The following is a 109045-nucleotide window of genomic DNA, read 5'->3' as shown; positions in this document are numbered from 1 at the left end:
CATAACTACCACTACCACAACTACCACCACAACTACCACTACCACAACTACCACCACAACTACCACTACCACAACTACCACTACCACAACTACCACCACAACTACCACTACCACAACTACCACTCCCACAACTACCCACCACAACTACCACTACCACAACTACCACCACAACTACCACTACCACAACTACCACTCCCACAACTGCCACCACAACTACCACTACCACAACTACCACCACAACTACCACTACCACAACTACCACTACCACAACTACCACCACAACTACCACTACCACAACTACCACTACCACAACTACCACTACCACAACTACCACTACCACAACTACCACCACAACTACCACCACAACTACCACTACCACAACTACCACTACCACAACTACCACTACCACAACTACCACCACAACTACCACCACAACTACCACCACAACTACCACTACCACAACTACCACCACAACAACCACTACCACAACTACCACTCCCACAACTGCCACCACAACTACCACTACCACAACTACCACCACAACTACCACTACCATAACTACCAATACCACAACTACCACCACAACTACCACTACCACAACTACCACCACAACTACCACTACCACAACTACCACTACCACAACTACCACCACAACTACCACTACCACAACTACCACTCCCACAACTGCCACCACAACTACCACTACCACAACTAGCACCACAACTACCACTCCCACAACTACCACTCCCACAACTGCCACCACAACTACCACTACCACAACTACCACCACAACTACCACTACCACAACTACCACTACCACAACTACCACCACAACTACCACTACCACAACTACCACTACCACAACTACCACTACCACAACTACCACTACCACAACTACCACCACAACTACCACCACAACTACCACTACCACAACTACCACTACCACAACTACCACTACCACAACTACCACCACAACTACCACCACAACTACCACCACAACTACCACTACCACAACTACCACCACAACTACCACTACCACAACTACCACTCCCACAACTGCCACCACAACTACCACTACCACAACTACCACCACAACTACCACTACCATAGCTACCACCACAACTACCACTACCATAACTACCACCACAACTACCACTACCACAACTACCACCACAACTACCACTACCACAACTACCACCACAACTACCACTACCACAACTACCACCACAACTACCACTACCACAACTACCACTACCACAACTACCACTACCACAACTACCACAGCTACCAGCACAGCTACCACCACCACCACAACTACCACCACCACCACAACTACCACAGCTACCAGCACAACTACCACCACAACTACCACTCCCACAACTACCACTCTCACAACTACCACTCCCACAACTGCCACCACAACTACCACTACCACAACTACCACCACAACTACCACTACCACAACTACCACTACCACAACTACCACCACAACTACCACTCCCACAACTACCACTCTCACAACTACCACTCCCACAACTACCACTACCACAACTACCACCACAACTACCACTACCACAACTACCACTACCACAACTACCACTACCACAACTACCACTACCACAACTACCACCACAACTACCACTACCACAACTGCCACTACCACAACTACCACTACCACAACTACCACTACCACAACTACCACCACAACTACCACTACCACTACTACCACTACCACAACTACCACCACTACTACCATCACTGGGTTCAGTGTCCGACAGTGAAAGTGATGCAGCCCCCGGTGTCTTACACAGCCTATATTTCACTGTCTGGGTGATTGTTACAATCACCTCTCAACACTCTGTATCTTCCTGTATACACAATCATTGTATCTTCCTGTATATTCCACCACTGTATCTCCCTAAATATACAATAACTGTATCTCCCTGAATATACAATCACTCTATCTCCCTGAATATACAATCACTCTATCTCCCTGAATATACAATCACTGTATCCCCCTGTATATACAATCACTGTATCACCGTGTATATACAATCAATATATCTCCCTGTGTATACAATCACTGTATCTCCCTGTATATACAATTATTGCATCTCTCTGAATATACAATCCCTGTATCTCCTTGTATATACAAACACTTTATCTCCCTGTGTATACAATCCTACATCTCCCTGTATATACAGTAACTCTATCTCCCTGTATATATAATCACTCTATCTCCCTGTGTACACAATCACTGTATTTCCCTGTATATACAATCACTCCATCTCCCGGTTTATACAATCACTGTATCTCCCTGAACATACAATCACCGTATCTCTCTGTATATACAATCACTGTATCTACATGTATATACAATCACTGTATCTACATGTATATACAATCACTGTATCTCCCTATATATAAAATCACTGTATCTCCCTGTATATACAATCACTGTATCTCCCTGTATATACAATCACTGTATCTCCTTGTATATACAATCACTGTATCTCCCTGCATACACAATCACTGTATCTCCCTGTATATACAATCACTGTATCTCCCTGTATATACAATCATTGTATCTCCCTGTATATACAATCACTGTATCTCCTTGCATACACAATCACTGTATCTCCCTGTATATACAATCACTGTATCTCCCTGTATATACAATCACTGTATCTCCCTGTATATACAATCACTGTATATCTCTGTATATACAATCACTGTATCTCCTTGCATACACAATCACTGTATCTCCCTGTATATACAATCACTGTATCTCCTTGTATATACAATCACTGTATCTCCTTGCATACACAATCACTGTATCTCCCTGTATATACAATCACTGTATCTCTCTGTATATACAATCACTGTATCTCCCTGTATATACAGTCACTGTATCTCCCTGTATATACAATCACTGTATCTCCTTGTATATACAATCACTGTATCTCCTTGTATATACAATCACTGTATCTCCTTGTATATACAATCACTGTATCTCCCTGTATATACAATCACTGTATCTCCCTGTATACACAATCACTGTATCTCCCTGTATATACAATCACTGTATCTGCCTGTATATACAATCACTGTATCTCCTTGTATATACAATCACTGTATCTCCCTGTATATACAATCACTGTATCTCCCTGTATATACAATCACTGTATCTCCTTGTATATACAATCACTGTATCTCCCTGTATACACAATCACTGTATCTCCCTGTATATACAATCACTGTATCTCCTTGTATATACAATCACTGTATCTGCCTGTATATACAGTCACTGTATCTCCTTGTATATACAATCACTGTATCTGCCTGTATATACAGTCACTGTATCTCCCTGTATATACAATCACTGTATATGCCTGTATACACAATCACTGTATCTCCTTGTATATACAGTCACTGTATCTCCCTGTATATACACTCATTATTACATCTATGTATCTGTACAGAATACTGTACTTATCAGTATATATATACTGAGTCCACAAATATTACACCACCTTGGATCACTACTGTAGTGGAGGTACAGTCAGTGGCCTCCACACCACCTTGGATCACTACTGTAGTGGAGGTACAGTCAGTGGCCTCCACACCACCTTGGATCACTACTGTAGTGGAGGTACAGTCAGTGGCCTCCACACCACCTTGGATCACTACTGTAGTGGAGGTACAGTCAGTGGCCTCCACACCACCTTGGATCACTACTGTAGTGGAGGTACAGTCAGTGGCCTCCACACCACCTTGGATCTCTACTGTAGTGGAGGTACAGTCAGTGGCCTCCACACCACCTTGGATCACTACTGTAGTGGCGGTACAGTCAGTGGCCTCCACACCACCTTGGATCACTACTGTAGTGGAGGTACAGTCAGTGGCCTCCACACCACCTTGGATCACTACTGTAGTGGAGGTACAGTCAGTGGCCTCCACACCACCTTGGATCACTACTGTAGTGGAGGTACAGTCAGTGGCCTCCACACCACCTTGGATCACTACTGTAGTGGAGGTACAGTCAGTGGCCTCCACACCACCTTGGATCACTACTGTAGTGGAGGTACAGTCAGTGGCCTCCACACCACCTTGGATCACTACTGTAGTGGAGGTACAGTCAGTGGCCTCCACACCACCTTGGATCACTACTGTAGTGGAGGTACAGTCAGTGGCCTCCACATCACCTTGGATCACTACTGTAGTGGAGGTACAGTCAGTGGCCTCCACACCACCTTGGATCACTACTGTAGTGGAGGTACAGTCAGTGGCCTCCACACCACCTTGGATCACTACTGTAGTGGAGGTACAGTCAGTGGCCTCCACACCACCTTGGATCACTACTGTAGTGGAGGTACAGTCAGTGGCCTCCACACCACCTTGGATCTCTACTGTAGTGGAGGTACAGTCAGTGGCCTCCACACCACCTTGGATCACTACTGTAGTGGAGGTACAGTCAGTGGCCTCCACACCACCTTGGATCTCTACTGTAGTGGAGGTACAGTCAGTGGCCTCCACACCACCTTGGATCACTACTGTAGTGGAGGTACAGTCAGTGGCCTCCACACCACCTTGGATCTCTACTGTAGTGGAGGTACAGTCAGTGGCCTCCACACCACCTTGGATCACTACTGTAGTGGAGGTACAGTCAGTGGCCTCCACACCACCTTGGATCTCTACTGTAGTGGAGGTACAGTCAGTGGCCTCCACACCACCTTGGATCACTACTGTAGTGGAGGTACAGTCAGTGGCCTCCACACCACCTTGGATCTCTACTGTAGTGGAGGTACAGTCAGTGGCCTCCACACCACCTTGGATCTCTACTGTAGTGGAGGTACAGTCAGTGGCCTCCACACCACCTTGGATCACTACTGTAGTGGAGGTACAGTCATTGGCCTCCACACCACCTTGGATCACTACTGTAGTGGAGGTACAGTCAGTGGCCTCCACACCACCTTGGATCACTACTGTAGTGGCGGTACAGTCAGTGGCCTCCACACCACCTTGGATCACTACTGTAGTGGAGGTGCAGTCAGTGGCCTCCACACCACCTTGGATCACTACTGTAGTGGAGGTACAGTCAGTGGCCTCCACACCACCTTGGATCACTACTGTAGTGGAGGTACAGTCAGTGGCCTCCACACCACCTTGGATCACTACTGTAGTGGCGGTACAGTCAGTGGCCTCCACACCACCTTGGATCACTACTGTAGTGGAGGTGCAGTCAGTGGCCTCCACACCACCTTGGATCTCTACTGTAGTGGAGGTACAGTCAGTGGCCTCCACACCACCTTGGATCACTACTGTAGTGGAGGTACAGTCAGTGGCCTCCACACCACCTTGGATCACTACTGTAGTGGAGGTACAGTCAGTGGCCTCCACACCACCTTGGATCACTACTGTAGTGGCGGTACAGTCAGTGGCCTCCACACCACCTTGGATCACTACTGTAGTGGAGGTGCAGTCAGTGGCCTCCACACCACCTTGGATCACTACTGTAGTGGAGGTAGTCAGTGGCCTCCACACCACCTTGGATCACTACTGTAGTGGAGGTACAGTCAGTGGCCTCCACACCACCTTGGATCACTACTGTAGTGGCGGTACAGTCAGTGGCCTCCACACCACCTTGGATCACTACTGTAGTGGAGGTGCAGTCAGTGGCCTCCACACCACCTTGGATCTCTACTGTAGTGGAGGTACAGTCAGTGGCCTCCACACCACCTTGGATCACTACTGTAGTGGAGGTACAGTCAGTGGCCTCCACACCACCTTGGATCACTACTGTAGTGGAGGTACAGTCAGTGGCCTCCACACCACCTTGGATCACTACTGTAGTGGAGGTACAGTCAGTGGCCTCCACACCACCTTGGATCACTACTGTAGTGGAGGTACAGTCTGTGGCCTCCACACCACCTTGGATCACTACTGTAGTGGAGGTACAGTCAGTGGCCTCCACACCACCTTGGATCACTACTGTAGTGGAGGTACAGTCAGTGGCCTCCACACCACCTTGGATCACTACTGTAGTGGAGGTACAGTCAGTGGCCTCCACACCACCTTGGATCACTACTGTAGTGGCGGTACAGTCAGTGGCCTCCACACCACCTTGGATCACTACTGTAGTGGAGGTACAGTCAGTGGCCTCCACACCACCTTGGATCACTACTGTAGTGGAGGTACAGTCAGTGGCCTCCACACCACCTCGGATCACTACTGTAGTGGAGGTACAGTCAGTGGCCTCCACACCACCTTGGATCTCTACTGTAGTGGAGGTACAGTCAGTGGCCTCCACACCACCTTGGATCTCTACTGTAGTGGAGGTACAGTCAGTGGCCTCCACACCACCTTGGATCACTACTGTAGTGGAGGTACAGTCAGTGGCCTCCACACCACCTTGGATCACTACTGTAGTGGAGGTACAGTCAGTGGCCTCCACACCACCTTGGATCACTACTGTAGTGGAGGTACAGTCAGTGGCCTCCACACCACCTTGGATCACTACTGTAGTGGAGGTACAGTCAGTGGCCTCCACACCACCTTGGATCACTACTGTAGTGGAGGTGCAGTCAGTGGCCTCCACACCACCTTGGATCACTACTGTAGTGGAGGTACAGTCAGTGGCCTCCACACCACCTTGGATCACTACTGTAGTGGAGGTACAGTCAGTGGCCTCCACACCACCTTGGATCTCTACTGTAGTGGAGGTACAGTCAGTGGCCTCCACACCACCTTGGATCACTACTGTAGTGGAGGTACAGTCAGTGGCCTCCACACCACCTTGGATCACTACTGTAGTGGAGGTACAGTCAGTGGCCTCCACACCACCTTGGATCTCTACTGTAGTGGAGGTACAGTCAGTGGCCTCCACACCACCTTGGATCACTACTGTAGTGGAGGTACAGTCAGTGGCCTCCACACCACCTTGGATCTCTACTGTAGTGGAGGTACAGTCAGTGGCCTCCACACCACCTTGGATCACTACTGTAGTGGAGGTACAGTCAGTGGCCTCCACACCACCTTGGATCACTACTGTAGTGGAGGTACAGTCAGTGGCCTCCACACCACCTTGGATCTCTACTGTAGTGGAGGTACAGTCAGTGGCCTCCACACCACCTTGGATCACTACTGTAGTGGAGGTACAGTCAGTGGCCTCCACACCACCTTGGATCACTACTGTAGTGGAGGTACAGTCAGTGGCCTCCACACCACCTTGGATCTCTACTGTAGTGGAGGTACAGTCAGTGGCCTCCACACCACCTTGGATCACTACTGTAGTGGAGGTACAGTCAGTGGCCTCCACACCACCTTGGATCACTACTGTAGTGGAGGTACAGTCAGTGGCCTCCACACCACCTTGGATCACTACTGTAGTGGAGGTACAGTCAGTGGCCTCCACACCACCTTGGATATCTACTGTAGTGGAGGTACAGTCAGTGGCCTCCACACCACCTTGGATCACTACTGTAGTGGAGGTGCAGTCAGTGGCCTCCACACCACCTTGGATCTCTACTGTAGTGGAGGTACAGTCAGTGGCCTCCACACCACCTTGGATCACTACTGTAGTGGAGGTACAGTCAGTGGCCTCCACACCACCTTGGATCACTACTGTAGTGGAGGTACAGACAGTGGCCTCCACACCACCTTGGATCACTACTGTAGTGGAGGTACAGTCAGTGGCCTCCACACCACCTTGGATCACTACTGTAGTGGAGGTACAGTCAGTGGCCTCCACACCACCTTGGATCACTACTGTAGTGGAGGTACAGTCAGTGGCCTCCACACCACCTTGGATCACTACTGCAGTGGAGGTACAGTCAGTGGCCTCCACACCACCTTGGATCACTACTGTAGTGGAGGTACAGTCAGTGGCCTCCACACCACCTTGGATCACTACTGTAGTGGAGGTACAGTCAGTGGCCTCCACACCACCTTGGATCACTACTGTAGTGGAGGTACAGTCAGTGGCCTCCACACCACCTTGGATCACTACTGTAGTGGAGGTACAGTCAGTGGCCTCCACACCACCTTGGATCACTACTGTAGTGGAGGTACAGTCAGTGGCCTCCACACCACCTTGGATCACTACTGTAGTGGAGGTACAGTCAGTGGCCTCCACACCACCTTGGATCACTACTGTAGTGGCGGTACAGTCAGTGGCCTCCACACCACCTTGGATCACTACTGTAGTGGAGGTACAGTCAGTGGCCTCCACACCACCTTGGATCACTACTGTAGTGGAGGTACAGTCAGTGGCCTCCACACCACCTTGGATCACTACTGTAGTGGAGGTACAGTCAGTGGCCTCCACACCACCTTGGATCACTACTGTAGTGGAGGTACAGTCAGTGGCCTCCACACCACCTTGGATCACTACTGTAGTGGAGGTACAGTCAGTGGCCTCCACACCACCTTGGATCACTACTGTAGTGGAGGTACAGCCAGTGGCCTCCACACCACCTTGGATCACTACTGTAGTGGAGGTACAGTCAGTGGCCTCCACACCACCTTGGATCACTACTGTAGTGGAGGTACAGTCAGTGGCCTCCACACCACCTTGGTTCACTACTGTAGTGGCGGTACAGTCAGTGGCCTCCACACCACCTTGGATCACTACTGTAGTGGAGGTACAGTCAGTGGCCTCCACACCACCTTGGATCACTACTGTAGTGGAGGTACAGTCAGTGGCCTCCACACCACCTTGGATCACTACTGTAGTGGAGGTACAGTCAGTGGCCTCCACACCACCTTGGATCACTACTGTAGTGGAGGTACAGTCAGTGGCCTCCACACCACCTTGGATCACTACTGTAGTGGAGGTACAGTCAGTGGCCTCCACACCACCTTGGATCACTACGGTAGTGGAGGTACAGCCAGTGGCCTCCACACCACCTTGGATCACTACTGTAGTGGAGGTACAGTCAGTGGCCTCCACACCACCTTGGATCACTACTGTAGTGGAGGTACAGTCAGTGGCCTCCACACCACCTTGGATCACTACTGTAGTGGCGGTACAGTCAGTGGCCTCCACACCACCTTGGATCACTACTGTAGTGGAGGTACAGTCAGTGGCCTCCACACCACCTTGGATCACTACTGTAGTGGAGGTACAGTCAGTGGCCTCCACACCCTGGTATAATGTACTACTCTCTGGTATGATGTTCTACACTCTGGTATGATGTACTACACTCTGGTATGATGTACTACACTCTGGTATGATGTACTACACTCTGGTATGATGTACTACACTCTGGTATGATGTACTACACTCTGGTATGATGTACCACACTCTGGTATGATGTACTACACTCTGGTATGATGTAATACACTCTGGTATGATGTACCACACCCTGGTATGATGTACTACACTCTGGTATGATGTAATACACTCTGGTATGATGTACTACACTCTGGTATGATATACAACACCCTGGTATGATGTACTACACTCTGGTATGATGTAATACACTCTGGTATGATGTAATACACTCTGGTATGATGTACTACACTCTGGAATGATGTAATACACTCTGGAATGATGTGCTACACTCTGGTATGATGTACTACACTCTGGTAAGATGTACAACACCCTGGTATGATGTACTACTCTCTGGAATGATGTGCTACACTCTGGTATGATGTACTACACTCTGGTATGATGTACTACACTCTGGTATGATGTACTACACTCTGGTATGATGTACTTTTCTCTGATTCGATGTACTACACTCTGGTATGATGTACTACACCCTGGTATGATGTACTACACTGTGGTATGATGTACTACACCCTGGTATGATGTACTACACTCTGGAATGATGTGCTACACTCTGGTATGATGTACTACACTCTGGTATGATGTACTACACTCTGGTATGATGTACTACACTCTGGTATGATGTACTACTCTCTGATTCGATGTACTACACTCTGGTATGATGTACTACACCCTGGTATGATGTACTACACTTTGGAATGATGTAATAAACTCTGGTATGATGTGTCACACTCTGGTATGATGTAATACACTCCGGTATGATGTGCTACACCCTGGTGTCATGTACCACACCCTGGAATGATGTACTACACTCTGGTATGATGTACTACACTCTGGTATGATGTACTACACTCTGGTATGACGTTCTACACTCTGGTATGATATACCACACCCTCGTATGATGTACTACACCCTCGTATGATGTGCTACACTCTGGTACGATGTACTACACTCTCGTATGATAAACTACACTCTGGTATGATGTACGACACCCTGGTATGATGTACTACACTCTGGTATGATGTACTACATTCTGGTATGATGTACTACACTCTGGCATGATGTACTACACCCTGGTATGGTGTACTACACTCTGGTATGATGTACTACACTCTGGTATGATGTACTACATTCTGGTATGATGTACTACATTCTGGTATGATGTACTACACTCTGGTATGATGTAATACACTCTGGTATGATGTACTACACCCTGGTATGGTGTACTACACTCTGGTATGATGTACTACACCCTGGTATGGTGTACTACACTCTGGTATGATGTACTACACCCTGGTATGATGTACTACACCCTGGTATGGTGTACTACACTCTGGTATGATGTACTACACCCTGGTATGGTGTACTACACTCTGGTATGATGTACTACACCCTGGTATGGTGTACTACACTCTGGTATGATGTACTACATTTTGGTATGATATACTACATTCTGGTATGATGTACTACATTCTGGTATGATGTACTACACTCTGGTATGATGTACTACATTCTGGTATGATATACTACATTCTGGTATGATGTACTACATTCTGGTATGGTGTACTACACTCTGGTATGATGTACTACATTCTGGTATGATGTACTACATTCTGGTATGATGTACTACACTCTGGTATGATGTACTACACTCTGGTATGATGTACTACACCCTGGTATGGTGTACTACACTCTGGTATGATGTACTACACCCTGGTATGGTGTACTACACTCTGGTATGATGTACTACATTCTGGTATGATATACTACATTCTGGTATGATGTACTACACTCTGGTATGATGTAATACACTCTGGTATGATGTAATACACCCTGGTATGATGTACTACACCCTGGTATGATGTACTACACTCTGGTATGATGTACTACGCTCTGGTATGATGTACCACTCCCTGGTACGATGTACTACACCCTCGTTAGATGTACTACACTCTGGTATGATGTACCACGCCCTTGTATGATGTACTACACTCTGGTATGATGTACTACATTCTGGTATGATGTACTACACTCTGGCATGATGTACTACACCCTGGTGTGGTGTAATACACTCTGGTATGATGTACTACACTCTGGCATGATGTACTACACCCTGGTATGGTGTACTACACTCTGGTATGATGTACTACACTCTGGTATGATGTACTACACCATTGTATGATGTACTACACTCTGGTATGATGTACCACACAGTGGTATGATGTACCAGACCTTTCTATGATATTCCACACTCTGGTATGATGTACTGGACCCTGGTATGACGTACTACAGCCTGGTATGATGTACTACACCCTGGTATGATGTACTACAGCCTGGTATGATGTATTACACCCTGGTATGATGTACTACACCCTCGTATCATGTAGTACACTCTGGTATGATGTAGTACACTCTGGTATGATGTACTACACTCTGGTATGATGTACTACACCCTCGTATCATGTAGTACACTCTGGTATGATGTAGTACACTCTGGTATGATGTACTACACTCTGGTATGATGTACTACACTCTGGTATGATGTACTACAGCCTGGTATGATGTAATACACCCTGGTATGATGTACTACACCCTCGTATGATGTACTACACTCTGGTATGATGTAAGATAAGATAAGATATCGTTGGGATTTTTAACCCCGGAGGGTTAGCCACCCAGGATAACCCAAGAAAGTCAGTGCGTCATCGAGGACTGTCTAACTTATTTCCATTGTGGTCCTTAATCTTGTCCCCCAGGATGCCACCCACACCAGTCCACTAACACCCAGGTACCTATTTGCTGCTAGGTGAACAGGACAACAGGTGTAAGGAAACGTGTCGAATGTTTCCACCCGCCGGGAATCGAACCCGGGCCCTCCGTGTGTGAAGCGGGAGCTTTAGCCACCAGGCCACCGGGCCACACCAGGCCACCGGGCCACACCAGGCCACCGGGTCACACACTCTGGTATGATGTACTACACTCTGGTATGATGTACTACACTCTGGTATGATGTACTACACTCTGGTGTGATGCACTACACTCTGGTATGATGTACTACACTCTGGTATGATGTACTACACTCTGGTATGGTGTACTACACTCTGGTATGATGTACTACACTCTGGTACGATGTACTACACTCTGGTATGATGTACTACACTCTGGTATGATGTACTACACTCTGGTATGATGTACTACACCCTGGTATGCTGTACTACACTCTGGTATGATGTACTACACTCTGGTATGATGTACTACACTCTGGTATGATGTACTACACTCTGGTATGATGTACTACACTCTGGTATGATGTACTACACTCTGGTATGATGTACTACACTCTGGTATGATGTACTACACTCTGTTATGATGTACTACACTCTGGTATGATGTACTACACCCTGGTATGATGTACTACACTCTGTTATGATGTACTACACTCTGGTATGATGTACTACACTCTGGTATGGTGTAATACTCTCTGGTATGATGTACTACACTCTGGTATGATGTACTACACTCTGGTATGATGTACTACACTCCGGTATGATGTACTACACTCTGGTATGATGTACTACACTCTGGTATGATGTACTACACTCTGTTATGATGTACTACACTCTGGTATGATGTACTACACTCTGGTATGATGTACTACACTCTGGTATGATGTACTACACTCTGGTATGATGTACTACACTCTGGTATGATGTACTACACTCTGGTATGATGTACTACACTCTGGTATGATGTACTACACCCTGGTATGCTGTACTACACTCTGATATGATGTACTACACTCTGGTATGATGTACTACACTCTGGTATGATGTACTACACTCTGGTATGATGTACTACACTCTGGTATGATGTACTACACTCTGGTATGATGTACTACACTCTGGTATGATGTACTACACTCTGTTATGATGTACTACACTCTGGTATGATGTACTACACCCTGGTATGATGTACTACACTCTGTTATGATGTACTACACTCTGGTATGATGTACTACACTCTGGTATGGTGTAATACTCTCTGGTATGATGTACTACACTCTGGTATGATGTACTACACTCTGGTATGATGTACTACACTCCGGTATGATGTACTACACTCTGGTATGATGTACTACACTCTGGTATGATGTACTACACTCTGTTATGATGTACTACACTCTGGTATGATGTACTACACTCTGGTATGATGTACTACACTCTGGTATGATGTACTACACTCTGGTATGATGTACTACACTCTGGTATGATGTACTACACTCTGGTATGATGTACTACACACTGGTATGATGTACTACACTCTTGTATGATGTACTACACTCTGGTATGATGTGGCACACTCTTGTATGATGTACTAAACTCTGGTATGATGTAGTTCACTCTGGTATGATGTGCTATACCCTGGTATGATGTACTACACTCTGGTATGATGTACTACACACTGGTATGATGTAGTACACCCTGGTGTGATGCACTACACTCTGGTATGATGTACTACTCTCTGGTATGATGTAGTACACTCTGGTATGATGTACTACACACTGGTATGATGTACTACACCCTGGTGTGATGCACTACACTCTGGTATGATGTACTACACTCTGGTATGATGTACTACACTCTGGTGTGGTGTACTACACTCTGGTACGATGTACTACACTCTGGTATGATGTACTACACTCTGGTATGATGTACTACACTCTGGTATGATGTACTACACTCTGGTATGATGTACTACACTCTGGTATGATGTACTACACTCTGGTATGATGTACTACACCCTGGTATGATGTACTACACTCTGGTATGATGTACTACACCCTGGTATGGTGTACTACACTCTGGTATGATGTACTACACCCTGGTATGATGTACTACACTCTGGTATGATGTACTACACTCTTGTATGATGTACTACACTCTGGTATGATGTGGTACACTCTTGTATGATGTACTAAACTCTGGTATGATGTAGTTCACTCTGGTATGATGTACTACACCCTGGTATGATGTACTACACTATGTTATGATGTACTACACTCTGGTATGATGTACTACACACTGATATGATGTACTACACTCTGGTATGATGTACTACACTCTTGTATGATGTAATACACTCTGGTATGATGTACTCCACTCTTGTATGATGTACTACACTCTGGTATGATGTGGTACACTCTTGTATGATGTACTACACTCTGGTATGATGTACTCCACTCTTGTATGATGTACTACACTCTGGTATGATGTGGTACACTCTTGTATGATGTACTACACACTGGTATGATGTACTACACACTGGTACGATGTACTACACTCTGGTATGATGTGGTACACTCTTGTATGATGTACTACACTCTGGTATGATGTGGTACACTCTTGTATGATGTACTACACTCTGGTATGATGTACTACACACTGGTATGATGTACTACACTCTGGTATGATGTACTACACTCTTGTATGATGTACTACACACTGGTATGATGTACTACACTCTTGTATGATGTACTACACTCTGGTATGATGTACTACACTCTGGTATGATGTACTACACACTGGTATGATGTACTACACTCTTGTATGATGTACTACACTCTGGTATGATGTGGTACACTCTTGTATGATGTACTAAACTCTGGTATGATGTAGTTCACTCTGGTATGATGTACTACACCCTGGTATGATGTACTACACTCTGTTATGATGTACTACTCTCTGGTATGATGTAGTACACTCTGGTATGATGTACTACACACTGGTATGATGTACTACACCCTGGTGTGATGCACTACACTCTGGTATGATGTACTACACTCTGGTATGATGTACTACACTCTGATATGGTGTACTACACTCTGGTATGATGTACTACACTCTGGTATGATGTACTACACTCTGGTATGATGTACTACACTCTGGTATGATGTACTACACTCTGGTATGATGTACTACACTCTGGTATGATGTACTACACCCTGGTATGATGTACTACACTCTGGTATGATGTACTACACCCTGGTATGGTGTACTACACTCTGGTATGATGTACTACACTCTGGTATGATGTACTACACTCTGTTATGATGTACTACACTCTGGTATGATGTAGTACACCCTGGTATGATGTGCCACACTCTGGTATGATGTACTACACCCTGGTATGGTGTACTACACTCTGGTATGATGTACTACACTCTGGTATGATGTACTACACTCTGGTATGATGTACTACACTCTGGTATGATGTACTACACTCTCGTATGATGTACTACACTCTCGTATGATGTACTACACCCTGGTATGATGTACTACACTCTGGTATGATGTACTACACTCTGGTATGATGTACTACACTCTGGTATGATGTAGTACACTCTTGTATGATGTACTACACCCTGGTATGATGTACTACACTCTGGTATGATGTACTACACTCTGGTATGATGTACTACACTCTGGTATGATGTACTACACTCTGGTATGATGTATTTCACTCTGGTATGATGTACTACACTCTGGTATGATGTACTACTCTCTGGTATGACGTACTACACCCTGGTATGATGTACTACACTCTGGTATGATGTACTACACTCTGGTATGATGTACTACACTCTGGTATGATGTACTACACTCTGGTATGATGTACTACACTCTGGTATGATGTACTACACTCTGGTATGATGTACTACACTCTGGTATGATGTACTACACTCTGGTATGATGTACTACACTCTGGTATGATGTACTACACTCTGGTATGATGTACTACTCTCTGGTATGACGTACTACACCCTGGTATGGTGTAATACACTCTGGTGTGATGTACTACACTCTGGTATGATGTACTACACTCTGGTATGATGTACTACACCCTGGTATGATGTACTACACCCTGGTATGGTGTACTACACTCTTAATAGGACATTCCCGTTAGCTCTGGAACTAGCCTTGTTGAAAACCTTTGCACTTTCTCTAATTTCTTGACGTGTTTGACCAGGTGTGGGTTCCAAACTGGTGCTGCGTACTCCAGTAGGGGCCTGACGTACACGGTGTATAAAGTCTTGAACGTTTCCTTACTAAGGTATCGGAACGCTGTTCTTAGGTTTGCTAGGCGCCCATATGCTGCAGCAGTTATCTGGTTGATGTGTGCTTCCGGAGACATGCACGGTGTTATACTCACCCCAAGATCTTTCTACTTGAGTGAGGTTTGCAGTCTTTGTCCAACTAGCCTATACTCTGATGTACAGTACTCTGTCTGATGTACAGTGCTCTGTCTGATGTACAGTACTCTGTCTGATGTACAGTACTCTGTCTGATGCACAGTACTCTGTCTGATGTACAGTGCTCTGTCTGATGTATAGTACTCTGTCTGATGTACAGTACTCTGATGTACAGTACTCTGTCTGATGTACAGTACTCTGTCTGATGTACAGTACTCTGTCTGATGTACAGTGCTCTGTCTGATGTACAGTACTCTGTCTGATGTACAGTGCTCTGTCTGATGCACAGTACTCTGTCTGATGTACAGTGCTCTGTCTGATGTACAGTACTCTGTCTGATGTACAGTACTCTGTCTGATGCACAGTACTCTGTCTGATGTACAGTGCTCTGTCTGATGTACAGTACTCTGTCTGATGTACAGTACTCTGTCTGATGCACAGTACTCTGTCTGATGTACAGTACTCTGTCTGATGTACAGTACTCTGTCTGATGTACAGTGCTCTGTCTGATGCACAGTACTCTGTCTGATGTACAGTGCTCTGTCTGATGCACAGTACTCTGTCTGATGCACAGTACTCTGTCTGATGTACAGTGCTCTGTCTGATGTACAGTACTCTGTCTGATGTACAGTGCTCTGTCTGATGCACAGTACTCTGTCTGATGTACAGTACTCTGTCTGATGTACAGTGCTCTGTCTGATGTACAGTACTCTGTCTGATGTACAGTACTCTGTCTGATGCACAGTACTCTGTCTGATGTACAGTACTCAAAATGATGTACAGTACTCAATATGATATACAGTACTATATATGATGTACAGTACTATATATGATGTACAGTACTATATATGATGTACAGTACTATATATGATGTACAGTACTATATATGATGTACAGTACTCAATATGATGTACAGTACTCAATATGATGTACAGTACTCAATATGATGTACAGTACTATATATGATGTACAGTACTCAATATGATGTACAGTACTATATATGATGTACAGTACTATATATGATGTACAGTACTCAGTATGATGTACAGTACTCAATATGATGTACAGTACTCAATATGATGTACAGTACTCAATATGATGTACAGTACTCAATATGATGTACAGTACTATATATGATGTACAGTACTATATATGATGTACAGTACTCAATATGATGTACAGTACTATATATGATGTACAGTACTCAATATGATGTACAGTACTCAGTATGATGTACAGTCTATATATGATGTACAGTACTATATATGATGTACAGTACTCAATATGATGTACAGTACTATATATGATGTACAGTACTCAATATGATGTACAGTACTCAGTATGATGTACAGTACTATATATGATGTACAGTACTCAATATGATGTACAGTACTCAATATGATGTACAGTACTATATATGATGTACAGTACTATATATGATGTACAGTACTCAATATGATGTACAGTACTATATATGATGTACAGTACTATATATGATGTACAGTACTCAGTATGATGTACAGTACTATATATGATGTACAGTACTATATATGATGTACAGTACTCAATATGATGTACAGTACTCAATATGATGTACAGTACTATATATGATGTACAGTACTATATATGATGTACAGTACTATATATGATGTACAGTACTATATATGATGTACAGTACTCAGTATGATGTACAGTACTATATATGATGTACAGTACTCAGTATGATGTACGGTACTCAGTATGATGTACAGTACTCAGTATGATGTACAGTACTCAGTATGATGTACAGTACTCAATATGATGTACAGTACTCAATATGATGTACAGTACTATATATGATGTACAGTACTCAATATGATGTACAGTACTCAATATGATGTACAGAACTCAATATGATGTACAGTACTCAATATGATGTACAGTACTCAGTATGATGTACAGTACTATATATGATGTACAGTACTCAGTATGATGTACAGTACTCAATATGATGTACAGTACTCAATATGATGTACAGTACTATATATGATGTACAGTACTCAATATGATGTACAGTACTCAATATGATGTACAGTACTATATATGATGTACAGTACTCAATATGATGTACAGTACTCAATATGATGTACAGTACTCAATATGATGTACAGTACTCAATATGATGTACAGTACTCAGTATGATGTACAGTACTCAATATGATGTACAGTACTCAATATGATGTACAGTACTATATATGATGTACAGTACTCAATATGATGTACAGTACTCAATATGATGTACAGAACTCAATATGATGTACAGTACTCAATATGATGTACAGTACTCAGTATGATGTACAGTACTATATATGATGTACAGTACTCAGTATGATGTACAGTACTCAATATGATGTACAGTACTCAATATGATGTACAGTACTATATATGATGTACAGTACTCAATATGATGTACAGTACTCAGTATGATGTACAGTACTCAGTATGATGTACAGTACTCAATATGATGTACAGTACTCAATATGATGTACAGTACTATATATGATGTACAGTACTCAATATGATGTACAGTACTCAATATGATGTACAGTACTATATATGATGTACAGTACTCAATATGATGTACAGTACTATATATGATGTACAGTACTCAGTATGATGTACAGTACTCAATATGATGTACAGTACTATATATGATGTACAGTACTCAGTATGATGTACCGTACTCAGTATGATGTACAGTACTCAGTATGATGTACAGTACTCAGTATGATGTACAGTACTCAATATGATGTACAGTACTCAATATGATGTACAGTACTCAATATGATGTACAGTACTCAGTATGATGTACAGTACTCAATATGATGTACAGTACTCAATATGATGTACAGTACTATATATGATGTACAGTACTCAGTATGATGTACAGTACTCAATATGATGTACAGTACTATATATGATGTACAGTACTCAATATGATGTACAGTACTCAATATGATGTACAGTACTCAATATGATGTACAGTACTCAATATGATGTACAGTACTATATATGATGTACAGTACTCAGTATGATGTACAGTACTCAGTATGATGTACAGTACTCAATATGATGTACAGTACTCAATATGATGTACAGTACTATATATGATGTACAGTACTCAGTATGATGTACAGTACTCAGTATGATGTACAGTACTATATATGATGTACAGTACTCAATATGATGTACAGTACTCAGTATGATGTACAGTACTATATATGATGTACAGTACTATATATGATGTACAGTACTATATATGATGTACAGTACTATATATGATGTACAGTACTCAATATGATGTACAGTACTCAATATGATGTACAGTACTATATATGATGTACAGTACTATATATGATGTACAGTACTATATATGATGTACAGTACTCAGTATGATGTACAGTACTATATATGATGTACAGTACTATATATGATGTACAGTACTCAGTATGATGTACAGTACTATATATGATGTACAGTACTCAATATGATGTACAGTACTCAATATGATGTACAGTACTATATATGATGTACAGTACTATATATGATGTACAGTACTCAATATGATGTACAGTACTCAGTATGATGTACAGTACTCAGTATGATGTACAGTACTCAATATGATGTACAGTACTCAATATGATGTACAGTACTCAGTATGATGTACAGTACTATATATGATGTACAGTACTCAGTATGATGTACAGTACTCAATATGATGTACAGTACTCAATATGATGTACAGTACTCAATATGATGTACAGTACTCAATATGATGTACAGTACTATATATGATGTACAGTACTATATATGATGTACAGTACTCAATATGATGTGCAGTACTATATATGATGTACAGTACTATATATGATGTACAGTACTCAGTATGATGTACAGTACTCAATATGATGTACAGTACTCAATATGATGTACAGTACTCAGTATGATGTACAGTACTCAATATGATGTTCAGTACTCAATATGATGTACAGTACTCAATATGATGTACAGTACTATATATGATGTACAGTACTATATATGATGTACAGTACTCAATATGATGTACAGTACTCAGTATGATGTACATTACTCAGTATGATGTACAGTACTCAATATGATGTACAGTACTCAATATGATGTACAGTACTCAGTATGATGTACAGTACTATATATGATGTACAGTACTCAGTATGATGTACAGTACTCAATATGATGTACAGTACTCAATATGATGTACAGTACTCAGTATGATGTACAGTACTCAATATGATGTACAGTACTCAATATGATGTACAGTACTCAATATGATGTACAGTACTATATATGATGTACAGTACTATATATGATGTACAGTACTCAATATGATGTACAGTACTCAATATGATGTACAGTACTATATATGATGTACAGTACTCAGTATGATGTACAGTACTCAGTATGATGTACAGTACTCAATATGATGTACAGTACTCAGTATGATGTACAGTACTCAATATGATGTACAGTACTCAGTATGATGTACAGTACTCAGTATGATGTACAGTACTCAATATGATGTACAGTACTCAATATGATGTACAGTACTCAGTATGATGTACAGTACTCAATATGATGTACAGTACTCAATATGATGTACAGTACTCAGTATGATGTACAGTACTCAGTATGATGTACAGTACTCAATATGATGTACAGTACTCAGTATGATGTACAGTACTCAATATGATGTACAGTACTCAGTATGATGTACAGTACTCAATATGATGTACAGTACTCAATATGATGTACAGTACTCAATATGATGTACAGTACTATATATGATGTACAGTACTCAATATGATGTACAGTACTCAGTATGATGTACAGTACTCAATATGATGTACAGTACTATATATGATGTACAGTACTCAATATGATGTACAGTACTCAGTATGATGTACAGTACTCAATATGATGTACAGTACTATATATGATGTACAGTACTCAATATGATGTACAGTACTCAGTATGATGTACAGTACTCAGTATGATGTACAGTACTCAATATGATGTACAGTACTCAATATGATGTACAGTACTCAATATGATGTACAGTACTCAGTATGATGTACAGTACTCAATATGATGTACAGTACTCAATATGATGTACAGTACTCAATATGATGTACAGTACTATATATGATGTACAGTACTCAGTATGATGTACAGTACTATATATGATGTACAGTACTATATATGATGTACAGTACTATATATGATGTACAGTACTATATATGATGTACAGTACTATATATGATGTACAGTACTCAATATGATGTACAGTACTATATATGATGTACAGTACTATATATGATGTACAGTACTATATATGATGTACAGTACTATATATGATGTACAGTACTCAATATGATGTACAGTACTATATATGATGTACAGTACTATATATGATGTACAGTACTCAGTATGATGTACAGTACTCAATATGATGTACAGTACTCAGTATGATGTACAGTACTCAATATGATGTACAGTACTCAATATGATGTACAGTACTCAATATGATGTACAGTACTATATATGATGTACAGTACTCAGTATGATGTACAGTACTATATATGATGTACAGTACTATATATGATGTACAGTACTATATATGATGTACAGTACTATATATGATGTACAGTACTATATATGATGTACAGTACTCAATATGATGTACAATACTATATATGATGTACAGTACTATATATGATGTACAGTACTCAATATGATGTACAGTACTCAATATGATGTACAGTACTCAATATGATGTACAGTACTATATATGATGTACAGTACTCAATATGATGTACAGTACTATATATGATGTACAGTACTCAGTATGATGTACAGTACTCAATATGATGTACAGTACTCAATATGATGTACAGTACTCAGTATGATGTACAGTACTCAATATGATGTACAGTACTCAATATGATGTACAGTACTCAATATGATGTACAGTACTATATATGATGTACAGTACTCAATATGATGTACAGTACTCAATATGATGTACAGTACTCAGTATGATGTACAGTACTCAATATGATGTACAGTACTATATATGATGTACAGTACTATATATGATGTACAGTACTCAATATGATGTACAGTACTATATATGATGTACAGTACTCAATATGATGTACAGTACTATATATGATGTACAGTACTCAATATGATGTACAGTACTATATATGATGTACAGTATTCAATATGATGTACAGTACTATATATGATGTACAGTACTCAATATGATGTACAGTACTCAATATGATGTACAGTACTCAGTATGATGTACAGTACTCAATATGATGTACAGTACTCAATATGATGTACAGTACTCAGTATGATGTACAGTACTCAATATGATGTACAGTACTATATATGATGTACAGTACTCAATATGATGTACAGTACTCAATATGATGTACAGTACTCAATATGATGTACAGTACTCAATATGATGTACAGTACTATATATGATGTACAGTACTCAATATGATGTACAGTACTCAATATGATGTACAGTACTCAATATGATGTACAGTACTCAATATGATGTACAGTACTCAGTATGATGTACAGTACTATATATGATGTACAGTACTCAATATGATGTACAGTACTATATATGATGTACAGTACTCAGTATGATGTACAGTACTCAATATGATGTACAGTACTATATATGATGTACAGTACTATATATGATGTACAGTACTCAATATGATGTACAGTACTATATATGATGTACAGTACTCAGTGTGATGTACAGTACTCAATATGATGTACAGTACTATATATGATGTACAGTACTATATATGATGTACAGTACTATATATGATGTACAGTACTATATATGATGTACAGTACTATATATGATGTACAGTACTATATATGATGTACAGTACTATATATGATGTACAGTACTATATATGATGTACAGTACTATATATGATGTACAGTACTATATATGATGTACAGTACTATATATGATGTACAGTACTATATATGATGTACAGTACTCAGTATGATGTACAGTACTCAATATGATGTACAGTACTATATATGATGTACAGTACTATATATGATGTACAGTACTATATATGATGTACAGTACTATATATGATGTACAGTACTCAGTATGATGTACAGTACTCAATATGATGTACAGTACTATATATGATGTACAGTACTCAGTATGATGTACAGTACTCAATATGATGTACAGTACTATATATGATGTACAGTACTATATATGATGTACAGTACTATATATGATGTACAGTACTATATATGATGTACAGTACTATATATGATGTACAGTACTATATATGATGTACAGTACTATATATGATGTACAGTACTATATATGATGTACAGTACTATATATGATGTACAGTACTATATATGATGTACAGTACTATATATGATGTACAGTACTCAGTATGATGTACAGTACTGTATATGATGTACAGTACTATATATGATGTACAGTACTATATATGATGTACAGTACTCAGTATGATGTACAGTACTCAATATGATGTACAGTACTATATATGATGTACAGTACTATATATGATGTACAGTACTATATATGATGTACAGTACTATATATGATGTACAGTACTCAGTATGATGTACAGTACTCAATATGATGTACAGTACTCAATATGATGTACAGTACTCAATATGATGTACAGTACTCAATATGATGTACAGTACTCAGTATGATGTACAGTACTCAGTATGATGTACAGTACTCAATATGATGTACAGTACTCAATATGATGTACAGTACTCAGTATGATGTACAGTACTCAGTATGATGTACAGTACTCAATATGATGTACAGTACTCAATATGATGTACAGTACTCAGTATGATGTACAGTACTCAATATGATGTACAGTACTATATATGATGTACAGTACTATATATGATGTACAGTACTATATATGATGTACAGTACTATATATGATGTACAGTACTATATATGATGTACAGTACTATATATGATGTACAGTACTCAGTATGATGTACAGTACTCAATATGATGTACAGTACTATATATGATGTACAGTACTATATATGATGTACAGTACTCAGTATGATGTACAGTACTCAGTATGATGTACAGTACTCAATATGATGTACAGTACTCAATATGATGTACAGTACTCAGTATGATGTACAGTACTATATATGATGTACAGTACTCAATATGATGTACAGTACTATATATGATGTACAGTACTATATATGATGTACAGTACTATATATGATGTACAGTACTATATATGATGTACAGTACTCAGTATGATGTACAGTACTCAATATGATGTACAGTACTCAATATGATGTACAGTACTCAATATGATGTACAGTACTCAATATGATGTACAGTACTCAGTATGATGTACAGTACTCAGTATGATGTACAGTACTCAATATGATGTACAGTACTCAGTATGATGTACAGTACTCAATATGATGTACAGTACTATATATGATGTACAGTACTATATATGATGTACAGTACTATATATGATGTACAGTACTATATATGATGTACAGTACTATATATGATGTACAGTACTATATATGATGTACAGTACTATATATGATGTACAGTACTATATATGATGTACAGTACTCAGTATGATGTACAGTACTCAATATGATGTACAGTACTCAATATGATGTACAGTACTCAATATGATGTACAGTACTCAATATGATGTACAGTACTCAGTATGATGTACAGTACTCAGTATGATGTACAGTACTCAATATGATTTACAGTACTCAGTATGATGTACAGTACTCAATATGATGTACAGTACTCAATATGATGTACAGTACTCAGTATGATGTACAGTACTCAATATGATGTACAGTACTCAATATGATGTACAGTACTCAGTATGATGTACAGTACTCAATATGATGTACAGTACTCAATATGATGTACAGTACTCAGTATGATGTACAGTACTATATATGATGTACAGTACTCAGTATGATGTACAGTACTATATATGATGTACAGTACTCAATATGATGTACAGTACTCAGTATGATGTACAGTACTCAATATGATGTACAGTACTCAATATGATGTACAGTACTCAATATGATGTACAGTACTCAGTATGATGTACAGTACTCAATATGATGTACAGTACTCAGTATGATGTACAGTACTCAATATGATGTACAGTACTATATATGATGTACAGTACTATATATGATGTACAGTACTATATTTGATGTACAGTACTATATATGATGTACAGTACTATATATGATGTACAGTACTATATATGATGTACAGTACTATATATGATGTACAGTACACAATATGTACTCAATATGTATTCAACATGTACTCAATATGTACTGAATATGTACTCAACGTGTACTCATATGTACTCAATATATACTCAGTAAGTACTCAATATGCACTTAACATGTACTCAGTATGTACTCAACATGTGCTCAATATGTACTCAGTATATATTCAACATATACTCATTATGTACTCAGTATGTATTCAATATGTACTCAACATGTACTCAACATGTACTCAACATGTACTCAACATGTACTCAATATGTACCCAACATGTACTCAACATGTACTCAATATATATTCAACATATACTCATTATGTACTCAACATGTACTCAATATGTACTCAACATGTACTCAATATGTACTCAACATGTACTCAACATGTACTCAATATGTACCCAACATGTACTCAGTATGTGCTCAATATGTACTCAATATGTACTCTGACAGTAATAAGATAAAAAGGTCTTTATTATAAATAAATTTTTTAAGGATAATTTTGATTTGAGTAATAATTTTATTATCTTAAATATTTACAAAATATTTTTACCCTAATTAACCAATATATATATATATATATATATATATATATATATATATATATATATATATATATATATATATATATATATATATATATATATATATATATATATATATATATATATTAAACATCCACGGGGAAGTTGAATGATAGTTCTGGGCCTCTCGTGTTGCAATAAACACATCATCAGAAGCTTGCAATGTTGCACAAAAAACAGGAGGAAGTCCAGGAAGATACCATCCCAGGGAACATCCTTGCTGGAGAGAGGCAGGAAGTGCCCCAGGCACACCAGTACCCACAGTCAGGGAGGCAGGAAGTGCCCCAGGCACACCAGTACCCACAGTCAGGGAGGCAGGAAGTGCCCCAGGCACACCAGTACCCACAGTCAGGGAGGCAGGAAGTGCCCCAGGTACACCAGTACCCACAGTCAGGGAGGCAGGAAGTGCCCCAGGTACACCAGTACCCACAGTCAGGGAGGCAGGAAGTGCCCCAGGCACACCAGTACCCACAGTCAGGGAGTCAGGAAGTGCCCCAGGCACACCAGTACCCACAGTCAGGGAGGCAGGAAGTGCCCCAGGCACACCAGTACCCACAGTCAGGGAGGCAGGAAGTGCCCCAGGCACACCAGTACCCACAGTCAGGGAGGCAGGAAGTGCCCCAGGCACACCAGTACCCACAGTCAGGGAGGCAGGAAGTGCCCCAGGTACACCAGTACCCACAGTCAGGGAGGCAGGAAGTGCCCCAGGCACACCAGTACCCACAGTCAGGGAGTCAGGAAGTGCCCCAGGCACACCAGTACCCACAGTCAGGGAGGCAGGAAGTGCCCCAGGCACACCAGTACCCACAGTCAGGGAGGCAGGAAGTGCCCCAGGCACACCAGTACCCACAGTCAGGGAGGCAGGAAGTGCCCCAGGCACACCAGTACCCACAGTCAGGGAGGCAGGAAGTGCCCCAGGCACACCAGTACCCACAGTCAGGGAGGCAGGAAGTGCCCCAGGCACACCAGTACCCACAGTCAGGGAGGCAGGAAGTGCCCCAGGCACACCAGTACCCACAGTCAGGGAGGCAGGAAGTGCCCCAGGCACACCAGTACCCACAGTCAGGGAGGCAGGAAGTGCCCCAGGCACACCAGTACCCACAGTCAGGGAGGCAGGAAGTGCCCCAGGCACACCAGTACCCACAGTCAGGGAGGCAGGAAGTGCCCCAGGCACACCAGTACCCACAGTCAGGGAGGCAGGAAGTGCTCCAGGCACACCAGTACCCACAGTCAGGGAGGCAGGAAGTGCTCCAGGCACACCAGTACCCACAGTCAGGGAGGCAGGAAGTGCTCCAGGCACACCAGTACCCACAGTCAGGGAGGCAGGAAGTACCCCAGGCACACCAGTACCCACAGTCAGGGAGGCAGGAAGTGCTCCAGTCACACCAGTACCCACAGTCAGGGAGGCAGGAAGTGCCCCAGGAACACCAGTACCCACAGTCAGCGAGGCAGAAAGTACCCCAGGCACACCAGTACCCACAGTCAGAGAGGCAGGAAATACCCCAGGCACACCAGTACCCACATTCAGAGAGGCAGGAAGTACCCCAGGCACACCAGTACCCACAGTCAGGGAGGCAGGAAGTACCCCCAGGAACATCAGTACTCACAATCAGAGAGGCATTAAGTCTTCCCAGGAACACCAGTACTCACAGTCAGAGAGGCAGGAAGTCTCCCCAGGAACACCAGTACTCACAATCAGAGAGGCATTAAGTCTCACCAGGAACACCAGTACTCACAGTCAGAGAGGCATTAAGTCTCCCCAGGAACACCAGTACTCACACTCAGAGAGGCATTAAGTCTCCCCAGGAACACCAGTACTCACAGTCAGAGAGGCATTAAGTCTCCCCAGGAACACCAGTACTCACAATCAGAGAGGCATTAAGTCTCCCCAGGAACACCAGTACTCACTCAGAGAGGCATTACTCACAATCAGAGAGGCATTAAGTCTCCCCAGGAACACCAGTACTCACAGTCAGAGAGGCATTACTCACAATCAGAGAGGCATTAAGTCTCCCCAGGAACACCAGTACTCACTCAGAGAGGCATTAAGTCTCCCCACGAACACCAGTACTCACAGTCAGAGAGGCATTACTCACAATCAGAGAGGCATTAAGTCTCCCCAGGAACACCAGTACTCACAGTCAGAGAGGCATTAAGTCTCCCCAGGAACACCAGTACTCACAGTCAGAGAGGCATTAAGTCTCCCCAGGAACACCAGTACTCACAGTCAGAAAGGCATTAAGTCTCCCCAGGAACACCAGTACTCACAGTCAGAGAGGCATTAAGTCTCCCCAGGAACACCAGTACTCACAGTCAGAGAGGCATTAAGTCTCCCCAGGAACACCAGTACTCACAGTCAGAGAGGCATTAAGTCTCCCCAGGAACACCAGTACTCACAGTCAGAGAGGCATTAAGTCTCCCCAGGAACACCAGTACTCACAGTCAGAGAGGCATTAAGTCTCCCCAGGAACACCAGTACTCACAGTCAGAGAGGCATTAAGTCTCCCCAGGAACACCAGTACTCACAGTCAGAGAGGCATTAAGTCTCCCCAGGAACACCAGTACTCACAGTCAGAGAGGCATTAAGTCTCCCCAGGAACACCAGTACTCACAGTCAGAGAGGCATTAAGTCTCCCCAGGAACACCAGTACTCACAGTCAGAGAGGCATTAAGTCTCCCCATGAACACCAGTACTCACAGTCAGAGAGGCATTAAGTCTCCCCAGGAACACCAGTACTCACAGTCAGAGAGGCATTAAGTCTCCCCAGGAACACCAGTACTCACAGTCAGAGAGGCATTAAGTCTCCCCAGGAACACCAGTACTCACAGTCAGATAGGCATTAAGTCTCCCCAGGAACACCAGTACTCACAGTCAGAGAGGCATTAAGTCTCCCCAGGAACACCAGTACTCACAGTCAGAGAGGCATTAAGTCTCCCCAGGAACACCAGTACTCACAGTCAGAGAGGCATTAAGTCTCCCCAGGAACACCAGTACTCACAGTCAGAGAGGCATTAAGTCTCCCCAGGAACACCGGTACTCACAGTCAGAAAGGCATTAAGTCTCACCAGGAACACCAGTACTCACAGTCAGAGAGGCATTAAGTCTCCCCAGGAACACCAGTACTCACAGTCAGAGAGGCATTAAGTCTCCCCAGGAACACCAGTACTCACAGTCAGAAAGGCATTAAGTCTCCCCAGGAACACCAGTACTCACAGTCAGAGAGGCATTAAGTCTCCCCAGGAACACCAGTACTCACAGTCAGAGAGGCATTAAGTCTCCCCAGGAACACCAGTACTCACAGTCAGAGAAGCATTAAGTCTCCCCAGGAACACCAGTACTCACAGTCAGAGAGGCATTAAGTCTCCCCAGGAACACCAGTACTCACAGTCAGAGAGGCATTAAGTCTCCCCAGGAACACCAGTACTCACAGTCAGAGAGGCATTAAGTCTCCCCAGGAACACCAGTACTCACAGTCAGAGAGGCAGGAAGTGCCTTTAAAAGGACACATTTAAGAGGATACATCTGAAAATTAAACAAAGGTAGACAGCCAAGTTTATCCCAAAATTTTCTGAGGCAGTTGCTGGATATGATATAAATGACTTTACATACCGAATATAGATAAATCTGGTAATTGTCTTGGGAATTTTCGCACCTCTAGAAAAGGGGCCCATTTAAAGGGACTAATTTAAAGGGGAGGCATCTGAAATTTCAAGGCGGATGGTAATAGTTTAACCCACAAGATCCTTAGGCAAACTCAGGTCTAACCATTAGAAAACAAGCAAGAGAAACATACCCTGATTCCTCAGTGTGGAACTACATTTAAGACAATCCAATGTATTTGTACATGCGTCCGATTTTTGGCTATGTACAACTGTCTCAACTAAAAACTAAAAATTAACAACCTGCCACTGTTATTGTATAATGAACACTTGTGTTTTATAATTCTACAATATTCCATTCAAGCCTAGAAGAAAAAGGGACAATTCTGACTTCCAACCAGTTTGCTGGGTTATTGCAAGCTCTAATGTGGCTTAAAACTGTGTTCGAGTCCTGTGCAGTATGTATCGAATAATGGTGTTGTGATATCCTAACATCTAGAGGTTTGTCAGTCTGTTCCACAGAGAATAAACTGCAACCAATTCTGTAGACACCACCAATACACTGTTGAGGAAAATTTGTTATCAGAATGCTTCCAACAGTTTGTGAATTCTTAAAAAACTACTTGTATATTAAATCTTTTAAGGGCATTCAGTAGGACAGACAAATTCTCATTGTATGGGAGAGCTAACACTTTCTTGGTCTGAGGTGTCATCCTAGGCTCTGTTCTTAGCTGCCAGCAAGGCAGATTCCACGAACTCCTTAAGATACCACAGTTTCATGGCAATGTCAAATATTTTCCTAATTTCTTCATCTAGGAACTCCAGACTTGACACTCTATAAGCTCTCAGAAACACTGTAAGAAATACACTCCTTTTAAGTCTGGTCTGATGGTTGGAACTGCAGTGACAGTATAAGCACACATTGGTGGCCGCCTTATATACCGCAAACTTAACCTTTCTATCAACCCGGTGTATCAACACATCTAAGAATAAAGGTCTCGAGTCCACTCCTGTCTTCACAGTGAATTTAATAGACGGACCAAAGCATTAAGTCTTGGTATTAATGTATCACGAGTCATATAATTTGGCCAAAGACACAGGATGTCGTCCACATGTCTGAACCATTTAGCTTTACATGGCAGGATGTCTTTACTCAGTGCTTGTGCGATGCTTGTTTTTCTAATGCTATAATATTCAGTTTTTCTGGCTATGGGTATTGGTATACCTGAGGGCACTTCCTGCCTCCTGCCTCTCTGCCTCGCCCCACCAAAGGTGTTCCCTGTAATCGTATTTGCTTGCACCTCCTCCTGCAATATTGCAAACTCCTGATGTAGGGCTATCATATATATATATATATATATATATATATATATATATATATATATATATATATATATATATATATATATATATATATATATATATATATATAACACCACACACACACACAGGAGCTGTGAATCGACCCCTGCAACCACAAATAGGTGAGTACACATACACACCTTTGAGCATCATATTACAAATACGCACATGTACACGAATGTGTTGCCTTTGTGCACATACAGACGCGTGTATGTCTTAACACAACACATCAAGCTGTAATGACAAGCTTGTACAGCTTCATCACATAACGCTTGAGCTGACAGCAGTGTTGAACAAGTGACAGTAGTGTTGAACAAGTGACAGCAGTGTTGAACAAGTGACAACAGTGTTGAACAAGTTACAGCAGTGTTGAACAAGTGACAGCAGTGTTGAACAAGTGACAACAGTGTTGAACAAGTGACAATAGTGTTGAACAAGTGACAACAGTGTTGAACAAGTGTTCACTTCACCTCACATGTCGTAACTTATAACAGTTTAATTTTAAAAACATTTGAATGTAAAACAGGACAAGAAGCGGTGAATCGAACCCCCTACGATAAGGATTAGGTCAGTGCAAAGGTTAGCATGCAGTGCTCAAGGGTCACGCCTGCATGACCTGCACTGTTGCATAGGCACTGAAGGTCACTCTACGGCACTGAGGTGATGGCTCTGGTCTGCGACCCTTCCTAATAACAGGTCTGAGAGTGTTGTCGGTCTCCCCAGAAACTGTAGATCGTGACCTCTGGTGACCTCTGACCTCTGGAGACCATGGAGAACCACCAGTGGTCTTCCTGGAGGTGAAGACTGCATCAGAGATGCCTCGGAGGGTCTGTGAGACCGCATCAATGTACCGGTGGGCCATTGGTCTGCGAGCAGGGCTTTTGGACCGGGACCGTCGTCTCATTTCGGGCGTGAGGGCTGGTTCTCTGCTTCTGTGAGCGTGGTATTCGTGGGCATGGACCCATGTTCCTCCACCACCGTAGTAGGGGTACTGGTGTGTGGGAGTATTAGTGTCGTGGGTTAAGTAGCTCCTGGGGTGGCAGGGTATGTCAGTCTGAGGGACTGCACCTCCACGGACGATGTGAGATTCCTTGGGGTAGAACGCCCGGGCATGTTCTGCCCCACTCTTAGTGGGTACAAGGAGGAGGGACGGGTTCTCTGGGTGCTTCCGAGGAGGAGGAACAGGGGGCGCTGGCCCCTTCTTGTGAGCCGGTCTAGAGCGCCCCCTGGACTGGTCCCGTAGTCTGGAGACCCTCTCCGAGGCCAGGTATGGACTGCAAGACTGCTGCAGTGTTGGGTCTGGGACCTGGTTCAAGGTCTCGTGGCTCTCACGACCAGAACGACGACTTCTTCCAGCTTCTTCCTCAGGTTTTTTATGTCTTCGTTGAGGAACTTTTGCTGTGTTGCTCCTGGTGAGGCTGTCTGTGTGAAAGCCAAAGTTGTCTTCTTGTCTTCCCAAGCTGTCGTGGAGTCTTCCAAAGGCTCCTTCCTGTCTGCTGAAGACTTCTTGTTGTCCAAAGGTTTCCTCTTCCTTTCTTTTTTCTTCATGTCTCCTGAGGGAGCCATCGGGTTCTTGTTCATCCTGTCTTAGGAGGAGTGCAGGCTGTCTTTGTCTGAACTTCCTGTCTAGTTCTCCAGCTATCAGAACCTCACGTCCGGAGGCCCCTAAACTGCTGTAGCTGCCGATGGAGTTGAGATCGGAGGTTTCCGAGGCACTACTGGCCAGACTGCCTGGTCCACTATCTACTTCGATGTGGGTGACACATCGAAGTGAACCACCCGACTGTGGGTCTGTCTCTGGTCTCTCCACACCCACCTGGATGACGTTCACATTAGCATCCAGCACGGGCGTACGGGTGCCTGGCCGCCCTCTTCTGTCCTGCGAGGTGAAACTGCTACTACTTCGACACCTGCTACTGCTTATGACTACCTTACCACTGCTGAAAGACTCCTTTCCCTGCTGACACTCCTTTCTCCTGCTGTTCTTATACCTGTTGAGTTTGTATTTACTGCTAGCTTCTTTGTAGTGGGCATAGAGGGTGCGGGCAGTGTCCTGGGTGGGGCACTGGAAGACGTGGGCATGCACCTGGGTACCACTGGAGTCTTTAACTACTACGACCACAACTCGAGGTCTTGAAGAAGATATATGGCAGTAGAGAATGTCACTTATCAGCAAATGGTCCCCACTGTTGTTTTCCCCACTGCAGTTGATGTCACTGCGGCTGTTGTTGAGGTCACTGCTGCTGCTGTTGTTGTGGTCACTGCTGCTGCTGTTGTTGTGGTCACTGCTGGTGTTGTTGTTGCTGTGGTCCTGGACCTAAGAATGATGGGAAGAAGTTAATATACATTCTCTCTAACACAAAGACCAATATCATAACAACACTGAACCCGCCAGACCTACTCTGGAGGGTCAGACTTGAGGTTAGAGGGCGACCCTACACACACTACCTGGAGGTTAGAGCTGGACCTAGGAGAGTCATCCTCACTCTCAATACCACTGCTGGTCGCTGAGGAACAGTTCTCATCCAGTGGTAGTTCCACTGGGGGAACCTGTGCTGGAAGCTGTCCCCTGGGAGAAGTATAACTCTCCCCTGAGGCATTCAGCAGGTCGTCCAGTCGTAGTACGTGGTCGTCAATCACCTGTGGGAGATATGCCAAGACTGAGAACCAGAATATATCAATATAATAATACTACTACTAATAATAATAATATATTTCTACAAGTACATGTACAAGGTATACAGATCATAGCCTGACATCAGTGACATACTACTATATAGAAAGTCCCTTGTTATGACTCACGAAATCGTAATGACACGATTGCAAACAAACCACACCCCGGCCGGGATTGAACCCTCGGTCAGAGAGTCTCAAAACTCCAGCCCGTCGCGTTAGCCACTAGACCAGCTAGCCACAATAAGATTCGTCCAACTAGGTATATTTCTACACCATAGGAAGGTTAGCACAGGCACCACTGTGACCACAAATACATGCCGTCATGTTGACGGCAGTGAAGGGACTTGAGCTAGAGTTCGTCACGGCCACGCTAGCTGGAGATTCGTCTGTAAAAACTTGCATTTGTGGTCACAGTGGTGCCTGTGCTAACCTTCCTATAGTGTAGAAATATACCTAGTTGGACGAATCTTATTGTGGCTAGCTGGTCTAGTGGCTAACGTGACGGGCTGGAGTTTTGAGACTCTCTGACCGCGGGTTCAATCCCGGCCGGGGTATGGTTTCCCTTGTTATGCTGAGCATTTCCCGCAAATTAGGTCAGTTTTGTCCCAGGATGCGACCCACACCAGTCCATTTTATACTGATGGGTGAACAGGGACAGGGACAGCAGGAGTCTTATGGAAACACATCCCTATAGTTTTCCAGCAGTTCCAGGGATCGATCCCTGGATCTCAGTGTTAGCTGAGTGCGCTACCAATTGCGCTATGGGACATCCCTAACTCCTGTCCAAACTCCAATGATCCTAGCCTTTATGTGTATCTCAGTGTATATACACTGAGAGATGTGTATCTCTCACCTTAACATCCTGGCTGACACTCACCTTAACATCCTGGCTGACACTCACCTTAACATCCTGGCTGACACATAGTGGTTCATCATAGACACTGCCGGAAGAGTCAGTGTCAGACTCGAACCCCTCGTCCCTCCTGACGGCTGACAGTGTCAGGTACTGCCAGTCACACACCAGCTGACGTCGTTCACACTTCTCCTGATGATAAGATGCACACCTGGGGTCAACTGAGGGTTAACTGGGGTCTGCTGGGGTCAGCTGTAGTCAGTAAGGGTCATCTTGTGCACACACACAAAGTTTACAGACTGCAGAAGCTAGAGAATCCTAACAAGATAAAACCAAGGATGGAAGGTTTGAAAAGGAAGAATAGGCAGAAAGGAATTAAGAGCAAAATGGAACATGAGTGGGAAAAAAGGCTAAACAACCTTTGCAATACAATGGTAGAGGAGATATCTGTAAAGAGCAAGAACTGAGAGACACAAGCTGTAGTTGCTGAGGCAAAGATTCAGAGGCTGACAGAAGAACTGGAAAATGCTGAAGCAGGATATATAAACAAGGACCAAAAGAAGCAAAGTGCTGGAAATAGGAACATCAGCAGACAGCAAAAGGAGTGAAGGAGGGAAAGAAGCTAGGAAGTCCTGTTATCATGTCCCAGCCACCGGGGTGTCTGGGACATGATAACGGAGACAATAAAGGTGATGCTTAAAACAGATCCAGGATACAGAGAGAAAAGAAATGAGAAGAAGAGAGGGAGAGGTCAATAATTATTCATGGACTTCAGGAGGCTGAAGGGACAACCTATGATGAAAGAAGACATTGGGAGAAAAAAGAGATTAAGAGCATCATTATAATAACAGGAAATAACAGGAGAGAAGGACATATCCTGACTAACAAATTTTCACTGAGGGAAAAATCGCCTATTTAAATTAACATTCAAGACAGAAGTGTTACAGAACAGGATACTACAACAAGAACTACTGTTAAAGGACTCCCAAGAATATCAGCAAGTGTACCTCGACTGCAGCAGAACATGAAAAGAAAAGGAACAACTGAGAGTGAGAGTAAGAAGATACCAGTGGAAGGAAAGAGAGACAGGACAGGCAACAATAAACAAAAAGCCCAGCCTCAAGGGGAACATCAAACACGAATGCTCACAGAACCCCCCTTCTCAACTCCTACCAACCAAACACATTAACCAGAAGCAAACAACACTCGCCCTTTCCCCAGCACTAACATCACCATCACAGCAACCTTCCATAATATCTTGCCCTGCCTTCCACCCTCAGCCAGCACCAACAGTTCCCTCCACTCAAAATACAGTACTGGGAATGAAGCTGAAGGTATGGTACACCAACATGTATGGATAAAAAAATAAGAGTGAGGAGTGGCAAGAGCAAATCACTGAGGCATCCATGGACTTCATAGCACTCACAGAAACAAAGCTCATGGGAATGATAACAGAAGCAATTGTTCCAACTGGATATCAGGTCCTGAGGAAAGACAGAGGAAACACAGGGGGAGGAGGAAATGCATTGTTTATCAAAAATCAGTTTAGTTTTGAGGAGATGGGTGGAATGGACACAGGGAAAGCAAATGACTTCACAGTCCAAAGGTGATGATAGAAGTGATGAACAATCTGTCACTGAGCAGCAAGAGACCAAGACTGATGAGAGCAACAGAGCAATGATGAATGCACTAGCTGAGGTGGCCAGAAGGGCCCACATGGGTAGGGTAAAGTTACTCATCAAGGGAAATTTCAACCACAAAGAGAGTGACTGGGAAAACCTAGAGCCACATGAGGGCCCAGAAACATGGAAGGTTAAGATGCCAGAGAACATATTGGAAAACATTATGTACCAGTGATACAACCAGAGAAAGAGAAGATGTACCAGCAAGGTTGGACCTTGTATTCACCTTAAACAGTTTAGACACAGGGAATATTACACACGAAAGTAACCTTGGTGCTAGTGATTATAATGTCCTGAGTTTTGAATACCTTGTAGAGTTAACAGTGGAGGGTGAAGGGACACGAGGAAGACAGAAAGCTAATCTTCAAAAAACGGACTACACAGGTATAAGGCAATTCCTGCATGAGGTGCAGTGGGCAAAACAACTGGAGGAAAAGACAGTAAATACAATGATGGAACAAGTGACCACAAAGCACAGGGGAGGCAGAGAAGTTTGTATCAAGGGGTAACAGAAAAATGGAAAGACCAGAGTGAGTCTATGTTTACCTGGAGGTGTAAAGAGGTTAAAGTCAAGTGTGCTAGAGCATGGAAAAAGTATAGAAGGCAAAGGACTCAAGAAAACAAGTAATTGAGCTGAAGAACCAGAAACAAATACGCATGGATAAGGAGAGATTCAGTGGCAATATTAGAATGACAGCATCAAAAGCCAAATCTGACCCAAAGTTTTTGCACAGTCACATCAGGAGGAAAACAACAGTCAAGGGCCAGGTGATCAGGCTGAAGGAGGAAGGACAGGAGCTCACAAAACTGACCAGAAAGTATTTGAAGAGCTTAACACAAGATTTAGAGAAGTATTCACAGTAAAGACAGAAATGCTTCCAGCAAACTTAGGTGGTAGGGTGCACCAGCAAGTGCTGGATGCACTGCATATAACCAAGGAGGAGGTGAAGAAACTACTAGGTGAACTACATACCACAAATGTAATGGTCCCAGATAACATCTCTCCTTGGGTCTTGAGAGAGGAAGCAGAGGCAGTGTGTGCCATTAACAGCAGCTTGGGCAACTGTCCGAGGTGTGGAAGACAGCAAATATTGTTCCAGTTTTTAAGAAAGAAGACAGATAGACAGCATTAAACTACAGACCAGTGTCACTGACATGTATAGTAGGCAAAATCATGGAGAAGATTATCAGGAGGAGAGTTATGGAGCAACTAGAAAAGATTGGGCATAATGATGACAATCAGCATGGATTCAGGGATGAGAAATCCTGTGTCACAAACATATTTGAGTTCTACAACAAGGTAACAGAAGTTTAACAGGAGAGAGAGAGGAGTGGGCAGACTGCATTTCTGTGGACTGTAAGAAGGCTGTCGACACAGTACCACACAAGAGACTGGTTCAACAAGTAAGGGAGCAGCAGAAATAGTAGGGAAAGCACTGTAGTGGATCAGGGAATACCTGACAAGAAAGAAATAACGAGTGTTGGTACGTGATGAGGTGTCAGAGTGGGCGCCTGTGACGAGTGGGGTTCCACAAGGGTAAATGTATAAGAATAATATGATTGAAGGAACAGATTGAGATGTCCCTGTTACCTGATCATGTGAAACTAAGAAGGAAATACAAGCGGATGAGGACCAGGTAAGGCTACAAGGGAATCTGGACAGGTTGCAAGCCTGGTCAAACAAATGGCTCCTGGAGTTTAACCCCAGTAAGTGCAAAGTCATGAAGCTTGGGGAAGGGCAAAGAAGACCACAGACAGAGTTCAGGCTAGGGGATTAAAGGCTGCCAACCTAACTTAAGGAAAAGGATCTCGGGGTGAGAATATCTCACCCCGAGATCCTTTTCCTTAAGTTAGGTTGGCAGCCTTTAATCCCCTAGCCTGAACTCTGTCTGTGGTCTTCTTTGCCCTTCCCCAAGCTTCATGACAGTCTTACAAGACATACTAGTCTTACAAGACACACTACAGTCTTACAAGACATTATACCGAGCATATCCCGAGGAGCACAACAATCAAATTGCTGCAGCATTATGGACGCTTGGCAAACCTAAGGAGCCATTCATGACACTGTACACCACGTACGTCAGACACTGTACACCACGTATGTCAGACGCTGTACACCACGTATGTCAGACACCGTACACCACGTATGTCAGACGCTGTACACCACGTATGTCAGACACTGTACACCACGTATGTCAGACACTGTACACCATGTATGTCAGACACTGTACACCATGTATGTCAGACACTGTACACCATGTACGTCAGACACTGTACACCATGTATGTCAGACACTGTACACCATGTATGTCAGACAATGTACACCATGTACGTCAGACATTATACACCATGTACGTTAGGCCTATATTGGAGTATACAGCACCAGTATTTAGCCCACACCTGGTCAAACATATCACGAAACTGGAGAAAGAAGAAAAGTTTGCAACAAGACTAGCCCAGGAGCTGAGCGGTATGTTTATGTGGAGAAGGTAAGAAACTTAACCTAATGACACTGGAGAAAACGAGGTGCATGGGAGACATGATAACAGCATATAAAATACTGAGAGGCAGTGAGAAGGTGAACAGGGACAGAATGTTTCAGAGGTAGGACACGGCAACAAGGGGACACGGCAACAAGGGGACACGGCAACAAGGGGACACGGCAACAAGGGGACACGGCAACAAGGGGACACGGCAACAAGGGGACACGGCAACAAGTGGACACGGCAACAAGGGGACACGGCAACAAGGGGACACGGCAACAAGGGGACACGGCAACAAGGGGACACGGCAACAAGGGGACACGGCAACAAGGGGACACGGCAACAAGGGGACACGGCAACAAGGGGACACGGCAACAAGGGGACACAGCAACAAGGGGACACGGCAACAAGGGGACACGGCAACAAGGGGACACGGCAACAAGGGGACACAGCAAAAAGGGGACACGGCAACAAGGGGACACGGCAACAAGGGGACACGGCAACAAGGGGACACAGCAACAAGGGGACACGGCAACAAGGGGACACGGCAACAAGGGGACACGGCAACAAGGGGACACGGCAACAAGGGGACACGACAACAAGGGGACACGGCAACAAGGGGACACGGCAACAAGGGGACACAGCAACAAGGGGACACAACAACAAGGGGACAAGGCAACGAGGGGACACGGCAACAAGGGGACACAGCAACAAATGGACACGGCAACAAGGGGACAGAGCAACAAGGGGACACAACAACAATGGGACACAGCAACAAGGGGACACAACAACAAGGGGACACAGCAACAAGGGGACACAACAACAAGGGGACACAATAACAAGTGGACACAGCAACAAGGGGACACAACAACAACGGGACACAACAACAAGGGGACACAACAACAAGGGGACACAACAACAAGTGGTCACAACAACAAGGGAACACAACAAAAAGGGGACACAACAACAAGGGGACACAACAACAAGTGGTCACAACAACAAGGGAACACAACAACAAGGGAACGCAACAAAAAGGGGACACAACAACAAGGGGACACAACAACAAGTGGTCACAACAACAAGGGAACACAACAACAAGGGAACGCAACAACAAGGGGACACAACAACAAGTGGTCACAACAACAAGGGAACACAACAACAAGGGAACGCAACAACAAGGGGACACAACAACAAGTGGTCACAACAACAAGGGAACACAACAACAAGGGAACGCAACAAAAAGGGGACACAACAACAAGGGGACACAACAACAAGGGGACACAACAACAAGTGGTCACAACAACAAGGGAACACAACAACAAGGGAACGCAACAAAAAGGGGACACAACAACAAGGGGACACAACAACAAGTGGTCACAACAACAAGGGAACACAACAACAAGGGAACGCAACAACAAGGGGACACAACAACAAGTGGTCACAACAACAAGGGAACGCAACAAAAAGGGGACACAACAACAAGGGGACACAACAACAAGTGGACACAACAACAAGGGGACACAACAACAAGGGAACACAACAACAAGGGAACACAACAAAAAGGGGACACAACAACAAGGGGACACAACAACAAGTGGACACAACAACAAGTGGTCACAACAACAAGGGAACACAACAACAAGGGAACGCAACAAAAAGGGGACACAACAAAAAGGGGACACAACAACAAGGGGACACAACAACAAGGGGACACAACAACAAGGGGACACAACAACAAGGGAACACAACAACAAGGGAACACAACAAAAAGGGGACACAACAACAAGGGAACACAACAACAAGGGGACACAACAACAAGGGGACACAACAACAAGGGGACACAACAACAAGGGGACACAGAAACAAGGGGACACAACAACAAGGGGACACAACAACAAGGACACAGCAACAAAGGGACACAACAACAAGGGGACACAACAACAAGGGGACACAACAACAATGGGACACAGCAACAAGGGGACACAGCAACAAGGGGACACAACAACAAGGGGACACAACAACAAGGGGACACAACAACAAGGGGACACAACAACAAGGGGACACAGCAAGAAGGGGACACAGTAACAAGGGGACACAACAACAAGGGGACACAACAACAAAGGGACACAACAACAAGGGGACACAACAACAAGGGGACACAACAAGGGGACACAACAACAAGGGGACACAACAACAAGGGGACACAACAACAAGGGATCACAACAACAAGGGGACACAACAACAAGGGGACACAACAACAAGGGACACAACAACAAGGGGACAAAATAACAAGGGGACACAACAACAAGGGGACACAGCAACAAGGGGACACAGCAACAAGGGGACACAACAACAAGGGGACACAACAACAAGGGGACAAAACAACAAGGGAACACAACAACAAGGGGACACAACAACAAGGGGACACAGCAACAAGGGGACACAACAACAAGGGGACACAACAACAAGGGGACATAACAAGGGGACACAGCAACAAGGGGACACAACAACAAGGGAACACAACAACAAGGGGACGCAACAACAAGGGGAAACAACAACAAGGGGACACAACAACAAGGGGACACAACAACAAGGGGACACAACAACAAGGAGACACAACAACAAGGGGACACAGCAAGAAGGGGACACAACAACAAACGGACAGAACAACAAGGGGACACAACAACAAGGGGACACAACAAGGGGACACAACAACAAGGGGACACAACAACAAGGGGACACAACAAGGGGACACAACAAGGGGACACAACAACAAGGGGACACAACAACATGGGGACACAGCAACAACGGGACACAACAACAAGGGGACACAACAACAAGTGGACACAACAACAAGGGGACACAACAACAAGGGGACACAACAACAAGTGGACACAACAACAAGGGGACACAACAAGGGGACACAGCAACAAGGGACACAACAACAAGGGGACACAACAACAAGGGGACACAACAAGGGGACACAACAACAAGGGGACACAACAACAAGGGGACATAACAACAAGGGGACACAACAACAAGGGGACACAACAACAAGGGGACACAACAACAAGGGGACACAACAACAAGGGGACACAACAACAAGGGGACACAACAACAAGGGGACACAACAACAAGGGGACGCAACAACAAGGGGACACAACAACAAGGGGACACAACAACAAGGGGACACAACAACAAGGGGACACAACAACAAGGGGACACAACAACAAGGGGACACAACAACAAGTGGTCACAACAACAAGGGGACACAGCAACAAGGGGACACAACAACAAGGGGACACAACAACAAGGGGACACAGCAACAAGGGGTCACAACAACAAGGGGACACAGCAACAAGGGGACACAACAACAAGGGGACACAACAACAAGGGGACACAACAACAAGGGGTCACAACAACAAGGGGACACAGCAACAAGGGGACACAACAACAAGGGAACACAGCAACAAGGGGACACAACAACAAGGGGACACAACAACAAGGGGACACAACAACAAGGGGACACAGCAACAAGGGGACACAGCAACAAGGGGACACAACAACAAGGGGACACAACAACAAGGGGACACAACAACAAGGGGTCACAACAACAAGGGGACACAGCAACAAGGGGTCACAACAACAAGGGGACACAACAACAAGGGGACACAACAACAAGGGGTCACAACAACAAGGGGACACAGCAACAAGGGGACACAACAACAAGGGAACACAACAACAAGGGGACACAACAACAAGGGGACACAGCAACAAGGGGACACAACAACAAGGGGACACAACAACAAGGGGACATAACAAGGGGACACAGCAACAAGGGGACACAACAACAAGGGAACACAACAACAAGGGGACGCAACAACAAGGGGAAACAACAACAAGGGGACACAACAACAAGGGGACACAACAACAAGGGGACACAACAACAAGGAGACACAACAACAAGGGGACACAGCAAGAAGGGGACACAACAACAAACGGACAGAACAACAAGGGGACACAACAACAAGGGGACACAACAACAAGGGGACACAACAACAAGGGGACACAACAAGGGGACACAACAAGGGGACACAACAACAAGGGGACACAACAACATGGGGACACAGCAACAACGGGACACAACAACAAGGGGACACAACAACAAGTGGACACAACAACAAGGAGACACAACAACAAGGGGACACAACAAGGGGACACAGCAACAAGGGACACAACAACAAGGGGACACAACAACAAGGGGACACAACAAGGGGACACAACAACAAGGGGACACAACAACAATGGGACATAACAACAAGGGGACACAACAACAAGGGGACACAACAACAAGGGGACACAACAACAAGGGGACACAACAACAAGGGGACACAACAACAAGGGGACGCAACAACAACTGGACACAACAACAAGGGGACACAACAACAAGGGGACACAACAACAAGGGGACACAACAACAAGGGGACACAACAACAAGGGGACACAACAACAAGTGGTCACAACAACAAGGGGACACAGCAACAAGGGGACACAACAACAAGGGGACACAACAACAAGGGGACACAGCAACAAGGGGTCACAACAACAAGGGGACACAGCAACAAGGGGACACAACAACAAGGGGACACAAAAACAAGGGGACACAACAACAAGGGGACACGGCAACAAGGGGACACGGCAACAAGGGGACACGGCAACAAGGGGACACGGCAACAAGGGGACACGGCAACAAGGGGACACGGCAACAAGGGGACACGGCAACAAGGGGACACGGCAACAAGGGGACACGGCAACAAGGGGACACGGCAACAAGGGGACACGGCAACAAGGGGACACGGCAACAAGGGGACACGGCAACAAGGGGACACGGCAACAAGGGGACACGGCAACAAGGGGACACGGCAACAAGGGGACACGGCAACAAGGGGACACGGCAACAAGGGGACACAGCAACAAGGGGACACGGCAACAAGGGGACACGGCAACAAGGGGACACGGCAACAAGGGGACACAGCAACAAGGGGACACGGCAACAAGGGGACACGGCAACAAGGGGACACGGCAACAAGGGGACACAGCAACAAGGGGACACGGCAACAAGGGGACACGGCAACAAGGGGACACGGCAACAAGGGGACACGGCAACAAGGGGACACGACAACAAGGGGACACGGCAACAAGGGGACACGGCAACAAGGGGACACAGCAACAAGGGGACACAACAACAAGGGGACAAGGCAACGAGGGGACACGGCAACAAGGGGACACAGCAACAAATGGACACGGCAACAAGGGGACAGAGCAACAAGGGGACACAACAACAATGGGACACAGCAACAAGGGGACACAACAACAAGGGGACACAGCAACAAGGGGACACAACAACAAGGGGACACAATAACAAGTGGACACAGCAACAAGGGGACACAACAACAACGGGACACAACAACAAGGGGACACAACAACAAGGGGACACAGCAACAAGGGGACACAACAACAAGGGGACACAACAACAAGGGGACACAACAACAAGGGGTCACAACAACAAGGGGACACAGCAACAAGGGGACACAACAACAAGGGGACACAACAACAAGGGGACACAGCAACAAGGGGTCACAACAACAAGGGGACACAGCAACAAGGGGACACAACAACAAGGGGTCACAACAACAAGGGGACACAACAACAAGGGGTCACAACAACAAGGGGACACAGCAACAAGGGGACACAACAACAAGGGGACAAAGCAACAAGGGGACACAACAACAAGGGGACACAACAACAAGGGGACACAACAACAAGGGGACACAACAACAAGGGGACACAGCAACAAGGGGACACAGCAACAAGGGGACACAACAACAAGGGGACACAACAACAAGGGGACACAGCAACAAGGGGACACAACAACAAGGGGACACAACAACAAGGGGACACAACAACAAGGGGACGCAACAACAAGGGGACACAGCAACAAGGGGACACAACAACAAGGGGACACAACAACAAGGGGACACAACAACAAGGGGACACAACAACAAGGGGACACAACAACAAGGGGACACAGCAACAAGGGGACACAACAACAAGGGGAGACAACAACAAGGGGACACAGCAACAAGGGGACACAACAACAAGGGGTCACAACAACAAGGGGACACAGCAACAAGGGGACACAACAACAAGGGGACACAACAACAAGGGGACACAACAACAAGGGGTCACAACAACAATGGGACACAGCAACAAGGGGACACAACAACAAGGGGACACAACAACAAGGGGACACAACAACAAGGGGTCACAACAACAAGGGGACACAGCAACAAGGGGACACAACAACAAGGGGACACAACAAGGGGACACAACAACAAGGGGACACAACAACAAGGGGACACAACAACAAGGGGACATAACAACAAGGGGTCACAACAACAAGGGGACACAACAACAAGGGGACACAACAACAAGGGGACACAACAACAAGGGGACACAACAACAAGGGGACACAACAACAAGGGGACACAACAACAAGGGGACACAACAACAAGGGGACACAACAATAAGGGGACACAGCAACAAGGGGACACAACAACAAGGGGACACAACAACAAGGGGACACAACAACAAGGGGACACAACAACAAGGGGACACAGCAACAAGGGGACACAACAACAAGGGGACACAACAACAAGGGGACACAGCAACAAGGGGACACAACAACAAGGGGACACAACAACAAGGGGACACAACAACAAGGGGACACAGCAACAAGGGGACACAACAACAAGGGGTCACAACAACAAGGGGACACAACAACAAGGGGACACAACAACAAGGGGACACAACAACAAGGGGACACAACAACAAGGGGACACAACAACAAGGGAACACAACAACAAGGGGACACAGCAACAAGGGGACACAACAACAAGGGGACACAACAACAAGGGGACACAACAACAAGGGGACACAGCAACAAGGGGACACAGCAACAAGGGGACACAACAACAAGGGGTCACAACAACAAGGGGACACAACAACAAGGGGACACAACAACAAGGGGACACAACAACAAGGGGACACAACAACGAGGGGACACAACAACAAGGGGACACAGCAACAAGGGGACACAACAACAAGGGGTCACAACAACAAGGGGACACAGCAACAAGGGGACACAACAACAAGGGGACACAACAACAAGGGGACACAACAACAAGGGGACACAACAACAAGGGGACACAACAACAAGGGGACACAGCAACAAGGGGACACAGCAACAAGAGGACACAACAACAAGGGGTCACAACAACAAGGGGACACAACAACAAGGGGACACAACAACAAGGGGACACAACAACAAGGGGACACAACAACGAGGGGACACAACAACAAGGGGACACAGCAACAAGGGGACACAACAACAAGGGGTCACAACAACAAGGGGACACAACAACAAGGGGACACAACAACAAGGGGACACAACAACAAGGGGACACAACAACAAGGGGACACAACAACAAGGGGACACAACAACAAGGGGACACAACAACAAGGGGACACAACAACAAGGGGACACAACAACAAGGGGACACAACAACAAGGGGACACAACAACAAGGGGACACAACAACAAGGGGACACAACAACAAGGGGACACAACAACAAGGGGACACAACAACAAGGGGACACAACAACAAGGGGACACAACAACAAGGGGACACAACAACAAGGGGACACAACAACAAGGGGACACAACAACAAGGGGACACAACAACAAGGGGACACAACAACAAGGGGACACAACAACAAGGGGACACAACAACAAGGGGACACAACAACAAGGGGACACAACAAGGGGACACAACAACAAGGGGACACAACAACAAGGGGTCACAACTGGAAGTTGAAAACTCAGATGAGTCACAGGGATGTTAGGAAGTATTTCTTCAGTCATAGAAATATCAGGAAGTGGAACAATCTGGAGGGTGATGCAGTGGTGGCAGAATCCATGCATAGCTTTAAGAATAAGTATGATAAAGTTCATGGAGCAGGGAGAGAGTGGATCTAGTAGCAATTAGCAGAGAGGCAGGGCCACAAATAGGTGAGTAGACTAAGAACCAAGTTGTAATTAAAACACTCAACATATTCTTACCTTAGGATAGTTATGGGTGGTGTGGGCGTGGTGTATGGGCATGGGTGGGCAGAGTAAGTTGTCAACAAGGGCAGTAAGGGTAGCACATGACTGTGCTCCCATGACTGCATGACGGCCATGATACACCACCTCACATGTAAACACACCACCCGCCATCTTGGATTACACCTTCCTTCTCTCACTTTATCTTCCTTTCTGTTCTTCCTCCGTCCGTACGTTCGTTGTTTACACCTTCTTTAACGACATAGCACCACAGCACTGACCACTAGACTGCAATTAATTCTCCAGGGATTATTGTAATCCCATGATAATCATCAGTCTTATTCTCTATCCTTCACTCCCTCGTGAACACTGTTACTATGGCAAGCATTTTCAACTCAATCGACACTATGTAATTTTGGAAGTTTTAGTTCTTTCACTCAACAAACTACTGTAGTAGTAGTAGTAGTAGTAGTAGTAGTAGTAGTAGTAGTAGTGAGCAATGTCTGGCTACAAGTCTTCAATGTTCGGTAATTCAACATCTTCAGAAAAGTAATTTCTTATTGTGTTATTTGAGATCAATCGTGACTTATATTATCATCTTACACTGTTATTATCCACTCATCTTCAACCAGTCCTCCTCTTCCTCTATCCTTTCCTCTCCATACTACATCGTTCATGTATATTCTACATGTCATTCAATGGATTTCAAGAAAGTTTATTATTCATTTGGGAAAGTCGTAACTTAACCGCAGCAGCCAGAGTGAAGCTTAGGAACACTGGGGGTAGAGCCACTGTTCTCTGTACTGACCCACACCACAGACTGGGGGTTGAACCACTGTTCTCTGTACTGACCCACACCACAGACTGGGGGTAGAGCCACTGTTCTCTGTACTGACCCACACCACAGACTGGGGGTTGAACCACTGTTTTCTGTACTAACCCACACCACAGACTGGGGGTTGAACCACTGTTCTCTGTACTAACCCACACCACAGACTGGGGGTTGAACCACTGTTCTCTGTACTAACCCACACCACAGACTGGGGGTAGAACCACTGTTCTCTGTACTAACCCACACCACAGACTGGGGGTTGAACCACTGCTCTCTGTACTAACCCACACCACAGACTGGGGGTTGAACCACTGTTCTCTGTACTAACCCACACCACAGACTGGGGGTAGAGCCACTGTTCTCTGTACTAACCCACACCACAGACTGGGGGTTGAACCACTGTTCTCTGTACTAACCCACACCACAGACTGGGGGTAGAACCACTGTTCTCTGTACTGACCCACACCACAGACTGGGGGTTGAACCACTGTTCTCTGTACTGACCCACACCACAGACTGGGGGTTGAACCACTGTTCTCTGTACTAACCCACACCACAGACTGGGGGTTGAACCACTGCTCTCTGTACTAACCCACACCACAGACTGGGGGTTGAACCACTGTTCTCTGTACTAACCCACACCACAGACTGGGGGTTGAACCACTGCTCTCTGTACTAACCCACACCACAGACTGGGGGTTAACCACTGTTCTCTGTACTAACCCACACCACAGACTGGGGGTTAACCACTGTTCTCTGTACTAACCCACACCACAGACTGGGGTTGAACCACTGTTCTCTGTACTAACCCACACCACAGACTGGGGGTTAACCACTGTTCTCTGTACTAACCCACACCACAGACTGGGGTTGAACCACTGTTCTCTGTACTAACCCACACCACAGACTGGGGGTAGAGCCACTGTTCTCTGTACTAACCCACACCACAGACTGGGGGTTAACCACTGTTCTCTGTACTAACCCACACCACAGACTGGGGGTTGAACCACTGTTCTCTGTACTAACCCACACCACAGACTGGGGGTAGAGCCACTGTTCTCTGTACTAACCCACACCACAGACTGGGGGTTGAACCACTGTTCTCTGTACTAACCCACACCACACACTGGGGGTTGAACCACTGTTCTCTGTACTAACCCACACCACAGACTGGGGGTTAACCACTGTTCTCTGTACTAACCCACACCACAGACTGGGGTTGAACCACTGTTCTCTGTACTAACCCACACCACAGACTGGGGGTTAACCACTGTTCTCTGTACTAACCCACACCACAGACTGGGGGTTGAACCACTGTTCTCTGCACTAACCCACACCACAGACTGGGGGTTGAACCACTGTTCTCTGTACTGACCCACACCACAGACTGGGGGTTGAACCACTGTTCTCTGTACTAACCCACAAAACAGACTGGGGGTTGAACCACTGTTCTCTGTACTAACCCACACCACAGACTGGGGGTTAACCACTGTTCTCTGTACTAACCCACACCACAGACTGGGGGTTGAACCACTGTTCTCTGTACTAACCCACACCACAGACTGGGGGTTGAACCACTGTTCTCTGTACTAACCCACACCACAGACTGGGGGTTGAACCACTGTTCTCTGTACTAACCCACACCACAGACTGGGGGTTGAACCACTGTTCTCTGTACTAACCCACACCACAGACTGGGGGTTGAACCACTGTTCTCTGTACTAACCCACACCACAGACTGAGGGTTGAACCACTGTTCTCTGTACTAACCCACACCACAGACTGGGGGTTGAACCACTGTTCTCTGTACTAACCCACACCACAGACTGGGGGGTTGAGCCACTGTTCTCTGTACTAACCCACACCACAGACTGGGGGGTTGAGCCACTGTTATCAATGATCAGGAGAGGAGGATGCTGAGTGGAAGATGTCAACTTGGATGTTCAGCTCTGTCCATCTCAACCCTGTAATGATAAATTGCATTATATAAGCCAGTAAGAGAGTACACCTGATCAACCAGGTTGTGATGGATGCACAGGCTTCTAGACTGCCAGCAACAACAACCTGGTTGACCAGTAGATGACAAGAGTGTCTCCTGTCAAAATGTTCAGTGTTACAGTGTACGTCACCTAGAACTGTGATCCAGTGTTACAGTGTACGTCACCTAGAACTGTGATCCAGTGTTACAGTGTACGTCACCTAGAACTGTGATCCAGTGTTACAGTGTACGTCACCTAGAACTGTGATCCAGCTCGCTGTTAGTTGCTTTCAATTCCATCCACTCTACAAGTGAATAGTATTCGCATTATGATCCTCTTTTGCAACACGATCTTGCAAGATCACTGTTGCATTACTATCTTGCAAGATCACTGTTGCATTACGATCTTGCAAGATCACTGTTGCATTACGATCTTGCAAGATCACTGTTGCATTACGATCTTGCAAGATCACTGTTGCATTACGATCTTGCAAGATCACTGTTGCATTACGATCTTGCAAGATCACTGTTGCATTACTATCTTGCAAGATCACTGTTGCATTACAATCTTGCAAGATCACTGTTGCATTACGATCTTGCAAGATCACTGTTGCATTACTATCTTGCAAGATCACTGTTGCATTACGATCTTGCAAGATCACTGTTGCATTACGATCTTGCAAGATCACTGTTGCATTACGATCTTGCAAGATCACTGTTGCATTACTATCTTGCAAGATCACTGTTGCATTACAATCTTGCAAGATCACTGTTGCATTACGATCTTGCAAGATCACTGTGTTGCATTAGACATTTGTTATTCAAAGTAATTATGGTAATTAGTAAGTCATTCACTGGGCTGGCTGGTAATTAGCGAGAGCAAGCAGTGGCGGTGTGTGGCAATAATTCCCGGGAAAATCTGCCTTAATCAGCTGACAATTTTGGCGGGAGAAAGTCGCCATAGTTGCCACACACTGCCAGCTAACCCACAATATTTAGTTCTATTAATCTTGTGTAATCAAACACATCCGTCAAGAAACATACGTTTTCTGCCTTTAAGCCAAATCAGATAACATTCAGGACTAATTTGCATACACAATTAACATAATTTATAACAAAAAACAACGAAATAATAGAGATCAGTGAAGCTCTGGGGCGCTTGTAAATTATTGTTAACCAAGCGGCAACACTCCGTGACGTCAGCGGAAGACACGTGATTGGTGGAGGATCTGAGTGAGAGAGACACCTGATTGGTGGAGAGCGGGAAGATGGCAGGAAGAATTGAGGTCTTATTTGATTGGTCATTAGCGGTCTTGAGATCACTGATTGGTCTTAAACCCAATGGAAGTTCCAGGGTTGAACCCTGGGGGAGGGCGAGATGTATGGGCAAGTGACTTGACACCTGCTGTCACTGTTCACCTAACAGTAAGTAGGTACCTGGGTGTTAGTTACTTGACACCTGCTGTCACTGTTCACCTAGCAGTAAGTAGGTACCTGGGTGTTAGTTACTTTACACCTGCTGTCACTGTTCACCTAGCAATAAGTAGGTACCTGGGTGTTAGTTACTTGACACCTGCTGTCACTGTTCACCTAGCAATAAGTAGGTACCTGGGTGTTAGTTACTTGACACCTGCTGTCACTGTTCACCTAGCAATAAGTAGGTACCTGGGTGTTACTCACTTTACACCTGCTGTCACTGTTCACCTAACAGTAAGTAGGTACCTGGGTGTTACTCACTTGACACCTGTTGTCACTGTTCACCTAGCAGTAAGTAGGTACCTGGGTGTTAGTTACTTGACACCTGCTGTCACTGTTCACCTAGCAGTAAGTAGGTACCTGGGTGTTAGTCACTTTACACCTGCTGTCACTGTTCACCTAGCAGTAAGTAGGTACCTGGGTGTTAGTCACTTTACACCTGCTGTCACTGTTCACCTAGCAGTAAGTAGGTACCTGGGTGTTAGTTACTTTACACCTGCTGTCACTGTTCACCTAGCAGTAAGTAGGTACCTGGGTGTTAGTCACCTTACACCTGGTACTACTGTTCACCTAACAGTAAGTTGGTACATGGGTGTTAGTCGCCTTACACCTGGTACTACTGTTCACCTAGCAGTAAGTAGGTACCTGGGTGTTAGTCACCTTACACCTGGTACCACTGTTCACCTAGCAGTAAGTAGGTACCTGGATGTTAGTCACCTTACACCTGGTACCACTGTTCACCTAGCAGTAAGTAGGTACATGGGTGTTAGTCACCTTACACCTGGTACTACTGTTCACCTAGCAGTAAGTAGGTACCTGGGTGTTAGTCACTTTACACCTGCTGTCACTGTTCACCTAACAGTAAGTAGGTACCTGGGTGTTAGTCACTTTACACCTGCTGTCACTGTTCACCTAGCAGTAAGTAGGTACCTGGGTGTTAGTCACTTGACACCTGCTGTCACTGTTCACCTAGCAGTAAGTAGGTACCTGGGTGTTAGTCACTTGACACCTGCTGTCACTGTTCACCTAGCAATAAGTAGGTACCTGGGTGTTAGTCACCTTACGCCTGTTGTCACTATTCACCTAGCAGTAAGTAGGTACCTGGGTGTTAGTCACCTTACGCCTGTTGTCACTATTCACCTAGCAGTAAGTAGGTACCTGGGTGTTAGTCACCTTACACCTGGTACCACTGTTCACCTAGCAGTAAGTAGGTACCTGGGTGTTAGTCACCTTACACCTGGTACCACTGTTCACCTAGCAGTAAGTAGGTACCTGGGTGTTAGTCACCTTACACCTGGTACTACTGTTCACCTAGCAGTAAGTAGGTACCTGGGTGTTAGTCACCTTACACCTGGTACTACTGTTCACCTAGCAGTAAGTAGGTACCTGGGTGTTAGTCACCTTACACCTGGTACTACTGTTCACCTAGCAGTAAGTAGGTACCTGGGTGTTAGTCACCTTACACCTGGTACCACTGTTCACCTAGCAGTAAGTAGGTACCTGGGTGTTAGTCAATATTAAATACTTCTGTCATCATTGACTCCATCAATGTCTTGCCAGAGACGCGTCTACACTAGAGTTAAAAAACTGCAACATCTCCACGCCTCCTTCAGAGTGCAAGTATTGTATTTCCCACCTCCAGGACTCAAGTCTGGTTAACCTGTTTTCCCTGAATCGCATCATGTTACTTTGCTCTCACTCCAACAGTACGTCAAGTCGTAAAAATCTCGACTCCTATCTAACACACTCACACATGCTTGCTGGAAGTCCAAGTCCCTCCCACACAAAACCTGCTTTACCTCCTTCCTCCAACCTTTCCTAGGCCAACCCCCACCCCTCCTACCTTCTACTACATATTTATAAGTTCTCCAAGTCATTCTATTTTGTACCATCCTCTCTAAATGTCCGAACCACCTCAACAACCCTTCCTCAGCACTCTGGATCATACTTTTAGTAACTCCACACCTCCTAATTTCCAAGCTATGTATTCTCTACATTATAGTGACACTGCACATGACCCTCAGACACAACATCTCCACTGCCTCCAGCCTTCTTGCTGCAACATTCACAACCCATGATTCACACCCATATAAGAGTGTTGGTACAACTATACTCTCATACATTCCTTCCAGTAATCTAGTTCATACCTCTCCTCCTGTTCTAGATGCTCCTGGTGTCTCATCTATTTCACGCTCCTCTTGTCCTCTCCAATACTTTGGAGAAACTGGCCGCTCTCTTTCTGACAGACCTAAGGAGCACAAACATAGCGTTAGGCTTGCCGACGCCGGAAATGGCCTTTTTTGTCATGCAAGAGATCACAGTCATCCTACTGACTGGTCCTGTGCTCAAAGTGTCTACCTTCTAGCCTGACAGTCACCTTCCTGAAGCATCTTCGTCCTGTTTCTGTAGATGACTTCCTTGCTTATTAACATTGTCACATATTCCAAGCTTCACAACACTCATGACTTAACCTCATCCTTTCTTCTTTTCTCTTTTCCTTTCTTTCTCTTCCTTTGTTTTTCTTTCTCCAGCCTATGTTGTTCTGTCCTTCAGTGTTCCCCCTCCCATATGTTTTTGGTCCTACCCCCACATAACAGAGGTACACACATGTATACACAGGGCTCCGGACCAGCAAAATGTGAGCAGTCATGAAGGTCTCTTCACGAAATTCAATTTCAACAACAAGAAGTATACTATGTCCTAAATGAAACAAGCTGGGAAGATATCCTAAACAACATGGATCCGAACATCTGCCTTGATAAAATGAACTCTGTGGTTCTTGAGATCTGCTCAAGACACATTCCATTAAGAAAAAGAAAGAGAAGATGTAAACTAGAAAGAGAGAGACGTTCCTTATACAGACGAAGGTGAAGAGTCACAGAGCTGCTGAGTGGCGTCAATATATCTGAAATACGAAGGGAAGCACTAGTCAATAAAATTACAAATATCGAACTTAAGCTGAAGGAATATTATAGGAGACAATAATCACAGCCCGAACTATAAGCCATAAAGGAAATTAAATAAAAATACTTCTTCTCTTATGCCAAATCTACGGTAAAAACAATATCCAGTATTGGGCCGCTGCTCAGGTGGGATGGGACACACATGACAGCTAATAAATGAGTGAGATACTGTAGCACCAATATGACTCAGTGCTCAGCGAGCCACTACCCACTCGTAGGGTCGACAATCCAAATGAATTCTTTATGAACAAAACCAAAAATTTGGTTATCCCAAAACTCTCGGATATTATACTAACTCCACAAGATTTTGAAGAGGCAATTAATGACATGCCCATGTACTCTGCCCCATGCCCAGACTCAGGGAACTCCGTGTTCATCAAGAACTGCAAGAAGCCCCTATCACCGGTGGCCTAACCTAACCTAACCGGTGGCCTGAGACAGTGCTGTGTGAGGTATATGTTAGGTCTTGTGGTCTGAGACAGTGCTGTGTGAGGTATATGTTAGGTCTTGTGGTCTGAGACAGTGCTGTGTGAGGTATATGTTAGGTCTTGTGGTCTGAGACAGTGCTGTGTGAGGTATATGTTAGGTCTTGTGGTCTGAGACAGTGTTGTGTGAGGTATATGTTAGGTCTTGTGGTCTGAGACAGTGCTGTGTGAGGTATATGTTAGGTCTTGTGGTCTGAGACAGTGCTGTGTGAGATATATGTTAGGTCTTGTGGTCTGAGACAGTGTTATCTGAGCTCATGTAGAAGTTAGCCTGGGTAGACTCAGTGAAGTTCTAGCTACGGTAGACTCAGGGAAGTTCTAGCTAGGGTAGACTCAGTGAAGTTCTAGCTACGGTAGACTCAGGGAAGTTCTAGCTAGGGTAGACTCAGGGAAGTTCTAGCTAGGATAGACTCATGGAAGCTCTAGCTAGGGTAGACTCAGGGAAGTTCTAGCTAGGGTAGACTCAGGGAAGTTCTAGCTAGGATAGACTCAGGGAAGCTCTAGCTATGATAGACTCAGGGAAGCTCTAGCTAGGATAGACTCAGGGAAGCTCTAGCTAGGATAGACTCAGGGAAGCTCTAGCTAGGGTAGACTCAGGGAAGTTCTAGCTAGGGTAGACTCAGGGAAGTTCTAGCTAGGGTAGACTCAGGGAAGTTCTAGCTAGGGTAGACTCAGGGAAGTTCTAGCTAGGATAGACTCAGGGAAGCTGTAGCTAGGGTAGACTCAGGGAACTTCTAGCTAGGGTAGACTCAGGGAAGTTCTAGCAAGGGTAGACTCAGTGAAGTTCTAGCTAGGGTAGACTCAGTGAAGTTCTAGCTAGGGAAGACTCAGGGAAGTTGTAGCTAGGGTAGACTCAGTGAAGTTCTAGCTAGGGTAGACTCAGTGAAGTTCTAGCTAGGGAAGACTCAGGGAAGTTGTAGCTAGGGTAGACTCAGGGAAGTTATAGCTAGGGTAGACTCAGTGAAGTTCTAGCTACGGTAGACTCAGGGAAGTTTTAGCTAGGGTAGACTCAGGGAAGTTCCAGCTACGGTAGACTCAGTGAAGTTCTAGCTAGGGTAGACTCAGGGAAGTTCTAGCTAGGGTAGACTCAGGGAAGTTCTAACTAGGGTAGACTCAGGGAAGTTCTAGCTAGGGTAGACTCAGGGAAGTTCTAGCTAGAGAAGACTCAGGGAAGTTCTAGCTAGGGTAGACTCAGGGAAGTTCTAGCTAGGGTAGACTCAGTGAAGTTCTAGCTACGGTAGACTCAGAGAAGTTTTAGCTAGGGTAGACTCAGGGAAGTTCAAGCTACGGTAGACTCAGTGAAGTTCTAGCTAGGGTAAACTCAGGGAAGTTCTAGCTAGGGTAGACTCAGGGAAGTTCTAACTAGGGTAGACTCAGGGAAGTTCTAGCTAGGGTAGACTCTGTGAAGTTCTAGCTAGGGTAGACTCAGGGAAGTTCTAGCTAGGGTAGACTCAGGGAAGCTCTAGCTAGGGTAGACTCAGTGAAGTTCTAGCTAGGGTAGACTCAGGGAAGTTCTAGCTAGGGTAGACTCAGGGAAGTTCTAGCTAGGGTAGACTCAGGGAAGTTCTAGCTAGGGTAGACTCAGGGAAGTTCTAGCTAAGGTAGACTCAGGGAAGTTCTAGCTAGGGTAGACTCAGGGAAGTTCTAGCTAGGGTAGACTCAGGGAAGTTCTAGCTAGGGTAGACTCAGTGAAGTTCTAGCTAGAGTAGACTCAAGGAAGTTCTAGCTAGGGTAGACTAAGGGAAGTTCTTGCTAGGGTAGACTCACGGAAGTTCTAGCAAGGGAAGACTCAGGGAAGTTCTAGCTAGGGTAGACTCAAGGGAGTTCTAGCTAGGGTAGACACAGGGAAGTTCTAACTAGGGTACTCAGGGAAGTTCTAGCTAGAACAGACTCAGGGAAGTTCTAGCTAGGGTAGACTCAGGGAAGTTCTAGCTAGAATAGACTCAGGGAAGTTGTAGCTAGGGTAGACTCAGGGAAGTTCTAGCTAGGGTAGACTCAGGGAAGTTTTAGCTAGGATAGACTCAGGGAAGTTCTAGCTAGGGTAGACTCAGGGAAGTTCTGGCTAGGGTAGACTCAGGGAAGTTCTAGCTAGGATAGACTCAGGGAAGTTCTAGCTAGAATACACTAAGGGGAATGCTTGCTAGGGATGTCTCAGGGAAGTTCTAGCTAGGATAGACTCAGGAAAGTTCTAGTTGGATAGACTCAGGGAAGTTCTAGCTAGGGTAGACTCAGGGAAGTTCTAGCTAGGGTAGACTCAGAGAAGTTCTAGCTAGGGTAGTATAAGGGAAGTTCTAGCTAGGGTAGACTCAGCAAGTTCTAGCTAGGGTAGACTCAGGGAAGTTCTAGCTAGGATAGACTCAGGGAAGCTGTAGCTAGGGTAGACTCAGGGAACTTCTAGCTAGGGTAGACTCAGGGAAGTTCTAGCTAGGGTAGACTCAGGGAAGTTCTAGCTAGGGTAGACTCAATGAAGTTCTAGCTAGGGTAGACTCAGGGAAGTTCTAGCTAGGGTAGACTCAGGGAAGTTCTAGCAAGGGTAGACTCAGTGAAGTTCTAGCTAGGGTAGACTCAGTGAAGTTCTAGCTAGGGAAGACTCAGGGAAGTTGTAGCTAGGGTAGACTCAGTGAAGTTCTAGCTAGGGTAGACTCAGTGAAGTTCTAGCTAGGGAAGACTCAGGGAAGTTGTAGCTAGGGTAGACTCAGGGAAGTTATAGCTAGGGTAGACTCAGTGAAGTTCTAGCTACGGTAGACTCAGGGAAGTTTTAGCTAGGGTAGACTCAGGGAAGTTCCAGCTACGGTAGACTCAGTGAAGTTCTAGCTAGGGTAGACTCAGGGAAGTTCTAGCTAGGGTAGACTCAGGGAAGTTCTAACTAGGGTAGACTCAGGGAAGTTCTAGCTAGGGTAGACTCAGGGAAGTTCTAGCTAGAGAAGACTCAGGGAAGTTCTAGCTAGGGTAGACTCAGGGAAGTTCTAGCTAGGGTAGACTCAGTGAAGTTCTATCTACGGTAGACTCAGAGAAGTTTTAGCTAGGGTAGACTCAGGGAAGTTCAAGCTACGGTAGACTCAGTGAAGTTCTAGCTAGGGTAAACTCAGGGAAGTTCTAGCTAGGGTAGACTCAGGGAAGTTCTAACTAGGGTAGACTCAGGGAAGTTCTAGCTAGGGTAGACTCTGTGAAGTTCTAGCTAGGGTAGACTCAGGGAAGTTCTAGCTAGGGTAGACTCAGGGAAGCTCTAGCTAGGGTAGACTCAGTGAAGTTCTAGCTAGGGTAGACTCAGGGAAGTTCTAGCTAGGGTAGACTCAGGGAAGTTCTAGCTAGGGTAGACTCAGGGAAGTTCTAGCTAGGGTAGACTCAGGGAAGTTCTAGCTAAGGTAGACTCAGGGAAGTTCTAGCTAGGGTAGACTCAGGGAAGTTCTAGCTAGGGTAGACTCAGGGAAGTTCTAGCTAGGGTAGACTCAGTGAACTTCTAGCTAGAGTAGACTCAAGGAAGTTCTAGCTAGGGTAGACTAAGGGAAGTTCTTGCTAGGGTAGACTCACGGAAGTTCTAGCAAGGGAAGACTCAGGGAAGTTCTAGCTAGGGTAGACTCAAGGGAGTTCTAGCTAGGGTAGACACAGGGAAGTTCTAACTAGGGTACTCAGGGAAGTTCTAGCTAGAACAGACTCAGGGAAGTTCTAGCTAGGGTAGACTCAGGGAAGTTCTAGCTAGGATAGACTCAGGGAAGTTGTAGCTAGGGTAGACTCAGGGAAGTTCTAGCTAGGGTAGACTCAGGGAAGTTTTAGCTAGGATAGACTCAGGGAAGTTCTAGCTAGGGTAGACTCAGGGAAGTTCTGGCTAGGGTAGACTCAGGGAAGTTCTAGCTAGGATAGACTCAGGGAAGTTCTAGCTAGAATACACTAAGGGGAATGCTTGCTAGGGATGTCTCAGGGAAGTTCTAGCTAGGATAGACTCAGGAAAGTTCTAGTTGGATAGACTCAGGGAAGTTCTAGCTAGGGTAGACTCAGGGAAGTTCTAGCTAGGGTAGACTCAGTGAAGTTCTAGCTAGGGAAGACTCAGGGAAGTTGTAGCTAGGGTAGACTCAGTGAAGTTCTAGCTAGGGTAGACTCAGTGAAGTTCTAGCTAGGGAAGACTCAGGGAAGTTGTAGCTAGGGTAGACTCAGGGAAGTTCTAGCTAGGGTAGACTCAGTGAAGTTCTAGCTACGGTAGACTCAGGGAAGTTTTAGCTAGGGTAGACTCAGGGAAGTTCCAGCTACGGTAGACTCAGTGAAGTTCTAGCTAGGGTAGACTCAGGGAAGTTCTAGCTAGGGTAGACTCAGGGAAGTTCTAACTAGGGTAGACTCAGGGAAGTTCTAGCTAGGGTAGACTCAGGGAAGTTCTAGCTAGAGAAGACTCAGGGAAGTTCTAGCTAGGGTAGACTCAGGGAAGTTCTAGCTAGGGTAGACTCAGTGAAGTTCTAGCTACGGTAGACTCAGAGAAGTTTTAGCTAGGGTAGACTCAGGGAAGTTCAAGCTACGGTAGACTCAGTGAAGTTCTAGCTAGGGTAAACTCAGGGAAGTTCTAGCTAGGGTAGACTCAGGGAAGTTCTAACTAGGGTAGACTCAGGGAAGTTCTAGCTAGGGTAGACTCTGTGAAGTTCTAGCTAGGGTAGACTCAGGGAAGTTCTAGCTAGGGTAGACTCAGGGAAGCTCTAGCTAGGGTAGACTCAGTGAAGTTCTAGCTAGGGTAGACTCAGGGAAGTTCTAGCTAGGGTAGACTCAGGGAAGTTCTAGCTAGGGTAGACTCAGGGAAGTTCTAGCTAGGGTAGACTCAGGGAAGTTCTAGCTAAGGTAGACTCAGGGAAGTTCTAGCTAGGGTAGACTCAGGGAAGTTCTAGCTAGGGTAGACTCAGGGAAGTTCTAGCTAGGGTAGACTCAGTGAAGTTCTAGCTAGAGTAGACTCAAGGAAGTTCTAGCTAGGGTAGACTAAGGGAAGTTCTTGCTAGGGTAGACTCACGGAAGTTCTAGCAAGGGAAGACTCAGGGAAGTTCTAGCTAGGGTAGACTCAAGGGAGTTCTAGCTAGGGTAGACACAGGGAAGTTCTAACTAGGGTACTCAGGGAAGTTCTAGCTAGAACAGACTCAGGGAAGTTCTAGCTAGGGTAGACTCAGGGAAGTTCTAGCTAGGATAGACTCAGGGAAGTTGTAGCTAGGGTAGACTCAGGGAAGTTCTAGCTAGGGTAGACTCAGGGAAGTTTTAGCTAGGATAGACTCAGGGAAGTTCTAGCTAGGGTAGACTCAGGGAAGTTCTGGCTAGGGTAGACTCAGGGAAGTTCTAGCTAGGATAGACTCAGGGAAGTTCTAGCTAGAATACACTAAGGGGAATGCTTGCTAGGGATGTCTCAGGGAAGTTCTAGCTAGGATAGACTCAGGAAAGTTCTAGTTGGATAGACTCAGGGAAGTTCTAGCTAGGGTAGACTCAGGGAAGTTCTAGCTAGGGTAGACTCAGAGAAGTTCTAGCTAGGGTAGTATAAGGGAAGTTCTAGCTAGGGTAGACTCAGCAAGTTCTAGCTAGGGTAGACTCAGGGAAGTTCTAGCTAGGATAGACTCAGGGAAGCTGTAGCTAGGGTAGACTCAGGGAACTTCTAGCTAGGGTAGACTCAGGGAAGTTCTAGCTAGGGTAGACTCAGGGAAGTTCTAGCTAGGGTAGACTCAATGAAGTTCTAGCTAGGGTAGACTCAGGGAAGTTCTAGCTAGGGTAGACTCAGGGAAGTTCTAGCAAGGGTAGACTCAGTGAAGTTCTAGCTAGGGTAGACTCAGTGAAGTTCTAGCTAGGGAAGACTCAGGGAAGTTGTAGCTAGGGTAGACTCAGTGAAGTTCTAGCTAGGGTAGACTCAGTGAAGTTCTAGCTAGGGAAGACTCAGGGAAGTTGTAGCTAGGGTAGACTCAGGGAAGTTATAGCTAGGGTAGACTCAGTGAAGTTCTAGCTACGGTAGACTCAGGGAAGTTTTAGCTAGGGTAGACTCAGGGAAGTTCCAGCTACGGTAGACTCAGTGAAGTTCTAGCTAGGGTAGACTCAGGGAAGTTCTAGCTAGGGTAGACTCAGGGAAGTTCTAACTAGGGTAGACTCAGGGAAGTTCTAGCTAGGGTAGACTCAGGGAAGTTCTAGCTAGAGAAGACTCAGGGAAGTTCTAGCTAGGGTAGACTCAGGGAAGTTCTAGCTAGGGTAGACTCAGTGAAGTTCTATCTACGGTAGACTCAGAGAAGTTTTAGCTAGGGTAGACTCAGGGAAGTTCAAGCTACGGTAGACTCAGTGAAGTTCTAGCTAGGGTAAACTCAGGGAAGTTCTAGCTAGGGTAGACTCAGGGAAGTTCTAACTAGGGTAGACTCAGGGAAGTTCTAGCTAGGGTAGACTCTGTGAAGTTCTAGCTAGGGTAGACTCAGGGAAGTTCTAGCTAGGGTAGACTCAGGGAAGCTCTAGCTAGGGTAGACTCAGTGAAGTTCTAGCTAGGGTAGACTCAGGGAAGTTCTAGCTAGGGTAGACTCAGGGAAGTTCTAGCTAGGGTAGACTCAGGGAAGTTCTAGCTAGGGTAGACTCAGGGAAGTTCTAGCTAAGGTAGACTCAGGGAAGTTCTAGCTAGGGTAGACTCAGGGAAGTTCTAGCTAGGGTAGACTCAGGGAAGTTCTAGCTAGGGTAGACTCAGTGAACTTCTAGCTAGAGTAGACTCAAGGAAGTTCTAGCTAGGGTAGACTAAGGGAAGTTCTTGCTAGGGTAGACTCACGGAAGTTCTAGCAAGGGAAGACTCAGGGAAGTTCTAGCTAGGGTAGACTCAAGGGAGTTCTAGCTAGGGTAGACACAGGGAAGTTCTAACTAGGGTACTCAGGGAAGTTCTAGCTAGAACAGACTCAGGGAAGTTCTAGCTAGGGTAGACTCAGGGAAGTTCTAGCTAGGATAGACTCAGGGAAGTTGTAGCTAGGGTAGACTCAGGGAAGTTCTAGCTAGGGTAGACTCAGGGAAGTTTTAGCTAGGATAGACTCAGGGAAGTTCTAGCTAGGGTAGACTCAGGGAAGTTCTGGCTAGGGTAGACTCAGGGAAGTTCTAGCTAGGATAGACTCAGGGAAGTTCTAGCTAGAATACACTAAGGGGAATGCTTGCTAGGGATGTCTCAGGGAAGTTCTAGCTAGGATAGACTCAGGAAAGTTCTAGTTGGATAGACTCAGGGAAGTTCTAGCTAGGGTAGACTCAGGGAAGTTCTAGCTAGGGTAGACTCAGAGAAGTTCTAGCTAGGGTAGTATAAGGGAAGTTCTAGCTAGGGTAGACTCAGCAAGTTCTAGCTAGGGTAGACTCAGGGAAGTTCTAGACAGGGTAGACTCAGAGAAGTTCTAGCTAGGATAGACTCAGGGAAGTTCTAGCTAGGGTAGACTCAGGGAAGTTCTAGCTAGGGTAGACTCAGGGAAGTTCTAGCTAGGATAGACTCAGGGAAGTTCTAGCTTGGATAGACTCAGGGAAATTCTAGCTAGGGTAGACTCAGGGAAGTTCTAGCTAGGTAGACTCAGGGAAGTTCTAGCTAGGGTAGACTCAGGGAAGTTCTAGCTAGGGAAGACTCAGGGAAGTTCTAGCTAGAGAAGTCTCAGGGAAGTTCAAGCTAGGGTAGATTCAGGGAAGTTCTAGCTAGGATAGACTCAGCGAAGTTCTAGCTAGGATAGGCTCAGGGAAGTTCTAGCTAGGGTAGACTCAGGGAAGTTCCAGCTAGGGTAGACTCAGGGAAGTTCTAGCTAGGATAGAATCAGGGAAGTTCTAGCTAGGAAAGATTCAGGGAAGTTCTAGCTAGAATAGACTCAGGGGAGTTCTTGCTAGGGAAGTCTCAGGGAAGTTCTAACTAGGATAGACTCAGGAAAGTTCTAGCTAGGATAGATTCAGGGAAGTTCTAGCTAGGGAAATCTCATGGAAGTTCTAGCTAGGGTAGACTCAGGGAAGTTCTAGCTAGGACAGACTCAGGGAAGTTCTAGCTTGGATAGACTCAGGGAAATTCTAGCTAGGGTAGACTCACGGAAGTTCTAGCTAGGGTAGACTCAGGGAAGTTCTAGCTAGGGCAGACTCAGGAAAGTTCTAGCTAGGGAAGTCTCAGGGAAGTTCTAGCTAGGATAGACTCAGGAAAGTTCTAGCTAGGGTAGACTCAGCGAAGTTCTAGCTAGGATAGACTCAGGGAAATTCTAGCTAGGATAGACTCAGGGAAGTTCTAGCTAGGGTAGACTCAGGGGAGTTCTTGCTAGGGAAGTCTCAGGGAAGTTCTAACTAGGATAGACTCAGGGAAGTTCTAGATAGGATAGACCCAGGGAAGTTCTAGCTAGGGTAGACTCAGGGAAGTTCTAGCTAGGGTAGACTCAGGGAAGTTCTAGCTAGGGTAGACTCAGGGAAGTTCTAGCTAGGGTAGACTCAGGGAAGTTCTAGCTAGGGTAGACTCAGGGAAGTTCTAGCTAGGATAGACTCAGGGAAGTTCTAGCTAGGGAAGTCTCAGGGAAGTTCTAGCTAGGGTAGACTGAGGGAAGTTCTAGCTAGGGTAGACTCAGGGAAGTTCTGGCTAGGATAGACTCAGGGAAGCTCTAACTAGAGTAGACTCAGGTTAGTTCTAGCAAGGGAAGTCTTAGGGAAGTTCTAGCTAGGGTAGACTCAGTGAAGTTCTGGCTAGGGTAGACTCAGGGAAGTTCTAGCTAGGGTAGACTCAGGGAAGTTCTAGCTAGGGTAGACTCAGGGAAGTTCTAGCTAGGATAGACTCAGGGAAGTTCTAGCTAGGGTAGACTCAGAGAAGTTCTAGCTAGGGTAGACTCAGGGAAGTTCTAGCTAGGGTAGACTCAGGGAAGTTCTAGCTAGGGAAGACTCAGGGAAGTTCTAGCTAGGGTAGACTCAGGGAAATTCTAGCTAGGATAGACTCAGGGAAGTTCTAGCTAGGGAAGTCTCAGAGAAGTTCTAGTTAGGGTAGACTGAGGGAAGTTCTAGCTAGGATAGATTCAGGGAAGTTCTAGCTAGGATAGACTCATGGAAGTTATAGCTAGGGAAGTCTCAGGGAAGTTATCGCTAGGGTAGACAGAGGGAAATTCTAGCTAGGGTAGACTCAGGGAAGTTCTAGCTAGGATAGACTCAGGGAAGTTCTAGCTAGGGTAGACTGAGGGAAGTTCTAGCTAGGGTAGACTCAGGGAACTTCTAGCTAGGATAGACTCAGGGAAGTTCTAACTAGGGTAGACTCAGGGAAGTTCTAGCTAGGGAAGTCTCAGGGAAGTTCTAGCTAGGGTAGACTCAGGGAAGTTCTAGCTAGGGTAGACTCAGGGAAGTTCTAGATAGGGTAGACTCAGAGAAGTTCTAGCTAGGATAGACTCAGGGAAGTTCTAGCTAGGGTAGACTCAGGGAACTTCTGGCTAGGGTAGACTCAGGGAAGTTATAGCTTGGATAGACTCAGGGAAGTTCTAGTTAGGATAGACTCAGGGAAGTTCTAGCTAGGGTAGACTCAGGGAAGTTCTAGCTAGGGAAGTCTCATGGAAGTTCTAGCTAGGGTAGACTCAGGGAAGTTCTAGCTAGGATAGACTCAGGGAAGTTCTAGCTAGGTAGACTCAGGGAAGTTCTAGCTTGGGTAGACTCAGGGAAGTTCTAGCTAGGGAAGACTCAGGGAAGCTCTAGCTAGAGAAGTCTCAGGAAAGTTCTAGCTAGGGTACACTCAGGGAAGTTCTAGCTAGGATAGACTCAGGGAAGTTCTAGCTAGGATAGGCTCAGGGAAGTTCTAGCTAGGTTAGACTCAGGGAAGTTCCAACTAGTTTAGACTCAGGGGAGTTCTTGCTAGGGAAGTCTCAGGGAAGTTCTAACTAGGATAGACTCAGGGAAGTTCTAGCTAGGATAGATTCAGGGAAGTTCTAGCTAGGGAAATCTCATGGAAGTTCTAGCTAGGGTAGACTCAGGGAAGTTCTAGCTAGGACAGACTCAGGGAAGTTCTAGCTTGGATATACTCAGGGAAATTCCAGCTAGGGTAGACTCACGGAAGTTCTAGCTAGGGTAGACTCAGGGAAGTTCTAGCTAGGGCAGACTCAGGGAAGTTCTAGCTAGGGAAGTCTCAGGGAAGTTCTAGCTAGGATAGACTCAGGAAAGTTCTAGCTAGGGTAGACTCAGGGAAGTTCTAGCTAGGGCACACTCAGGGAAGTTCTAGCTAGGGAAGTCTCAGGGAAGTTCTAGCTAGGATAGACTCAGGAAAGTTCTAGCTAGGGTAGACTCAGCGAAGTTCTAGCTAGGATAGACTCAGGGAAGCTCTAGCTAGGGTAGACTCAGGGAAGTTCTAGCTAGGGTAGACTCAGGGAAGTTCTAGCTAGGGTAGACTCAGTGAAGTTCTAGCTATAGTAGACTCAGGGAAGTTCTAGCTATGGTAGACTCAGGGAAGTTCTAGCTAGGGTAGACTCAGGGAAGTTCTAGCTAGGGTAGACTCAGTGAAGTTCTAGCTAGGGTAGACTAGGGAAGTTCTAGCTAGGGTAGACTCAGTGAAGTTCTAGCTAGGGTAGACTAGGGAAGTTCTAGCTAGGGTAGACTCAGGGAAGTTCTAGCTAGGGTAGACTCAGGGAAGTTCTAGCTAGGGTAGACTCAGGGAAGTTCTAGCTAAGGTACACTCCGGGAAGTTCTAGCTAAGGTAGACTCAGGGAAGTTCTAGCTAGGGTAGACTCAGGGAAGTTCTAGCTAGGGTAGACTCAGGGAAGTTCTAGCTAGGGTAGACTCAGCAGTGATTGTTACTGTATCAGTGTTGCCGCATCTTCCTGCAACACCTGACTGATGTACAGTGTTGCCACATCTTCCTGCAACACCTGACTGATGTACAGTGGTGCCACATCTTCCTGCAACACCTGAATGAGGTACAGTGTTGCCACATCTTCCTGCAACACCTGACTGATGTACAGTGGTGCCACATCTTCCTGTAACACCTGACTGATGTACAGTGTTGCCACATCTTCCTGCAACACCTGACTGATGTACAGTGTTGCCACACATCTTCCTGCAACACCTGACTGAGGTACAGTGTTGCCACACGTCTTCCTTCTGCAACACCTGACTGATGTACAGTGTTGCCACATTTTCCTGCAACACCTGACTGAGGTACAGTGTTGCCACACATGTTCCTGTAACACCTGACTGATGTACAGTGTTGCCACATCTTCCTGCAACACCTGAATGAGGTACAGTGTTGCCACATCTTCCTGCAACACCTGACTGATGTACAGTGTTGCCACATCTTCCTGCAACACCTGACTGATGTACAGTGTTGCCACATCTTCCTGTAACACCTGACTGATGTACAGTGGTGCCACATCTTTCTGAAACACCTGACTGAGGTACAGTGTTTCCACACATCTTCCTGTAACACCTGACTGATGTACAGTGTTACCACATCTTCCTGCAACACCTGAATGAGGTACAGTGATGCCACATTTTCCTGCAACACGTGACTGATGTACAGTGTTGCCACATCTTCCTGCAACACCTGACTGATGTACAGTGTTGCCACATCTTTCTCCAACACCTGACTGACGTACAGTGTTGCCACGTCTTCCTGCAACACCTGAGTGAGGTACAGTGTTGCCACATCTTCTTGCAACACCTGACTGAGGTACAGTGTTGCCACATCTTCGTGTAACACCTGACTGATGTACAGTGTTGCCACATCTTCCTGTAACTCCTGACTGATGTACAGTGGTGCCACACCTTCCTGTAACACCTGAGATAGTGTTGCCACATCTTCATGTAACACCTGACTGATGTACAGTGTTGCCACATCTTCCTGTAACACCTGACTGACGTACATTGTTGCCACATGTTCCTGTAACACCTGACTGATGTACAGTGGTGCCACATCTTCCTGTAACACATGACTGATGTACAGTGTTGCCACATCTTCTTGCAACACCACTGCAAGATTATTATGCCGAGAAGAAGCGGTAAACCAGCACGGGTGATGGTATTGTGTCATGTGATGAGTCATGGCGGGTATTGTGGTAGCTAATACAGGACTTACAATGATGCTACTTATTATCCGATGTTACTGTACGTGTTGTAACTTCCTGAGAGAGAGAGAGAGAGAGAGAGAGAGAGAGAGAGAGAGAGAGAGAGAGAGAGAGAGAGAGAGAGAGAGAGAGAGAGAGAGTGAGAGAGAGAGAGAGAGAGAGAGAGAGAGCGAGAGCGAGAGAGAGAGAGAGAGGTGAGAGAGTGAGAGAGAGAGAGAGAGAGAGAGAGAGAGAGAGAGAGAGAGAGAGAGAGAGAGAGAGAGAGAGAGAGAGAGAGAGAGAGAGAGAGAGAGAGAGTGAGAGAGAGAGAGAGAGAGAGAGAGAGAGAGAGAGAGAGAGAGAGAGAGACAGAGAGAGAGAGCGAGAGAGAGAGAGAGAGAGAGAGAGAGAGAGAGAGGAGAGAGAGAGGTGAGGAGAGGGGAGATACAGAGAGAGAGAGAGAGAGAGAGAGAGAGAGAGAGAGAGAGAGAGAGAGAGAGAGAGAGAGAGAGAGAGAGAGGGAGAGAGAGAGAGAGAGGGAGAGGTGAGAGAGTGAGGGAGAGACAGAGAGAGAGAGACAGAGAGAGACAGAGAGAGAGAGAGAGAGAGAGACAGAGGGATGCACAGACAGTGAGAGAGAGAGAGAGAGTGAAAGATAGAGGTGAAGGAAAATCAACCTGATGATACTGGAGGACAGGAGAGATAGGGGGGACACGATAACGACATACAAAATACTGATAGGAATAGACAAGATGAATCACAGGGATGTTAGGAAGTATTTCTTCAGCCACAGAGTTGTCAGTAAGTGGAATAGTTTGGGAAGCGATGTAGTGGAGGCAGGATCCATACATAGCTTTAAGCAGAGGTATGATAAAGCTCACGGCTCAGGGAGAGTGAGCTAGTAGCGACCAGTGAAGAGGCGGGGCCAGGAGCTAGGACTCGACCCCTACAACCTCAACTAGGTAAGTACAACTAGGTGAGAGAGAGCTAGTGACGTCACTACCGCCATTATGGCTGATATTTTTCCGGGGCAGGATGAACAACGATAAATATCACCTACTTCCCATTACAAGTAAATTTATTTTTTCCCCCAAGACGAGCAGTGACTCACCCGCTGGTACAGTTGCCAGATATTGATTACAATTTGATAATCTATATCTCTATATTTAAGACACTTTTAGAAGCAAACTGTCTATGATACTACTTCCTCAAATCTGGCTTTTACTATAGACTCAAAATTATAGCAATATACAGAAGAAAACAACAGAAAATTCCATAAATGTGAAGATATCGTTGAATAACTATAGGCCAATATCCAACTTACACCCTCTCTCAAAAATCTTCGATGTTGGTGAGGGGCTCTTGATTTAGGGAATTGGATCTGTGCTCCAGTTCCCCGAATTAAGCCTGAATGCCTTCCACATCCCCCCCCCAGGCGCTGTATAATCCTCCGGGTTTAGCGCTTCCCCCTTGATTATAATAATAATAATAATCAAAAATCTTCGAAAAATTAATTCATAAACGAATCTACTCCTACCTTATCTCCCAAAACATACTCAACCCCTGCCAATTTGGATTCAGGCCTAATAAAAATACTAATGATGCTATTATACACATGCTAGAACATATATACACTGCAATAGAGAAAAAAGAAGTCCCACTGGGGATCTTCATTGACTTACGTAAAGCTTTTGATACAGTTGACCATGACTTGCTCCACGTAAAATTGTCACACTATGGTATAAGAGGGCACTCCCTCAACTACCTCAAGTCTTACCTCAGCAACAGAAGCCAATATGTGTACGCAAATGGGGCAAACTCTTCTGCACAACCAATTACAGTTGGTGTCCCATAGGGAAGTGTCCTTGGCCCTCTTCTCTTTCTCCTATACATAAATGACCTACCAAATGCTTCGCAATTACTCAAACCCACACTATTTGCAGATGACACTACATACGTCTTCTCTCACCCGAGCCCAGTCACGCTAGCCAATACTGTAAATACCGAATTACAGAAAATATCTACCTGGATGAGGACTAACAAACTTACACTAAACATTGACAAAACCTACTTCATTCAGTTTGGTAACAGAGCTACAGATGTGTCTCTTAACATAATGATAAACGGATCACCTATCACAAAGCTAACAGAGGGAAAATTCTTAGGAATCCACCTTGATAATAGACTCAAATTTCATACACATATACATCAAATTTCTAAGAAAATTTCCAAGACTGTAGGCATACTATCGAAGATACGGTACTATGTTCCACAGTCAGCCCTCCTGGCCCTATATCACTCTCTTATTTACCCCTATCTCACCTATGGAATTTGTGCATGGGGCTCAACAACAATTAACCATCTCAGACCACTAATTACCCAACAAAAGGCTGCAGTTAGAATGATAACAAATTCTCACTACAGGCAGCACACTCCACCAATATTCAAAACACTCCACCTACTCACCATACAAAACATCCATACTTATTATTGCACCTATTACATACATAGAACACTTAATCTGATATTAACCCTCCCCTCAAACATCTCCTTGCCAACCTCAACAGAACACATGACCATAACACAAGGCACAGATCACTCTTTGATGTTCCTCGTGTCCATCTCACACTATGCAAAAACTCAATGCACATAAAAGGCCCTAAAATCTGGAATTCATTACCTGTAAATATAAAAGAAACACAACCTGTTTATAAATTCAAGTCTCTTCTCAAAGATTACTTACTCACCCAAAACCAAATAAATACTGAATAACTGAACCTTATAAATTGTATATCTTAAATGTTTCTCACAATTATATCACATAAATGTTAAACCTAAAACCCAATCTAACTTTATTATTTTTTAAATACACTACCTAACAGAATCACTACCTAACTGAATGCAACCATATGACCTGTCTTTGTAATACTCACTTGTGCTTTATAGTTATCTGTTTACATTAATGTTTTATCACTGATTTCATCATTGCTTAGTAGCAGCGCTGTATAGTCCTTGTGGCTTAGCGCTTCTTTTTGATTATAATAATAATAATAATCATTGCTTAGTTAATCTTAAGTTAATTTTAAGCCAGCCCGTAATGCTATGCATAGTATAAGTGGCTTTGGCATACTGCTCTTATCTGTATTTTTTTGTACCTCTGTATGTGTGCACAAATTGGAAATAAATAAATAAATAAATAAATAAAAATAAGAATGTAAACAAACTTGTGGCAACACTTCTCCTGAGTTGCCAGGTGCCGCTATTATGTTTATTTTTGATGTGTACTGACCTATATGTGGTTCCTGGGGTCGATTCACAGCTCCTGGGCCCGTGTATGTGTACTGACCTATATGTGGTTCCTGGGGTCGATTCACAGCTCCTGGGCCCGTGTATGTGTACTAACATATATATGGTTCCTAGGGTCGAGTCACAGCTCCTGGGCCCGTGTATGTGTACTGACCTATATGTGGTTCCTGGGGTCGGGTCACAGCTCCTGGGCCCGTGTATGTGTACTAACATATATATGGTTCCTAGGGTCGAGTCACAGCTCCTGGGCCCGTGTATGTGTACTGACCTACATGTGGTTCCTGGGGTCGATTCACAGCTCCTGGGCCCGTGTATGTGTACTGACCTATATGTGGTTCCTGGGGTCGATTCACAGCTCCTGGGCCCGTGTATGTGTACTGACCTATATGTGGTTCCTGGGGTCGATTCACAGCTCCTGGGCCCGTGTATGTGTACTGACCTATATGTGGTTCCTGGGGTCGAGTCACAGCTCCTGGGCCCGTGTATGTGTACTGACCTATATGTGGTTCCGGGGGTCGAGTCACAGCTCCTGGGCCCGTGTATGTGTACTGACCTATATGTGGTTCCTGGGGTCGAGTCACAGCTCCTGGGCCCGTGTATGTGTACTGACCTATATGTGGTTCCTGGGGTCGATTCACAGCTCCTGGGCCCGTGTATGTGTACTGACCTATATGTGGTTCCTGGGGTCGAGTCACAGCTCCTGGGCCCGTGTATGTGTACTAACATATATATGGTTCCTGGGGTCGAGTCACAGCTCCTGGGCCCGTGTATGTGTACTGACCTACATGTGGTTCCTGGGGTCGAGTCACAGCTCCTGGGCCCGTGTACTGACCTACAGTAGTCTACCAACCATGTTCCCTGAGGTGTAGTGATAGTTGTCTACCAAGCATTTAATATAGGAGACATTGTTCTAGTGACAGTACCCTAGCAAGGTACTTGGTACTAACACAGTACTATCATCTACGTACAGTAATACATTTAACACCAATAAACATGTCATTAAGGTAACACAGGAACAGTAGAGGACCCAACACACTACCTTAAGGTAACACAGGAACAGCAGAGGACCCAACACACTACCTTAAGGTAACACAGGAACAGTAGAGGACCCAACACACTACCTTAAGACACAGGAACAGTAGAGGACCCAACACACTACCTTAAGGTAACACAGGAACAGTAGAGGACCCAACACACTACCTTAAGGTAACACAGGAACAGTAGAGGACCCAACACACTACCTTAAGGTACCTCACATGTTATCAGCAGAGGTTGTGATTCAGTGTTGCTGATCTTGACAGTTTGTTTCCTGTAACTCACCACTTAAACCAGTCTACAGTAGCCGTGTCAACACTTGTAGTTCCTTAAACCAGTCTACAGTAGCCATGTCAACACTTGTAGTTCCTTAAACCAGTCTACAGTAGCCATGTCAACACTTGTAGCTCCTTAAACCAGTCTACAGTAGCCATGTCAACACTTGTAGCTCCTTAAACCAGTCTACAGTAGCCATGTCAACACTTGTAGTTCCTTAAACCAGTCTACAGTAGCCATGTCAACACTTGTAGCTCCTTAAACCAGTCTACAGTAGCCGTGTCAACACTTGTAGTTCCTTAAACCAGTCTACAGTAGCCATGTCAACACTTGTAGTTCCTTAAACCAGTCTACAGTAGCCATGTCAACACTTGTAGTTCCTTAAACCAGTCAACAGTAGCCGTGTCAACACTTGTAGTTCCTTAAACCAGTCTACAGTAGCCATGTCAACACTTGTAGTTCCTTAAACCAGTCTACAGTAGCCATGTCAACACTTGTAGTTCCTTAAACCAGTCTACAGTAGCCGTGTCAACACTTGTAGTTCCTTAAACCAGTCTACAGTAGCCATGTCAACACTTATAGTTCCTTAAACCAGTCTATAGTAGCCATGTCAACACTTGTAGTTCCTTAAACCAGTCTACAGTAGCCATGTCAACACTTGTAGTTCCTTAAACCAATCTACAGTAGCCATGTCAACACTTGTAGTTCCTTAAACCAGTCTACAGTAGCCATGTCAACACTTGTAGTTCCTTAAACCAGTCTACAGTAGCCATGTCAACACTTGTAGTTCCTTAAACAAGTCTACAGTAGCCATGTTAACACTTGTAGTTCCTTAAACCAGTCTACAGTAGCCATGTCAACACTTGTAGTTCCTTAAACCAGTCTACAGTAGCCATGTCAACACTTGTAGTTCCTTAAACCAGTCTAGAGTAGCCATGTCAACACTTGTAGTTCCTTAACCCAGTCTACAGTAGCCATGTCAACACTTGTAGTTCCTTAACTCAGTCTACAGTAGCCATGTCAACACTTGTAGCTCCTTAAACCAGTCTACAGTAGCCATGTCAACACTTGTAGTTCCTTAAACCAGTCTACAGTAGCCATGTCAAGACTTGTAGTTCCTTAACCCAGTCTACAGTAGCCATGTCAACACTTGTAATTCCTTGAACCAGTCTACAGTAGCCATGTCAACACTTGTAGTTCCTTACCCCAGTTTACAGTAGCCATGTCAACACTTGTAGTTCCTTAAACCAGTCTACAGTAGCCATGTAAACACTTGTAGTTCCTTAAACCAGTCTACAGTAGCCGTGTCAACACTTGTAGTTCCTTAAACCAGTCTACAGTAGCCATGTCAACACTTGTAGTTCCTTAAACCAGTCTACAGTAGCCATGTCAACACTTGTAGTTCCTTAAACCAGTCTACAGTAGCCGTGTCAACACTTGTAGTTCCTTAAACCAGTGTACAGTAGCCATGTCAACACTTGTAGTTCCTTAAACCAGTCTACAGTAGCCATGTCAACACTTGTAGTTCCTTAAACCAGTCTACAGTAGCCGTGTCAACACTTGTAGTTCCTTAAACCAGTCTACAGTAGCCATGTCAACACTTGTAGTTCCTTAAACCAGTCTACAGTAGCCATGTCAACACTTGTAGTTCCTTAAACCAATCTACAGTAGCCATGTCAACACTTGTAGTTCCTTAAACCAGTCTACAGTAGCCATGTCAACACTTGTAGTTCCTTAAACCAGTCTACAGTAGCCATGTCAACACCTGTAGTTCCTTAAACAAGTCTACAGTAGCCATGTTAACACTTGTAGTTCCTTAAACCAGTTTACAGTAGCCATGTCAACACTTGTAGTTCCTTAAACCAGTCTACAGTAGCCATGTCAACACTTGTAGTTCCTTAAACCAGTCTAGAGTAGCCATGTCAACACTTGTAGTTCCTTAACCCAGTCTACAGTAGCCATGTCAACACTTGTAGTTCCTTAACTCAGTCTACAGTAGCCATGTCAACACTTGTAGCTCCTTAAACCAGTCTACAGTAGCCATGTCAACACTTGTAGTTCCTTAAACCAGTCTACAGTAGCCATGTCAAGACTTGTAGTTCCTTAACCCAGTCTACAGTAGCCATGTCAACACTTGTAATTCCTTGAACCAGTCTACAGTAGCCATGTCAACACTTGTAGTTCCTTACCCCAGTTTACAGTAGCCATGTCAACACTTGTAGTTCCTTAAACCAGTCTACAGTAGCCATGTCAACACTTGTAGTTCCTTAAACCAGTCTACAGTAGCCGTGTCAACACTTGTAGTTCCTTAAACCAGTCTACAGTAGCCATGTCAACACTTGTAGTTCCTTAAACCAGTCTAGAGTAGCCATGTCAACACTTGTAGTTCCTTAAACCAGTCTACAGTAGCCATGTCAACACTTGTAGTTCCTTAAACCAGTCTACAGTAGCCATGTCAACACTTGTAGTTCCTTAAACCAGTCTACAGTAGCCATGTCAACACTTGTAGTTCCTTAAACCAGTCTACAGTAGCCATGTCAACACTTGTAGTTCCTTAAACCAGTCTACAGTAGCCATGTCAACACTTGTAGTTCCTTAAACCAGTCTACAGTAGCCATGTCAACACTTGTAGTTCCTTAAACCAGTCTACAGTAGCCATGTCAACACTTGTAGTTCCTTAAACCAGTCTAGAGTAGCCATGTCAACACTTGTAGTTCCTTAACCCAGTCTACAGTAGCCATGTCAACACTTGTAGTTCCTTAACTCAGTCTACAGTAGCCATGTCAACACTTGTAGCTCCTTAAACCAGTCTACAGTAGCCATGTCAACACTTGTAGTTCCTTAAACCAGTCTACAGTAGCCATGTCAAGACTTGTAGTTCCTTAACCCAGTCTACAGTAGCCATGTCAACACTTGTAATTCCTTGAACCAGTCTACAGTAGCCATGTCAACACTTGTAGTTCCTTACCCCAGTTTACAGTAGCCATGTCAACACTTGTAGTTCCTTAAACCAGTCTACAGTAGCCATGTCAACACTTGTAGTTCCTTAAACCAGTCTACAGTAGCCGTGTCAACACTTGTAGTTCCTTAAACCAGTCTACAGTAGCCATGTCAACACTTGTAGTTCCTTAAACCAGTCTAGAGTAGCCATGTCAACACTTGTAGTTCCTTAAACCAGTCTACAGTAGCCATGTCAACACTTGTAGTTCCTTAAACCAGTCTACAGTAGCCATGTCAACACTTGTAGTTCCTTAAACCAGTCTACAGTAGCCATGTCAACACTTGTAGTTCCTTAAACCAGTCTACAGTAGCCATGTCAACACTTGTAGTTCCTTAAACCAGTCTACAGTAGCCATGTCAACACTTGTAGTTCCTTAAACCAGTCTACAGTAGCCATGTCAACACTTGTAGTTCCTTAAACCAGTCTACAGCAGCCATGTCAACACTTGTAGTTCCTTAAACCAGTCTAGAGTAGCCATGTTAACACTTGTAGTTCCTTAAACCTGTCTACAGTAGCCATGTCAACACTTGTAGTTCCTTAAACCAGTCTAGAGTAGCCATGTTTAAGGTGACCTGTGTGATTCCCTTCCCAGTATGTACTCACCTAATTGTGGTTGCAGGGGTCGAGACTCAGCTCCTGGCCCCGCCTCTTCACTGACCCCTACTGGGTCCTCCCTCTCCCTGCTCCATGTGTATGTGTGTGTGTGTGTGTGTGTGTGTGTGTGTGTGTGTGTGTGTGTGTGTGTGTGTGTGTGTGTGTGTGTGTGTGTTTGTAAAGTGACTAACGCCCAGATACCTGTTTACTACTAGGTGACCAGTGATAGTAGGTGTAATGTGACTAACACCCAGGTACCTACTTACTGCTAGGTGAACAATCATAGCAGGTGTAAGGTGACTAACACCCAGGTACCTACTTACTGCTCGGTGAATAATCACAGCAGGTGTAAAGTAACTAATACCTAGGTACCTACTTATTATTAGGTGAGTGGTGACAGCAGCTGAAGGTGAAGGCTAATGTCTAGCCCCACCCGGAAATCGAACCTAGGTGCCTACCATTGTGTAGTGAGGGTTAGGTGAGTCACCTAATGACCGCAACACCTGGTGTAACAGGTGGTCCTGAAACTGGTTTATATACCACTTTCTCTAGTCTGGTCTAGTGCTCTCTCTCTCTCTCTCTCTCTCTCTCTCTCTCTCTCTCTCTATCTATCTATCTATCTATCTATCTATCTATCTATCTATCTATCTATCTCTCACAAGGACCTACACACGCACATAAACACCTACACACACAAACTTGAAGGCAGGAGAGGAGAGGTACATACACAAGGGGAAGCAGTAACACTGGGAGGAGCAGAGTCAACCTTTGGGTCACCCAGACGTGTAGATAAGACAATACTAAGAGAATAGAAAAAGTGCAGAAGACAAAGGACTCAGGAAAATAATGAGATTAGTTGAAGAGACAGAAATGAATGTGCTTGGATAAAGAGGGAGGTCGAGCAGCAGTACGAGAATGGCAGCACCGAAAGCCAAATCTGACTCAAAGCTGATGTATAGGAAGAAAACAATAATGACCAGGTAATGAGGCTGAGGAAGGAAGGAAGGAAGGAAGGAAGGGAGATCACTGGGAGAGACAAAGAAGTACGTGAAAAGCTAAAGACAAGTTTTAAAGAAGTATTTTCAGTGGACAGAAAGGACTCCGGGACGCCGGAATGATGGGGTGCACCAACAAGTGCTAGACACACTACACACAACCGAGGGCAACTACAGAGGCGTGAACGATGGCAAATATAGTCCCAGTCCTTAAGAAAGGCGACAGACAGGCAACATTAAACTACAGATCAGTGTCACTGACATGAATAGTAAGCAAAGTCATGGAGAAAATTATCAGGAAAAGACTGGTTGAACACGATAGCAAGCACAGTTTGAGGACGGGAAAATCCTGTGTCACAAGAGAGAGAGAGAGAGAGAGAGAGAGAGAGAGGTGGGTAGATTGTATTTTCTTGGACTGTAAGAAGACTTTCAACAGTTCCACGAATAACAGGAAAGACACTGCAGTGGATCAGAGAATACCTGACGGGAAGGAAACAACGAGTGACGAAGTGTCAGAGTGGGCGCCTGTGACGAGCGGGGTTCCACAAGGGTCAATCCTACGACCAGTGCTGTTTCTGGTATATATGAATGACATGACGGAAGGAATAGATTCAGAAGTGTCTCTGTTTACAGACGATGTGAAGTTAATCAGGAGAATTCAATCGGATGAGGACCAGACAGGACTCTGTAAAAAGATCTGGACAGGCTGCAGCCTGGTCCAGCAACTGACTCCTGGAGTTCAACCCACCAAGTGCAAAGTCATGAAGACTGGGGAAGGGAAAAGAAGACTACAGACAGAGTATAGGTTAGGTGGCCAAAGACTGCAAATTTCACTCAAGAAAAAGGATCTTGGGGTGAGTATAACACCGAACACATCTCATGAGGTGAACATCAACCAGATAACTGCTGCAGCATATGGGCGCCTAGCAAACCTAAGAATAGCGTTCCGACACTTTAAATAAGGAGTCATTCACGACACTGTACACCGTGTACATCAGGTCCATACTGGAGTATGCAGCACCAGTATGGAAACCACAGCTGCTCAAGCACGTCAAAAAAATAAGAGAAAGTGCAAATGTTTGCAACAAGACTAGTCCCGGAGTAAAGGGTAATGTCCTACGAGGAGAGGATAAAGGAAATCGACCTGACGACACTGGAGGACAGGAAGAACAGGGAAGACATGATAACGACATATGAAATACCGAGAGGAATTAATAAGGAGGATAGGGACAGGATGTTCCAGAGATGAGACACAACAACGAGGGGACACAACAACAAGGGGACACAGCAACAAGGGGACACAACAACGAGGGGACACAACAACAAGGGGACACAGCAACAAGGGGACACAACAACGAGGGGACACAGAAACAAGGGGACACAGCAACAAGGGGACACAACAACGAGGGGACACAACAACAAGGGGACACAACAACAAGGGGACACAGCAACAAGGGGACACAGCAACAAGGGGACACAGCAACAAGGGGACACAGCAACAAGGGGACACAGCAACAAGGGGACACAACAACAAGGGGACACAACAACGAGGGGACACAACATCGAGGGTACACAAAAGTGAGGGGACACAGCATCGAGGGGACACAACAACGAGGGGACACAGGAGGGGACACAACATCGAGGGGACACAGCAACGAGGGGACACACAACGAGGGGACACATCAACAAGGGGACACAGCAACAAGGGGACACAGCAACAAGGGGACACAACAACGAGGGGACACAACAACGAGAGGACACAGCATCGAGGGGACATAACAACGAGGGGACACAGCATCGAGGGGACACAACAATGAGGAGACACAGCATCGAGGGGACACAACAACGAGGGGACACAGCATCGAGGGGACACAGCATCGAGGGGACACAGCATCGAGGGGACACAGCATCGAGGGGACACAACAGTGAGGAGACACAGCATCGAGGGGACACAACAATGAGGAGACACAGCATCGAGGGGACACAACAACGAGGGGACACAGCATCGAGGGGACACAGCATCGAGGGGACACAGCATCGAGGGGACACAGCATCGAGGGGACACATCAACGAGGGGACACAGCATCGAGGGGACACATCATTGAGGTGACACAACAACGAGGGGACACAACAACGAGGGGACACAGCATCGAGGGGACACAACAACGAGGGGACACAACAACGAAGGGACACAGCAACAAGGGGACACAGCAACAAGGGGACACAGCAACAATGGGACACAGCAACAAGGGGACACAACAACAAGGGGACACAACTACGAGGGGACACAGCAACAAGGGGACACAGCAACAAGGGGACACAACAACGAGGGGACACAACAACAAGGGGACACAGCAACAAGGGGACACAACAACGAGGGGACACAGCAACAAGGGGACACAGCAACAAGGGGACACAACAACGAGGGGACACAACAACAAGGGGACACAACAACAAGGGGACACAGCAACAAGGGGACACAACAACAAGGGGACACAGCAACAAGGGGACACAACAACGAGGGGACACAACAACGAGGGGACACAACAACGAGGGGACACAGCATCGAGGGGACACAGCATCGAGGGGACACAGCATCGAGGGGACACAGCATCGAGGGGACACAACAACGAGGGGACACAACAACGAGGGGACACAACAACGAGGGGACACAGCATCGAGGGGACACAACAACGAGGGGACACAACGACGAGGGGACACAGCATCGAGGGGACACAACAACGAGGGGACACAGCATCGAGGGGACACAACAACGAGGGGACACAGCATCGAGGGGACACAACAGTGAGGAGACACAGCATCGAGGGGACACAACAGTTAGGAGACACAGCATCGAGGGGACACAAAAGTGAGGAGACACAGCATCGAGGGGACACAACAACGAGGGGACACAACGACGAGGGGACACAGCATCGAGGGGACACAACAACGAGGGGACACAGCATCGAGGGGACACAACAACGAGGAGACACAGCATCGAGGGGACACAACAACGAGGAGACACAGCATCGAGGGGACACAACAACGAGGGGACACAACAACGAGGGGGCAAAACGAGAGGACAAAACAACGAGGGGACACAAACAACGAGGGGCAAAAACACAGGGGGCACAAACGAGGGGACACAACAACGAGGGGACACAACAACGAGGGGACAAAACAACGAGGGGACACAACAACGAGGGGACACAACAACGAGGGGACACAACAACGAGGGGACACAGCAATGAGGGGACACAACAACGAGGGGACACAGCAATGAGGGGACACAACAACGAGGGGACACAACAATGAGTGGACACAACAACGAGGGGACACAACAACGAGGGGACACAACACACAACAACGAGGGGACACAACAACGAGGGGACACAGCATCGAGGGGACACAACAACGAGGGGACACAACAACGAGGGTACACAACAACGAGGGGACACAACAACGAGGGGACACAACAACGAGGGGACACAGCAATGAGGGGACACAACAATGAGTGGACACAGCATCGAGGGGACACAGCATCGAGGGGACAAAAGAATGAGGGGACAACAACGAGGGGACACAACAACGAGGGGACACAGCATCGAGGGGACACAACAACGAGGGGACACAACAACGAGGGGACACAACAACGAGGGGACACAACAACGAGGGGACACAACAACGAGGGGACACAACAACGAGGGGACACAACAACGAGGGGACACAACAACGAGGGGACACAGCATCGAGGGGACACAACAACGAGGGGACACAGCATCGAGGGGACACAACAACGAGGGGACACAGCATCGAGGGGACACAACAACGAGGGGACACAACAACGAGGGGACACAACAACGAGGGGACACAACAACGAGGGGACACAACAACGAGGGGACACAACAACGAAGGGACACAACAACGAAGGTACACAACAACGAGGGGACACAACAACGAGGGGACACAACAACGAGGGGACACAACAACGAGGGGACACAACAACGAGGGGACACAACAACGAGGGGACACAACAACGAGGGGACACAACAACGAGGGGACACAACAACGAGGGGACACAACAACGAGGGGACACAGCATCGAGGGGACACAACAACGAGGGGACACAGCATCGAAGGGACACAACGAGGGGACACAACAACGAGGGGACACAACAACGAGGGGACGCAACAACGAGGGGACACAGCATCGAGGGGACACAGCAACGAGGGGACACAGAAACAAGGGGACACAGCATCGAGGAGACACAACAACGAGGGGACACAGCATCGAGGGGACACAGCATCGAAGGGACACAACAATGGGACACAGCAACGAGGGGACACAGCATCGTGGAGACACAGCATCGAGAGGACACAGCAACAAGGGGACACAGCATCGAAGGGACACAACAAGGGGACACAGCAACGAGGGGACAAAGCAACAAGGTTACACAGCATCGAGGGGACAAAGCAACGAGGGGACAGAGCATCGAGGGGACACAAAAACGAGGGGACACAGCATCGAAGGGACTCAACAAGGGGACACAACAACAAGGGGACACAGCAACAAGGGGACACAGCAACAAGGGGACACAGCAACAAGGGGACACAACAACAAGGGGACACAGCAACAAGGGGACACAACAACAAGGGGACACAACAACAAGGGGACACAACAACAAGACGACTCAACAACAAGGGGACACAACAACAAGGGGACACAGCAACAAGGGGACACGACAACAAGGGGACACAACAACAAAGGGACACAGCAACAAAGCGACACAGCAACAAGAGGACACAGCAACAAGGGGACACAGCAACAAGGGGACACAGCAACAAGGGGACACATCAACAAGGGGACACAACAACAAGGGGACACAACAACAAGGGGACACAACAACAAGGGGACACAACAACAAGGGGACACAGCAACAAGGGGACACGGCAACAAGGGGACACAGCAACAAGGGGACACAGCAACAAGGGGACACAGCAACAAGGGGACACAGCAACAAGGGGACACAACAACAAGGGGACACAGCAACAAGGGGACACAGCAACAAGGGGACACAGCAACAAGGGGACACAAGCAACAAGGGGACACAGCAAGAAGGGGACACAAGCAAGAAGGGGACACAGCAACAAGGGGACACAGCAACAAGGGGGCACAGCAACAAGGGGACACAGCAACAAGGGGACACAACAACAAGGGGACACAGCAACAAGGGGACACAGCAACAAGGGGACACAGCAACAAGGGGACACAGCAACAAGGGGACACAGCAACAAGGGGACACAGCAACAAGGGGACACAGCAACAAGGGGACACAACAACAAGGGGACACAGCAACAAGGGGACACAGCAACAAGGGGACACAGCAACAAGGGGACACAACAACAAGGGGACACAGCAACAAGGGGACACAGCAACAAGGGGACACAACAACAAGGGGACACAGCAACAAGGGGACACAGCAACAAGGGGACACAACAACAAGGGGACACAACAACAAGGGGACACAGCAACAACGGGACACAACAACAAGGGGACACAGCAACAAGGGGACACAGCAACAAGGGAACACAGCAACAAGGGGACACATCAACAAGGGGACACAACAACAAGGGGACACAGCAACAAGGGGACACAACAACAAGGGGACACAGCAACAAGGGGACACAGCAACAATGGGACACAACAACAAGGGGACACAGTAACAAGGGGACACAGCAACAAGGGGACACAACAACAAGGGGACACAACAACAAGGGGACACAGCAACAAGGGGACACAACAACAAGGGGACACAGCAACAAGGGGACACAGCAACAAGGGGACACAACAACAAGGGGACACAGCAACAAGGGGACACAGCAACAAGGGGACACAACAACAAGGGGACACAGCAACAAGGGGACACAGCAACAAGGGGACACAACAACAAGGGGACACAACAACAAGGGGACACAGCAACAAGGGGACACAACAACAAGGGGACACAGCAACAAGGGGACACAACAACAAGGGGACACTGCAACAAGGAGACACAACAACAAGGGGACACAACAACAAGGGGACACAGCAACAAGGGGACACAGCAACAAGGGGACACAGCAACAAGGGGACACAGCAACAAGGGGACACAGCAACAAGGGGACACAGCAACAAGGGGACACAACAACAAGGGGACACAGCAACAAGGGGACACAGCAACAAGGGGACACAACAACAAGGGGACACAGCAACAAGGGGACACAGCACCAAGGGGTCACAGCAACAAGGGGACACAGCAACAAGAGGACACAACAACAAGGGGACACAACAAAAAGGGGACACAGCAACAAGGGGACACAACAACAAGGGGACACAGCAACAATGGGACACAGCAACAAGGGGACACAACAACAAGGGGACACAGTAACAAGGGGACAGAGCAACAAAGGGACACACCAACAAGGGGACACAACAACAAGGGGACACAGCAACAAGGAGACACAACAACAAGGGGACACAACAAGGGGGCACAGCAACAAGGGGTCACAGCAACAAGGGGACACAGCAAAAAGGGGACACAACAACAAGGGGACACAGCAACAAGGGGACACAGCAACAAGGGGACACAGCAACATGGGGAAACAGCAAAAAGAGGACATAACAACAAGGGGACACAGCAACAAAGGGACACAACAACAAGGGGACACAGCAACAAGTGGGCACAGCAACAAGGGGACAGAACAACAAGGGGACACAGCAACAAAGTGACACAACAACAAGGGGACACAGCAACAAGGGGACACAACAACAAGGGGACACAACAACAAGGGGACACAACAACAAGGGGACAGAACAACAAGGGGGCACAGCAACAAGGGGACAGAACAACAAGGGGACACAGCAACAAGGGGGCACAACAACAAGGGGACACAACAACAAGGGGACACAGCAACAAAAGGACACAACAACAAGGGGGCACACTGACAAGTGGACAGAGCAACAAGGGGACACAACAACAAGGGGACACAACAACAAGGGACACAGCAACAAGGGGACACAGCAACAAGGGGACACAACAACAAGGGGACACAACAACAAGGGGACACAACAACAAGGGGACACAACAACAAGGGGACACAACAACAAGGGGACACAGCAACAAGGGGACACAGCAACAAGGGGACACAACAACAAGGGGACACAACAACAAGGGGACACAACAACAAGGGGACACAACAACAAGGGGACACAACAACAAGGGGACACAACAACAAGGGGACACAACAACAAGGGGACACAGCAACAATGGGACACAGCAACTAGGAGACACAACAACAAGGGGACAGAGCAACAAGTGGACAGAGCAACAAGGGGACAGAGCAACAAGGGGACAGAGCAACAAGGGGACACAGCAACAAGGGGACACAACAACAAGGGGACACAGCAACAAGGGGACACAGCAACAAGGGGACACAGCAACAAGGGGACAGAGCAACAAGGGGACAGAGCAACAAGGGGACACAGCAACAAGGGGACACAGCAACAAGGGGACACAGCAACAAGGGGACACAACAACAAGGGGACACAGCAACAAGGGGACACAGCAACAAGGGGACACAACAACAAGGGGACACAGCAACAAGGGGACGCAGCAACAAGGGGACACAGCAACAAGGGGACACAGCAACAAGGGGACACAACAACAAGGGGACGCAACAACAAGGGGACACAACAACAAGGGAACACAGCAACAAGGGGACACAGCAACAAGGGGACACAACAACAAGGGGACACTGCAACAAGGGGACACAGCAACAAGGGGACACAGTAACAAGGGGACACAGCAACAAGGGGACACAACAACAAGGGGACACAACAACAAGGGGACACAGCAACAAGGGGACACAGCAACAAGAGGACACAACAACAAGGGGACACAGCAACAAGGGGACACAGCAACAAGGGGACACAACAAGAAGGGGACACAGCAACAAGGGGACACAGCAACAAGGGGACACAGCAACAAGGGGACACAACAACAAGGGGACACAACAACAAGGGGACACAGCAACAAGAGGACACAGCAACAAGGGGACACAGCAACAAGGGGACACAGCAACAAGGGGACACAGCAACAAGGGGACACAGCAACAAGGGGACACAGCAACAAGGGGACACAGCAACAAGGGGACACAGCAACAAGGGGACACAGCAACAAGGGGACACAGCAACAAGGGGACACAACAACAACGGGACACAACAACAAGGGGACACAGCAACAAGGGGACACAGCAACAAGGAGACACAACAACAAGGGGACACAACAACAAGGGGACACAGCAACAAGGGGACACAGCAACAAGAGGACACAGCAACAAGGGGACACAGCAACAAAGGGACTCAGCAACAAGAGGACACAGCAACAAGGGGACACAGCAACAAAGGGACACAGCAACAAGAGGACACAACAACAAGGGGACACAGCAACAAAGGGACACAGCAACAAGGGGACACAGCAACAAGGGGACTCAGCAAGAAGGGGACACAGCAACAAGGGGACACAGCAACAAAGGGACACAGCAACAAGGGGACACAGCAACAAAAGGACACAACAACAAGGGGACACAGCAACAAAGGGACACACAGCAAGGGGACACAGCAACAAGGGGACTCAGCAAGAAGGGGACACAGCAACAAGGGTACTCAGCAACAAGGGGACACATCAACAAGGGGACACAGCAACAAGGGGACACAGCAACAAGGGGACACAGCAACAAGGGGACACAGCAACAAGGGGACACAGCAACAAGGGGACACAGCAACAAGGGGACACAGCAACAAGGGGACACAGCAACAAGGGGACACAGCTGGAAGCTGAAGACTCAGATGAGTCACAAGGATGTTAGGAAGTATTTCTTCAGTCAGAGTTGTTAGGAAGTGGAATAATCTCTCGAGTGATGTAGTGGAGGCAGGATCCATACATAGCTTGAAGTAGAGGCACGATAAAGCTCATGAGAGAGTGGACCTAGTAGTGACCAGTGAAGAGACGGGGTCAGGAGCTATGAATCGACCCCTGCAACCACAACCACGAAGAAAGGTTAAGGGAAATCGGACTGACGACACTGGAGGACAGGAGGGTCAGGGGAAACATGATAACGACATACAAAATACTGCGTGGTGTAGACAAGGTGGACAAAGACAGGATGTTCCAGAGATGGGACAAGGGGTCAGAAATGGAAGTTGAAGACTCAGACGAGTTAAAGGGATGTGAGGAAGTATTTCTTCAGTCACAGAGTTGTTAGGAAGTGGAATAGTCTGACAAGTGATGTAGTGGAGGCAGGAACCATACATAGCTTTAAGACGAGGTATGATAAAGCTCATGGAGCAGGGAGTGGGAGGACACAGCAGCGGTCAGTGAAGAGGCGGGGCCAGGAGCTGAGTATCGACCCCTGCAACCACAATTAGGTGAGTACAATTAGGTGAGGTGAGTACAAACACACACACACACACACACACACACACACGATCAGTGAAGAGGCGGGGCCAGGAGCTCGGACTCGAACCCCGCAACCTCAACTAGGTGAGTACAACTAGGTGAGTACACGATTGAAGATATCATGAAGGTGATAGGCGAGGGGGACATGACCCAGGTGGCAAATTTTCGGAGAATTGGGTGGTTCACAAAGAAAAGGAATCGGCCTCTCAAAGTAATTTTCAAGGCAGAATCAACCCGAACCATGATCCTGCAGGAGAAAGCACGGCTGAGAGGCAAGCAGGAGTTCCGGAGTGTGTACCTCGACCGAGACAGAACACAGGACGAAAGGAAGACAATGAAAGAGAGAGTTCAAAAACAAAAGGAGAAATGGGAGGAAATGAAAAAGGAGAGCAGAATAACCCAGGATCAAATGGAAGGACAAGCGCACCCCCCAGAAACACCTGCAGAAGGACTCCAGCCACGACACCTCCAAGGCAACTGAACAATCCAAACCAACCATCACACACCGATCCCTCTGTTCCCCCCCCCCCTGCACCACAGTTACAGTATTAGAACAGAAGTTGAAGGTTTGGTACACAAATGCAGATGGATTAACGAATAAACATGAGGAATGGCAAGAACGAATCAATGAGAAGTCCCCAGACATCATAGCAGTTACAGAAACAAAACTCATGGAGACAATAACAGATGCAATCTTCCCACCAGGATACCAGATAATGAGGAAAGATAGAAGGGGCAGGGGGGGAGGTGGGGTTGCTCTGCTCGTAAAAAAACAGATGGAAATTCGAGAAAATGGAAGGAATAGATGAGACGGGAGAAAGAGACTACATAGCAGGTACACTTCAGTCTGGGGAACACAAAGTGGTCATTGCAGTGATGTATAATCCACCACAGAACTGCAGGAGGCCAAGAGAGGAATATGAAGAGAGCAACAGAGCAATGGTGGACACACTTGCTGAGGTGGCAAGAAGAGCTCACTCCAGCAGAGCAAAGTTGCTGGTTATGGGGGATTTCAACCACAGGGAGATTGACTGGGAAAACCTGGAGCCACATGGGGGTCCCGAAACATGGAGAGCCAGGATGTTGGACGTGGTGCTGGAAAACCTCATGCACCAACATGTTAAGGACACTACCAGAGTGAGAGGGGAGGATGAACCAGCAAGATTGGACCTTGTGTTCACCCTGGGCAGCTCAGACATTGAGGACATCAAGTATGAGAGTCCCCTAGGAGCTAGCGACCACGTGGTTCTGTGCTTTGAATACATAGTAGAGCTGCAAGTGGAGAGAATAACGGGAGTAGAATGGGAAAAGCCTGACTATAAAAAAGGGGACTACATAGGGTTGAAGAACTTCCTGCGGGAGGTCCAGTGGGACAGAGAACTGGCAGGAAAGCCAGTAAATGAAATGATGGAATATGTAGCAACAAAATGCAAGGAGGCAGTGGAAAGGTTCATTCCCAAGGGCAACAGTAACAATGGGAAGACCAGAACGAGCCCCTGGTTTACCCGACGGTGTAAGGAGGCAAAAACAAAGTGCAATAGAGAATGGAAAAAGTACAGAAGGCAGAGAACACACGAAAATAGGGAGATCAGTCGCAGAGCCAGGAATGAGTACGCACAGGTAAGGAGGGAGGCCCAGCGACAGTATGAAAATGACATAGCATCGAGAATCAAGACTGACCCGAAACTGTTGTATAGCCACATCAGGAGGAAGACAACAGTCAAAGACCAGGTAATCAGATTAAGGACAGAAGGTGGAGAACTCACAAGAAATGATCAGGAGGTATGTGAGGAGCTGAACAGGAGATTTAAGGAAGTTTTTACAGTAGAGACAGGAAGGGCTGTGGGAAGACAGCGCAGAAGGGAACATCAAGAGGGAATATACCAACAAGTGTTGGATGACATACGAACAACTGAGGAGGAGGTGAAGAAGCTCTTAAGTGACCTTGATACCTCAAAGGCGATGGGACCGGACAACATCTCCCCATGGGTCCTTAGAGAAGGAGCAGAGATGCTGTGTGTGCCTCTAACCACAATCTTCAACACATCCCTTGAAACTGGGCAACTACCTGAGAAATGGAAGACAGCTAATGTAGTCCCCATATTTAAGAAAGGAAACAGAAACGAGGCACTAAACTACAGACCTGTGTCTCTGACATGTATTGTGTGCAAAGTCATGGAGAAGATTATCAGGAGGAGAGTGGTCGAACACCTGGAAAGGAACAAGATTATAAATGAAAACCAGCATGGGTTCATGGAAGGCAAATCTTGTATCACAAACCTCCTGGAGTTTTATGACAAGGTAACAGAAGTAAGACACGAGAGAGAGAGGGGTGGGTAGATTGCGTTTTCCTAGACTGCAGGAAGGCCTTTGACACAGTTCCCCACAAGAGATTAGTGCAGAAGCTGGAGGATCAGGCACACGTAAAAGGAAGGGCACTGCAATGGATCAGGGAATACCTGACAGGGAGGAAGCAACGAGTCATGGTACGTGAAGAGGTATCACAGTGGGCGCCTGTTACGAGCGGGGTCCCACAGGGGTCAGTTCTAGGACCAGTGCTATTTTTGATATATGTGAACGACATGATGGAAGGAATAGACTCTGAAGTGTCACTGTTCGCAGATGACGTGAAGTTGATGAGAAGAATTAAATCGGACGAGGATGAGGCAGGACTGGAAAGAGACCTGGAGAGGCTGGACATGTGGTCCAGTAACTGGCTTCTCGAATTCAATCCAGCCAAATGCAAAGTCATGAAGATTGGGGAGGGGCAAAGAAGACCGCAGACAAAGTATAGGCTAGGTGGACAAAGACTACAGACCTCACTCAGGGAGAAAGACCTTGGGGTGACCATAACAGCGAGCACATCACCGGAGGCACACATCAACCAAATAACCGCTGCAGCATACGGGCGCCTGGCAAACCTGAGAATAGCGTTCCGATACCTTAATAAGGAATCGTTCAAGACACTGTACACTGTGTATGTTAGGCCCATACTGGAGTATGCAGCACCAGTCTGGAACCCACACCTGGTCAAGCACGTCAAGAAGTTAGAGAAAGTACAAAGGTTTGCAACATGGCTAGTCCCAGAGCTCAAGGGAATGTCGTACGAGGAAAGGTTAAGGGAAATCGGACTGACGACACTGGAGGACAGAAGGGTCAGGGGAGACATGATAACGACGTACAAGATACTGCGGGGAATAGACAAGGTGGACAGAGATAGGATGTTCCAGAGAGGGGACACAGGGACAAGGGGTCACAACTGGAAGCTGAAGACTCAGACGAGTCACAGGGACGTTAGGAAGTATTTCTTCAGTCATAGAGTTGTCAGGAAGTGGAATAGCCTAGCAAGTGAAGTAGGGGAGGCAGGAACCATACATAGTTTTAAGAAGAGGTATGACAAAGCTCAGGAAGCAGAGAGAGAGAGGATCCAGTAGCGATCAGTGAAGAGGCGGGGCCAGGAGCTGAGTCTCGACCCCTGCAACCACAATTAGGTGAGTACAATTAGGTGAGTACACACACACACACACACACACACACACACACACACACACACACACACACACACACACACACTCACACACACAATATGTGTCAAGGGTGTACCAGTAAGACAGTCAGTACCCAGCAGACATACTTCCTTCCTATACAAGGCTGCCCTAACCTTCCTGGGTACTGTGAGAGTGACCAACCTTCCTGGGTACTGTGAGAGTGACCAACCTTCCTGAGTACTGTGTGAGTGACCAACCTTCCTGGGTACTGTGAGAGTGACCAACCTTCCTGGGTACTGTGTGAGTGACCAACCTTCCTGGGTACTGTGTGAGTGACCAACCTTCCTGGGTACTGTGTGAGTGACCAACCTTCCTGGGTACTGTGTGAGTGACCAACCTTCCTGGGTACTGTGAGAGTGACCAACCTTCCTGGGTACTGTGAGAGTGACCAACCTTCCTGGGTACTGTGTGAGTGACCAACCTTCCTGGGTACTGTGAGAGTGACCAACCTTCCTGGGTACTGTGAGAGTGACCAACCTTCCTGGGTACTGTGAGAGTGACCAACCTTCCTGGGTACTGTGTGAGTGACCAACCTTCCTGGGTACTATGTGAGTGACCAACCTTCCTGGGAACTGTGAGAGTGACTAACCTTCCTGGGAACTGTGAGAGTGACCAACCTTCCTGGGCACTGTGTGAGTGACCAACCTTCCTGGGTACTGTGTGAGTGACCAACCTTCCTGGGTACTGTGAGAGTGACCAACCTTCCTGGGTACTGTGAGAGTGACCAACCTTCCTGGGTACTGTGTGAGTGACCAACCTTCCTGGGTACTGTGTGAGTGTGGGTACTGTGAGAGTGACCAACCTTCCTGGGTACTGTGTGAGTGACCAACCTTCCTGGGTACTGTGAGAGTGACCAACCTTCCTGGGTACTGTGTGAGTGACCAACCTTCCTGGGTACTGTGTGAGTGACCAACCTTCCTGGGTACTGTGAGAGTGACCAACCTTCCTGGGTACTGTGTGAGTGACCAACCTTCCTGGGTACTGTGAGAGTGACCAACCTTCCTGGGTACTGTGTGAGTGACCAACCTTCCTGGGTACTGTGAGAGTGACCAACCTGTAGTGTAGTGCTGTAGTGTACAGCAGTATTGCAGCCTAGAGAGAACCAGCGCTTTGACGAGAATCATCATGGGCTTGGGATCCCTAGTTTTGAAGGTTCTCATTATCCATCCCTAGTTTTGAAGGTTCTCATTATCCATCCCTAGTTTTGAAGGTTCTCATTATCCATCCCTAGTTTTGAAGGTTCTCATTATCCATCCCTAGTTTTGAAGGTTCTCATTATCCATCCCTAGTTTTGAAGGTTCTCATTATCCATCCCTAGTTTTGAAGGTTCTCATTATCCATCCTGCCATCATCCTAGCAGATGTGGTGGATACATTATTGTGATCTTTGAAAGTGAGATCCTCTGACATTATCACTCCCAGGTCCTTCACATTACTTTCTCGCTTTATTGTGTCGTTGTAATTTGTTTTATACTTTGATACAGTTTTAATTTCCTTAAGTTAATTTGTCTTCACTGAACTTCATATTGTTTTTTGTGGCCCATTCAAAGATTTTCTTAATATCTGCTGGAGACTTGGAGTGTCTTTGATGGCTGACACTGTACTCACCTAATTGTGGTTGCAGGGGTCGAGACTCAGCTCCTGGCCCCGCCTCTTCACTGATCGCTACTAGGTCCTCTCTCTCTCTGCTTCCTGAGCTTTGTCATACCTCTTCTTAAAACTATGTATGGTTCCTGCCTCCACTACTTCACTTGCTAGGCTATTCCACTTGCTGACAACTCTATGACTGAAGAAATACTTCCTAACGTCCCTGTGACTCGTCTGAGTCTTCAGCTTCCAGTTGTGACCCCTTGTCCCTGTGTCCCCTCTCTGGAACATCCTATCTCTGTCCACCTTGTCTATTCCCCGCAGTATCTTGTATGTCATTATCATGTCTCCCCTGACCCTTCTGTCCTCCAGTGTCGTTAGTCCGATTTCCCTTAACCTTTCCTCGTACGACATTCCCCTGAGCTCTGGGACTAGCCTTGTTGCAAACCTTTGTACTTTCTCTAACTTCTTGACGTGCTTGACCAGGTGTGGGTTCCAGACTGGTGCTGCATACTCCAGTATGGGCCTAACATACACAGTGTACAGTGTCTTGAACGATTCCTTATTAAGGTATCGGAACGCTATTCTCAGGTTTGCCAGGCGCCCGTATGCTGCAGCGGTTATTTGGTTGATGTGTGCCTCCGGTGATGTGCTCGGTGTTATGGTCACCCCAAGGTCTTTCTCCCTGAGTGAGGTCTGTAGTCTTTGTCCACCTAGCCTATACTCTGTCTGCAGTCTTCTTTGCCCCTCCCCAATCTTCATGACATTGCATTTGGCAGGATTGAATTCGAGAAGCCAGTTTCTGGACCACATGTCCAGCCTGTCCAGGTCTATTTGCAGTCCTGCCTCATCCTCATCCGATTTAATTCTTCTCATCAGCTTCACGTCATCTGGGAACAGGGACACTTCAGAGTCTATTCTTTCCATCATGTCGTTGACATATATCAAAAATAACACTGGTCCTAGAACTGACCCCTGTGGGACCCCGCTCGTAACAGGCGCCCACTGTGACACCTCTTCACGTACCATGACTCGTTGTTGCCTCCCTGTCAGGTATTCCCTGATCCATTGCAGTGCCCTTCCTTTTACGTGTGCCTGATCCTCCAGCTTCTGCACTAATCTCTTGTGGGGAACTGTGTCAAAGGCCTTCCTGCAGTCTAGGAAAACGCAAACAACCCACCCCTCTCTCTCGTGTCTTACTTCTGTTACCTTGTCATAAAACTCCAGGAGGTTTGTGACACAGAATTTGCCTTCCATGAACCCATGCTCGTTTTCATTTATAATCTTGTTCCGTTCCAGGTGTTCCACCACTCTCCTCCTGATAATCTTCTCCATGACTTTGCATACAATACATGTCAGAGACACAGGTCTGTAGTTTAGTGCCTCGTTTCTGTTTCCTTTCCTTTCATGCAGACTCTGGTGTCATCAGCAGAGGAAGACACAGTGTGTGGCTTACATTTCTGTGTCAGATATGAGGATGAGGAACAGGATGGGGCGAGTATTGTGCCTTGTGGAACACTGGGAGTCAGTACTGTGCCTTGTGGAACACTGGGAGTCAGTACTGTGCCTTGTGGAACACTGGGAGTCAGTACTGTGCCTTGTGGAACACTGGGAGTCAGCACTGTGCCTTGTGGAACACTGGGAGTCAGTACTGTGCCTTGTGGAACACTGGGAGTCAGTAGTGTGCCTTGTGGAACACTGGGAGTCAGTACTGTGCCTTGTGGAACACTGGGAGTCAGTACTGTAGTGACCATCCAAGACCATGTCATAGTGGTCCAGTAGTTGTGAGAGACAGTAGTGATCATCCAAGACCATGTCATAGTGGTCCAGTAGTTGTGAGAGGCAGTAGTGACCATCCAAGACCATGTCATAGTGGTCCAGTAGTTGTGAGAGACAGTAGTGATCATCCAAGACCATGTCATAGTGGTCCAGTAGTTGTGAGAGGCAGTAGTGACCATCCAAGACCATGTCATAGTGGTCCAGTAGTTATGAGAGGCAGTAGTGACCATCTTAGACCATGTCATAGTGGTCCAGTAGTTGTGAGAGGCAGTAGTGACCATCCAAGACTATGTCATAGTGGTCCAGTAGTTGTGAGAGGCAGTAGTGACCATCCAAAACCATGTCATAGTGGTCCAGTAGTTGTGAGAGACAGTAGTGATCATCCAAGACCATGTCATAGTGGTCCAGTAGTTATGAGAGGCAGTAGTGACCATCTTAGACCATGTCATAGTGGTCCAGTAGTTGTGAGAGGCAGTAGTGACCATCCAAGACCATGTCATAGTGGTCCAGTAGTTGTGAGAGGCAGTAGTGACCATCCAAGACCATGTCATAGTGGTCCAGTAGTTGTGAGAGGCAGTAGTGACCATCCAAGACCATGTCATAATGGTCCAGTAGTTGTGAGAGGCAGTAGTGACCATCCAAGATCATGTCATAGTGGTCCAGTAGTTGTGAGAGACAGGAGTGACCATCCAAGACCATGTCATAGTGATCCAGTAGTTGTGAGAGGCAGTAGTGACCATCCAAGACCATGTCATAGTGGTCCAGTAGTTGTGAGATAGAGTAGTGACCATCCAAGACCATATCATAGTGGTCCAGTAGTTGTGAGAGGCAGTAGTGATCATCCAAGACCATGTCATAGTGGTCCAGTAGTTGTGAGAGGCAGTAGTGACCATCCAAGACCCTGTTATAGTGGTCCAATAGTTGTGAGAGGCAGGAGTGACCATCCAAGACCCTGTTATAGTGGTCCAATAGTTGTGAGAGGCAGGAGTGACCTTCCAAGACCCTGTTATAGTGGTCCAATAGTTGTGAGAGGCAGTAGTGACCTGCTCTAAAGTAACTGATAACAGTGATAGTCTAGGTACCATCATGGTAATCCTGAAGTAATGGTGAGAATGAATGGGTGAGTGTTGGTACCTGGGGATGAAGTTGATATCCTTGGGGTGAAATTTGACCAAGAAGACTGACCATGAAGAACCATGTTGCGAATCTTGCAAACAAGGCAGCCAGGAAGCTTACAGCACTTAGACGTAATCTCACATCTGCTCGACAGTAGAGGTTGCAAGATTCTGTACGGGGCACAAATACGCTCACACCTTGAGTATGCTCCACTTACATGGATTGCCTGACTTCCATCTCATCTGCGGCTTCTTGACGGAATAGAGAATAGAACAGAGCGACTCGTCTCTCGCCTAGACACAGCCTGGATAGATCTGTCATTTCAGCGGAGTACTGAACACCGGAGGATGTGAGTGACCTTACTGTTATGTACAAGACCAATGTTGTCAAGGTACCACTAGACTCCACTCTGAGGACAGTGAGAAGACAGCTCCTGTACCACAAGACAGTGAGAAGACAGCTACTGTACCACAAGACAGTCAGAAGACAGCTACTGTACCACAAGACAGTGAGAAGACAGATCCTGTACCACAAGACGGTGAGAAGACAGCTCCTGTACCACAAGACAGTGAGAAGACAGCTCCTGTACCACAAGACAGTGAGAAGACAGCTCCTGTACCACAAGACAGTGAGAAGACAGCTCCTGTACCACAAGACAGTGAGAAGACAGCTACTGTACCACAAGACAGTGAGAAGACAGCTACTGTACCACAAGACAGTGAGAAGACAGCTACTGTACCACAAGACAGTCAGAAGACAGCTCCTGTACCACAAGACAGTCAGAAGACAGCTTCTGTACCACAAGACAGTCAGAAGACAGCTTCTGTACCACAAGACAGTCAGAAGACAGCTTCTGTACCACAAGACAGTCAGAAGACAGCTTCTGTACCACAAGACAGTCAGAAGACAGATGGCTCACAGCTGCCCCACAGCAGGTCACAGATGGCTCACAGATGGCCCACAGATGACCACAGATGGCTCATAGCTGGCCGACAGCTGGCCACAGATGGCTCACAGATGGCTCACAGCTGGCCCACAGCAGGTCACAGATGGCTCACAGATGGCCCACAGCAGGCCACAGATGGCTCACAGATGGCCCACAGCAGGCCACAGATGGCTCACAGATGGCCCACAGCAGGCCACAGATGGCTCACAGATGGCTCACAGCATAACAATATATAATCTTACAACTGAGGTGATGTAGGTAACAGATATTAACTTATAAACAAAGTTGCCAACTTTAACCTTGTTAAGAGGTACCTAAGTCCTCCCAGTCTCCTAATATCATGTTCACCCTTATACTCTAGCTGGTCCATAATTACTGTCTCCTAATATCATGTTCACCCTTATACTCTAGCTGGTCCATAATTACTGTCACATTAACTCTGGTCAAGGGAAGCCCAGGAGCTATACTTAATTCATGGTTGACACTTGTGTTGTAGAGCCAAACTCAGACATCTCCAACACTGCGTGATGTATACTGAGTGTTGTAGAGCCAAACTCAGACATCTACAACACTGCGTGATGTATACTGAGTGTTGTAGAGCCAAACTCAGACATCTCCAACACTGTGTGATGTATACTGAGTGTTGCAGAGCCAAACTCAGACATCTCCAACACTGCGTGATGTATACTGAGTGTTGTAGAGCCAAACTCAGACATCTCCAACACTGCGTGATGTATACTGAGTGTTGTAGAGCCAAACTCAGACATCTCCAACACTGAGTGATGTATACTGAGTGTTGTAGAGCCAAACTCAGACATCTACAACACTGCGTGATGTATACTGAGTGTTGTAGAGCCAAACTCAGACATCTCCAACACTGCGTGATGTATACTGAGTGTTGTAGAGCCAAACTCAGACATCTCCAACACTGTGTGATGTATACTGAGTGTTGTAGAGCCAAACTCAGACATCTCCAACACTGAGTGATGTATACTGAGTGTTGTAGAGCCAAACTCTGACATCTCCAACACTGTGTGATGTATACTGAGTGTTGTAGAGCCAAACTCTGACATCTCCAACACTGTGTGATGTATACTGAGTGTTGTAGAGCCAAACTCAGACATCTCCAACACTGAGTGATGTATACTGAGTGTTGTAGAGCCAAACTCTGACATCTCCAACACTGTGTGATGTATACTGAGTGTTGTAGAGCCAAACTCTGACATCTCCAACACTGTGTGATGTATACTGAGTGTTGTAGAGCCAAACTCAGACATCTCCAACACTGAGTGATGTATACTGAGTGTTGTAGAGCCAAACTCTGACATCTCCAACACTGTGTGATGTATACTGAGTGTTGTAGAGCCAAACTCAGACATCTACAACACTGCGTGATGTATACTGAGTGTTGTAGAGCCAAACTCAGACATCTCCAACACTGAGTGATGTATACTGAGTCTTGTAGAGCCAAACTCTGACATCTCCAACACTGTGTGATGTATACTGAGTGTTGTAGAGCCAAACTCAGACATCTACAACACTGAGTGATGTATACTGAGTGTTGTAGAGCCAAACTCAGACATCTCCAACACTGAGTGATGTATACTGAGTGTTGTAGAGCCAAACTCAGACATCTACAACACTGCGTGATGTATACTGAGTGTTGTAGAGCCAAACTCAGACATCTACAACACTGCGTGATGTATACTGAGTGTTGTAGAGCCAAACTCAGACATCTACAACACTGCGTGATGTATACTGAGTGTTGTAGAGCCAAACTCAGACATCTACAACACTGAGTGATGTATACTGAGTGTTGCAGAGCCAAACTCAGACATCTCCAACACTGCGTGATGTATACTGAGTGTTGTAGAGCCAAACTCAGACATCTACAACACTGAGTGATGTATACTGAGTGTTGTAGAGCCAAACTCAGACATCTACAACACTGTGTGATGTATACTGAGTGTTGTAGAGCCAAACTCTGACATCTACAACACTGTGTGATGTATACTGAGTGTTGTAGAGCCAAACTCTGACATCTACAACACTGTGTGATGTATACTGAGTGTTGTAGAGCCAAACTCTGACATCTACAACACTGAGTGATGTATACTGAGTGTTGTAGAGCCAGACTCAGACATCTACAACACTGTGTGATGTATACTGAGTGTTGTAGAGCCAAACTCAGACATCTACAACACTGAGTGATGTATACTGAGTGTTGTAGAGCCAAACTCAGACATCTACAACACTGAGTGATGTATACTGAGTGTCGTAGAGCCAAACTCAGACATCTACAACACTGAGTGTTGTATACTGAGTGTTGTAGAACCAAACTCAGACATCTCCAACACTGCGTGATGTATACTGAGTGTTGTAGAACCAAACTCAGACATCTACAACACTGCGTGATGTATACTGAGTGTTGTAGAGCCAAACTCAGACATCTCCAACACTGCGTGATGTATACTGAGTGTTGTAGAGCCAAACTCAGACATCTACAACACTGCGTGATGTATACTGAGTGTTGTAGAGCCAAACTCAGACATCTCCAACACTGCGTGATGTATACTGAGTGTTGTAGAGCCAAACTCAGACATCTCCAACACTGCGTGATGTATACTGAGTGTTGTAGAGCCAAACTCAGACATCTACAACACTGAGTGATGTATACTGAGTGTTGTAGAGCCAAACTCAGACATCTCCAACACTGCGTGATGTATACTGAGTGTTGTAGAGCCAAACTCAGACATCTACAACACTGAGTGATGTATACTGAGTGTTGTAGAGCCAAACTCAGACATCTCCAACACTGCGTGATGTATACTGAGTGTTGTAGAGCCAAACTCAGACATCTCCAACACTGCGTGATGTATACTGAGTGTTGTAGAGCCAAACTCAGACATCTACAACACTGAGTGATGTATACTGAGTGTTGTAGAGCCAAACTCAGACATCTCCAACACTGCGTGATGTATACTGAGTGTTGTAGAGCCAAACTCAGACATCTACAACACTGAGTGATGTATACTGAGTGTTGTAGAGCCAAACTCAGACATCTCCAACACTGCGTGATGCATACTGAGTGTTGTAGAGCCAAACTCAGACATCTCCAACACTGCGTGATGTATACTGAGTGTTGTAGAGCCAAACTCAGACATCTCCAACACTGAGTGATGTATACTGAGTGTTGTAGAGCCAAACTCAGACATCTCCAACACTGCGTGATGTATACTGAGTGTTGTAGAGCCAAACTCAGACATCTCCAACACTGAGTGATGTATACTGAGTGTTGTAGAGCCAAACTCAGACATCTCCAACACTGCGTGATGTATACTGAGTGTTGTAGAGCCAAACTCAGACATCTACAACACTGCGTGATGTATACTGAGTGTTGTAGAGCCAAACTCAGACATCTCCAACACTGAGTGTTGTATACTGAGTGTTGTAGAGCCAAACTCAGACATCTCCAACACTGAGTGTTGTATACTGAGTGTTGTAGAGCCAAACTCTGACATCTACAACACTGAGTGATGTATACTGAGTGTTGTAGAGCCAAACTCAGACATCTACAACACTGAGTGTTGTATACTGAGTGTTGTAGAGCCAAACTCAGACATCTCCAACACTGAGTGTTGTATACTGAGTGTTGTAGAGCCAAACTCAGACATCAGTAACACATTTGTTAAGTGTCAACCATGAATTAGGTATAGCTCCTGGGCTTCCCTTGACCAGAGTATATTAGGAGACAGTAATTATGGACCAGCTAGAGTATAAGAGTGAACATGATATTAGGAAACTGAGAGGACTTAGGTACCTCTTAAACACTGAGAGAGAGACAGGCGTGGTTCACAGGTTCATCAAGAAATTAGGTAACCTGGCTACTGTAGCAACACTTACGCCCGAGGAAACACCTAAGGCACCACTAGGTGAAGAAACAGTCACCAGGAACCAATAGCTCACATAGCAGTAAGTAGGTACCTGGGTGTAAGTTACCTTACACCTGCTGGTACTGTTCACCTAGCAGTAAGTAGGTACCTGGGAGTAAGTCACCTTACACCTGCTGTCACTGTTCACCTAGCAGTAAATAGGTACCTGGGAGTAACTCACCTTACACCTGCTGTCACTGTTCACCTAGCAGTAAGTAGGTACCTGGGAGTAAGTCACCTTACACCTGCTCTCACTGTTCACCTAGCAATAAGTAGGTACCTGTGTGTTAGTCACCTTAAACCTGCTGTCACTGCTCACCTAGCAGTAAGGAGGTACCTGGGTAATCAAGTACGTAATTAGGTTTAGATTTCTTACTAGAGATATTTAATTAATACCGGTGCTAAGGTCAGTAGGTTCCCCAAAGTACCTGTTTACTTAGGAACCTCTTAGTTGTGATATACCAACATGGGTCACTATGATGGTGGTATACCAACATGGGTCACTATGATGGTTGTATACCAACATGGGTCACTATGATGGTGGTATACCAACATGGGTCACTATGATGGTTGTATACCAACATGGGTCACTATGATGGTGGTATACCAACATGGGTCACTATGATGGTGGTATACCAACATGGGTCACTATGATGGTTGTATACCAACATGGGTCACTATGATGGTGGTATACCAACATGGGTCACTATGATGGTGGTATACCAACATGGGTCACTATGATGGTGGTATACCAACATGGGTCACTATGATGGTGGTATACCAACATGGGTCACTATGATGGTGGTATACCAACATGGGTCACTATGATGGTGGTATACCAACATGGGTCACTATGATGGTTGTATACCAACATGGGTCACTATGATGGTGGTATACCAACATGGGTCACTATGATGGTGGTATACCAACATGGGTCACTATGATGGTGGTATACCAACATGGGTCACTATGATGGTGGTATACCAACATGGGTCACTATGATGGTGGTATACCAACATGGGTCACTATGATGGTGGTATACCAACATGGGTCACTATGATGGTGGTATACCAACATGGGTCACTATGATGGTGGTATACCAACATGGGTCACTATGATGGTGGTATACCAACATGGGTCACTATGATGGTGGTATACCAACATGGGTCACTATGATGGTGGTATACCAACATGGGTCACTATGATGGTGGTATACCAACATGGGTCACTATGATGGTGGTATACCTATGTGTCACTAGTTTGGTGGTATACCTAATGTAGAGTCATTAGTGTGGTGGTATACCTACGGTAGAGTCACTAGTGTGCTGGTATACCTACGGAAGCCACTAGTGTGGTGGTATACCTACGGTAGAGTCACTAGTATGGTGGTATACCTACGGTAGAGCCACTAGTGTGGTGGTATACCTACGGTAGAGTCACTAGTATGGTGGTATACCTACGGTAGAGTCACTAGTGTGGTGGTATACCTACGGTAGAGTCACTAGTGTAGTGGTATACCTGCGGTAGAGTAGTGTGGTGGTATACCTACTGTAGAGTCACTAGTGTAGTGGTATACTTACGGTAGAGTCACTAGTGTGCTGGTATACCTACGGTAGAGTCACTGGTGGTATACCTATGGTAGAGTCACTGGTGGAATACCTACGGCAGAGTCGCTGGTGGTATACCTACGGCAGAGTCGCTGGTGGTATGCCTACGGTAGAGTCACTAGTGTGCTGGTATACCTACGGTAGAGTCACTGGTGGTATACCTACGGTAGAGTCACTAGTGTGGTGGTATACCTACGGTAGAGTCACTGGTGGTATACCTACGGTAGAGTCACTAGTGTGGTGGTGTACCTACGGTAGAGTCACTAGTGTGGTGGTGTACCTACGGTAGAGTCACTAGTGTGGTGGTGTACCTACGGTAGAGTCACTAGTGTGGTGGTGTACCTACGGTAGAGTCACTAGTGTGGTGGTATACCTACGGTAGTGTCACTGGTGGTATACCTGGTATATCAACTTGCAGATAGTGTAGCAGGCTGGTATATCCTCTCAGTACACTGCTACAGTGTATACTGTCTCACCACACCGCCAGCCCAGGCACTTTCTCCCTCTCTTACTGCCTCTCTTACTGCCTCTCTTACTGCCTCTCTTACTGCCTCTCTTACTGCCTCTCTTACTGCCTCTCTTACTGCCTCTCTCACTGCCTCTCTTACTGCCTCTCTTACTGCCTCTCTTACTGCCTCTCTTACTGCCTCTCTCACTGCCTCTCTTACTGCCTCTCTCACTGCCTCTCTTACTGCCTCTCTTACTGCCTCTCTTACTGCCTCTCTCACTGCCTCTCTTACTGCCTCTCTCACTGCCTCTCTTACTGCCTCTCTCACTGCCTCTCTTACTGCCTCTCTTACTGCCTCTCTCACTGCCTCTCTTACTGCCTCTCTCACTGCCTCTCTTACTGCCTCTCTCACTGCCTCTCATACTGCCTCTCTCACTGCCTCTCTTACTGCCTCTCTTACTGCCTCTCTTACTGCCTCTCTTACTGCCTCTCTCACTGCCTCTCTTACTGCCTCTCTCACTGCCTCTCTTACTGCCTCTCTCACTACCTCTCTTACTGCCTCTCTTACTGCCTCTCTTACTGCCTCTCTTACTGCCTCTCTCACTGCCTCTCTTACTGCCTCTCTCACTACCTCTCTTACTACCTCTCTTACTGCCTCTCTTACTGCCTCTCTTACTGCCTCTCTTACTGCCTCTCTCACTGCCTCTCTTACTGCCTCTCTCACTGCCTCTCTTACTGCCTCTCTCACTGCCTCTCTTACTGCCTCTCTTACTGCCTCTCTCACTGCCTCTCTTACTGCCTCTCTCACTGCCTCTCTTACTGCCTCTCTCACTGCCTCTCTTACTGCCTCTCTCACTGCCTCTCTTACTGCCTCTCTTACTGCCTCTCTCACTGCCTCTCTTACTGCCTCTCTCACTGCCTCTCTTACTGCCTCTCTTACTGCCTCTCTTACTGCCTCTCTCACTGCCTCTCTTACTGCCTCTCTCACTGCCTCTCTTACTGCCTCTCTCACTACCTCTCTTACTGCCTCTCTTACTGCCTCTCTTACTGCCTCTCTTACTGCCTCTCTCACTGCCTCTCTTACTGCCTCTCTCACTGCCTCTCTTACTGCCTCTCTTACTGCCTCTCTTACTGCCTCTCTCACTGCCTCTCTTACTGCCTCTCTTACTGCCTCTCTCACTGCCTCTCTTACTGCCTCTCTTACTGCCTCTCTTACTGCCTCTCTCACTGCCTCTCTTACTGCACTCTCTCTTACTGCCTCTCTCTCTCTCACTGCCTCTCTAACTGCCTCTCTTACTGCCTCTCTCACTGCCTCTCTTACTGCCTCTCTTACTGCCTCTCTTACTGCCTCTCTCACTGCCTCTCTTACTGCCTCTCTTACTGCCTCTCTTACTGCCTCTCTCACTGCCTCTCTTACTGCCTCTCTTACTGCCTCTCTTACTGCCTCTCTCACTGCCTCTCTTACTGCCTCTCTTACTGCCTCTCTCACTGCCTCTCTTACTGCCTCTCTTACTGCCTCTCTTACTGCCTCTCTTACTGCCTCTCTTACTGCCTCTCTTACTGCCTCTCTCACTGCCTCTCTTACTGCCTCTCTTACTGCCTCTCTTACTGCCTCTCTTACTGCCTCTCTTACTGCCTCTCTCACTGCCTCTCTTACTGCCTCTCTTACTGCCTCTCTTACTGCCTCTCTTACTGCCTCTCTTACTGCCTCTCTCACTGCCTTTCTCACTGCCTCTCTTACTGCCTCTCTCACTGCCTCTCTTACTGCCTCTCTTACTGCCTCTCTTACTGCCTCTCTTACTGCCTCTCTTACTGCCTCTCTTACTGCCTCTCTTACTGCCTCTCTCACTGCCTCTCTTACTGCCTCTCTCACTGCCTCTCTCACTGCCTTTCTCACTGCCTCTCCCACAGCCTCTGTCACTTCTTCTGTAAATGCCTCTGTTAGTGCCTCTCTTACTGTGTGTTAATGCCTGTCACTGCCTCTGTTAGTGACTCTCTCACTGCCTGTGTTAGTGCTATTAGTGTCTCTATTACTTCCTCTGTTAGTGCCTCTGTTACTTCCTCTGTTAGTGCCTCTCTCACTGCCTCTGTCACTTCTGTAAGTGCCTCTGTTAGTGCCTCTGTCACTGCCTCTGTTAGTGCCACTGTGACTGACTCTGTTAGTGCCTCTATCACTGCCTGTGTCTATCATTGCTTCTGTCTGTCAGTGCCTCTGTCTATCACTACCTCTGTCTATCGTGGCTGTCTATATATGGCTTTGTCTATCAGAGTAATGGTAAAGTTGGTTTGAGGGTGGTAGTGATGGTAGTATGCGTGCAGCCAACAGTAACAGCCTGGTTGATCAGGCACTGATCCACCATGAGGCCTAGTCACAGACCGGGCCGGGGGGGTTGACCCCCGGAACCCTCTCCAGGTAGGTGGTGGTGGTAGTAGTGGTAGTTGTGGTAGGTGGTGGAGGTAGTGGTGGTAGTAAGTGGTGGTGGTAGGTGGCGGTGGAAGTGGTGTTTGTGGTAGGTGGTGGTTGCAGTGGTGATAGTAGGTGGTGGTGGTAGTGGACTGCTAGTACTACTACCACAACCACTACTACCACCACTACTACTACCACCACTACTACCACAACTACCACCACCACTAATACCACCATTACTACCACCACCACTACTACCACCACCACTACTACCACCACCACTACTGCCACAACTACAACTACCACCACCACTAATACCACCATTACTACCACCACCACTACTACCACCACCACTACTACCACCACCACTACTACCACCACCACTACTACCACCACCACTACTGCCACAATTACAACTACCACCACCACTACTACCACAACCACAACTACCACCACCACTACTACTACCACCACAAGCTCCTAGGCCACAGGAAAGCCTGTTGTTGTTGACTCAACAACTGAACCTGTTGTTGTTGACTCAACAACTGAACCTGTTGTTGTTGACTCAACAACTGAACCTGTTGTTGTTGACTCAACAACTGAACCTGTTGTTGTTGACTCAACAACTGAACCTGCTGTTGTTGACTCAACAACTGAACCTGTTGTTGTTGACTCAACAACTGAACCTGTTGTTGTTGACTCAACAACTGAACCTGCTGTTGTTGACTCAACAACTGAACCTGTTGTTGTTGACTCAACAACTGAACCTGTTGTTGTTGACTCAACAACCGAACCTGCTGTTGTTGACTCAACAACTGAACCTGTTGTTGTTGACTCAACAACTGAACCTGTTGTTGTTGACTCAACAACTGGTGAATAAATGGTACAATTACAAAACTGACTTATTATTTCAAAATGAATTAATGATCTTCAGTTTGTGGAATGATGTAATAGTAATGATAAGATTCTTTGTAGATGAATGGTTCAGAGAACCGACATGTTGATAAATTAGACACATGTGCAACTCTTGGGTATCTTTATTGAGGAAACGTTTCGCCACACAGTGGCTTCATCAGTCCATACAAAGGAGAATCTTGAAGAACAGGAGATTCTCCTTTGTATGGACTGATGAAGCCACTGTGTGGCGAAACGTTTCCTCAATAAAGATACCCAAGAGTTGCACATGTGTCTAATTTATCAACATGATAAGATTCTGTTGGGATTTTTAATCCCAGAGGGTTAGCTACCCTGGATAACCCCAAGAAAATCAGTATATTTCATCAAGGACTGTCTGTCTTATTTCCATTGAGGTCATCAATCTTGTCCCCCAGGATGCCACCCACACCAGTCGACTAACACCCAGGTACATATTTGCTGCTCCATAGTCGTGGAGATTCTGAATCTCCACGACTATGGTGCTCTTCGCACCTACTCCTAGGCTGAGGGACTGATTACCTCATCTTCTGTACATAGTTCTCCTGTCTTCAAGTTATGTCCTGGAATTTGTATTGATAAAGCCACTGGAGATAAAACACCTCAATTACTGGGAGCGCTTGAGGTTTCTAAACCTGTATTCCCTGGAACGCAGGAGGGAGAGATACATGATTATATACACCTGGAAAATCCTAGAGGGACTAGTACCGAACTTGCACACGAAAATCACTCACTACGAAAGCAAAAGACTTGGCAGACGATGCACCATCCCCCCAATGAAAAGCAGGGGTGTCACTAGCACGTTAAGAGACCATACAATAAGTGTCAGGGGCCCGAGACTGTTCAACTGCCTCCCAGCACACATAAGGGGGATTACCAACAGACCCCTGGCAGTCTTCAAGCTGGCACTGGACAAGCACCTAAAGTCAGTTCCTGATCAGCCGGGCTGTGGCTCGTACGTTGGTTTGCGTGCAGCCAGCAGCAACAGCCTGGTTGATCAGGCGCTGATCCACCAGGAGGCCTGGTCACAGACCGGGCCGCGGGGGCGTTGACCCCCGAAACTCTCTCCAGGTAAACTCCAGGATGGCGAAACGTCTACAATAAAGATACCCAGATGTTGCACATGTGTCTTAATCTCATCTTGTCGGTATTATATACCATTCTTACACAACGTAAGGAAACATGTCGAAATGATTCCACCTGCCGGGAATCGAACTCAGGCCCTCCGTGTGTTAAGCCAGAGCTTTAGCCACCGGGCCACCGGGCCTAGAAATAAGTCATCTGTTTTTTTTTTTTTTATCCTGTTGTGTAATTTACACTATGCATGATAATTGTACTTATGCGTATTTGTACCTAAATAAACTTATTTATTTACTAAAATATCCCCCAGATTCTCCATACGTGGTCAAAATATTCCCAGACTCACCATATATTGTCAAAATACCCCCAGACATGGTAGAATAAAATTCCAAAGATTCCCTAGATGTGGTTAAAATTGGAGGTGGTGTCCAGCAGGTAGCACCATGCTGGAGCTGGGCTCTGACAACTCTCCTGGTATGATCCACCACCATGGACGACCAGGCTGCCCTGAACACAGCAGACATGATCTAAGTTCATCCTGATCATACACAGAGGTGAACAAGAGGCACAGACGGGTAGCAGCAATTTGAATTGCAAGTGTACGAGAATTCTGCAGCAGAGGGAGATAGGCCTACTGCCGAGTGAGGGTAGGCCGAGGATGGACCATCACTTGGTAACATCATCCCTATGGTCAGGTCCATAGAGGTGGTTGTTCTCAAGTTGAAGTGTGTCAACTGAAACAAGAGAATGCCAGGTTCATCAGTGGGGTGGAAGTGGATCTTTGAAGCTGAATTACCAGTGACCAAGAAGCTATTAACCTGCCAGGTGGACAAATTGTCTGGAAATAGACAAAAAGTGAGGGAACTCAGGAAATTTCTATGTGGGAACTTGTGAGATGCCCCACTCTGGCAGTTACTGTTGACACAGGTAACTCACCTTCACAAGTGACCCTTATCTGCATGCACAAACTGGAACTGGTTGACTTGGTTCTGGAGACTATGCTAAGTAGAATTCCCCTGATTCTATCCAAGCAATCTAGATTTCTATGACCTCTCTCTCACTTCAAGAAGCCACATGCACAGGACTGATGCCTGAAAATATTCAGATGGTATTAGTATCCCCAGCCTGCATGCTAAGGGGTCCCTGAATTCTATGGACATTCCCTAATCAATATATATACATACAGTGGGACACTTCTAACTCACTTTAGGTTGGACTTTTCGCTCGAATCGTAACCAAAGCTCAAATTCTCTGTTTCCCCAAATACCGTTGGCCAACAAAATAGGAGAAATGCTGAGTATTATCTTACTAAGCAGACCTGAGAAGAGTTGCCTGTGGGCCTCTAGGGTGATATCCAGGTGGTATTTTGAAGGCATCGTGCGACACTGAGCTCAAGAGGTCCTGACGTGTTGCTGTCACCAGCCGTGTCCGTCCGAGGAGGTGGAATCTACCTCAGCTAGACCCAGTCCTGCCTTAGTTCATGGATGGCGTTGCTAAGATATGGTAAGATTTTCTTCGGATTTTTAACCCCGGAGGGTTAGGCACCCAGGATAACCCAAGAAAGTCAGTGCGTCATCGAGGACTGTCTAACTTAACTCACGAACTTGTAATGACACGATTGCAAACAAACCATATCACGGACGGGGTTAGAACCCGCGATCAGAGAGTCTCAAAACTCCAGACCGTCGCGCTAGCCACTAGGCCAGCTAGGCTAACGCGACGGTCTGGAGTTTTGAGACTCTCTGATCGCGGGTTCTATCCCCGTCCGTGGTATGGTTTGACTGTCTAACTCATTTCCGTTGTGGTCCTCAATCTTGTCCCCCAGGATGCGACCCACACCAGTCGACTAACACCCAGGTACCTGTTTGCTGCTAGATGAACAGGACAACAAGTGTGAGGAAACGCGTCGAAATGTTTTCACACGCCGGGAATCGAACTCGGGCCATCCGTGTGTGAAGCGAGAGCTTTAGCCACCAGGCTAGTTAATAGTATATTTAATCTCATTACCTAATATAACTTAATATTAATTTATATTAGGGTCTAAGGCTACATTATCAATTCTAATATTAGTTACTAACAATTTAAACCTACCTAACTCTTCCTCAAAATGTAAATCTTTCAATTAGTATTTGTATCTTACAGTCTCCAAGCTGGCATTAGTTGTTTGAGTGGGTGTTAAAGGTTCCTGCGACTGCCGCATCAACTTATTTACATGTACAAACGAATCCGGTCGGTGAAATTTCTTGGTCTCAATAAATTTCCACATGGACTGTGTGTCATGAGGGGACAGTGTATCACGAGGGGACAGTGTGTCATGAGGGGACAGTGTGTCGTGAGGGGACAGTGTGTCGTGAGGGGACAGTGTGTCGTGAAGGGACAGTTAACAGGAAACCTGAGGGTAAGAAGCTTCCAACTACCACCAGCTAGGTGGAGTTACTCTGCTTTAACAAAAGAAAAAAAAAAACTGAAAGATAGACTACAAATCAGCAAAAACATAATGATGAGATTCATCTTGGACCTGAGTCCAAGAGAGCATGTAGGCCTGGGTCCAAAAGAGCATGTAGGCCTGGGTCCTAGGGAGCATGTAGGCCAGGATGAATTACAACTGGATATGAAGAATAATGAAGTCAAATCACATTTATAAATAGTACACAAACAGTGTCCAGAATATCTTGCTGCCGAGGTTGTTAAAGTTATGAACCAAGTCCAGTCTGGTACTAGGTGACGGAACATAACTTATGAGTGGAAGAGAGTGCATGAACATGTCAGAGTTTACCCTAGCATGAGCCACTTTAAGAAGAGAACTAAAAGGCACCTAATGAGTGAAGCTACAAAAACGTACTTAACGAATGAAGCTACAGAAAGGTACCTAACGAATGAAACTACAGAAAGGTACCTAGCGACTGAAACTACTGACAGAGAGGAGAGTGATTTCATGTATAGTTAACATTGTTGTATCTCTTACTGTACGCTGATCATATCTTTAATATTAATGTCAATTGTTCACTTTATTCCTATTATACCTTTTTTTTTATTAAAACTGATTGTCACACAGTTGAGTTACTTAACTGTTTTAACTTTTAAGGTTTAAATATGAAGATATTCAAAGAACTCTAATGGAAATAAGTTAATTTGACCTATTTCCATTTTTTAGCTATCCTGGTGGGAAATTTACACTATAATTGTGTTTATGTGTATCTACACCTAAACAAACTGGCTAAAATATCCAACAATATATGATTAAAATATCCCTGTGGAAAATTTTTAATTTTCCTAAATTCAGCATGAGTAAATATGAATAATATAATACGTAATTGTGCATTAAAATGTGACGTTGATTTGACCCTTTAAGAAATTCTGTGTGAAGAAGGTTGTGCAGCGGCCACGGAATGATACCAGGGGAGGACGCCAGAGTGAAGCTGAATGAGTGAACACTGGCCAGTTAGTGGTAGCGAGTAGTGCGTCATCAAGGCCATAATTGGGTGTTTCGGCCTGAATTTGTAATAGGAACCCGTGTTAATATCCCCTGCTGAAGAACTAATTTTCGGGACCTCCAGAATTAAGTGTGGACAATGAAAAATAAGGAGACTATGCCATCACTCACACAAGGAAGTACAACATTGTCCTTTCATTTAGATTTCCCGCTGGCCAGTGTAGGTTTCTAAATGTTAGGTAGGCATTGTGGTGTGACACAACCACAGTAATTAAATGGTAAGTGGTAATACGAATTTATTTTCTAATAGCACTATTGTATTATATGTATTGTACTAGTAGTTATATTCTGTGTACCCAGCAACCAAACCAAAATAAAATGCAGTCCACATAATTTTAATTTACCAGAGTAGCTGCACTTTTTGTTAATTA

At 45.9% G+C, this 109045-nt stretch overlaps 1 protein-coding gene across 7 annotated transcripts; it reads right to left on the bottom strand.

Annotated features, from left to right (window-relative positions):
* Positions 1-30143: 30143 nt before the first annotated feature.
* On the bottom strand, positions 30144-100815 carry LOC128694211 (uncharacterized). 7 transcript variants are annotated; one of them, XM_053784209.2, is made up of 6 exons: positions 100713-100815; positions 50034-50183; positions 47406-47926; positions 35108-35251; positions 33979-34170; positions 30144-33847 (listed from the first exon to the last, which is right to left on the bottom strand). In XM_053784209.2, exons 3-6 carry the CDS (start codon positions 47559-47561, stop codon positions 32132-32134), a joined length of 2208 nt encoding a protein of 735 aa, XP_053640184.2. In that variant the 5' UTR covers positions 47562-47926; positions 50034-50183; positions 100713-100815; the 3' UTR covers positions 30144-32131. The 7 variants fall into 7 exon arrangements, with proteins under 7 accessions (XP_053640184.2, XP_053640183.2, XP_053640186.2 ...); XM_053784208.2 differs by having other exon boundaries at positions 47406-48071; positions 50079-50183; XM_053784211.2 differs by having other exon boundaries at positions 50079-50183.
* Between the last annotated feature and the right edge of the window lie 8230 nt (positions 100816-109045).

This window comes from Cherax quadricarinatus, chromosome 43 (assembly GCF_038502225.1).
Source record: "Cherax quadricarinatus isolate ZL_2023a chromosome 43, ASM3850222v1, whole genome shotgun sequence".
Taxonomy (NCBI): Eukaryota; Metazoa; Arthropoda; class Malacostraca; order Decapoda; family Parastacidae; genus Cherax; species Cherax quadricarinatus.
This window is presented reverse-complemented; position numbering and strand designations above follow the sequence as displayed.

Coding starts and splice junctions, on each gene's coding strand:
- LOC128694211 (XM_053784209.2), bottom strand. CDS start 47,561: ATGGCGGGTGGTGTGTTTACATGTGAGGTGGTGTATCATGGCCGTCAT. Junction 34,171..35,107: donor GTGTCAGCCAGGATGTTAAG/GTGAGTGTCAGC, acceptor TATCTCCCACAG/GTGATTGACGACCACGTACT. Junction 33,848..33,978: donor GGTCCAGCTCTAACCTCCAG/GTAGTGTGTGTA, acceptor CATCATTCTTAG/GTCCAGGACCACAGCAACAA.